The sequence below is a fragment of the Hirundo rustica genome, chromosome 3 (genome assembly GCF_015227805.2).
Source record: "Hirundo rustica isolate bHirRus1 chromosome 3, bHirRus1.pri.v3, whole genome shotgun sequence".
In the NCBI taxonomy this organism is placed as follows: Eukaryota; Metazoa; Chordata; class Aves; order Passeriformes; family Hirundinidae; genus Hirundo; species Hirundo rustica.
In genome coordinates, this window is record NC_053452.1 from 60,281,594 (window position 1) to 60,403,359 (window position 121,766).

Here is a 121,766-nt window from a genome sequence, read left to right on the forward strand (position 1 = left end):
CCAAAATGTTCCACGAAGCAGGATATTTGCTCTGCTCAGTTCAAAGTATCAGAACATATATGCAAATTGAAGAGATTAAGTAAATCAAGTCATAAACAATTCTGAACTCAATATGCACCTCACAAAAATATGCTGTCTTACAGTTCTGTGTTCAAAAACTGTTGCTTGAGTTGGTTTCTGAAGTTCTTACTGTATTGAGGTAACATAAGTTCTGGCATCTCCTTCAAAAAAAAAAAGAAAAAAAAAAAAAAAAAAAAAAAGGAAGGAAAGAAAACTACCAGGAGGGCTGGAGGATCTGTAAGCGTCCACCATCTGTTGGCTGGTAACAAGCAGACTTTAAGATTTAGAGGCAATTAAATTAGAATTCTGTTTTCTTTTAAAGTATGGTTCCGACTTGGAGTCCCTTCCTTCCTCTACTCCAAAGGAACTTTCAGCTGCCTCCCTTAGCTGACTCCATGGAAGCGCAGGCCAATGGCAGCCACCATTTCTTTCCTGGCAAGGACAAACATTAACCATTTACATCAATGAAACATAAATCTGGGAGCATAATGGCATCACATATCAATCAAAACAAGCCAGATACTAAAAACCATCCCAAAACCTGAAGATTGATAGGGGAATAAAGACAGGATCAAAGGCCACAGTTCTCACCTAAATGAGAGATTTTCCACTGTTTCCCACTTGTGCTACTTCCTTTTCTTCCGACAAAAGCTCTCCTTCTCAAAGATTTTAGTGTGGCTTGGTCACCAGGTTTTGTCACTTCAGGTTATGGAGGGTGGCTTTTTCCAAGTCCACCCTGACCACAGGCCATGCACAGCAAGCCAGTAGGTTGGTCTGGAATGCAGCACAGCACCCAGCCTTGACCCAAGAACATCTATATGATCACTGGGTATCCCTCCCAGTGACACACTGAGTATGTCCAGGGTGAGATCAAATAAACTGATATAATTTCAGGGGAAGCATGTAGCAGTGGTTTTGGTTCACTACACTGAATGTGTTAAAGGCTAAGAGTTGCAAGGAAAAGGACCATGCAAATAAAGGGATTTTTTTTTTTTTTTTTTTTTTTGTAACATGGGGAATCAAAGAAAAGCTATAATTAGTGTTCTAATACTAGCTTCACAGATCCAAATTCTGCCATTACTGAATAAATGTGCTGAAATGTGATGGGAGAAAAGACTTAATTCTGCCAGAGAGCTCTGAAATTCTCTCATTAAGAGGGAGTAGTGAAAAGTTCTCTGGAATTATATAGTGAACAGGTATCAGACTGTTTCAATCCATGCCTGAACTGATACCTACTGTAAGCATACCAAGAGAGAGCCTTCATCTCTTCTCCAGATTTTGCCTGTGGGTTGGATAGTGCTGATAATTCTCTTCCTCTGCTTCCAGCAAACCTGCTCAAATTCATCCACCAATGTAACTTCTGTTGTAAAACAGCAGTCACACTTTGAAGGTACCAGTACACATGGCCCATAGTGACCCTCTTATATGGCTGTACCAAACTCACCATCAAATATTCCTTGTTTCAAAGAAACTGCAGCTAATTATGTTGCTGTGTTGATTAATGTCATAAGTTATTGTACTACCTAGTCATAGTTAAAAACACTTTCATCTGGAAGATTTGGACTAACAAGTATTTTGGATGGTAAATTCCATGAGAATATGCTCCTAATTTTATTTGTCTGGTGGCTTACTTCAATCACTGCCTTTATAATGAAGTCACTGCTGGGATGGTGGACAGCAAATATTTAACAGTAGTCGATAATGCTATGCAAAAGTGTAGGGAAAAAACTAAGGAGGAACACCATATCCAATTGAAGTGGCAGAGGAATGCAGTACACAGAATGTAATTACTTGTGTGAGAATTTGCCTAGGAAACTGAAGCAAATGCCTCCACTCATTTGAAAAATGTACTTTTTAGCATATAATGATCTAAGTCTCTCTACTAGGTGAACATTGCATTGTTAGAGTGGTGGCAAAAAAAGTGAAAAAGTAAGTACAACATTACAATGGTGCTTGAATATTCATTAATTTTAATCTCATATAAGGGGAAAAAATGCCATAACTGCCTAAGAAAAGCAAAATTAAAATCAAGGGTAAGTATGGCTAGTTTTGAGCTTCACGCATCTAGAAGCCAGGGCCAGAGGCAGAAAGAATCAGGGGTATTTCAAACTGAGGAAATGCTAAACTTCATATAAATGCCTTCCTCCCCCACCTCCCCCCACCCGCCTTTGGATTCCAGCTTCCCCTGGAGTTACACTTACATTCGGAAACTTGAAAATGATTTGGCAATTTATTATTGTTTTGATGACAGCTCTCAAATATTTTAAAAAATAGCCTGGGATCTTTTGAACTCTTTTTAATTTTGCAAGGAAGATCTGAAGTCTATACTCATTATTAGTAAAAGCAGAAGTCTACATCCAGAAATTCCAGAAAGTGATCTAAAGGTGGAATGCAGGAATGTGTTTGGACAAACAGTACCCAGCCTGGTGATGCTGAGCTTCTTCCAGGCAATGTGCAGGGAATGGCTACAGGGAATCCACTCTGTGCACTGCTGAGAACAACTCCAAGCAGAGAGCTCTCCAGCAGCAAACAGGGAAACCCGGAGGATAGGCACAGATTTTTAACTCCACCCTCAAGGCACTATGTGTTGTATTCAAAGTTATTGGAAAGTGCCTTCCCCTCTTTAAATCAAAGTTTCAGTCTGTAGGGAAACTGCCTAAATTATTACATAAAGGAGAGGTGTCCAGCCATGCTTTGGAAAAATGACCTCAGGACAGTCTACAGTGGCCTAGTTGACATCTGTGATTCCATGGGAAGTGGCCGACTGCTACTCACTCTGGTCCTTCAAAACTGGGAGAAATCCTACTTCTTTGGAAAGCTCTCAAACCAGCCAGTAACAGGCATGTGCCCTCCTGCCTGCTCAGACATCCTGTGCAATAGGTCAGAAGATGCTCTCAGACAAAGTGAGTGCAAGTGGCAACTTAAACACTATGCACAGAGGAAGAAAAGGGGTAGTTTTCACATTACTCTTAATCCCCTAGGCCCTGCCCTGCAACCAGCACAGGTGGAAAATCTGATTAGTTGAAGCATAGCACCATGCAGAGGAAGCAATATTCCCTTTCATCCAAAAGCTAACTTGGGTGAGCAGAGTCTACATATGTGCTGTAGTCAAAGAGAGAGGTGATAGGGATACTTATCACTGCTTCAGTCACTGGTCTGGTCATCAGTTTGTTATGATGTCTGATTTTCCACAGGTGATATAAATGGGGTATTCTGGTATCTCTTCAGGTTCAAGACAAACACAATACATAAAACAGCTGCAGCAAGAAAGAAAAGAAGAGACTGGAGAGAAAAAGTTCAAATATAAAATTCAATTTAGTAACATATCATGTTTTAGGCCAGTGTCCCTACCCAATGTTCCACAAAACCAGTCTTAATAGAGACATTTACAAGCACGGAGTATAGATTTGGAAGAAGTCAAGACTCCTTTTATTCCAGGAAATTGAGAGAAATTTTCCATGCAAACATACACACCCGTGCAATCACAGAATCTCCTCGAGTGTAACTTTAAGAGACGCAGCAGCTTTGCTAGTCAGATCAGCCAGAACCACTTCAGTTTGATTGAAGAGAGGAAAAACAACAACAGTAAAACCACTGGGTTCAATGACTGGGGCCAAGTCCTAAAAATAGAACTGCTTTCTTATGGAAAGGAATTTTAAAAAATAGAAAAAAAATCCTAAACAAAACAAAACAAAAAACACCCTCCAGAAGATCTGAAATGTTCTCAAAATTGTCTGAATTTGGTGCCAAGCACACAGGGGCAGCCTAATACTTAAGAGGCTGCCTGTGCCAGCTCTGAATCCCTCCAGTAACTAGAGACGGTATATCCAAGACTGGGAAGTGACTATGGAAAAAAACCCTGTTTTCTAATGGGCAAGCTGTCCAGCCATTTTAACCCTTGCTCGAATACTTGCCTTGGGTCCCTCATGATGCAGTGTTTCCTCAGCAGGCTGCTCCAGCTGCCAGTGCTTGCAGCCTGCATGACACTGCGATGGGACCAGTCTTATTCACCCACACTCCAGCAGCGCCTGGGGTCAAACAGCAGCTTTGTTTCTTGTGAGGAAAGGGTTTGGCCCTGCTGGAGAGGATGGCAGCTCCAGCATTCCCCGCTGCCCAGACCAGTGCCTTTGGTATTGTGTGTCTGCAAGGGTTCAGCTCCAGGTTCCAACCAGGCTGTGCCTGCACAGGCTCACCCCCTCCATGACCACTGGGCAAAGAGCAACGCCGCAGCTGCCTCCCAGCAGGGAACAGGACATCACCAGCAGAGAATGGATCTGCTTTTGCACAAAAAAATCACTGCTGTGAAAGAGTTGCCTGAAATTATCGTCTTGGAGAAAGTCCTTGCTGTGCTGTACAAACTCAGAAGAGTCTGTGTAGTACTGGAAAGGCACAGGGGAAAGTGCTGTTCCTTTCATGCAAAATAACTGAAGAGGAAAGGCAGTTTTCTGTTTGCCTGCCTGCACTTTTCAGAATGGGCAAAACACAAAAAATAATGTTAAGAAAATAAGTAACAAAGCCGCTTATATTTATCCCCTGTGAGACTCCCTATTATCTTACTAAGAACCAGGCAGAAATACAGCTCCTCATGATTTTGCTTTCATGCTTTGCCCAATCTCAAAATGTACGGTACTAAGACGATGTATCCCTTTTAGGGACAGAATAAGGGAATAAACACTTTCTGCTCATTATACTGGCAAGAAATACAGGTCCTCTGTATTCACAAAGAAAGGCAGGATTCTCAATTTTCACAAATCACCTGAGAGCTTCATGCTGAAAAAACTGAAATGTCATTAGCAACATCAGCAAAAGAGTTGTCAAGGGTTATCAAAACTTTTCTCCAGACCAATGGCCTATCAGGTGTTTGTCCAGAACACCTGAAGGTGCTGCTTGACAGGACTCTACTCCCTCTGAAATGCTCCTCAGACCCTGCTGCTTCTGTGAAGAATTTCACTGGTGTTCCAAGGCATTCTCTGTATTACTGATTTTACTTTTGCCTGTGATATAAAAAGTTATTTTTAAAAAGTTTATTAAAGATTTTTAGGTGTAGAATTTAGCTAATCTTCATCAGTTTAATTGTTGCTAAACAGGTTCCAGTGCAGCTCCATCAGGTTTTACATAAACTCCAGACCCTGTCCTTGCTTCAGTTTCCTGAAAATCTTAGCTAAAGTGGCAGGATAAGCTAGTTTCTTCCTTTCCGCATGGCTGAAATTGGCATAAGGATTGAAGAGAGGCCTCGACATTTAAGGAAGAAAGGTCACTTTCCATGCAAAAAGGGTTTTTAAGAAGCCAGGGTCACAGCTGAATTTTCATATGCCAACTTCAAGAAATATAATATGAGAGAAACAGAAGTGCTATTTTGGGTCAGATAAGTATCATATTCTGAATAATCCTTTTATTAGCAGGCTGCCCTTTCCTACCTCATCTTTCTTGCCAGCAGTTACAGACCTCAGGTTCATACATTTCCATCACTGCTGTGAGAAGGGCATTTATCAACTTCCTGTTGCTCAAAAAATATAACTAAATCTGAAATTGAACTTACTAAGAAGCACACCACAAAGCACAGAGCAGGGGCTCTCAAATTTGTTTAAAAATGTGTTTTCAAGGAAAAGGTCAATATTTTTTGTATGATATTTATCTTCTTTCTAAATGTCTGACCCAAATAAGTAATCAAAGAGACTGAAAGCCTAAAGCAATCAGTTTAAATTTTGTCATGTGATTCTGGCCTGGTGTGTAAGAAAACATTCTTTGAACTTAACAAGCAAAGTGTGCATAGGAAATATTATTCTAAGCATTTAATGAAGTTGCACAACTCTCGTGTGTTTGCTAAAGATAGCAAAAATAGTCAAGAAACATTTTTTCAATTTAAAAATTGTCCTTTTATTTAAAAAGAAAAAGTTGCTTATGCTTTTTACAGACACTTAGTATCAAAGTGCATCTAACAAACATTTATCAAGACTCTTTGGGTAACACGTTTTACAAAAATACTCATAGAGAATCGTTTCCTTTTAACATGCTAAAATGAGAATTGAAATTTTCTTGTGAAAACATTTGCTTTCCAAACAGCTACCACAAATACCTTCACTTCAGAGTACAGTGTGGTTAAATTGTTTGTTCGAGAGTCTGAATCCTTAGTGTATTTTCTCCCACCCTGTTTTGTTATTTGTTTGGGATTTTTTTTTAAGTTTAACATTAAGTATAAATTTTAAAGCTTTCATATGATTTAGACAACTACAGAAGCCCCTTGGAACCAAAGCTCTGCCTGTAGTAGTCATGGCTCCAATGCTGAGGCCAGATGACTGAGTCCAGAAGCATTTTTAATTACAGCACCACCCTATGCATTTATGATTACTTAAGTGTACTTGACCCCACCAGTTGTCTAATCCTCCCTTTTAACTTCTCCACGGTCTATTAAACATCCCCATTTACGAGACTCTCTGCTGGAATCAAACCCTTGGTGGCTGTAATGTCTGCCTTTCCCTGCTTACAGCGTTCTGACAGCCCTTAACATATTCCAGTCCAGATCTGACCTCTCAGGGGAACGTGTCTAAATTGAGTCGATCTCATTGACAAAGATCAAACCACTACTTAAAATGTCTCGTGGCTGGATTTCCTTCCCAGCAGACCCACAACTCCAAGCTGAAGTAAACATGAAAGGCTGCACGCAGCTGAGAGCAGTATTAGGTAGGAGAACAGTGCAAGCCTCACATGATCTGAGCAGCAAGTGTTCCTGTGGCAGCAGTACAGGGAGAAGGGAGGGAAAATGGGCAACAGGCTCCTGACCCTTGAGTAAAATCCATGCCTAGAAAGCATGATGGGGTTACTCATCCATGCCCAACAGGGATACTCACTCACTGCACACTACATATGCACAATGATGATATAGCCAGCACTGGATAAATTATTCCTCTGAGTAGAAATTAAAGATTTTATACTATTTCCCTTCTTTGTGGTGGTCCTTGATTCATTTGTACTTATGGCTCAGAACTTCTCACAAACACCATCTGGAAAACCAGCTTTCCTACAAGTCCAGCCAATCCAGCAGTACAATATAATATACAGTACAGGTATTTTGCATGGAAAAAAGAATTGCTGCTATCAAGTACATAGAGTAATTTATGAATGTTGTCCCTAAGGTGATTACCAGCTGATATCAAACCAGAATAGAAAATACAATTCCTATTTTTTTCCACTGAGAAGTCACAATGTAGACAAAACCACTGTTTTTGCAGGAAGATGAAGAGATGAAGCAAAGACCAATAACATCTCCAGTTTTATCTGTGATTTCATTATTTACCTTCAACCAGGCATTTCATCTTCCATTTAAGTTCTATCCTTTTTGGACAAGTATTGTAGCAAGGAGTAAGAAGAAAGATCTTGATTTTTAGTTTCTTGAAAAGGCTATTTTGCCATTAATTTACTGGGAACCAGTCAATAACTATGTTCCTGCAGGGCCCACAGAAACAAAACTGGCACAGAAAAAAAAGGGGTTGAGCTAAATCTTTCAATGCCAATGTAAAAGAAAGTTATGTTCTTGCCAGACAAGTTCCTTAGGTCAAGTGCAGCCAGAAGGTGCACTTTGAAAAAGGGAATGTGTTTTCCAGATAATAATGTTCTTTGGAAAGAATTCCATGCTCCTGGAAATTGGTCTGTGAAGTTTATTTTCTGGCTATATGGGTGGAGGAACACAGATCCGGGAAATATACTTACAATTCTCAGTGGATTAGAAATGTTAATGCCGGTGTCGCACAACTCTTTCAACTTTCCTTGATCCCCTCCTTAGCTTCCTACCAATCATTTTCCCACAACGTCCTACAGTAACTCTGATCTCACTGAATATAAATTTCTTTATCTATATTTCATTCTTAAAGAAATGCATTCAAAATCTTCTTCTAATGAGACCAAACACCCAGGAAAACAAAACCACAGTGCTTGATAAGATCTCACTCTGTGGCTGTGAGAGGTTGGGACAACTAAGAAAAAAAATACGTCTTATTGTTCTGGTAATGGAATGGAGAAATCAGTTAAACTTGAGGCCTCAGAAAGCAACCCACACAGATTACTTCAGATTTTGCACTTATAAAGTAAAAATGAAACAAAGAAATTGATAACATACCAACCATCCTGGGGTAAATAGGTGAATATAGCTGTACTATACCTTAGCAGCGAGAGAACCGCTATTGTATTTCAAAACTACGTATGTAGAGAGCAGCAACTGACATCATTAGACTTAGACATTTGACACTCTCCTGAACAACATCCTTGTCTCTCAACTGGAGAGACATGAATTTGACATAGGAACCACTCAGTGGATAAGAAGTTATCTGCATAGTCACACTGTGAGAGTTGTGGTCAATGGTTCAATGTCCCAGTGGAGACCAGTGAGGGGTGGTTTTCCTCAGGGTCAGCGTAGGGACCAGCACTGTGTGACATTTTGTCAGTGACACGGGGAGCAGGATCAAGGCACTCTCAGCAAGTTTGCCAAGGACACCAAGCTGTGTGGCACAGTGAACAGGCTGGAGGGAAGGGATGTCCTCCAGAGGGGTCTGGGCAAGCTTGAGAGGTGGCACTGTGCAAAGGCCAAGGGTGGGGTCCTGCAGGAGGGTCAGGACAATCCTGAGCACAAATATAGACTGGGAAGAGAATTGTTTGAGAGTAGCACTGAAGAAGGACTTGGGGGTGCTGACAGATGGAAAGCTGGGCAGAGGCTGTCAATATCCAGCCCAGAAGGCCAACTGCATCCTGGGCTGTATCAAAAGCAGCATGACCAGCAGACCAAGGGAGGGGCTTCTGACTGTGCCCTTGTGAGATTCCAGCCGGAGTGCTGCATCCAGCTCTGAGGCCCCCAACATAAGGATGTGGACTTCTTGGAGTGAGTCCAGAGAAGGGCCATAAAAATGATCAGAGAGCTGGAGCAAATCTCTTGTGAAGACAGGTTGAGAGAGTTGAGGCTGTTTACTCTGAAGAAAAGAAAGCACCAGAGAGACCTTACAGAAGCCTTCCAGTACAAAGGAGTCCTCCAAGAGAACTTGAGGAGAGGTTTTAGAAGGGGCATGTAATGACAGGACAGGCAAATGGCTTTAAACTGGAAGAGGACAAGTTTAGTTTAGATATCAGGGAGAAATCCTTTACTGTGAGGGTGGTTAGGCACCGGAAAAGGTTTCCCAGAGAAGTTGTGGTTGCCCCATTCTGGGCATTGTTCAAGGCCAGGTTGAATAAGCAACCTGGTCTAGTGCAAGGTGACCTTGCCCATGGCATAAGGGTTGGAATGAGGTGATCTTTTGGACCCTTCCAACCCAAACAATTCTACAGTTCTGTGATACGTAGGTATATATAGTAACCACTGGTATTTTATATTCCCTAAGAAATATTTCCTAGTTTACATATTACACGGCAGAACAGTTTTAATTATACCCTCCCAGTTTTGTACTTGTTCTTCTCCCTGCCAGGAGGAAAAACCTTGTGGCATTTCAATTCCATTCTGCAGCTGAGCATTCCCAGTACACACTGGATGTTTCTTGTCTTGACACAGCAAAACAAATTTGTTAATTTGGTTGTTAATTCAGGTGGAGAGGAGTAGAGCTTCTGGGCTTCTTTGTAATTCTCAGTCCCTTACCTATTTCTGGTTTTTTTCCAAATATACTGAGGAATTTGGAATTTTTAGTAAAGATAAAAAATTATTCTAGGATCTGTTTTCCCATTTAAAAGGTATTTAAATTAAGGTATCTGGCTAAAAAAAATTACTTGGAGAATAGCTTCTTGATAAATCCTGTATTGCATCTGGTGCAATATCCTCAGTCACTGTGCCGAAGGAAAGTGAGAGTATTCCTGGGGATTCCACATTTTGACAATGTCTTTCTGTCCTGATATTAGAAGGCACAGGGTTTAATGAGAGTTAGCGCTTCCCTTTCCCACATGATTAAGGCTGATGGCATCTCCCTATAAGAAGACACATAAAACCCCTGGAATTGCATATTATGAAACATTTGAGGCAAGATATCTGATAACTGTAGTATGGGAACATTATGCTCTAAAAAATAAAATGCAGAATACGATTAAGGATATCTAAGACACTTAATAGTTCAGAATCCAGGCAGACATGAATGCACAGGCACACAGATTTCTTTGAAGCAAGTATGACTAAGTCTTCGACTAATTTAAGCATTTGATGCGTATCTCATAATTCCAAGAACACAGCAAGACTTTTGCTGCTTGGATGTTTTAAGTGGTGAATTTGTATGCCAGGTAAGCATCTGCTTTCATTATGGTTGTTCTGGTTCCTAAGAAACAAAGCACTCTGGCTTTTAAAGTTTCTTCTAGATCCTTTTCAATCCTATTAATAAAAATTGTGGAATAGATTTCATTTGAATAAAAGTATCACATACATTCTTCTGCCACTTATTCCTGGGATCATCATTTTTGCTTTCGCAAAAGCAAAATATTTCTAAATCACAGTACTAACACAAACTGTCAACATAACCAGTCAATCTCTGACCTGACTTTCAGCTATCATAAACAGGACCTCAATAATATATAACTCCACTACTGAGCTGATCTTCAGGTATTTCATTAACTCTTTACTGGGCTTCGGGACAAGAAATAAATAATAGTTAACACTCATCACAAGAGATACTTTAATTGCTTTGACACTTCACTGAGGGTGAAGTTTTCTGACTTGAACTTACACATCTTATCTGAACCTCCTTCTCTCATCTATAGACTGAAGAATCTTCATGAATCCATGAAGCAAAGCCTTCATTGGTTCCAGTTTTAATTCCTTCCATAGATCTCACCTCTTATAATAAATTGCTCATGGAAATCTCTATTCAAAATCTTTCTGTTCTTCTAAATAAATGAGCATTCAGGTAGCTGATTGTGGTGAAAACAGAAATTACATAGAACAGTGCAAGAGATTACTACTTTCTATTTAGATAAATATTATACACATTCCTTGGAAAAAAAAAAAAAAAAAGAATATTGTAAAATTTCCAGGTTATTTGGCCAGTTCAATTTGCTGTCATTGAACTCTCTGATGATATAATTTGCCCCCTCTCCTTCCAGCTTTTTTGGTCTGTTTCAAGGCCCTGTGCTGTTTCGCTCCATTAATGGTCTCCTGTGAGCAACTCAGTTTTGCCACAGCTGCTGAAACACAAATCAAGACCACCAAAAAGTTATCTTGGTCCCTTTGTATCTTCATCCCATTCTCCTAATGTTCTCTTCAAGACTCTTCTGCCATATCAAAATGACTGAACTATTCTCTTTTCTATGTCACAGATCCCAAGAAGCCCTTTTTCTTCCAAAACCCCTTCTTCTTGTCCCTAAATCCCTTCTTTCTTTTCATACAATACTCTCCTTGAGCATCCTATCTGCTCATCACTGCGACTGGCCCACAGAAGTTGCATTCTGCTCATCCCTGTGGTGTCTTCTGCCTTAGCACAAGTCCTACTCAGCTCCAGTAGTGTCTGTCCACCAAAAATGTTCCATTTAACTCTTTGGCCAGGAAAAAAAAAAAAAAAAAAAAAAAAAAAAAAAAAAAAAAAAAAAAAATCCCTGGTATATTACCAGGCATTTTACCCTCAGAGCTCCATTTCAGCACAACAGGCATAGAGGAATCACCAGTCCTGCCTGAAGGATGAATTTCCAATGGTTACATTTTTACTGGAACTTTCTTGCATTTTGAAAGTATTTTTTTAAACATTTCCCTATTTTCATATCTGTCTACGTTTCAAGTTTAGGATTTTGCTGAAATAAAGTAGATCAAATTAATGAAGAATTTGCTACTATGTGTCTCACAGTTATTCTCAAAAGACAATATTTAAAAAACCCTCAAACTTGTTGTCAGCGTGTTCTCTGCAGACATAAGAAAGTAATTTGGATTAGGTGATTCACTGTTTGTTCCTTTCCAGATGTAGTTTTCACTATGAAAAAAAAAAAATTCTTTGTTTTAAATGCCCTGAAAAACAACAATAGTTTTTTTATACAGACTAAATTCTCTACTCCTTAAGAAATATTGATAAAAGAATCAAATTACCGAGACTCTCCTCAACTTCTTTGTATGATATGAACAAAACTTTAGTTCAAAGTCCACTGTGGAGTCCTGTTTTGAGGAGGCTGAAATCTGATCTTACTTTCCTTGTGTTATATCCTCCCTTGACCCAAACCCTAAGGACCCCTCCCCTGTAATACCATATAAAACCCACGACCCTGCCCTCCCCTGTAATACCATATAAAACCCACGACCCTGCCCCTTCTTGCTCTCTTCTCTACCCAGCCCGGGGTGGGGGAGAATAAATGGATTCTCGAGCTTAATAACAAAGACTTGTCTCATCTGTTTCCCTGCCAGTGGTGGTAGCCCCCCTGGACACGACTGTTGCCACACGATGCAACCGTTCACCCTTTAAATACAGAACATTATTTAAAATCAGGCACATGCAAAAGGAGCTCAGCTAAGTCAGCAGTTTTGGAGAAAAACTCTGCTTTAATGGAGACTGCCTCTATCTTTCCTAATTATTGCTAAGCAATTAATCACTGCAGCCTATAAGGTAAAAGCAGAACTTTAAGTCAATACATGATCATATTATATTTACAAATCTCAGGTACCACCCTGACTTTCTTATTTTCTTATTTGCAGGACCTTGATGATTTTTGGTAATCCTGCTTTATCTATACCCGACTTCAGAAGTAACCCTAACTGGACAACTTCTCACAGAAGATCTTGGCAGGAAGAATGCAGCTCTAAAATATCCAAAAAGGCTTCTCACTTCATGTGGGGTTGTTACACGAAACTTTCTTCTGGGATGGGAAACAGATCGAAAGCAGTCTGGTTCTTAATATCCAGGCTAATCATCAGGAACAGTACAAACCACGGTATTTAAATTAAGTAAATAGCAATTTTGAGTCATGCTGTTGCTCCCTTCTAACATGCTGTATGCTGTGGCTGAACCATCCAGCATCTGGACTGTGAATATAGTACTGCCAAAGCTGTACTCCGTGGTTGCCAAACAGTTGAGCCCACATGTGGCTTCACAGCTTGATATCCAGGGAGCCCAACTATGACTCAAATTCTGAAAAATCACCAGGTCTATGGTTGAAGTATGATTCAGCAGTTTGGAGGCGAGCCTTCTTAAGTTAAAAAAAAAAAAAAGCAGCGGCCAAAAAAGCCACAGATGACTATATATGGCATACATCTCCTAGCAAAGAAGCAAACTTTTTGAACACCTTCTCTTCACAACAGAGCTCCATAACGTGACTGGGTGGTAAAAAATATGGCTTAACACAAGCATCAGGCTAAATTCTGCTCCCCGAACAACTGTGTAAACGCAAATGAACTCCACTAATTTCAGCGATACACAGTCTGTTTAAATATGAACAGAGAGAATTTCCTCAACATGCCCCTTGATGGTGTTCTTTGAGATGAGCTTGAAGTCATTAACCAGGTAGACAGCAGCATCCTTACAGAAGAAAGACTCCAGTGGTATTCCAGGAATGTAGCTACAGAGGTAGACTCATTCACTTCCACACAGATACATTTGATTTGTAAATGAATTAAGCCTTGTGAATTGACCAGAAACAAAACCCAGGTTCTGCACACATACAGAATGCTCTAGGAATGTCAGCTTTACACGAATTGCTCTGTGTCCTCCAGGATCATTTACACACACATAAAAGATGACCCTATCTTGCCAGAATGAGGTGTGTGCTGGCCTGGTACATGGAAGAACTCAGCTGCTGATTCACATTGCAGTCCATTTCTCAAACTTGTCTCCTTGCCTTCTAGCAGATATAAATAGATAAAACATTACTTTTATTCTTCATTTATTGATTGTTCAGGTGGACCAGCTCTGCACCAAGGCATGACAGTCCTCAACCCTCATCCTGTGCTGCTCAGCCCTGTCTGGTCAGACAGATGAGACCTCATCATTCTATGTGTACTGCTCTCATTTCTTCTGGTGATGATGCTCACTCTTCCTTTGCCAAGCACAGTGGCTTAACTAATATCCTCTACTCCCTGCAAAATACATGCTCAGTCATTTGGGAAATTGAAAAAGAAGGTGAAATAAATGCTGCTCCATTTGAGGTTGAATGATTTGTTCAACACTACAAAATGTTGCTTTAAGAACGTTCCCTTTTAATATAGTAAATGAGACAAATAGTGTCCCTTTTTTTCTCATTCCCTTCTCTTTAATAGTAATTGAATAAAGTGGAGATTGTGAGGTAAAACCAAGCACATCTAGGTCAATTAGCATGGAAAGTCAATTCTTTAAAACCTGATGGATGCCTCTGGGAATCATGCACTTCTCAGCACAAATCTCAGTGCAGCGCTGCACTCTCAGCAACTCAACTCAATTAAGCCATTACGTGGTTCTTTAAATCTGGGGATCCGGGGGGAATTGCTTAATTGTCTGCTTGTCATAGTTCCTCCTCAGGGAGCATGTAAACGTCTTCTGTTTCTCCTATAGATGTGTGCTGCAAGTAAGAACAATCCATTTTAGCTGACTTATTCAAAGCTTATTTCTCCCGTGGGAAAATTAATCTTCCACCTTAAACACAGAACAAAGCTCTCCAGCAGAAACAAACCATGCCATCAATGTGGAATAGGTTTTCAATTACTACAGTCAAGTTTATGTTTCCTTTTCCTTACAAGCCTCAACTACTTCTCCTTGCTTTCACTTGCTCCTAACTTTCACAACCAAACTCCTCAGGCCTGCAATAGGGTTTCGCCATTCTCTGCAGCTGTGGGCAGTTCTGACACACCTAATGCACCATAAATCACCCACTGACTTTAGAGTCAACAGAGCCCAAGCAAGCTATCTAAACATTTATGAAGTGCTTGACTCCATGGAAAGGGCTGAGCATCTCTGGAGGATAACTCATCCCGCATCCAGAGACATGGGAAGGATTGGCACATCAGGGGGTGCTCATCTGTCCTGACTGAGAGCTGTTCTGGATTCACTGAACTAAGGGAGCTACTGAAGAGATCTTGAACAGCCAGCAGGCTGGTCCAAGGCAGACATTCCACTTTTAGACTACAAACTTCGTGAGCTTAATCCCACCTACATCTCCCCACTGCTGTGTCTGTGACAACCACTCAGGAGAGACAGACTGCTGTCCCTGTTTTACCACACCACATCTGTAAGTTCCTCCTCATGTGCACACAAGCAGCTGCTTTCACTCTTTTTTTGCTCCATGCTTCAGACTGCTGAACACCCAAAATCTCTAGCTGTTCTCAGCAGGAGACAGTTGCTGGGTGCCCAGGATTATGGAAACAAGTCATCCCATTTAGCCCCTAAATATGGATTTAGAAGGCTAAATTTAGCTTCAGATTTTTTTAAACTTGGCATGGTATTAAAATCCATCCGTGGGGTGAGTTAATTTTTTACCATCAAAGAGTAGTAAAACAACTTCTCCAAGGTCATACAGCAGGATGACTAGGATTAGAATGCCACAAATTCCATGTGCTATAACCAGAAAATTATTCTGTTTCCTAAATGTAACATAATTGGGACACAGTCTGATAAATGGAGACTGAGTAAGCCACACTAAATCTACTGGTGTGTTCTGCAATGTCTGGATGCATCCCCAACCCTAGCTATGAAAGGAAATGTAATTATGGTAATGAGAAAGTACAGTCCACCCATCATTTGGGTTACCACAAACATACGTAACCGATTCCAAATATAGAATTGCAGTAATGTCTCCTACACTCTTATCTCCCATTGGATCCCTTTTCCTTAAGTTATACACTTGCCATCTTTTGCTCTGAGAGGAGAAACCACCTATTTTGGTGCATGCACAGCAGCTAAAGGGCTATCACATCCATGAGGTCACAGGGAACAGCTGCTGGACGTTCACCAGAGAGCTGACACCAGGGGCAGACACCTTCCCTTGCCCACATCGATGTAACCAGTGTGTTTGCTCAGGCGCAATGCTGGGGATGAAGGAGGGAAGCTAAGTCTGAGGAAGAATGTTCAAGGAGGAGAGGAAGATCAAGAAGCCAGAAAGTTTTATAAAGCACCCTTGCTTGTGTTGGAATCTATGCCAATTTTAAAAAAATGAGGTATATGTCTCTTAGTGCAGTCTTAAGCCATGAATGCAAGGCAGTGTAGAGATTCAGAAGCCTTATTTAAACATCCTAGTTTGGCTCCAGAGAAGCAGAACAGCTTAGCACACAGTCCAGGGTAACTTACACAGCTCTGCCATGGCAGTTCAGACCAGTCAGAGCCTACAGTGTATAAAGGTCTCTGTACAGCGGTGTCCTCCACATGCATCACTCACTTGGTTTACATCATCTGGAGGGCAGGTCTTCATGGTGGTGCAATGTGTGTGTGTAACAAAAAAATTTCAGCTGTGGCTCCAGAGTACGTGCAAGAGATCCTGACAGCAAATGTTCTGTTTCTCTTGCCTGCCTGCAACCCAAGGACACAATGCCAGAAGTTTTTCCTCCTGTGGTGGACCAGCATGCAATTATTTTGTGCACCTCGGCTTGTCTTGGTTACAAAAAAAGAAGGAAATATTTTAGTAAATTTCATCTTCTAAACCAGAGTGTGGCAGATAGTTAGGCTTCCAGTTTCACCAAGTTTCTGCAGGCAAAGGAGAAATGGGTCATTGACAGGTGTTTGTAAAGGTATTCAGAGGTATCTAAAGCTGAAAAAGAGATGTGAGAGTAACCTGAAAATGTTAGTATTTTAGGCTGTCATGCCTAGATGTTTGCCATGAGTTACAGGAGTTTAATCAGATATAGCAGAGGCAGCAGTATTAGAGAAATGGATTGTGACCTGCATATCCCCATATGAGGCTTCTTGGAAGTGCCTTGATTTTGTGCTGAGCAATAGTATGTCACAGCAAAAGAATCCCAGACATGGCAGGGGCAGCCAGTCCCAGTGCATTGGTTACAGCTCCTTCAGCATTCAGTGTTTTTGGACACAGTCACACATCAGGGCCTCACATCGAAAGACTCTCTGTTCACTTTCCACTCACAATGTAAACAACAACACAGCTCTGTTCTCAATGAAAATAACACTAAATGTACGTGCATCTGGACCAATTGTCACGGTGTTGTGAATTCAAGAGACTTTAATTTGTTTTAGAAAACAAAGGAAGAAAAAAGTCAGCAGACTACCTCTTATAACCTCTGCCTTTCTTATCGCCTGGGATTAACAAAGATGATGCCTGATAAGGCATGGATGGAAGAAAAGTAGGGAAAGACTAGGGCAAGCCCAGTAAATTCAATCCAACCAAGTCAACAGCAACTTGAAGGCTTTCTGGATGCTCCACAACCCACATGTAAGACTTCCTCCAGTCCACTTTCTGCTACAAATGTATCTGCATCCCAAAGTTAATGCAGACAGAGGCCAGTAGCAGCTGAATTCCACCCTGACATAAGGTAGCGTAGCCTCTACAATTGAATATACACAATATACATGTTGAGGAAGGGATTAAATACTGAATGGCAACTGCATGCAGGGTAGCCAGGACCTGACAGCCCTGCATGTCCTTTGCTGTAGCCTGCTATCCTGGTTCAGAAATGTGAGATGCTGCTACCATGTTTATGTTGGCTTCACTTTGATGCAAGGGACTACATGAAATGTCTCAAGCACACACACATACACACACAACACTCAAAGACAGGTCTTCTGCCAGAGCTGTCAGCAGCATCTTTGAAATGCTGCAAATGTATCTTAAAAAAAAAAAAAAATAAAATCCAAGCTGAAGGGCTTATTTTGCTTACCTTTCTTCAGACACAGCTCTAGCACCCTCCAATACTCAGGCTAGCACAAAACCTGATATGTTTATCTTGGTATTTCAAGCACATACACGCACACACATGTACATACATACACATACCTATGCAGACCCAAAACTCTCTCCCAAGGAACATGGTCTTCCCTTTCCAGGTACATACCAGTAGGAATGCATACACCGAAGAAACAGAGGAAGAAAAAACATGTTTTTCATACAGCCGTTTTATTCTGCTTGCAGGAGTTCCCTTTCCAGCCACAGACAAGGGTTGAATCCAGAGAAGCCAAAGACAGTTGAGGCGGGATGTAAATGAGACCACACCTTCCAGGCACACTCCAATCATAAGGGAAGAGCATGGATATAAATAAAACCACACCTTTGCTGGACTAGACTCCTCTTCTTACGTAAAACAGTTTCCATGCAAATAAGGCCACTCCCTTGGATGGGCTGATTCTTTCCATTTGTGATGAAAGGCATGTAGGCAAGGCCAAGCCCTTTCACAAACCCTTAAGTAAAACTTTGAGAGGATTTTAAGTTTTAGCCTTCTCTGGCTCAGAGAAAACTAGTTCCTTCTTTGGAAAGCATTTTATTGCTCTGCGTGGGATCAGATGAGCCAGGACATATCTTTCCTCAGTCTCCCTCTCAGGCACTGAAAACTGCTTTATGAACAACTGCTCATAGAACATGGATTCACATTTTAACATGCGACTTTTACCTTTGCACTGACATTATATACGTGCCTTCCTTTCAGCTGGGCAGAATTAAAAAAAAAAAACAAAACCAAAACCAAAAAAAACCCCACAAAAACCTAACCCCCCCCCCCCCCCCCAAAAAAAAAAAATCCTTCTGCATTTTCTCCATTTTCTCTTATATCCTTCTTTCCACGTGCACATTCAAATCTGATTTCAAGATTTCCAACCCAGATCAAATGCAAAAGGTTTGTCCCAAAAGGTAAAGAACTAATCTAACTAATCTGCAGCCAGGCTTCAGTATAACTTTTTCCAGATGTTAGAACTCACTATAATCATCATCAATTTTGGTTTGGGTCAACAAGCAACATAAGTATCTGTAAAACCTTACTATCACTGAGAGTCTTTAACTACTTGGAAACACTTCAGATGTCTAGGTTAGGAAGACAAACATCCTGAAGGCATTCTGAGAGAAAAAACACAGTCTTCATCTACACTCCTCACACAAAGAAGGTCCTGGAGGAATAAAAAAGTCAGTTTCCTAGAACAAGATACGTGAGACAGACCAAAAGTGCATACAATGGCACACACTTTATCCAAAAAGGTGGTTTATAATAAAATTGGGAAAGGGTGTACTGCATTCCCACAGAAATGGTATGTTCACAGACATTATCCAAGTTTAGGAGAACAAAACTGTCCACATTTTTGATGTTTGCACAAAAAGGAAAAAATGCTGCTTTGAGCATTTGATGGAAGACAACTACAGAAAATTAATATTAATGTTGCTCCCACCAGTGATACAAGAGGCCAGGAACTGTCAACATTTTCCTTATAAATCTATCTTTCAGGAGAGTCTAAATAGGCTTTCAATGACTATAGTTGGGACCAAAATTTGGATTGTGAGATCCCTGGAAACAAATCTGCATCTGGCAGCTCACAAAATTCCAGAGAGACCGTGAGAGCGGAAGAGGGATAATTTTTCGTGGTTAAAGGTATCTATCTTGTTTGCACTGCTAATCAGTGATCAGAAACCAAACAGGATGTTTGGAATCAGTGCTAATGAACACCCAGAAGTCTGCATGCACATTTAGCCATCTCCTCCAGAATTTTCTTCTTAAACATACGGCTGCCACACAACACAGGCTGTCTTGTGATATATCTGGAGCTCATATTTCCAGAGACATCCTGGACAAAACTCAGCAAGAACCACAGGAGGAAAGATGCACAAACAGTCTTGATTTTTAGAAAAGAATTATTTCATGCCCAGGCTTAAAACTAAACTATGTCTAAAATGCAATTATTATAACAGTTTAATGAACCAGTTCATTACGCTTAAAGGGTAGCACTCAAACCAAGCCATATGTGCAGTTTTTCTTTTCTGAGCCAGACCCCCCAAAGTTCCTACCTACCCCAGAGCTGTACACATCAATAGGAGACAGAAAGGAAGTAAAATGAGAAATGGAGTCATAGGACAGGTCTGATTTGGCAGATTTTTAATTTAATGGATTGAGTACACCAGTTTCCATCCACATCTCCTGCCTCATTGCACTGTTCAGTGACCCTGGCCCGCCCACACACTTGCAGCACATCCCAGCTCTTTGCTTCTACAGCTTCCTTCCACACTTCAACTTACACAGCTGTAAAAATGAAAAAAATTCAATGGTGAAGTTCATTAATGTTTCGCTTTACCAGGCCAATTAGGTGTCGGGCAGAACAGCAAAGGGTCCTGGTGCAAAACCCACCACATTCTACTCTTTCAGTAACTCATCCATATGTTTTTCTGCTCTACAGTTTGTTGAACATCCCCCTCAGCATTTTACTTCACTTCTTGCTATTTCTGCTCCAGTTCATGCCATGTACCTCTTCTTCCTCAGTCTGCCTTTCAATTGCAACACCCCTAAAGTAAACCACCTCACCTGCACTCTGGGGAAATACCCATCACAGGTTATTGGTTCTCCCCTGTTTTACCAGATTTTACAAGCTCTTTTGCACAAATCTGTTCTTAATCTGTGCAACACAATTGGCAAAACCTGGACCCAAGAATGGCCTCTTCACACAGAAGCTGTGTTTTACTGTGCATTCCTGCAACACTGCACACAACTGGTATCCTTTGCACATTAGTCTACTATTAAAAATGTCTTACCCCATCAATTATCTCTCAAACCTACTAGTTCAACAAATTATATAAATCCCCTATATTTTAATTAGCTTATTAGCTAGATCTTTAAGGAAGACGGTCTCAAGCTCCTAGGCTTACCACAGAATTATTATTGTGAACCAAGTCCATATAACAGTATCTGAGAGAAACTTTGAAACAAAATATTACAAGAGAGAAACTGCAGTTGGTGAGAGACCAATAAACACACTGTAAATTCTGAGGGTTTTCACAAGAAACACTGAATGGTGAATGACTATTCCAGAAATGGAAAAATAGAGAGTCTCTTGACATCCGAATAGGGCGAGCAGGCAGTGGTCCAACAAACAAATCAGAAGTGGAAAGAGAAAAAAATGTCTTTTTGGATCCAAAGAGTTTCAAAAATGAAAACAGGGATTAAAAAACAAGAATTAAAACATGGGAAGCTGAAGTCTATTCCCACATTTTATTGCACCACTTGAAAGAAAGCTAAATGCAGGCTCTGTCCTGATGAGAAGCAACATCCTCTGTTTTTCTTCCAATTTTAGATAAGACTCACTGTCAAAAATAGGTTTCAAAATAGGATGGGATTTAAATCAGTGCACAGATAGAGAGGTCATGCTACTTCTTCTTCCTTTAAATGCAGGGGTGACTTTTCTAAGCTGTGTACTCTAGAGGTGGCAGACCAGGTAGATAAGGCCCTCCTCTTGGCTCTTCCCATGCCACTCTGCAAAGTGGGTAGTCTACAAGGGCAGCTGCTGTTAACACTGACAAGTGCCTAATGCTACTGCCCTTGGCTGTGAAAGGCAGGAAAACTCCTGAAGGAATAACCTGAACCAGCCCTCTGCCCTGCAGGCATTGGCAATGCAGTCCATACTTGAGCCCTCTGAAAACTTCTCTGGCACATCACCCTTCTGGGACATGCCTCAGGGCTTAGGGCAGAAACCCAACTGCTACTAGTTTGGAGAGCTCTTCAGTGTTAGAACACCTAGATTAAACTCAAGAAACACAAAATGGTCCTGAAGCAGCTGTGAGGGGAGACAAGGTCTTCGTGTGCGAGGGCCATCAGAGAAAAGTTTGGTACCCTCAGGTCCCCAAAGAAGATCTCACTGGATTCAATCCCTGCAATTGTGCCTCAGAAACTCGCCCTGCAACTCCAGCAGAGAAAAAGCACGACAAACAGCTACGGTTTCTTTACAGGTAGCAAAGCTCCCATCCACACTCCCAACTATACTGCACACTCAAGCACAGGACTCAGACAAAAGCACAGAAAGTGCAGAATGATGGCTGAAGCTCTCCAAGGCCGTCATCAGTGACTGATCCCTACCTGCTGGACTCACTGGCCTGTACCCAGCACGGACCTTCAGAACGACCTAACCCGAGGCTCCGTCTGCAGACACCCACAATGGCATGTGGTTTAGGAACAACTACAGTGACAGAAAATGGTAAAACTGCATTACCAAATTTGCTTTTACATAACAGGCTTTCATTGCACTAAACAAATCATAGGATGGTTTTAAGTGTTCCCTGATGCGGGCCAGAAAGGGTTTTTTCTGCTCTTTGAAGAAGATTCTAACATTTGGATTTCCAAACATAACTTCACCCCTGCTTACAGTGACAGACATTAAAAAAATTGTCACGCAAAGTGAAAATTTTAAAAGTGTCTCTGAGGACAATCAAGACCAGTAGGTCATTGACACAAAAAGGATTTGGAATAAACTCCTCCATCATTTGTCCCTTTCAAAATCAAACCAAATCATTGACATGTTTCAGAACAAAAGAATTCCAAATCTTTTCTCAGCTTCATTTTGCTGAAAATCAAAACAAGCAATGCACAAGATCTATTTCATCAGGATTTCTCTTTCTAATTAAAACAAACAAACAAACAAACAAAACAACCTTCAATCAAAGCTCCTCAGTTTGTCCTAGAAATTTAGGAAAAAAGACTAGAAATGTTCCTGGTGTCTTTGTCTCTCAGCTGAGAAAATTATAGGCTCTATAAACTGCATAAGACGGATGAACAGATAGGTGAACAGATGCTCACAACTTTGAAGACATCCTAAAAAACAGTCCTGGAATTCTGAAGGAGATTTTCATAACTTGTCCGTAGTTCTGACTGGTTCCCCAATTGGAAAACAAATATATAACTGCCTAATATACTCTTAAAAAACCCCAAACCCTGTCATAATTTTAAAGTGTGTTGATCAGAGTTTATTTTTAGATCTGACAAACCACAGAAACATCTCCAACTGTATTCTAAAGAAGCAGTGACCTTTCCAGCTTGGAAAGCAGAGTTGATTTAAAAACATCCTCCAAACTATGGTACAGGCTAAACAAATCTGTAAGACTCCTTGACGGCCTTCCCAAAAGTCTTCCACATTCACTTATGCATTGTTTTACAAAACCTTCTCACCTAGGCTAGCAAAGGTAGTCCTAACTATCAGCTCATACCCAGAAGCAGTTACCTCCTGAGGAGGAGAGCATTGCTCTGAAGACAGAAAAGGCTGCTTGTGGGCTACAGTGGTGAGGAGTGGCAGCAGCTTCATGTCTGCACTAGAGAAGATACAGCTCACTGAAGACACAAGCAAAATGAGGAAAAGTGGTGAAAAGGCACTGGGATGCAGTCAGGGAAAATGATGGTCAGGAAACGGAAAAAGCTTCCAAAATGAATAGGGATTTGATACACAAATGATGCAAAAGTAAGTGAATATTTTGTAAGGTGCAAAGGGCAGAGGCAGGCAAGGAAGAAAGTTTTACCCCTCATGCTCTGGGGATGACATGTTACAGCTGGTCAGGGAGAACGTCACGACTGCCCTGTGGTCAATCTGCTGAAGCTCTCTACAGCTGGATACTGTATGATGGTTAACAATTACCTCATCCCCTACACTGATTCACAAATTCAAAACTTCCTTTCAAGGAAGAGCAGCCATTAGGCAAGAGGATCACCCTGGGTCTGTTTTCATCAGAAGTATCCCAACACCAATTCTTCACAAAAATTCTGGGCACTCTACTGTCATAAGTTTTTTTTTTGTCTCCAGCTTTCCTGGTTTTCCCATCTTAGTTCTCCCCAAAACTCTGTTAATTTAGTCCAGAATTATCAAATATGTTTTAAGTCCTGTAACTATATTACTGCTTAGCTTTCTTGGTAAGTAATCTGTAGAAGATAATTTCTTGTTACCTTGGTGCTTTTTTTTTTTTTTTTTTTTTAATGACTAAATAATGCCAATGTACTGTTCTGTGTTGGCCTGAAGCAAAAGCAGGAAAAATTAAGGAATTTTGAGTAAAAACATAATTTTGGAAAGATTTGCTCTGATGGCCTTCAAGAAATAAAAATTAGACACCTCATCTATTCAACTAATTTGACTTGAATGACAGCACGTGTGTTTTTCTCACTGCAATTACATAATAAAATGTCAAAAGTGCATAAGGAATCAGCTCTGGACACAGTGTAAAACCAAGCCTCTGCAGGAACAAACCTGTGACCTCTAGCAGCAGAAACACACATGTATGCCTTTTCAATGAGAAGAATGATTCAATTACACTACAGTAACTCTGCTGTCCATTCATCCTAAACTACAATGAAGAGTTAAAAAAGAAGGGCTGACACATCAAGTAAAGTGTTGGACTCAAAAAGGATTGCTGTAATTTCCCTCAGACTTACTCTCTTTTTCTTTTCTTTCCTGAAAAGAGTAAAGTGATGAAAACGGAAAACCCATAGAAACTGGAATTACAAACCACATAATGCTGGTTTTGCTCTTGGTTTTGTCTTTGTACACATACTTCATTTGATTCTTCATTTGATGTTACAAAACACACATTGTGTCCAGAATTAATATCTTGATTCTGTGCTTTGTAAAAGCACTCTAACAGGATCTAGGTATTGTGACACCGTGACACTGACTCAGGTCAGTGTTCTCCAGGGTTTTATTATTGCAGGAGTCCAGGCGAGTGCAGTAAACTGTGGAACAAGCTTCACTATGCTTCTGACTTTAACCTCTTCTATAATTCATGCTTAAATGGAACTAAGGAAAAAAATTAAAAGTTGCTCTGAATGTACTTAATTTTATTGTTTTCTGTTTGTATTTTTATTTTTGGTTAACTTCCTGAATTTGCAAAACCCACCCTAATTAAAAACAAGAAACTTGAGGTTTAGGCGCAAGTTTGGAAAATGTATATGTATTTTTTTAATCTTAGATGTTTACTGTTGAGAAAAACCAGCCTTGCATTCCTTGAAAATTTCATTATACTTAACCAAGTTCCACTCAAACTTAGGCACATTACCTCCCAAAAGCATAAACAAATTCCTTATGTCTTATTTGGAAATTGGACCAATAATTATCTCTTTTTTTTTGTCTGTTAAGAACAAGGTTGTGGAGTAGGCACTGAATTTATCAATGTGCTAAACATAAAGAATGTGAATTTTGCCCAGGCTCCTTTTGATGATAGTTCAAAAGTCCAGGAATCACAGGTATACAAAATGCACAAAAAAATGTTACCCAAAGAATGGTTTTCTGCCCCAACCTATTTTCACCATTAAACCAAAAGCATACTTGCCATATTCTCCTCTGCATTCAAAAATAACACATTTAGCAAGTGTTATTGCTGTTTCTCATGATAGGTTACAGAAGCATAAATGGGTTTCTCCTTTAATTCTTCCTTTATTCTCACTTACTCTACCTCATTGCAGATCTGTGCACTCAGATCTTGAGGACTTAGAAAACGTGCCTGATTCACTCCTTTCAGTTGTTTTCCTGATCATTAACAAGTTCCTGAAAATTATTTCATTCTTTCCCAAAAATAGTTGACTAGGTTGTCCAGCGATAAAACTCCCTAACGCGGACCCAAAAAGCGAGAAACTTGTAGTGTCTCCACTGCGCACCTCAATGCACTTGCTCCTGAGTTCAGCAGGGCAAGAGAAAGCAGGGACTGCCTACCAAAGGCGTGGAGCAGAGGAGCACCCAGACTTCGCTGCAGACTCCTCTCTCCTCTTCTGGCAAGTGAGTTTTCCCATGGTTGAACTGACCTGAGCGCGGTTTGCTGGTGGTGAAATGCTGTGAAGGCAGTGGGAAGGAAGCTGCCAAGCCCACCTCATCCTTGGCTGGTTCGCCTACACCACTCTCCTCACACACCGATTTCTCCACTTCCTCCGTTCCACCCCACTCCACCGCAACCCTTCCCACACAAACACATACGTGCGCCTTTCTCTTCGGCTCTGTTTGCCCTTCCCACTCAGGACCTTGGCTGGTTTTCTCTGGGGACATGCTCAAATACAGCACATGGGTGGGAAGCTAACAGGAGTGGTAAGTTCCTTTCCACCCTCTTCTTATACTGCACTACTTCAAAATCCGAGCCCACTCCTTCAAGTCCTGCTCTCACAGCTCATCTCTGCCTCCTCTGCAGAAGTGTACCAAACCCAGCGGCAGGGCAGGATGGTGGCTGACAGCTGTGCTGCTGCTTCAGACTGTGCCTTGCAAGAGAAGTTGTGGTCACACAGGGGACGAGAGAGCAGCCCTGCGGCCAGGGCCAAGGCGTGAGGAACGCATCCTGCCTGCACAGGACCCACAGAGTCCAGTTAGTCGTCGTGAGGCAGACAGGGTGGATTTCACCAACACTAGCAGATCCACAAAAACAATCCTTTTCTATGAAGTTAGCAAAACTTTTCCTCACTGTGTCCTCTGCCTTGCCTAGCATTTTTTCTTCATTAGCCAATAACCCTAATGTGGGAAAAGCCTTTTGTCAGACAGGTAGGGATTTTGCAAGAACTTTACAACTCCCACATGTCATCTTCCCTCCTGAGGCAGGAAAACAATTCAGTCACATTCTCCTTACATCTGGACAGAAAAGCTGGTAGGAATGAATAAGAAAAACAGCATGGTTTTGCAAAGCAGCGAACCATTCAGCTTGTTCCAGCTGTAGAAGCCCTCCAGCTCCTTTCTCCAACCAACCTTTTCGTTCCTAGAACACCCACTCCTCTTTTGCCCCTGCTTTTCTCCCTGTGAGAGCCTGGCCAGGGTACACACAAACACAGCACTTGCCTCGGTGGCTTTTTGGGCAGCACAGTCCTTTCCAAACTTCTACTCCCCCCTGTGGCAGCTTGATGGCAAAAAATAAATAGAAACCGCACTTCCCAAGTCATGCACTCCACCGTCACTCTTTGCAAGCCATTTATAAAGAGAAATAAAGATACGTGAAGGCCTAGGCGAGGTATCACTGAATTTAAGAAGGTAAAATGAGAAAACTGTTCCCAGTTTTCAGCCTGGGAAAATCAACCCTCTGTATCTTGTTCACACACTTTTTTAAAACTCACCCAAAATTTTTATTACAAAGTTTGTAATTCACAGAGGAACACTTAGGACAGGTTTAAGATTTTCAAATACCTTGCAAAGCTTAGGTAATACAAAAAGGCAGTTTTCATCACATGTCATAACTGAATCTTAGATAATCATACAGATCTACCACTCCATTAAGGTTAGACTTTTCCACAAGATCCATCACGGATAACTTCCTCACAAGAAATGCACCACAAATAACTTCCTAGGCTCAATCTTCACAAAAACCCCCTTGTCCAAAATGGTCAAAACAAACACCATACAGTAAAAACCTAACCTTGATTTCTATTTAAAACCCTTTAATAAAAGGGTTATAAATGGAGTAATATGCTCAGAAACACTTGCTATTAGTGAGAGTCCTACCACTTTTACAACATGATGTTTATTTCTTAAAAGCCACCCATCAATAAGGCATCTGTAGCAACATGGTTATAAACTCTAGTCTTGGGACCATTGATGTTTAAAACAACTAGGTCTCCTCAATTAGTTCCTGCAGGAAATCAAAATATTTTAAACATGCCCCCACTTCCCTAACAGTGCACATTTCTTGGAGTATCTGTTTTTCTCGTCTCCATGTGAAAAATGGTCTGACAGAGAATTTTTCACCAACACCAGAGGGATCGGCAGTCTAAGATGTTTTGCAGACCTGGCCCAGTAATTGCTAAATTTCACACACATCTGCGGGTCAATAAGGAAGTCACCTTGGCTGTTGTATGCTACATCCTAGTTTCCCTGTCTGCGTCACTTGTACAGATGTATTTAACACAGGTCACATACCACACATCACTTGCTGAAAAAACAGACAGCCAAGCTGGCAGCTGAACCATGGGGAACATAGACCAAAATCTATTATTTTTTCCTGAAAAATCATAGAATCTCTAAAATCCGGTGCCAGTGTGTTGAGGACACTATGTTCCTTTGCAGGTCAGCCGAGGCAGTGCGCTTATGAAGTCCTCCAGAGGCATTACAGACCTATACAATAAGCCAACTCCTCCACTTCCTCTGGAAGGACTGTGTAAACAGAAAAGCCCACTACACCAAGGTCAGTGAACTGAGGTTGCACCAAAAATAAGTGAGACATTTCTCTCCCTTCTTTTCTCCCTAAAGAAACCTCTGTCACCCACACATGTAGAAGTATTGACACTATCCTATCAGACAAGGTGGAAAATGTATCCCACAGGATTCTCCCCAGGCCTCTACTCCACAACAGCTACAATATAAATTAAGAGATCCCATAGTTTATGGCAAAGCAAACTGCATTTGTTAAGGGAAGTCCCTAAATTGGTCAAATCTTAATTAAACATCGATGTCTCAGCTTGGGGGGAAAAAAAACCCCACAAACCCCCAAAACTTACACTGACAGCTCCTGAAAGAAGTAGGTTGAAAAACTGAAAACAAGAGCACATGCATTGTAGACTAAGCAGATCTGATTCATTCCTGCCCACATAATCCACGACAGAGTGGGAGGAAGTGTTCGTCCAGCTGTTTTCCACGTGGTTCCTCTGAGAATCTCAAAAGGATTTCTGGTGTATGTTCTGAGTCAGTCCCTGGCCACGTTTCCTCTCCAGCCAGCAACACTAACATTTTATGAATTGTTAACCATTTATGGGACAATTGTCCAAGGAGTGGTTAGTGACTCACTGCAGCCGTACACTAGCTGACTTACTATAGCAAGAGGCTGCGAACCTCAGTCGAATCTGAGAAATAAACCGCTGAAAGCCTCTCCCTCCTTACTCACCTTTGCGAGCCATGGAATGGCTCTACGCTTCCTGAGAAAAAACCAGGACACAGCCAGCCTCCTCACAGAAGTAGTGAATGCTGCTCCTACAGCGCTTCTAAGACCAGATCTGTGGCAAATTTTTCAGAATAAAGTAAGATAAACTGAATCCGAGGCTCAGCAGGTAAAAATGTGGCTTCACAGTACTCACAATCTCACATTTGAACAAATAGTTTTAAATGTGCTTCGAATACCCATTTAAATTTTTCTACTCCCAGTAATCACTTTGCTTGTTTAAGACCACACACATTCACAAAAACTCCAGTTACTTTTTAAGAATAAAGCCAAGTGCTTAAAGCAGCATTCTCGGGGACTCCAGAGGTAACAAAATATTGGCATGTTAACACATAAAGACTGACATCACGGAAAAAAACAAAACTCAGGTCTGCTAATGGGAATTGCATTCGATAATTTTGCTTTAGCCCCGTGGACTTGGATTTTTCAAGTCCCAGTATTCTGATGGCCAACAGTGCATTTAGTGAACTACCCAACTGATGCTAGTGGAGAATCTGAACCAGTACCTTGAGGAATTTGGACTAGGTCCACCATTTCAGCAGCAACTATTTCCATAGGTCCTATGCCATCCACTGCCCCTCTTTGCCTTCTTATTTTGGTTCACTTTGGAGAAGAGCCAACGGCTCTCATTACTAAGATTAGCTGACGTGAATTGTCGTGGCTCCAAGGTGAAAGGCTTTGTACCACTCTAACCAAGTAGCCCAAATTGCACAACATGGACAAGCTGCTTGAGAGATCCTGGAAAATGTGGATTTTTCTTTGCCTTTGTGGATTCATGAGATCACACATCTCCCCAGAAAAGGATGCATAATAGTTCAGGAACTGATCTATTTCAAAGCCCTTTCTATGCTTGCAGATATATAGAACAAGCTACCAGATGACTTCGAAGAACGAGAAATACCAGGCAACCAAATTCATGATGGAATAAATCTCTTTATTTTTATTCTGTGTCTATTTCTGAGCTAGCAGAGTAAGTCTTTCTTGGAACCTGCATTTTAAGCAAAAGCGTACTAACATAACTTTAACCAGACCTCTCAGAATTTTGAGATATATTTATTACAATTTTAAAGAAATATCCTGGTGAGCATTTTGGAAAAGGAACTAATTGGCACACTAAATCTGAGGCAAGCCAGAAATGTCTGAAGCCAGCTACAAGCCTATCGTGATGATAAACAGTCCAGGGTCCAGACGTCCATATATGGCAAGACTTCCTATAAGACTGACAGTACTGTATGTGCATTGCGTATGGTTGTTGGATCAGATTCACATTCCTCGGGTATGTTTCTCTGGGAGCTTTTGATTTCCGCTTTGAGGGCTGGCTCAGACCTCCAATTGCTCTTATAAAAAAATATCTGTGACTGAAAGTTGAAAATGTGCAAGATTCTTTCTTTAAGTACACAAACACTACAAGTCTAGCCACTTTCCTGTAGTCTTGCCAGGTTTTCACTATGTCTGATACCTGATCAAGTGACTTTTTGGGGGGAAGCAGGGGAAAAAAAAAAAAAAAAAAAAAAGGAAAAACACAAGAGAGGAATGTAGCAATCCACACCTGTACATTTTACAAGACTTCACCAACTGAAGCTGATGTAGACACACACATACCGTATATAGCTGTGTAAACAAGTCTGCAAGGCTGGTGTAGTGAATTCCTAGTTTCAGCAGAAAAAATATACTATCTTAAAAGCATGTGCTGTATAAACACCTGCACAGAAGTCAAAATTAGTGCATTTTAACCATTTTATGCATCAATGCCAAGATGTACTTGTCCAACCTGTGGCATACTCAAGAGGCACCTGGATGTGGCATCCGGGGATACGGTTTAGGGCTGATTAGGGTGGGGTCACATTGCTGGCTAGACTAAATGAACTTGAAGGTCTCTTCCAGCCTTGAGAATTCTATGACGGTCATCAGAAAGGATAAGCTGAGGACTGACTGGAGTCTGCAAGAGCTGCCTTTGCTTCCAAGTTCCCTTAGCCTGTGTGTACATACTCACGCACCAGTGGGTACCCATTGTGACACATCTAACAACGCAGAAACCAAGATGACCAAAAGGCACTCCTGTGGACTCTGATTCTTACCTACCTGCATGTGCTGATACAAGCTGTAATTTAGTGGGCTAATGCCTGATCCACAGTGGTGCAAGACCAGAATTCGTTCTGAATTCAAATAACTATTCAACAGTTTTTCTCAGGCAGTAAGTGTATGGGGCTTGCTGTACTTGGCCTGCAGTGGGAGGACTTAGGACAGATTTATCCTTTAATTTTGGATTTCCTGGCTTTCTGGTAGTTTGTTACTTTTAAACATACTTTTTCTGTCAGTGAGATTCTTAGGTTTTGTTTAATAAAATTGTATCTCTAAAAAAACCTCTTACATGGAAAGTTATAAAACATGTCTAGAGCCTCTCTCTCTCATTCTGATGTTCTCCTACCATATTTAGGCATTTAAAAAAGGCATTCTGTTTACCTGGTTACATTTGCATTTTGGTATGCATGTCATACATAGTTTGGTACACATACTATTTACCCAGCACTGAGGCCACTGGAGTCCTTCAAGTAAATACAGATTTCAGGAGACCTCACGGTTTTGGGAACATATATTATTTACCATAACTGTTCCTCTGGGATTCATTTTCTCTTTCAAAGCCAATCTCGTTTCTTTTAATGGAGAATTTCAAGTAGAAGAAATGACATCCAAATGACTTTACCAGACACAGCACAATGCTGGCAGAATATAAGTAGCAGTTTTACAGCACAATGATCCTACTGGGGCATTACATGGAAGACCTTCTTTTCCCCTCATGAATCCTGTTTTATTGCTGCATCATAGCATGGAAGTATGCCTAGACATGGAGGGATGGAAAGAAGTGGGAAGCAAGGGAGAATAGCAGCAGCGGAAAGCCTGCACATAAAAGATGAGATCTCTTAAGGTAACTACCAGATTTTAGATTGCTTAATGTGATGCATTAAGCCTTTCTCTCTTACTAAGCACTAACGTACATCCACAGGTCAAAAGCCAAAACGCTGGCATTCCTTGCATTAAAGCAGAGGTCAAACAACATGACATCACTGAATATTCAAATCATACACAGGAGGCGGGGGAAGAGCCACCCTCCCAGTTAAAAAAAAGAAAAGAAAACAAAACAAAGCAAAACCCAGTACTCATAGCACTTATCTGCAATGACTTAATACAAGCCACAATGTTTAGGTCCTGGGTTCAGTCAAATACAAACCACAGTGTTAAGGTTTTGGCTGAGTGCGGCGGCATGCCATTCTCTTCTTGTTGTAATCCTGGGGCAGACCATCAGCAAGGTTGGAAGCAGGGATGTGCGAGGAACGTGCTGCTCAGAAATGACAGCTGCACACAGGCAGTGGGAAAATAATAGCCACTTCTTCCATGCTTCAGACTCCACTCGCTGTGCCAAGTATTTCAGAGTAAATAGGCACTCTCTCTATTCATAGAGAGCATCTATTAGGGAAGGAACACATTACAAATATCCAGTATGATTCAGGGGTACACAGAGTCAATTTATACCCGGTAGTGTAATTATACCTTTTTTCGGTGGTACCAAAGCGCCGGGACCGTTCGCCGCCGGACACCGGGTACCCCGCGCCACCCCCGATCCACCCGCCCCGCGTCCCCTGTGCCCGGGGGAGGGACGAGGAACGAGCGGGGAGCACAGGGGAAGGGAAACAGCGGATTCCCCCGAACGCCCCTGGCAACCGCCCGGCCGCCCCCCTCGCCCCTTCCCGCCGGACCCGCCGCTCGCCTCGAAATAACGCGCTGCCGGGGGCGGGGGCAGCCGGGAGCGCTGGCAGCGACATTTAAAACTGGGACTCACATTTAAAACACATCAGGACGAAAAATAAAAAACCGTGATGGGGGGGCGAGCGTGTGCGCTGGGGGGGCGCAGCCGGAGGAATGCGGGAGTCAGGGGTCAGGGCCGCTCCGGGGCGGCGGCGGCGGCGCGGGGCGGGGCGGGCGGCGTGGCGCGGCGCGCAGGAATGCGCGGAATGTCGCTGTTTGTCCGCGGCCCCATTCAGCCCATTGGCGAGGCCGCGCCGCCGCCGCCTATAAAGGGGCGCCCGTCCCGGCACTCGGCAGTCGCACGGCCACTCTCCCGCCGCATTCGGACGGAGCGGAGCGGAGGAGAGCGGAGCCGCGCAGCACCCAGCAGCCACCCTCCGGCACAGCGCCCGCCGCAGCCCCGTCCGCGCCGCCGAGGAGATCCGCCCTGCGGGAAGCTCTCGGCTCACCTCGGCTCCCCTCGCCGCCCGGCAGCCCGACGCCGTTGCCTGCCCGACGCCGCCGCCTCGCCACCCGCAAGCCGCCGACCGCTGCAGGATGGTCCCCAACACCTTGGCCCCGTTGGCCGCAGCCCTGCTGCTCGCTCTCCTCAGCCCGGTAAGTGCTGCCGCCCGCGGCTCCGCCGCGCCTGCTCCGTCCGGGCGGTCCCGGCGGCGGCTCTGACGCTCACCACCCCTCTCTCTCTGTCCCCCCCGGCACTTGCAGGAGGCTCAGGGCCAGGAGTGCAGCGGGCAGTGCCAGTGCGGAGCGGGACCGGGCCCCACCTGCCCCGCCGGCGTCTCCCTGGTGCTCGACGGCTGCGGCTGCTGCCGCGTGTGCGCCAAACAGCTGGGCGAGCTCTGCACCGAGCGCGACCCCTGCGACCACCACAAGGGGCTCTTCTGCGATTTCGGCTCCCCCGCCAACCGCAGAATCGGCGTCTGCACCGGTGAGTGGGGGCCGGGGCTGCCGCCCGCCGCGGGGACGGGAGCGGGGTCCGGCCGGGCAGGGAGCGGGGGAAGGGGGCGCCTCCGGATCTCCGGCCCGCCCGACTCACGCTCTGCCTCCTGCCCCTCGCAGCTCGGGACGGCGCGCCGTGCGTGTTCAGCGGCATGGTGTACCGGAGCGGAGAGTCCTTCCAGAGCAGCTGCAAGTACCAGTGCACCTGCCTGGACGGCGCGGTGGGCTGCGTGCCCCTCTGCAGCATGGACGTCCGGCTGCCCAGCCCCGACTGCCCCTACCCGCGCCGGGTGAAGCTCCCTGGAAAGTGCTGCGAGGAGTGGGTCTGCGATGAGGCCAAGGAGCAGACTGCCGTGGGACCTGCACTTGCCGGTGAGTGGGGGCTCTCTGCAGGTGGCAGCCGGGGGAAGGGGGGGTCCTGCTCGGAGGCTGAAGGCGGTGGCCTGGGTGGACACCGGGCGGAGGCTGGAGGGCTGCAGTTAGTGCGATCACCCCGCCGATTTAGTGTAGCTGCCTGAATTTCTCAGGAAAAGGAAGGAGCATTTAGAGGGCTGAGGTCAAGCAGTGGTCTCATTCTGTTTCCTGCAGCTTACAGACTGGAAGATACTTACGGTCCAGACCCAACAATGATGCGTGCCAACTGCCTGGTGCAGACCACGGAATGGAGTGCTTGCTCCAAGACCTGTGGCATGGGTATCTCTACCAGGGTCACCAATGATAATGCCTTCTGCAGACTGGAGAAACAGAGCAGGCTCTGCATGGTCAGACCTTGTGAAGTAGACCTAGAGGAGAACATCAAGGTAAATACTATTATCTTATGTATGCTGCATTAGGTTGCTTCCATCCACTAGCAGAAGTGACCAAAAGTGCAGTGCTGACAGGTAGTCAATTTCAAGTGGTTCACTTTGAGATTTGAGTTTTACCCTAGTGGCGATCACTATTTGCAGTTAAATGTCCTTAGTTTTCTCTCATGCTGTATTATGGCACTGTATAAGGCAATCTTGCCTAATGATAATACAGTAAGGATTAGCATGTCTGCTCACCACTAACTTGCAAGCTTAGTGTGCTTTGTGAAAGCCTACCTTCTAAACATCTTGTATTCACTTCTATCCTAACAGAAAGGCAAAAAGTGCATCCGCACCCCCAAAATCTCCAAGCCTGTCAAGTTTGAGCTGTCTGGCTGCACCAGCGTGAGGACCTACAGAGCTAAGTTCTGTGGTGTTTGCACTGACGGGCGCTGCTGCACACCCCACAGAACAGCCACCCTCCCTGTGGAGTTCAAGTGCCCTGATGGGGAGATCATGAAAAGGAAAATGATGTTCATCAAGACCTGCGCGTGCCACTACAACTGCCCTGGAGACAATGACATCTTTGAGTCTCTGTACTACAGAAAGATGTATGGAGACATGGCGTAAAGCCAGAAGGAGACGCTAAGTACATTCTCAACTTGAACTGATTTGCATCTCATTTTGTAAACATGATTCAATAGCACAAGGTATTTAAATCAGTTGGGTTTTTTTTTTATTTTTATTTCAATGAACTGCTCCATGTGACTTAAGACAATTTTTCTACTGACCCCACATGGTGGTTTGAAGAAGAACGTAAAACGGACAGTGGGACCGCAGCAAGACACAGCTTCAGAATATATTGTTCCTGAGGTGGTGTGATGGGGTTAAGGGAAACAGGCAGGAAAGCAGATTCAAGCAAATGTTCCCTTCATGTGGTACAGCGTGCTTCATCTAGTAGTGCAATTGAGAAGAGACCATTAGCATGTTTGCTGGTGCTGGCTTAGAGGCAGCAACAGCTGGAATGCAAACACCCAGCAAAGTGCTAAGTAGAAGGTGTTCTGTTAGGACAGTAATGTTTCAGCTCTGACACTCTGATTCAGGTGGCTTGGCCAGCAAGAATCAGAATCATGTCAATTAGACTGGACAGCTTGTGGCAGTTAATTTACCTGTAACAAGCTACTTTTTATGAATATTGTAAATACTGTGTGTATATATATTTGTACAGTTATCTAAATTAATTTAAAGTTTTGTGCTTTTGTTTAATGCTTTGAAAGTTCAATGATAGCCTTCTTTTTTGGAACAAGATAGGTAAGATTTAAAGCTTGTTTGACAATGCATTCAAAGTGTGAAATAGATACTCTAGTGGAAATTGTTCAGATAGGACCAAATGGTGAGTTGAGGACAAGATGAAGTTGAGGTGCCAGTAATGTTACAAAGCATTCATCTGGCAAAATATGTTTACTTACTTCTTTATAAGACAAGTGGCTTTAAGAGAAATGGCTGTTCCATAGCTCATCAGTCTTTCCACTTGAGCATTTGTTTCTTTCTTTGACTATGGCTCTTTTTGGACAGTTTATTTGTTGAGAAGTGTGACCAAAAGTTACATGTTTGCACCTTTTTAGTTGAAAATAAAGTATTTATATTTTTTATATAAATGGCTTGGTATTTCATTTACCTTTAGTCTCCGCTATTCTTTCTCATGTTTCTAAATGGGGTTGCCTTTCAACTAGATGAAAATCAAGTATGGGTTCTTTCTCCAGAAGCACATACATTTAGGAATAAGCTAATGATTTACTTATTCTGTTACTAGTGAACCAACTGTAGTTTGTTACTATTCTGAATTTTGCATGGAGGGAAGGGCCAGCCTTGCTTTGCCAAGCCCGTTAGAAAGTGCAGCAGGTCTCCTCATGCATCCCATGTAGTTTGAGGGGAACTTGCTGGTCGCCATGCTATTCAACTGCTGCTGTAATACACCACACAACATGCTTAATTACACTGTGATCCAGTTCCACTGGTTATGATTTTTCAACTAAGGCAAGGAAAATATTTTTAATTATTAAAAGCATTGAAGTGGTTCTTGACTCTAGACTCAAATCCGGAAGTCCAAAATGTGGTACAATTCTCAGGGAAGAGCTAATGAGTTGTGTCATAAAAATCACAGAATACTACAGGTTGGAAGGGGCCTCAAAAAAGCTTCTGATTTAACCTTCATACCGTGTAGGACTAATTTAGATGGAGCTTTATTTGAATTAACACCTAAGTGTGGTATGCTAGAACACTGAACTCTGGTGGCAATTACGCAGATTATCCTCCTGCTTGCTGACAAGGCCAAATAATTTTATGTGTAAAGTGTCCATGGGTTCAAACTCCTGCAGGGCCATGGATGAGAAGTATTGTAAGAGCTACACATTTTGATAATGGTCCAAACTTTCTTCATAGATAAAGCAAGAACTACTGTAAAGACAGTTATGAGTCACTTGCCTCATCCCTCTGAAGCTAAAAAAAAAGCTTCAGTCGTGTGCTGAGTCCTACATTAATAACAGACTTTTTTTGTCCCTTTATTAAGGAGATTTTTTGAATTCAAAATTAACCTTTGCACTAGAACATTAGTTCTTGTTTTCAGAAAAAAACCATGCTCTCTCCAACAAGAATCCTTTTCATGCAAACAAGTTCAATCTGGAATTTCCTGGTGCTGAAAGAGTGTTAGCTTACAAAAATGTCCATCCTTCCTGAGCACCTTCCAATCCCATTGATTTCAGCTAGCATTAGCAGCAAATCAGTGTAACACCAGCTTTGACTAATGATGAACAACAGAGCTCTAAACTAGTGGGAAGTCAATGGGAGTCTTGCCAATGGCTTCGCCAGGCTTTGCTCGAGACCATACATTTTCTCTTCCTCCAAAGAATAAAAGGAATTCTCCTGGCATGAGGAAGTGGCTTTCTATGTCCCATACGAAATACTTTCAGGTAGCCTCTGGCTCTTATGCACCCTGAGACTCTCCAGCATTTTTTCTCTATTTTTTTTTTTCCAGGTTATAAATATTGTGCAGCCATTCAGTTCACCCTGGAAATGCTTCAAACACTCCTACGACACCAAGGACTGGTTGCCTGACTGCTGCTGTGGTTCCACCCCCAAATTACAAGAAAACTGTCGTTTCTAGTTTCAGAAAAGGCAGGGTGTACGTGGACTTCATTCATAACCATTGCTGTAGAAGCTCTCAGGATCAACAGAACAGAAAGAAGCACAATGTGCCTGGCAGGTTGGGATTAATTCCTGTGAGAGATGGGGTGCTTACAGCACTGCTTAAGCCTGTGGATGAGCAGCTCTGCCCTGCAGTCTTTTACTTTTACAGTTAGTATCAGATATTATAATGAATGCCATTTCCTAAAACCATCATTCCCATGAGCCTCATGACCATGGGCCCACGAGATTCACTCGTGCTGCTCCCAACTCTCTGCAGTGTGGGCTGTATCTCCAGCACCTAAGCCACACAACACTGTGGCCTCCCCTGGCAAGCAAGGCTGGAGGGTCAGAGAGCAACAGCAGGGCTCTGGTTGAGGAAGGGCTGTCTGAAAGGCACCAGCAAAGAGGTTCCCCCAAAGCTGCCCTGGACCACTGCCTAACCTTTCCCAGATTATGTGATGATGACAGTGCCTTGCCTGCCATCTGACACACTATTGCACTGTTTCACAGGCCAGCAGAGTGCAGAAGAGGCCTGTCAGAATGTTTTGATAGTGGTTTGCTCTTGCCAGTATGCTACATATGCAAATCCGTTAAGCAAGTTGTTGCTCTCCTCTGAGCATATCAGGGATCATAAAACTCAGGTATGCGTTACAATGAGTTGCACTCCTTTTTCCAGGAACGTGTGTAGTCTTCTGACAGAAGCATATATTTTACATCATTTCACAGGTGTTAGACCTCTGAAGGTTTTATCTCTTAAGGTAAAGGAATTTAAATATTTTGATGTAAGCTCTCCTAGAGGTGTAGGTAGGCGTCATACTGTGTGTAAGGCTTTCTTTCTAAGGTATCCCAGGAAAAGGGAGCTCTTGTGTGGAATTTATGGCATCTTAAATGATTGTTACAATGTGGGCCTTTCAACCGTAAAGAAGTTTCCTGATTTCATTCTTTGTGCTTAGGATGCATAGATGGAAGAATAAAAACTTGAGTTCAAAAGTCCAAAGTCACTTACATGGGGGAGAACACTGGTTCACTTTTTTTCTAAATACCTTGGTTTAGAATTCTGCTTTTGGTAGTTTGCTTCCTCTGAAAATCCTGTTGTGCAGGTTTGCTACTATACTTTTAAAATATTTTATTCATATATGAAAGTATATTCATTCTAATTACTAGCTCCTTTAGATGGATCCCCAGCTATATTAATAATACAGTTGGTAAAGAATCCCTGTAAAGTCAATACTAATTTAATAAAAGGTATTCAATTAAATATTAAACAGAAATTCAAGGTGGCTGGAGACCGGAGTATCAAATACTTTGAAATAGTTCTAAGCCGTCGTATTTCAGATTTTTGTACCATAACACTTTTGCATGGATTTGCAGCTTAGCTTTCTAACACAATACAGATGTGCACAACAGACACGGATTATAGCCCTTTCATATGAAATAGGCTCTTCTGTCCAGATGGAAATTTGTCAGATTCCTCAGAGCTAAGACACATCCAAAAGCACTAGTTTAAAAAGTCTTCAAGAAAGAGCCATTTTTAATGATCTGCAACCACACAGGAACAAATAAGTCTTTGAACAGTATCCAGTTGTTTGTCTGACAAGGATGGGGACTCAGCTGAGAAAACTGACTTTTGGATACCACTAGAAATAGCATATTCTTTACTAGATCATTTGTATGTTTTTTCATGCAGCATAGCTTTTTCAAACCTTACACTTAAAAAAAGATCTCATTTCATTATACTGAAAAGGATATTAAATGTAAGAAGAAACAGCAATGTTCTTACCTGAATATATAATAATTCAATCATTCTGACTTTGTATCCTACCACCAAAAACCCACGTTCTTTAAAAACAGTGCTCAAATGTAGCTTTAACTGATGTTATACTATGCCTACATATGGAAGCAGTTAGCAAGGAGAAGCTGGGATGAAATACCACTGTAAGGCTTTGCCCAAAACCCAAGAAGAATCTGAGAGAGGAAGTAGTTCAGTTAACTTATTTTTCCTCTCATTTTCCACTTTTTTTCCTCCCTGCAGTTCCTTTGATTCATGTCCATAAATGGACATACCAAAAGCCACTACATTCTCACAGTGTTTTTCAGCCTGCCTGGAACCAGGAAATACCAGGAATTTCTTCAAGGAACCTGTTCCCAAACTGTACTAAAGCCTTCAACACATTTAGTATTTGAACAGAGTTTAGAAGCATGACTAAGGTCCCATCTCCACTGCACAATTAAGTGTTGCTGCTGCATCAGAGAACAACTGTTTGCACTCCTTAGTGCTGGCCCTGGCTTTTTCAGCTCTTCTCTGTGCTAGTCCAAGCCCACATCCCCAGAGTAGCGAATTTGGACCCACTCTGAAATGTCCCACCCTGAAATATCTGGCTGCGTATTGTGGCAACATTCCTCAGCTCCTGTCTGTTATTGGGATAATACACACATTTGCTTAATGGTAAGTAAATTCAACCCTGACAGTAGTATAATGGTGTTTATGTTGTGAGGAACAAAGCATTTTACAGACTCCTGAGCAGGACTAAAAGGTTGCTAACACGGTGCTGCTGTGCTAATACAATCCAGTGGTGCCCCCATTCATTACTCAGCCCCATTAATTGAGCCACTGAAAGAAATACGCAATCCAAATAAATGTTTGTTGGTTTAAATTAGACCTATTAAAAGCAGGTATTTAGCAGCTTTCAGCAGCTATGAAATACGTTTTCCTGCTCCTGAGCTGAATGCTAAGAACCAGCTTTTCAGCCAGTTTTCAGGACTCTGGTCAGCCTAGCTAGCCAACAGAACTGCAGTCAGACTGGTTTAGACAACTTGTGACCCAAAATCCTAAGGCTGTGCAATTTTAGGGGAACTGCATGGGACTTGGAGGGCTCTTGGGAGGACACAGGCTGGCTCCTGTGCCATTTGCTGGGCAATAAGCCCTTCCAGAAGCACAAACTGCTCAAGATAGTATTCTGTAAACAACTAAAATTACAACCTAGTACGAACTACTAGGGAAGCGATAAGCCAGTTTATCTGGTAAATGAAAGAGAAGGACAAGGGTTCAAAATAGATCTGAAATATTATTCAAACTTTAGACAATGTAATGTGTGGGAAGGTATTTGATATAAGCTTAATACACTGTGATATGGTGTTAAATAGGCTTTTTTAATTAACAGAGCAATGGAAATAAGAAAGAAGTCATATTTGGCCTTTTCCATTTATACATGCTATTCTAATTCTAAGCTTGTTGTGAAGTTAAAAAGTCCAAGATCAGTAAGGTGATCAAGATTCTGAAATCTAATATGTCAGGAGTTAATGAAGAAACCCAGCTCATCTTATCTTGGGAACTGCCACGAGTGTCTCTCAGTGGGTTTCCCCATCAACCTCTTAGCTGTCATTGCCCATCTGGGGGAATCTGCTCAACTGATGTGTTTCTTCACCTGTGACTCAAAGGATTTTCATACGATGGCATAGGAATGAAATATTTCTTTCCTTCCATTGATTCTTCCAGCCACATCTCCCTAGTGAATGAGTAGTCACTTTGGAAAGACCTGCACAGATAAGCGTATGTCCCAGCCAGTGATCTTGAATGGATCCCTGCATGGCTAATGCCTGTGAGAAATCACCTGGGATCAGTATTTCAAGGGAAAGCAACATTTGGGTTTTCTTGCTGTGCTAAAGGTACAGCATTGCTGCTTATCCTTATGATCCCCAGGAGTACTAAAGAGAACTCCAGAAGTGCCATTTTATTTTAGTCAATTGATTACAGACACCAGGAGATGATGTTAGAGAAGAATTGGCAATGCTATCCCACTTCACAAGAGGGTGCCTTAGAGCTAGTCAACGTGGAAAACCTTCTGAGTAAGGATATTCTGTGAGGTTTAACCTTACAAACTTACAAGCACTTACACACACAGACATCCCCACTGTAGTTCTCTGTATTATCTAGCTGTTCTCATGAAGATGTAGTTATAATATAAATGTGTCACCTTTTACAATAGTCTGCTCTACAGATACGAGTATGCTCATGTTACCCTTTGGATAACTGTATGCAATGGGGATTTTCAGTTCTGGCTTTTCTGACTTCTGCAGGAATATAGTGAGCATGGCAAATCTTGGAAGTACAGCCAGCCTTGAGAGTGCAAGGATTATCTGGGTGAAAACTGGGGTTTTGTATGAAGAAATAGCGGACTTTCCACATGCAGAAATAAAGCAAGACTCTTCTGTCCTTAAGAGTTGCTTTAATTTCATACAGCTGAAAAGCAAATTAGAGACTATTTAAGTAATGTTTTCTTTGGCTTCTGCCTGGCATTCTCCACAGACCTTATCATGAAACAATTTAGAAATAATATGTATATTTTGTTAACAACCACACACAGACAAATACAATGGCCCTCTCAACACAAATCTGAGACAAACAAGAAACTGTCTGATAATATCTCTTTATGCTATACTGCTACTGCTGATTGTGAGAGGCAGCAGGATCTTCCTCCAAATAGCTTACAGTTATGCCTAAAATCTCTCTAAGATTATTCATTAGACTTCATTAAACCAGTCTTCAAATATTTTTTGCCCCATACATCCATACCAGGACAAGTTGTCGGCTAGTAGGATTGCACAAAAACATCCTGTTCTTTAGACAGAACATAAAGAAACACTGGCACCTGTATTTTGTCTGTCTACTTTTCCAAAATAAGGAGGAGGCAAAAGTTGGTCTGCCGTTTTGTTTCATGAGTTCGTTTAGATCAAAGCGGCTGCATTGATGAGGCAACTTTAAAGCATGTAATTTCTGGTAGCTGATGTTGTTTATAGATAGTGTAGGAAGCACAGCAATATATTCCGTATTTCTCCGAGCTAGCACTTAATACCCCACGGGTTCACGTGGGCTATCAACTCCTGAAACACCAAATTGCTACGAAGACGCTGACATGTCCCAGCCGGCACGGTCCTGGGGCCATGTTTCCTTAGAAAATTACACTGAGCGTTAACAGATCATTTCCCAGCTATTCCGGATCGGGCCAGGAGAGGGCCAGATATCACCAGCAAATGCATCTGTGCTCACCATTCAAAGTATAATGCATCCATAAACAATTCATTTTGAACACCAGAATCAAGCGTACATCATTTCTTTCTCCATGTAAAGAGATTAAATACAGCTTTAGACCTAGTTACAGGACTGTGACAAAGAGCATAATTATTGTTTTATAGTAGGCTGTGCCGTCTTCTGCAGCCAGCAGAAGACATAGAAGACAAGCTACAAGACTTCAAAATTAATTCATCGCCCTCAAGCAGTGTGCTTTCTGCCACAGAGAAATTTGAGGCTCTGGCACAGATGCAGGATGGCAAAGGTAAGGCCTGCAGCAGAGCCATTTGAAGAGACACAAGGAAATTCTCTGTCAAGCTTCAGAACGAGGCTGGTGCTAAAGCACAGCTTTGCCAGAGTGCCACAAATGCAGAGACTCGTAACAACTGGATGGGAAGTTAATAAATGTGACACACATCTGCAGGAGGGGCTGGAAGGAGACCTTGGGAACTACATGCCCATCAGCCTGGCCTTGGTTCCACGGAAGGTCATGGAGCAGATCATCTTGAATGCAATCACATACATGACATGAACAGGAAACCAAGGGATCATCCCAACCAGCATGGGTTTTAAAAAGGCAGATCCTGCTTGACCAACCTCCTTTTATGAAAGGCTGCGGACATTGTTCACCTAGACTTTAGTAAAGACTTTGACACCATTTCCCACAGTGTTCTCCCAGAAAAACTTGCTGCTCACAGCTTGGGTGGGTACACAGTTTGCTGGGTAAAAAATGTGTGGATGGCTGAGTGCAGAGTGGTGGTGAATGGCTTTACATCCATTTGGAGGCTGGTCATGAATGGTGTTCAGCAAGACTCAGTACTGGGACCATCCTGTTTAACATCTCCACTGATAACTTGCATGAGGGGATAAAGTGCTGTAGCAAACGTGGAAATGATAGTGGTTGCTGCTACCTTCCCCCAATAAACATCTCTTTTGGAGAAGTCACTTGGGCAGGCACACAAGCGAGGCACTCAAGTCCACACACCACACACACCACGGCTAGCTCAGCAAGGAGAGGCAGGAAGGGTATCCTGTGTAAGTTCCAGAGAGGTTCATTTTGCAGACACATGCCAAAGGGCTCAGGGACAGAAAGACCCAGATCAAAGTGTTAAGTATGGGGTCAGGGACCAATGGTCTAAGGGCAAGGGGCAGTACAAGGACAGGGCAAAGAGCAATGACATATAGGGGACACACCGCCAGGGATTCCACAGCCAATGGGGAAACAGGGACAGGAGAGACCACAAGAACTAGGGACATATATGAATGATAGAGGTGGGTAAAACCCACAGGGAAAGCAAAACTGAGGTAGATTGACATAGTGTTGCAGAGCACCGTGGGGGAGAATCTTTTCTTTCAACCTAGGTGGGGAAACTATGGTACAGTCTTCTAGGGCAAAGCCCTGGGGTTTCCCCTGAGGGGTTCAAAGGTTTCCACAAAGTGCACCCTCATTCAGTTCACAGAAGACACCAAGTTAGGTGGGAATGTCCATCCTGTAGGGCAGGAAGACTCTGCAGAGGGATCTGAACAGGTTGGATTGATGGGCCAAGGCCAATTACAATAAAGTGAAGTGCTGAGTCTGGCACCAGGGTCTCAACAACCCCATGTAACCCTTCAGGTTTAGGGCATGTTGCCTGGGAAGATGCATGATGGAAAAGACCTGGGAGTGCTGGTGACAGCAGCTGAACATGAGCCAGTTGTGTCCAGGTGTCCAAGAAGGCATCTTGGCCTGTGTCAGCAATAGCGTGGCCAGAAGGAGCAGGGCAGGGATCATCTCCCCTGGGCTCAGAACTGGTGAGGCCAATACTTGACTCCTGTGTTCAGTCCTGGCCACTCACTACAAGAAAGACAGTGAGATGCAAGAGTGAGTTTAGAGAAGAGTGACAAAGCTGGTGAAGGGTTTAGAACACAAGTCCCATGAGGAGTAGCTGAGGCAGCTGGGGTTGTTTGACCTGGAGAAAAGGAGACTGAGAGGTGACCTTATCGCTCTCTACAACTTCCTGAAAGGTGGCTGTAGCCAGGTGGGGGTCAGCCTTTCCTCCCAGGTTACAAGTGAAAGGATGAGAGGAAAACAGCATGAAGTTGCACCAGGGGAGTTTTACTTTGGGTATTAGAAAAATTTTCTCACCAAAGGTTTGTGAACCATCAGAATAGGCTGCCCAAAGAAGTGGTGATTGTCCTTGGAAGAATTAGGAGATGTGTGGATGTGGCCCTTAGTGACGTGGTTTCATGGTGGACTTGGCAGTGTTGAACTTGATGAACTTAGAGATCTTATCCAATCAGAGTGATTCCGATTCTATGACTGTCAGCCATGCCTATATCGCTTATGGACATGACAAAAAGGCAATTCTGCTGTCTTCTGATCAGGAGATCAGCCTGGAGTTTTGGAGTGACTCAAAACTCTTGCATCTCCCTGTATTTGCTTTATTTCAGTAAATTAAAAATAGAGAGAACTAAACATGCAATAAACGGCAACATAAATTTGACACATGTTGTGGCTGAGGAGGAATACAATAATTTGCAATGGTATCCTCTAAAATCTGTTTCCAGGCTTCCATAATTATTCCAAGTTTGTCCGTGGTCTCCATAGCAGCCTTTCCTGAGGCTCAAGCCTGGTGTGGTGACTCACAGTGGTTCAGCAAAGGACTCAACTCCTTTCCAGGGAGTCTGAGTCACAGGATGCCAAACCTGAACTGGTTTCCTGTAATATAGAGGTTCCTGAGCTATGGTAGATGGTACTCATGGTACACAAGCCACCTCAGCATGATGCTCCAACACCTCTGAGACATTGCCACAAGGTATGCAAGGGTAAGCAGGAGATTTTGCTGCTGCTGGCAAACAAACACAAATATTTGGAAACTCATGCTTTAATAAGTTCCTGGACTCTTACTGACTGCCCCTGAACTCCTCAGAAGAGCAAAAACAGTTTACCACAGCCCAGCAGTAAAAGAGCTGAATTTAGAGCTCACCATGAGCCCTGGGCTGGTTTCCCAAGCTCATTAGTGGTGGGCACAGAGTGTTACAGCAGCTGCCCTGTGACCCTGTAGCACTGGAAGTTCCTCACGGTGCTTATTCCTGAGCATCCACTCCAGAGTGGTACATTGGGAAACTCATTCTGGCACATGTACCTCCTCAGCAACAAGCTTGAGCTTTGCTGCAGACTTTGATAGAAGGGAGGTCAGAAATGAGATCTTCGCCTCCTAGATTAGCGTCTCAACTGCAGAGTCACAGATTGAGGCTTCCTTTTATATTTCTTTCTGACTTCTGGTCTCCATGAACCTCATTTTCCTGCAAAAGTGGGTGCCCTCCCATGCAGCAGATGGGCAGCTCCTCCCAGTTTGCTGAGTACAGTTTACAACCTTGTATTTAAAGGGATAATTTTGTACTTTGAATCTGCTCAGACTAAGGAAAGGCAGGAACCCAGGCCACCCACTTGTCGGATGACACAGGGAAGCCTCTGGCAGGTGCTTTTAGCAGACAGCTGTTGTGCACTGGGCTGGACACAGTGGTTTAGTGTATTCGGGATGTGTTGAGAAGAGATTTACAAGAACAGTCCTGTCTGAAATACAGACAGTTAGAAATTGCTTTATTTACTTTAAACATGATAGATCCTAAGGTAAATAAGAGCAAGAAACTCCAATATATTAGTCAAGTAAATTACCTCTCAGTTACTGACAGTAGTAACAAGTGATATAAATCTACCACCCGAAGACCTTTGAAGGCACAACTCTACTTGTCTTGTGACACATTTCACTTCTGGGCGCATCCAGGCCAATGAGCTGAAGTCTGCTCTTCCTCTGCTTTTTCCACTTGAAATAAGGCCACACTACACAGCAAAGAAGCAGTTAAACTGAGTAATACTGACACCCATGTCACATGTCACCTTTCAGCTTTACCTACTGAAAATGCTTAGTGGAACTCTCTCATGGTTTAGGAATGGTACTCCCCAATTTAGTGCTCCCACTGAAACACACCAAACCACATGCCCTCCCCTCATCCCTGCAGCAGGATGGAGTGGAGAATTAGAAGCACAAAAGGTAAAGATCGAAGGTTAGGATAAGAACAATTTACTGGAAACAATGAGATAAGAAAACAAACAGTAAAGACAGCAATGTTATAACAGATTGCACAAGACAGACAAGTGACTGGCAGGTGAGTGCTCCCCACCACCAGCCAGCAGGTAGGAACCCAAACCTCCCTCCCACCCCGTGTGTGGTGTGAGGTGCTACAGAATAACCTCATGGTCCTGGCCATGCCTCTCCTGGCTATTGCAAAAATTAACCTTTCCTGGATGGAACCAGGACAAGCTCTGATACTACACACCAGCTGAAACAGAAAACATTTTACATTCAGTTGGACGAAGTCGAGTTTTTGTGAAAGGAGTTCGATAGTGACTGTAGGATGCTCCTTGGGTCCCATCAGGCTTCAAAAAGACAACCTAGTGTCTGTCATCCTGGTATCACCAGTCACTGGACACCAGGACTAACCATCAGAATTTATTCATATGCTCTGACACCACCATTACAAATGTCTTTAAAAATTAAAGAAGAAATTAAATCAGCAGAAATATTTACACTAACATTAAGTGAGAATAAGTCCCTTCATTGTCAATTTGACTTGTCAATTTCTGACAAAGACAGATCCCAAACCCCACTTAGCTCCTGCCCTGTCTTGATGACCATAATAGCTTTCACAACTGCTCTCCATTCCAAAATCAAAGGTCAAACCAGAAGTCACATGCTTGAATACGCTTTAGTTCCATTTTTATCCAGGAGCTAGGCTGGCCCTGCGCCTCTTAATGGAAACTGGCATCACCTTAAGATGTCAACATATCTATTTGTATTCAGGAGACAGTACCAACAACAATAACAACAACAAAAATTCCCAAACAACCCCCCCCCCCAAAAAAAAAACCCAAACACTTAATACCCTTACCATCTTTCTTCTTACCTTCCTTTCCTAATAATAAATCTAACAATACAGTTGGAGAAAATATCTTCAATTGATGGAGCAAAGACTGAAGCAACTCCCATCTGAAAAAAGTGAAATTGTGCTCTATAACTGCACCAGTTGGCAGCATTTGGTACAGAAAGGGTCACAAACAGCACAGTACTTCTGATGGGTTTATTGGTCACAGGCAACATTACAAAGCAGTTACACTGAATAGTGCTGTCACAGTCCTATCGTAATGTGAGGTTGCTACAACACATTTAGATTTCACACAGTGGAACTACTTGAGAAAAAAAAAAATCATGCTCATAACATAAGATCAAGAAAATACACTTGGTTAAAAGAAAAAATGGTCCCAGAACTTCAGCCCACTCAAACTGAAGTTAATGGAAAAGCTTCCTCTGACTTCAGCAGGCTCTGAATACAGCCTTCAACATGCCCTGGCCAACCTATAAAGTCAAATGTGTCTCTGCTCAGTTACAGGCTCTTCATTCTTCTGACATACTTGTGCGTGATCTATTTTCTCCTTTTAAAATGAGAAGACCACAAATGTGAAATTGGCTATGCCAAATTTTATACAAAACAGAGCCAATTTTGGGTCATCAGCTTTAGAGAGTGGGAGAATTACAAAGGTCATAATATGTGTACTGGAAAAGGAGGGAGTTCCTACACTCCTGAGTGCCTGTAGCAGCTGTTTGTGTAGTCTGAAAGCTTCCAAGAAAGGTCATTACACACTTCTTCAGAATTTGCATCTCTGACAGCACCTGCATTCAAAAATGGGATTTCAAAACCACAGCTGACAAAAACATACCAAAAAGAGAAACATCTTTACTTCAATAAAGCAAAATCTTTTCATCAAATCTAAGTTTAGCTTGAAGTAAGACGATTACTTCTGGGAGCTCAGACATATTCCCAACATAATTTCTTCTCATTTACAGGTGACTTGACGCATCCTACACCCACTGGTTCAGAGGATGCATGTACAACGTGCAAACTGCGCATCTAATTCTCCATGGGTGTTGGAGCCATCAGAGGGCAGCAACATACCAAGGCTTCACAGCCCACAGAACTCCTGCAGCCGGGCACCTCTTCCATGGTGGGGAAGGTTTAGTCACCGGTCCTACTGACCCCAGTATAGCTTCTTGCACCATAACACTGTGTTGTTTTATGACACCCAAAGCTCAGAGTGCAATCCACGCTGCAGGGAAAACTGGAGTGAGAAGAGTGCTGTTGTTTAGTTTTCAATGATCACCAAGAATGTAGCTCTTTCCCAGAACTGTATTTGCTAATTGTCTGCATTTTTAAAGTAGAATAATGATCATCAACCACGCTTTATAAAATTCTCCCTCTCCAGTGCGTATCAAAGACAACATCTGTGTTCATCTCTTAAACTATGATGACCAAATGATGCTAGCATAATAATGGACATGGTTCTACCACATCCAAGTGGGAATGACAGGTGCTGCCATCCTGTGTCACAAGCATAGTCCATCAGGAGTCCCTGAGATACAAATATGGCACTCACTCTCCTCTCTACTGGCATTTTGGTCAAGAGTTCTCAATAAAAGTTGCAGCTTATTTTTTATAAAAAAGGTTTTGTTAATTAAAAAAAGTCTATTTACAAATCAGTTGTGACATGAATAACAACATTCCATAGGAAAAATCAGACTGTCTCAAAAGTTGGTAAATATGTTTTTAGCTGTAAAATGTCAGATATTGGCTGTTTTCTATCTTGATAGAAGCTGAGTCCAGTAAGCAATTCTACATCCCTGATACGAGCTGTATGAAACTTCATTCTCTCTTCAACCCATGTAGACTCAGACTTGCCATCCTATTGGAACAGAGGAGAAAAGAAAAAGGGGTTGTAAAACTTTTTTTTTGAGTGTGCAGGATTATACATAGTTAAAAGCTTGTCTGAATTTAGTTCTTGCTGTTACCTCCTCAAGTAAACAAAACCTGTAGCTGCACCAGTTGGTGATAATGGGGAATGGCAAGTTAGGTCCTGCATCTATCATCAATATGATAAAAAATATTTCTGGGAGCTGTGTCTGACTCTAATTCCTTGCTGCAGGATTGGTCTACACACCTTCCACATTTTTTTTTCTGCTGTATATGGAGTGTAGTTTTGTGTGTTCTCACCACAATGCCAAGGTACCAGAACTAGAAGCAACCAGTGCTCTTCAAGAACATCTGTGTCTTCTTCTGGGAATGCATTTGGCCTTAGCACTGACCTTTTGTTGTGGGTGACTCCTCTTGGAAGCTCTTCATCCTCAGCTGTTGACTGAATAGTTGCATTACAGAAGTCTATGTATGTGTCACATGGATGACCTCTGCATACTCTGACTCCACTCTGCTAGCTCTAAGTTTTGCTCTTTGAGCAGATGTATTTTCCCATTTAATCATATTCACAGACTTTGACATCATTCCGTTTGCAAAAATACTGTCTTCTCTCTCAGAATGAGCATGTAGCCTGTACCATTTTCACAGGCTTTAACCAGTTAATCACTGACATCCAATAAAACAAGCTCAAGTCTGAGTTCAGATATTTATGGGGGCCAGACAGACTACTTACTGCACAGCTTTCACTGTTGTCTTCTCTGTGAGGTACAATGAAAGACAAGGCATCTAGAGACCCTTCACACTCCAGAGGAGTTTCAGAAGTATTTTTACAGCTAGTCAGCACAATGAAGAAGTGAGTTGGAACTGGAACTTCTGAATTACCAGGGTATCTGAAATACAAAAGATCATTCTGTAAATCCACCAAATGATACTTGCACAAGGATCAAATGACAACATTCAGCTACATTCAATTCACCTATTTTGTCCAAAGAAAGCTTAGGTCTGGCAGGAAAATTCCAGATTACTATTTTTGAAAATCAAGTTTGGCTTGTAGGCTGATTTAAGTATCAAGTTTGATGAGGTATAACAAGTTGGTTTGCCATAAAGACGTGTAAAACTCCAGAGGAGATGAAGAGTTCAGCCTGAGTCCAGGAACCTCTCTGCCTGCCAGCTTGAACCAATTTTGCTTACTAGTGCAACTCACAACTTGTAGTAGAACATTGCCAGCTCAGGATGTATCAACCACGCCACCAAAACCCATGTATCAAACCCTTGCCTTGTCCTCTTCTAGAGGCAATGGCAATGTCCTAAGTTTTTAGGCAGGTAGACATCATTCCACATGCAACTGCTTCTCTTATACTCCACCTTCAGGTTTAGGATGACACATTTTGAAGGTGTATTTTTTTCTTCATGCTTGTTGCTTCTTTCTGAGCTTACTTTTCTGCTTAGGACCTTTTGCGTGTCTTTTTGAAGAAGGATAGTAAACACTAACAGACCCGTATTGGAGGAAAGAAACAAAGGATTAGAATGGGAAAGGTTCTCACCTTTTCAACTTTTCTGGGGTGTCATAGAGCCCATCAGAGTCATAATCAAACACAGGACCACTGACTACATTGACACCATTCCTGGCTGCAGCATATTCAGGTAACAGGTGTTGATGGAAGTAGTTCCATAACACTGAAACACAGTAATGGAATCAGGGAACAACCTTCACAATAGAAGCTGCTAATACAACTCTGCAGGGTATTCAGTGGAGTATAGACAGACATGACAATCTAGGAAAATAACAAACTCTACAGGTGTTTACTGTTGCTAAAGGTTGCATCCAACTGGGCAGCAGCATTCACTGAACCATTTCCTGACATATCTAACCTACATAATATTTTAAATTACAATTAAGAATTGAACAGTATTCCATTGCAAAACAGGATATCTCTTATTTTTTTCCAGGAGAAGTACCACAGTTATCCTTCTTTTTAACCAGGAATATGCTTATTTTCTCTCAGCCAACCATCTCATGTTCCCTCTCTCCCAGAAACCAGGAGTCATTTGCAAGGTTTGGAAGCAAGTACAATATCAGCAGTCTTTTATTCAGCTGTGGACATAAAATAGGCATACAAATAAAATACCTTTAAATGCAGGATACATTGGAACAATGTTGCTGGTAAGCAAGGCATCGTAGTGAGGTTTCTTTGCATCTGTCATAAAATCTGAAACAAAAAAAAGGGCAATTAATTACATGGACTTGTTACTTTAAACTTGCATTTTCATGCTTTTAGTGATCAGTGTAATAACATTGAGATGGAGCTGTCCTAACTTCATTTTCCAAAACCAATGTGGGTGTAAGTGCTGACTTCAGTACCTGCTGGATTCCATCTAAAATAATCTTAGTAGCAGCAGCAATTACATTTGTCAGATATACAGCTGGCAAATTTAATGAGATTTAAAAATATCAGAAGAGACTTGTGAATTGTGGGGAAAGAAATAAAATTCATGAGTGTCAGGCCAACTTTCTATGACTGCAGAGTCTAGGCTTAAAGATAGGATGCTGTTGAAACTTTGCAAAATATGTTTGATGTGGATGTTTAAATAAACTGCTACTTGGTATTCAATGCCGTGGAGTCAATAAAAATACTTCAATATCAGGTCAGCAACAGTTCACAAACAATTTACCCATGTAAAACAAAGCGAAATTTGCAATTTACCAGCTTGCTGGACTTTACTCAATGTCTGCTGAGAAACATTCCAGTTTCTTCTGTGAGATGCCACTTTAGAAACATGGTAAGTGTCAAAACTTCCGGGAAATACTAAGAGACCTTGGGCAACCCACCAATTGCTAAAGTATCTAAAATGTTTTCGTTTCTCATATGCTGAAGTGAACCGCAACAATTCAACAACTACTGCTTCATATTCTGATTAAGTATCATGAATACCTACAAAAGACTACACTTGCTACCTTACAAATCATGGAAATCAGATATGCTATACAATGAAGACAAAGTACTTACTTGGAGGAGCAAGAAATCCATAAGTTAGGCGAGGATGATTGTTGTAAAACAAACAGGTCTGGTTATGATTCTGTGAAATACGAACATCTTTGTGTAAACAGCTGGAGGCAGCTCCTGTAGAAGAAACCCATTCATCCTATTGAACAAGAAGAAAGTATCAGTGTGAAAGCTGACTTACAATAATTCTCTCGGTATGAGGGACTATAGAACTCTAAATATTTAGCCGCAGCTGCCTTTAAGAGTGTGAAGGGCTTAACTAAGATGCAGGAATTGTTCCTCTTATGTCAGTGGAAAACAAGCCCTCCCATCCACTTCATATGTCTTGGAAATAAAGTGAACAGAACTGCAGCATTTTAGTCAATTATAACATCTTCTAAAAGAGAATCTAGAGATGTCCATTAAAGACAACCTGATTTACTGGCAGATAGACAGAATCACATAATTGACAGATAGATGCGTGGGCCACTTGTTACAGTAACTGGTTGCTTCATGCCACTACCCTCAAAATATTTAGGATCAAGTAAATCTTACCAGAGTTTAGCGAAATTTAATTATAACAGTCATTATTTAAAACCTGTGTGTCCTAGGTTACAATGTAAGGTGTGCCCAAAGTATGTATTCTATCACCATCTACATGAGATGTTGAAACTAGGTTGGGCAGTGTTTCCCTTGCCCCCTCCCTCCAGACTGTCTTCTGTTAATGGCCCATCAATGCCTTCCTGCATGACTCATAGCTAACTCCCTCTGGGCTTACCCACTGGATTCCCAGAGGACAAGAGCTACCAGACCTTTCTATGGGATCACTGCTTCAACAAGACCACTTCATCTGGACTGCTACCACTGCCCTAACTAACAGGGTGTCAGGTTGTATTCTGACTCTGTCAGTGATCTTTTGTACTACTGCTTTTTTTCTCTTCTTTTTTTTTTTTTTTTTTTTTTTTTTTTTCCTCCTATTAAATTGTTTTTCTGACTTGGAGTCTCTTGCTGGTTTTGCTTTCAAGCCAGCACACTATGATTCCCAGATAATCAAATTAAAAAGTATTCTCTACTATCCTAATTCCTTTTAAGCATGATCTGGCTTTTAAATTTTCTCTGAATGACCAACTTGAAAAAACTTCTATTCATCAGATCAGTGCTCCACGCTGAATAGTTGTATCCTTAAGCGTAGGGTTCAGGACCACAAAGACCTGTTTTATTTTCACTGACCTCTTTTTTTCCTCAATCAGGATTATATTCCGAGAGAGGGATCATATCAGGGCATGAAGAGCTCAAGATGGCCCTGAGATTACTTTTCCAAAAGGATCCTTCCACATTACAAATTGCTTTAAGACTATGAATCCCTCATTGAGGCCAGTTTTCAAGGACACCACTGACAGACTGCTGTAGCAGACCTATGCTCCCAGTGCAGTCTCCTAGGGGTTCTAAATCAATGGCAATGGACTCCTCACTTCCTGGTGGATCTGCTCAATCTGGAGGCAAAACTGTTTCACGCCGAGAAATGGAAGAGCCAAAGCCAATTCTTATTAGCATAGCAAACCTCACACAAACTTCCACTGTACATCTTATGTGGTGCAACTTAGTTACCTGGGAGATAATATCACTGACCCATTTCAGCTGGAAAAAGACCTCTAAGATAATTGAGTCGAGTCTTTGACTGATCATCACCTTGTCAAATAGAGTATGGCACTAAGTGACAAATCCAGTGCTTTCCTGAACACCTCTGTGGATGGTGACTCCACCGCCACCAAGGTAACTCTCATATCATGAGCAGATACAAGAAGCCTTCAGGAACAACTGACACTCTAGATTTTTACTTTTCAAGTAAATTCAAAATTTTACTAGATTTTTATTTTTCGAGTAAATTCAAAAATTTTACTTTTACTTTGCCTCTAATCTTTCTTCTTATACTTACATCTTTGCTGACAGTGTATGCGCTCCACAGAGACATCCTGTAGTCCCTGCTGTACCCGCTCACGTAGCGGTAATGGTAAAGGAGGCAATAATTATGTTTTTTCTGCAGAACCCTGGGCCGTCCGTAGGGTAAATTAAGTTGCTCTGTCTTCTCAACTGCAACAGAAGTAGTATTTATTGCTTTTCAGTTAATACTGGTTGTTAAGTACCCTTCTCTTTTATATACCAAAGGCTGTCTTAATTTTCAATTGTCAAGCAAATAGAAGCCACAAAAACAGGACAAAACATTTTCATTATTATATCAAAAGCATAGTTTCTATATAAGGGAAATAAATTAAGTGATGAAGCCATTACAAAAAACTCATTTAAACTTATACTGCACAAATTAAGCTTATATTTGAACCAAAACCTTTTGCAGTTAAAAACAGGAGATAAATTTAAGTTGCAAAGTTAAAGTCTTTGTTGACTTTGTGTTTCAATTTAAAAATGTGGGATCTGCTTTTATGTAACATTTAGATGGGAAAGAAACCAATTCTGGTGATTTGAAATTACTGTTTCAGTAGAAACCACATAGTTGTATGTAAAGATGTGTTTAAAAGACCAGGAAATATAGAGATCTAAATAAACAATACAGTGAAGTACTGGACTGGATTTTCAACTGTGCAAGGACTTGCTACTTTGCCTTTGAAAATTCAAGTATTTACAATCATTGCATGACTAAAATTATTATTATTATTAAAAAGAAGGTGTCAAAGTATATCTTCCATTAAATAGCGCCCCACCATCTACAAATTTTTACACAATTTTAAGGCAAATGTATTACACGGGAAAAGAGATTGAGCAATGAATGTGCAGGGGGTTTTCCACAGTAATTACACAACACAAAAAAAAAGTGAAGATTATGACAGTTACTTCTCCACCCATGAGGGAAAAACATTTTTTTTTTTCCATAAAAGTAAAAATGCAGTTATAATTTTTTGCCCTTATAATTTTTTGCCCTTACAGACTGTCAAGTTATGGCAATCAATGAGAAAACATGCAAACTGAAGTAATTAATGAACTCCATATAGTCTCAAGGATCTTCTAGGCTGGTTACTAGAATTCTTCCATCTGTGAAATGCTTTTTATAATCTAATTAGCTCTTAATCAATACAGTTCATAAGGAAATTACTGCTTTTAAGACCGTGCTATACCACATCTCACTGATAATTCCAGACAAAATCCTACTGCTTCATAAATGTAGGTTTAGAGCTTTAAGTTCCTATTTCTACAAAAGAGAACTGAAATATGTTGTTGTGCCTGGCCTTTTCAAGTTTCTTCAAAGCCGGGTTGAGCAAGGCCCTCAGAGATCCTTGGAATCTGTTTTAGCAAAACCCCTTGCAGACTTTGGGGTTTTACAAAGGCACATCGTATCATTCTAACTGAATTTGATTTTGTTGCTTTCATGAGCATTACAATACTGAAAGACTTACTTTAAAAGGGTTCTGGGACATCTTTTAAAATTATGACCTGTCATTAGTGGAAAAGATTCAAGAAAGCTCTATCCACTCTTTGTTTCAGGACAAACTACATGAATCAACAGAAGCCTTGAATTAGCTCAGGATAAGCAGCCAGTACTGGGCCCTGGCAGTAACTGGCATTTATTTCAAGTTCTTAGTAATAGTGATCTATATCAGGGTGCTGCTAAGTATAGTTTATTTGCATAAAATGTCGAGGTTTCATGAACACACACACGCACAGGGCAAGATCTCTATTAGCCTATTTCTGACAGCCTAATCTTGATATTATCTCAAAGCATTAACACCTGGAATTAGGTTCTATTTTAACTTACAGTTTTCTTTACTTGCTGTTTTACCTGTTTCATGCTCAAAATAGTTTATTTTGGTTTATGACTCATGAGCACATCTACAGCCGTGCAAACTGCAGCTTAAACATGGGATGTGTAAGTCCAATGAATGGAAATAAAACATAAGTAAAAGAAGTAACAGCTCAAGACCACATAACAAGGATGTAAAATATTCCTTATGCTTCATTAAAAGTATGCTGCCATTATGGCTATCATTATTTGGATTGATTTGTTATCAGGTACTTCCCCATACAACACTCTTGCTTCCCATTCTGGAACGCTCATTACTTCAGTACTAGAAAAGTCAAAAGTAGCAGATAACACATATGCCATAAAGACACACGTATAAGGATACACATTTACCTGAGAACAAATGGTTCAGGAGGACTGTATTCAAAAACATGAGAATCATAGAAAGGTATGGGCTGTAAGAGACCAAAAAGACCATCTAGTTTCAACCACCCTGTCAAGAGCAGGGACATCTTCCACAAGACCAGGTTGTTCAAAGCCCCATCCAACCTGGCCTTTAACAATTCCATGGGTGAGGCATCCAGAAATTCTCCCAGCAGGACAATAGTTCCAGCAAGTATTTCAAAGAATTTTCACATCATTTACTTGAGAGTTGCTCATAAATTTAAAAACATAAAATGTTTGATGACCAATAATTTTGTTGCTGTTGTTAGCTTTTGAATTTTATATTATTATCTGAAATTCTTACCTTCTGTTCCGGTAAGATTTAAACGCTGATGAAAATCCCTTATTGGCAAGCCCTATAATTATAAAGGAAAAGCAGTGAGATTCTACAAAGCACGTTATGAGTCGGTACCACACTTACATGTAACTTCTGTCTTGCAATTTATACATACACAGAACTCACTGACATGTACTGGAGTGGAGCTACAGGGAATTTGCAGAAATAAATTGCTTTTGCCACAAGCAAATCTACAGGTTTGAAAACTACAGCCCAAATAAAATAGTCACAAAACAGAAATTTCAACATAATAAAGTGAAGCAAGCAAGAACTGAATGCTTTTTCCATCAAGCCTCTGTGGGGTTTTTCCAGGCTCTTCAGAGATTAATGTGACTTAATATAAGCAATCTGCAAAAAATTAATATACAAATACAGGCTAGCACTCACTAACCTCAACCAAGAGTTGATTTTGAAACCAGTAGTCAGGGACTGTAAAACTATCTGGAAAATGCCAAGTTTCACTCTTTTAATAAACACAGACTTCTGCCTCCACAACTTTAACCATTTCAGTGCTTACCCCTGTCCTGCAGGAGCAGCCAAGGCTCACTGAAAAGGATCTTTCTCCCACCACAGAGCACTCAGAAGGATGACTTGTTTCTTTGGGATGGTGGGGGGTGTAAACAGGGTGTTTTAACAGATGGTTTAGGCGTCCATGAGTTCCATTGTTTGGGGCTGGTTTCAAACCAAGTAAATCTATGAAAGAATTCAGGTGCTATTAACAGGAGGAAAAAGATTGTAATTATCATAGCTGATTATAATGATTGTAATCACAGCTGATTATATTGTCCTTACAGGTATGGATGAGTCAAAGCTTCCCTGATTGCTGCTCATAACACCCAAAAAGAAAAGCAGTGTAACCTCTTTAAAAAGGAGCACACATGTTCTTAGCTAGGGTTCAGTGTGGTACTAGTCTTCTGGTAAGGTTGGGCAAGTTGCTTGACTACAGCCACCAATCTCAAGCATTTGCAGTACTCTTAAGTATTTTCTGGATCAAACTCCTTGTAATACTTTTCTAAATACTATTTACTGTAATACTTAAGTAATATTTTTCTTCTCACAGAAGCAGTATAGGTTCTAACAAGAGAGGGAAGTAGGCCGGAAATAATGGAAAGCAGGTGAGGACCTCAAGGGGAATAAATGAACAGAAGGTGGTAGATCTAGTGACAGACTTTTGGAGAAACCATGAAACACAGAACGAAGAAAGGACACAGGAATAAGGAGTCACGGTAACACTGTGTTTGAAAGAGGGGGGAAAGGAGGCTTCCCTTCATGATGATAGAGAGATTGTGAAGTAGTCATTTTTAGTAGTGGTGAGTCAGAGCACCAGCTCTGGAAAAGCCAGAGGAATACACAGTGTGACCAGTGGGAAAGTGATATACAAGGTAGCCTGACCAGTAGATCCTAAACTGCTGTTAGTCATTTTGAGATGGCCCATTCTCAGAAAAACAAACAGCTGAATTGTGAAAATCAGTAGCAACTCTTTAGGATGAGTTTCTGAGGACACTTAACAATCTGTTATTAGAAGATTTACAATGCCCAAAAGATATTATATTTTACTGAACAAAACTGACCCCCGTCCATTGTACTTACCACACATTAAATTATATACTTCAATGTTTTCAAATGGATCAACTTGAGTACCAAACTTGAATCCTGGTCCAAAACCAATAAAGATAGCCTAGAATTTACAGAGAAAAATATAGTGGAATTCTGTTTAAGACAAGTTGAAATGAAAATTATCTTCATACTCAGAGGGCATTTTCTTACAAGAACTTTACTTTACCAGCACAGTATGCATTAAGTCAAAAACATGTGTTTTTCTTTTTAAAAAAGTAGATGTATAAGAATAATTTTTAAAAGCAGTAGAAGAGTATTAGGAAATCCAATTGTTTCTCATTGTTGCCTTTAGCCACTTATGACGTGCCTTGCTCTTCTCTGCTTTTGAAGAAATTAAAAGTTATTTTCTTAAATGCTTTAAAAGATTTAATGGAAATGTTGATCCAAAGTAACCATCACATATCACATCCTGTAAACAATTTGGAAGCTTTTAACTTGGGGCTATAAAAACATCTGTTGGTAGCAATGCTTTAAGTGGTTTAAGTAATGGTAGGATCATAGGCTTCCATGCCTGGTTTGCAGCTGTTCTTTCTTCTTGCCCCATTTCCTGAGCCATACTGGACCTGATCCAGGAATGCTGCCAGCTCAAAAACCTTTCCTCCTTTTGGTTTGTTGTTTTTTTTTTTTTTCCCTTCTGGTTCTTTTGGTTCCTTGGCTCTTTTCCTTCTGGCTCAATTCCCCAACCTACTTGACACTGCAGCCACACAAATCTTACACCAGCACACTGCTGGGTTTGCTGCATCAACAAAGAGGCAAGGGCAACAAATGCTTAAGCTCAACTGCTGCCAATTGTTTTAAATCTTATCATCAGTTATTCAGCTTATTTTTAATGAAGAGAAACAGACTGTACACATCTGTGGGATCAGGATACTGAATGAGGGATGGATGTTTTACACTGTATAGCACGTCCCTGGGTAAGATCTCCAAGCTCTTTGTGAACAATGCAATTGCCTCAGATTTCATAGCAGTGTGGCAAAAACAGGCTAAAACTCAACACTTAACCCCTTTTTTTGAGGTTAAGGCATAACACAGAGCATTATTTTGCATCTATTGATACTAGAATCTGCAGGTTAATAATGTACTCAACCAGCCTAATTTGAACCAGATGAGACAGGGACACGCTACCTCCTTTCTGTTGTTTTTGGTAATTACAGAGTATGAAATGCTGTTATGCTGCTATAATGTTAGCCACAAAAAGGATAAATTATATCTGTTTTAAGACTTGTTAGGGATGCAATGAACTTGACAATCCCAAGTGTGGCAAAAAAGTTTGAATAGAGTCAATCTACTGAAAAAAATTTACATAGTCAAACTGCAGCAGAGAGAGATGGAATACATTTGGCATCATGTGGCTTGCTTATTGCAACCCATTGCTAGAAACGTTATTAACAGGTTTTCCATTGTCAAGTCAGGGAATAAGTCTGGAAGGGTAAATTGATGCAAGATTAAGACTTTTTTAAAAAACAATTTGATGCCAACACTATATAATTCTACAACACATGGGAAAAAAAAAAAAGCTTTTAAGAGAAAAAATTATTGAAAACAAGTTTCATGAGAAGACCTACAAAGTCCACGTAACATACAGATTTCTCTTTATAAATGTGTTTACACATATTCACTGTAATAGTTCCAAGTACATCACAATGGTTTGTGGATTTTAATCCTGAAAACAGCTTTCTGAATATTGGCTTTCATTTAATGATAGCAGAAACTAATGCAGAGGATAGATTAAGTGACTTCCCCAAATTAGACAAAACTAAGGATCTGATTTCATGTTTCCCTATGATCTCTTCCCATTTCTCATTAAAGAGAATCGTTGCTCAAGACTCTCCTTATTTGTGTGGGTTATCCAGCACACCACAATATCAGTTCTAAAAATGTTTGATTTCTTTTAACTGCAGGTGGAATAATACCACAGATCTTAAAAAAAACCCAACCAACCAAACAAAACACCACCCATAAAACACAGCATTTGGAAATAGAAGGAGCTAAATATAAAAGCTAACATAAGCTGAAACCTCACCTGCATATTGGGGAAGCGATTGTCTGAGCCATGGAATCCCCCTTTGCAGCTTTTAATCTCAAATGGTTTTCTATTAAAAAACACACAGTTTATATAACTCAAACTTTTCAAATCATATTGACATAAAGTACATTCCGTGACGATGTATTTACTTCTCTGTTTAAAGATACTGAGAAGATTGTCCATAGGGAATGAGAAGTTTTTAGTGCTCGGGAAGAAAATGCCTTTAAAATCAGAACGGTAATTTTCTCTGCAAATGTTATCCCTTTGGAATTTTCATGTGTCTATCTATCAGAGTCATTTAAAGTCAAAGCATATGCTATATGAAAAAAAATTCATTTCAGGATAACAGATTTTCCGTTCACAGTTACTTGGGTAACAGCTTTACAGTACCTTATGTAAGCATATTCTCACTATTTTTTAATAAAAACACTAATCTAATTTAGACCATCTAGACTGGAATCTTACAGTCTAATAAACATCCAACCTGTGCTAAGTCCATACACACTATGTAAACACACAGTTCTATTAACCCAAACCTGATTTGCACAACTTGCAATTGTCTACAGTGTTACACAAAAGGACTTACTGAAGAGGTGCACTGAAAAACTCTTCCATGATAAAAGCCCTGAAGTATCACAGAGGCGCTCAAAATTAATAGAATTACAACAGATACCACTGTTCTGGGACTTGTAAATTCTTTCATCAAAACACATAAGGTAATTAATTATCATGGACTCCATAAGTTCAATGGCTGACAAGACTGATTTAACTTAGAAATTATTTACATGCTCTCCTTTCATGGACTCACTTTGGAAATTCCTATAGCATGTCAAGACGTGCTCAAACATCTGAGAGTGACGACTTTAGTTTCTGACCTGCCACTACCTCCATACCCAGCTGGGAGAATATCAATAGCTGCCAGTTTAGAATTAAGCCTCCCCAGGCCAGCAAAACCTGTAGAAAAAAGCATGCATTGCTCCTTTGGAATGTCCCTCTGCTATGACAAACGAGAATATTGCACTCGAACAGTTATCACTGAACTCTGAGCACTTGGAAGAGAAAACAAGAAATCATTTGTTGTACAGTCAGGTACTGAGAACTTTAACTTACCGAGCAAGCTGCCATTGGGAGTCTAAATAAAAGTGCAGCGGTTCAATCCGGTCATTATAGGAATAATGGAAACGCTTGGGCAGCAGCTGTTTCATATAAGCTTTGAAAGGCTGGTTTTGTTTTCTGCACTGAAATGTTTAAATTAACACATGAGGAACTTTTGGTGAAATGTGTATTTTGTGTCATGCACAGTTCTAACACAGCACATCAATTGCAAATGGTTTGCAATAACATCTACAAAGAACAATGTAACTCCACCAGGTTTGGATTCATAAGATCTGAGACATATGAAAGAATACTTAAATCACAAATATGGACTGGTTTTGGATTCAATAGTTATTAAAAGACATTTAATATTGCATTATGGACAAAAGTTGCTTTTTTTTTTCTTTCAGCCTACAATTGTACAGAACCAAATGATACCGCATCGATTTAATAAAGAATTACACTAAGACATGAACATCATGATCCTTTCACAAGTGATAAGAGACTGCCCAGTGCAAAAAGTCTACAGCTCTGTAATAAAGGAGGTAACAGGCATTTAGGGTTTTTAGGCTGATCACTCAGGGACAAATAAACTTTTTTACGAACCAAGATACACTAATGATTTTACAAAGGAAAAAGAATACCCACAAAACAAAATCTCATCTGTAATATCGGAATTTTTGAATACTGAAGTAATCTATACAAACAGCATTGTTCTCACCAACGGCAGTGTCTGCACAAATGAGAGGCAAACAGATTACAGTGCAGAGATGAGAACAGGGACAGAGCAAAAAAGCAAATTCATTAAACTGCAACTGAAAACCCACCCCCCCAAAAAAAAAAAAAATATAATCAATATCATCTCTCAAAGCTGTTTATCAAAAAGGTGTGAGCAAGAAAATCCTCTATGTGTCCTGGAAATAGAGCTGAGCTTTACACTGATATGGCCCTCAGCTAGTATGGTCCAGATACACAAGTTCTCCAGTTGGAAGAGCAACACAGTGAAATACAGTGAAATGAAAGCAGAGCCTTAGTTAATGCACAACCTGATAGCCACATGTCACCTTACTCAATTTTCACATTCCCCTGTGTGGGACTACTTTTGTTGTTAACAGAAGGTCACATACAGAATCAATTAGGTTGGAAAAGACCTCTGAGATCACCAATTACAACTAAGATTGAATATCACCTTAACAACTGGAAAAAAATTCTTCCAGATGTCCAACCTAAACGTCCCCTTGTGCAGTACAAGATTATGTCCCCTCGTCATTGATCCAAAGTACAGAGAGGAAGTGCCCAGAAAACAGCTATAAAATACCTGCAAATGTCAGCAGAAATTAAGATAGAGCAACAGATAAGACAACACTTACTGTGAGGTTTCTGACAATGCCTTCATAATTAACTGGAAGAATCATATGTAAGTATTAGTCACCTAAGTTAAAAAAGATCAGATGTAAAATGAAAGCATTCCCATCACGTAACACAAATGGTAAAGTTCAATAAATTTCTGGGCATAAGAAATTATTTTTCCAGATCTAAAACTATACAGAGCAAGAAAATCCCCAAACTGTCAAGCTATTGCTCTTATAAAATTTTAGTTCAGCCTCTCTTCCCCTTGATTATTTATTTACAGCTTTAAATTTAAATTATATTAGTTAAACTTTAGTTCATTTTATTAGTTAAAAGTCAACTATACTTACATGTTAAAGTATATTAGCCACAGTTAGAAAAATAATCCAAGAGGTTTTCATAAAAGAAGCAACTAAATGCTGTGTTAATCAAGATGAATTATTCTTTGCTAATAAGCTTATAAAGAAAAATACATAAATGCAACTACCAGGACAGCAGTTTTGTCTACCAAATATCCTTAGGAAAAAAGCCAAGCACCAGCTGGCTAAGTTTCAGATGCTTAGGGTCAAGGCAAAAGGGACCATTATGTCATGAGTTTGACATTTTGTGTAACATGGGCCCACTACATTTCACAGATCCGCTGTCCTGACTCTGATATCCAATACTTGACTCAAGTACCTAAAGGATTACCCTGGGAGGAGAACCATTCATAATTCCTGCTCAGATACATGCAGTGCTACAAAGACAGCTACGCTACTTCATTATAACAGTGCACATGTCCAAAGGAGGAGCTGTGCTCCTTCCCTTCTTCCTGAACTTCTCTAGGGAGAACCTGAAACTGCATTTGACTCCCATGTTCTCCAAGTAAACATTTGAAACAGTTTAGAATAGCATCAAGCAGTGAAGTAAACAGGACTTAAAGTCACCGGGGTTGAGGTCTACAAGTTTTAAAGTGCACAGAGAACAATAATCTCAAAAGGAAAAAACCTAACCCACTCCAAAATACTAGGAAACATGAAGAAAGCTCCTGCATTCAACATTAAAAAGTATGAAAAATCGCAGGGATTAAATGTTCACCTAAAATAAGACTGAATAACATGTTAGAGTTTAAAATTTTTAAGTATTCATTGATTTTTACCCAGTTTTATTATTTATGTTTACTTGCAGTTTACTCAATTACTGTCAGGCCATTAGGCCAATTTTTTATAACTCGTTAACATAATATACAAAATAATATATATATTATAGTAACAATTTAACAATTCTCTAAGACAGAAATATTGCAAATTTATGCAAAACTTAATAAATTAGGAAATGAGATGAGACATGAAGGAAGGATTTTTGGGCTGTCTCGCGCATGTATGATCTTATTCAAAGGAATGCCATTCACAAGACAGGAGGCATTTGCAATTGGTAAATCGGAGGCAGCCCATAAAATGTTTTCGTGTATTGAATGTGGGATTCAAATATACTTTCAGACTCAAAAAGTCAAATGGTCTTTAAAATCACAAGTGCAAACACTACTCTGTATTTCCTCTTCATCATTGCCCAGGTTGTGCCAAGTTGTCATTCACTCAAGTTTACTAATGGAATACGTGGATTCTAAGTTTGTATTTGTAAAGTACAAAAACATATAACCAAATAACAAAAGTTAGTTTAGCAACTACATACAAGAGAAATACTCATCTGGAACATTATTAGGTCTTAGGCGAGCTGCAGGACCGGGTACAACTATGAAATCTTGAACATTGTCCAGATAGCTGTTCAGATATGCTGTTTTTCTGCAGCTCCCTACCTCCATTCCTGTAAAAGGAAATACAGTTTCTTTTAAAATGGGAATATCAGTGTAGAGTCACCTTGCTACAGAGACTTGTAACCTTAGTTGTACAAGTCAGAAATGTATTTTTTCTGGTCTTTTTATCAGCAATCCCAAGGCATCTGACCCAAGAAGTGTAGGAGGTAAAAAACCAAGCACAAACACTATCAGCCATTTCCTCAGCTGAGAAAGACTCTCAAATTTAATAAATAGACAAACTTTCTTCTCTGAAGGGAAAAGAGCTCTTATGAACCTAAGAACAGTAGTAGCAGCAGACCAAATACTGATTTAGCCCAGTATCCCGCTTAATCATGTTCAGTACATACCTAATGAAATACCCGATAAGCACAGAATTATTGACTGATCTTTCTCCCAGTGCTCTTTATCAGTTTTCAGAGGCCAAAGGGCTTATCACTCATAATTTGCTTATTGCATTTGAACTCTTACTTTAAATAATTCCTGGCAGGTTTACCCTCCATTAATGCCGTAACTTTTTTAAGCCTGTACAGATACTTGGCTTGCATCATTCCCTGTGGCAATGAGTTTTTCAAGTCAGTTTTGTGCTGCATGAAAGTGTGCTTATTTGTTAAGAAGTAGAAAAAAATAGCTAAATACATAATTTACAGAAATAATTCCAGATATACAGAATGCTAGAAAAATAAATCAAAATTTCATATTCACTGCCTTCAAATAACATATGAGGGAACTGATAACGGAAAGGAAGGTGTGACTTGTATTTTCAGTTCCTCAGCAGTTTGTAATCTGTTGCTGTGCAGTGTAGTTAACAAGACAGAAGAAAATGAAATCTATTTTTTCACTGTTCACATTTTTTATTCTATTTCTTTTATCATCTGGTAATCGTCACAAAAGGAACTAGAAATAAAATATGAAAATTACTTAATTCCTCCCTGTGTTCTCCACTTCTTTACCCCCTCATAAAATAATCTCTCACACTGATTATCTTTAATGTCATCTTAAAAATATAAAACATATTTTATAGGTTTATTTGCTTCATTAACCTTGCCAGAAACATACAAGTATAAGTTCAGAATATTATTTTATGGAGACAGTTCTTCAAAGTTCTGATATATGTTATAAAATCAAATTTACCATGATCTGATACAAAAATAATGTTCAAGCACTTATGCAAGTTCATTTGCTTTAGACCATCCATCAGCATCCCTACTATTTTGTCCACTCTCTGTAATGCCATAATGACCTGCAGGACAAAAATAGGAAGGTGAAGTAAGTGTTAAAAGTACTGTTAAATATGTCTAAATAAAAATGAGAGTCTGCAGACTGCATATCACCTGCACTGTTCAGCTACCTCCACCTACAGAAGACTGGCTATATCTACACTACACAGCCCTTAGCCCGATTTTTTTTCTGTCCCATACTGCACCATGACACAGTTTTATGTGTTATTTCAGTTGCAGATGCTTTAAAGAGGAGAAAAAAGCCCCAAAACAAAAGCATCAACCAAAAAAAACCCTCACAGATTATAACCAGGGAGGGTGGTTTTAGAGTATGAAATTGAGGATGCTTGTTGCACTGTGCTTGGGCACAACCAAGAGCAGCAGGGAACGACAAAGGATGCAGATACTGATGTGTTGGATAAACAGAGGAAGCCAAGCCTGCAATACACTTCCTCAAAATGCCTGTTAGGAATTGGAGCAAACTGTCCTTGAAATTGTGCTCGGAGACTAACGTCCAGTCAAACTACTTTAAAGAAACTGAAAAAGCTAAACAATGAACTACCTGTGCTGCTTGTTGATCAGGGGTTTGGTGCCCAAGTTCATTTGCAGAGGTACAGCACTGGAGCTACTTTTGAATACTTGCTAGGTTAAAAAAAAAAAAAAAAAAAAAAAAAAAAAAAAAAAAAAAAAAAAAAAAGTATTTTCCAATGACAGAGTTCTGTCACCTCACTGAACTGCTAGTGCGAGCTGTCTTGCTTTGTATCAACAATGAAAAGATGCTCCTGCAGAGACTATATACAAATCCTCAGGGTCTTTCTCTCCAGGGCATTCCTGACATGCAGAACTTTAGGTCCACTTATTAAGCAAAGAGAAAGATAGCCAATTTAATCATGATCCCTATATTGCAGTTCCAATTATGCCTGCTACTTCCTTACATGAATAGCAACTACTCACAAGTTAAGAGGAATTGGCAAGAGCTTTTTTACTCTTGTCACCACTGTAGCTGAATTCCTACTTATGATGCCTAAATTCCCTGACTGTTCAAGGTGGGAGAATTTTACAAAGGTCCTGAATTTCCAAGAACTTTTTCCTTTGTATTTTTCACTTTGTTTTTTTTAAAATGTAAAGCTATTCAGTACTTTTTAAGACAGTAGGAGTCCCAGGAACTTCTTACTAAAGTAAGAAACCAAAGACTGACATAATAAATCACAGATTGTGATGGGGCCAATGTTCCTTTTATCTGTCTCTTTCTGAGAAGGCATAAATAATAACTGCAGGGAGATAAAGCCAAAATCCATCTAATCTTAGCACAGAGACTGAGGGAAAACAAATGACAGTTGTAACATGAATACTTAACCACCACAACTCGGACACTGTTACGCAAAACCCTGTTCTTGCTAAACTGAAATTATAAAAGTTTTCTGTCTCCATTCCCCTCCCCTGCCAAAAATCAACATGAACCATTAGTAGAAGCAGATAAAAGAACATACAAGACATACCCAAATATGCAGTGGTAATTTAAAAGTTATTGAAATAAAGAAAATAATAATTAGTCTTACTAAATAGGCCATTTTATGCTTTATATCAATGTTAATCATGCACAGACTGTCTATTCACAAATTTTTTACTAAAAAGCACACTTCACACAATCTTAGTTACCGAACATGAATTATGAAAGTCATAGAGTCAGAGCAAAGCTTCAAATTATATATATATATATATATATATATATATATATATATATATGTATGTATTAAGAAACTATGAAACTACTTACTCCACTGCTTACTGGTCCAAACTTATGGCCCGAGGAATCTGGTTCTTCTAAATACAGAGTGTAAAAGTGTGGTCTATATCAAACAGTACCAAAAATGTAATATTTTACATACATGTTGAGACAGTTGGAAGAGATTATATTTCAACAATGGAGATCAAATATTGGAAACAATGCTGTCATTCAGAGGAAAAATATATTAAACACAGAGATGCAACTTAATTTAGAAAGTTTTCAGTCATAGAAACAGGTTTGCACGACATAATACTTTAACATTGTTAGAATAAAGCTTAAGATACTGTTTAGAACAGAAATTGTGTTTACAAAGTAATTCATAGCAATACCACTCAAACAGGAACTCACTCGCAAATGTGTACCTACCTTTCATCTTCAGGTAGCTGCAGCCAGCGAAGGACAGTCACCACTCTTTCCTCAAAGGGAATCGAGCTGCATCAAAATAATACAATATCTATTGACCAGCCATGTATTTCCAAGAGCTAAATCTTTTAGCTATATATTGCCAAAAAATCACTGTAGTTTAGCAGAAAAAAAAAGAAAAAAAGCATTACAGGCTTTTTAGCAGGATACAAATTTGTCTGTGCTAATTGCCTGTGACTCTACAGGAGTTTATGGCCTGATCTAAATCTCACTTGAATGCTGTTCCTGATATGATTAGAGTAATGCTCTCAGTAGTGCTTATGCTTATTATACAATGGAAATAATTGGCCTCAAGGTGCAAAGTCACATGCAGGCTTTTATTTCTGTATTATGTTTTGAAAAATCATGGTTTAGGAGTGGGGTTGGGTATTTTAAATTTAAATAGGTTGAATAAAAGTTTCTCATACTATGTTACAAAGTAGATCTCTGCATCAATTACTGAAGTAGACCAACAATAAGCACATTGACCTTTAACAACATGAGGCACCCACAAAGTATTCAGTGTTTAACAAGTTCCAGTAACAGTGCATCATCAGCTCCTAGGGAAGAAAATACAGGTAGCAAATCAAGAACCAAAAATTCCATCCTGTATGTAGGGTGGAAGAGAAAATGATCCTAAGGTAGAAAAGAGAAACCTGATTTCTTGAGCAAGATTTGAGATTATTAAATAAAAGGTGATAAACATTTTCATTAAGCAGAAAATGTTTCATTGGAGTGAAGAGCAATCCCTGACTAAAATATGAGTGCCTTAATATTTTCAAAATCTGTGATGAAAATAATATTAAATTAGAACAGCTTACCACAGTCAACAGTAAAACTTTAGTTTTCATGGACAATATCACATCAAAGCTTGATCCATTCATGACTGAAATATTCTATACCAGCCACAAAATGTTTTTATTAATAGAAAGAGTAAAGCATTAGAGTTTCAAAGCTGGTTATGCTTAAAGCTGATTTTTACATGTCTTACCATTAAAACATTTCTTGAGTAATGAAAATATAATTAAACAAAGGTTCTACATTATACTGAAACAAAGTTAATTGCATCTTAGCCTTCTTCCCCCATTGTATAAAATTATTTAGAAAAGTAGGGAAAAAATTACACTTTCTCTGGCATCTGTCCCACTGCAATTGTTAAAGTCAAATACTCCTCTGACACAGGCATTTACATACCCATTGTATATTTCATACAGGTTTGGAAAGGTTCCGTTCACTGCCACATCAGACCCAGGCCAGAAGAACGTCCCTGCTTTCAGCCCTTGGTACATGGCTGTGAGCCAAATCTGCCAGAGAACATTCGCCATGGTTAGTGCCCGTTACCAAATCAGCTGAAACTGCCAGGTCCATGACCACCCTCACCAACCCTGCATCCTTCAGCAAGACCAGAAAGTAACAGTTTCATGGAGCACTCCAGTCAATCTTGCCTGTCATCGCTATCTGCAGCCCAGATACATCTTGTAGGCTGATTCCTTGTGGCAAACCCTCCCACCCCTGCTGCTGCAATGCCACGGAGAGCTGGGACAGAGGTAGGAACCATTAGTAGAATGCAATGGTATAACCATGGCTGAACACCAGGAAGGGGAAATATCTCAAAAACAGTGACACAAGAAGGGGTGGGAATATTCCAAGGTCCAATGTTCCATACAGTCCTGACATATGGAAACAGCATTTGGTCAGTTCTTTTGATTTTACTGCTGCTCTCATGGTTTACAGATTTATGCCTTCTGTATGTTTCCTGCCTAACTCATATATCACTCTGTTCTCAGCGGCCTGCAAGTTCTACACCTGTGTGTTCTTTCCTCAAGGAAAAACACAAACAAATCCCCAGTCTTCCCCACGTACTAAACAGTTACATCTGGTCCCTTGCTACTCTTCAGGCTAGTGCTTACTCAGGCTTTTCCATCCCACTTCATTTCCATGGCAATCTCATCAGTTTTGCCATATGCGCGTGACTGAGCTGAGGCAATCTCTTTTAAAACCACATCTTTAGACTTACAAGTACTTTGAGCAGAGCATAAACCTTCATTAGTGCTTCTTATTACTCAAGCTTACCGGTCTGTTGATTTCCTCTCAGAAGTTAACTGCAAGCCCATTCATGTTAAAAACAGACCAAAATCTGGTAGCTATATTAGACATTTTAAGCCAGCACTCTCCGTAGGGAACATTCCGTTTAGGTTCAACAAAACCTGTTACATTTTGTTTCATTTGTTATTTTGCGGCAGGGCAGTTCCTAGGGGCGCTGAGTAACACTTCTTGGCTGACTTAGAATTACCCTCTGTCCTCTTGGGACACCGCTATGCATCCAAGTGGTATTAAGTAACATAACAGGGTGATGTACATTCTCAGAAGAGTATTAATACTTACAGGCTGGCCTTGGTACCACTGCGGATTAAACTTCTCCTCACTTTTAAGGGTGAAGGATGCATTTCTTTTGGGGTCATACATCTTGTTATCAATTATACCATGAGATTCAGGATACAGCCCCTGTAATTGAGAGTATGCCTTTGTTGCAATGCTCTAAAGAAAAAGAACCTTCCAGCTACTCAAATGAATCCTTTAGACAAATATGTCCATTGAATAGTCACTCTACTGGTGGCTTCTACTCCAATAGCTCAGCACCCAAATTCATCAGCATAATCTCTCATTGTTTCCAAGCCCTACCTTTCTACCCTTATTTGCTTCTCAGTGAGATTTTAAAAAAAATCAGACACTGTCCTTTGGGATCAAACTAAAAGACATGGTTTGAGGTCACACATTTGTTGTATCTTTAGTACCAAATATAAATCAATTACCTGTGCTAGACCTCCATCACATGGGCAAAAGCTCTAGCTCTAGAAAACCATTACATGAGCAGTCAAAGAAATGCAAGTACCAGGTCTTGGGCAGTTTTAGTAGACTTTGTGCTCTGTCTTTAAACAGACTAGCTCCTCTTTACATTTATAGGGACCATCATTAGGACCTTGCAATTTTTTTTCACATGAATGAGGAGCTGAGATAAAGCTCTGTACTGTACACCTCATACGGCTGCTGGGCATGATTAATGACTCTTAGTTTCATATTCAGTCATGGAGATTTGTGAGGATTACACAATTAAGCAATTCATTCCTGAACTTGTGCTCCCACCAAAGGTCTTGGCAAACTGGGAAGGTAAGAAAGTGCAGATCCTAGTATTTGATTGAATTTTAGTTGTGGCATGATGAAATTTAAATTCCTGGATTCCAGCCCTGGATTTGTGTTGGAAAACGTTAATTTTTCTTTTTCTCCCTATATGCAAGTGGTGGCAAATTTACAAGAACAGCTTTGTGACATTTCTATGCAGGCTTGGGTACAGTCCATCACACAGAGCCAATATCAGCATAATGCTCAAATCTTTCCTCTCGTTTCACACCCTTCTTTTCATCATGCCAAGCTACCTTAATGACCCGGAATAAGGTTGGCAACTTAAAGCAGTCAGACTGCTCCCACTCCAAGAGAGGAAACTGCAATTTAGTGGAAATATTGACACAAATGAAGAGTTGTAAAGTGATGTGAACTTCTGGCTACACGGGATTTTTCACAGCTACCCTTGCAAGAACTGGATTTAGTTACGTTAGATCTGGCCACTTATCTGTAGTGTTATATAATATCTGTTAACCTAAATTACATAAATAGAATACATAATTTTTCCTATTCTGAAGGGAAATCAAATTATTTTAATAATGCATCAACATATACTATTTCCTTGGAAAAAGTTTGATAATGAACAGTAGTACAAAACATATCATATACAAGAATTCTTACTGTGACAAGGGAGTAATGGTTGGGAAAGGTTTTTGAAGGATACACTGGTCTCATACTGGAAGTGTATGTTCCACATCTCTCTAGAGGAAGTAACAAAGAAAGTCAGCAAAATTACTGAAATAAAAATTTTGCAAATTTCTCTCATGAAGACGTATACCTATTAAAAATAAATAAATAAATAAATAAAAAGCCAGAATATATTTCCAAAAAGTTTTCCCTCTTCAAAATTGTGGACTTAATACTTAAGTTTTCTTCCTATATTCATTTAAAAACTGACTAAATGCCTATTAAAACAGATTTTATTTATGACTAATGGCTGACTGCAATGGTCACATGAGCAAAACCTACAGCCTTTGTGAAAAGCACGTACAGATAAGACAGGAAAATGAAAGAAATCACACCCTCCAAAGTTGCCGTGGTATGCAGTAAGTGCAGTCTGCAGCTTGAGACCAACCACACATTTAACCCTGGTACCCACAGAGGTGAAGTGGCCACTGACACAGTGGTTCCTGGCTCTCTAAGTCATCTGTCAAATCACTGATTATTTTGCAGTCTTCCTTTCCTGTTTGTGGGGCTTTTAAAATATAAGTTCTTATTCAAGGATGAATGTCAAAGTTTTATCTCAATATACAAATCATATGGCTTTAGGGAGATTAGTGTACAGTATTTGCTAGTATGAAGAGGCATTAGCAAGGCCAAAACTACTGAGCAAACTTTATTTAAGGGGTCTAAATTTCCACCAGCAAATGTGTGGGCCCCGATTTTCATTTAAAAAAAAAAAAAAAAAAAAAAAGGAAGCCCTCATGACAACTTAAAAAAATACCGAAACTGCTTTCAACAGATGCTAAAGAACCAAAACAAATCACCCGACAGGAAGAACATCACTGGGTCATCTTCACTATAACTCTGGGTAATTATATATAATATAAATACAATAGAAATTAAAGGCTTCATAGCACAGGAGGTGTTGCATCAAGGTAATCTGAACTCATTGGATTGGGGCTTCAACTAGATTTCAGTTGAAATAATCAATCTGAGCTAATCAAGATAAAAGAAGCCAGGCCAGAAAAATAAATCCTCTCAAGTCACCCAGGCATTGCCTCTCACACTTGTGTTCTGTAGTAACAAATAATCACTTGTTTTTATTATTATTATTATTATTACTGGAAAACACCTAGCGCATTTCAACTACTTCCAAATCTGTTGTTGAGACTATTTTCCAAAATCTTAGTTTTTCAATGTGGGTGGCTGGGGAGGTTGTTTTTGGTTTTTGTTTTGCTTTGCTTTTAAAGTAATAGAAAACCAAACTTTAAAAGTTTTGCCAAAAATCCTAGGGGCTTTTTGCTAGGACTTTTTGTAAGAGTTATCTTTATTCTTTTTTGGCTTATTGCCTTAGCTAAAGATCATTTAAGACAAAAGGATCATTTATCTAAAACTTAAAATATCACAGCATAACTGTAGATGAAAATGTCTTCTCTGAACACCACATGAGCACAGCAAGACTATGCCTGAGTTCACTTAGATCCCCCAGGTCCATGCTGAATTGTCCATCTTTCAAATAGCAGGGAGAGCAAATGTATAACAGGACATGGTAGAAGTGAAATTATGATAGTCTTACAGGCATCTACTCTGAGAGATTTCTCCAAGGAGACACAAGAATATCACTGTAAGCCTGGCTGAATTAACAGGACCAAATAATGGCAATATTTTATCTATCGGAATTTTGCACTCTTTGTCAAATGCTGTAAAGATGAAAATCCAGACATTTAGCATGATCCTAATTTAACACATAACCAGGCAGTCCAATAAGTCACTGACTTACTGACTTATGTGAGAGCTGTTCACTGTTTTGTAAATGCTGTCATTCTTAAACTGCCTGGTTTTGAAAATTTCGTAGTCCTATAAATGGACAGCTATGAACTCTGAAATTATTTAATACAAATTTTCAGCAAGAGTCAAGCAATTTATCCACTATTGTTACTTGTTTACAACAGAGGAAAAGATTTCATTACCCTTTTCTGAACAGTAAAATCCTGCAGGAGTACTTACTCACTCATATAGTTCACTTTTTACAATATGACTGCTTTCACCATTTTTGGACATATGGAATACAAAGCATATAGAGCCCTCAGAGACCACTGGGATATACACCTCAGTGACATCAATTTTCATTAATGAGAATATTTTTCTCCTACTAAGGAAAATTTACTTTATCTGAGCATTTCACCAGTCTTTTACTCTGAGGGAAAAAGGAAAAAACCTGAAGATCCTGTAGCACATTATATAGCAAAAGCTTTCTGGTATATTACCAAAAAATTATCCAGAGTTCTTTAGAAATGTAAACATAATGCAGAATTAATACTTGCCCCCAGACTGGGGCAAGTACTTTGTTGTATATAAAACGTGTATTATTAGGCATTCTGGTATTAGAATATTTTAAAAATCTAAATTTTGACCATCAAAAAATCTCACAGCTGTGGAGAAGTGAAATGACTTTGATGAAGATACAAAGATATTTGTATTTCTTAGTGGTCAGAATTTATCACGGGTTCAGTGTAAAGAGAAGTACCAGTTAATTATAGAAGTCAATGAGAGAAATCCCACTGTAGTCTATCCAGACCAAAGAATGAAGAAACTTTACATGTCTAAGTGGCTATCGTAGACTGGAAGCCCTACAGATGCTCTGTGACACTTCTGTCTTGTGTCTCAGGCAGAGTTAGAGTAATCTGTACTAGCCAGCCTGTGGCTTGTCTCTCTCACAGAGCTCTCCAGCTCCGTTCTCGCCCCGGCTGGCTCAAGAGACAAGCCGCAGTTAGAAGGAATTTCCTCAGGGTCCCAAAAGCCAGGAGGTGGCTGAGAACCTTGCCCTTAGCAGAGAGAGCGAGACCCCGTCGATGGCAAAGGAAGGAGGTCTGCACTTGATCGGGGGAGAAACCAGGGCTTTATTCAGTCTTTCTTCTGCCGTCCTGCCCCAGACCTAGCCTGGGTCACGAGCCCTGTTCCAATGCCCGAACCAAGAGGCCTGACCACATGTGGCTCTGGCTTATATCCAGGGAAGGAGCTCTGGGAGGTGACAAGCTAATACTCAATCTGGGATAAGGTGGGAGTGGAACGGGGCTGGATTACATTTCAGGAAGGGAACTGGCAACAATGTGGGAGATGGGCTGGTGGAATGGCAGGGACAAACTTCAGGATATTACATTTTCCAGGGGAACAGGGGAGTGCAGATCAAACCATTATAAAACCCAATGTAAAAATGAAATACAATATGAAACCAAGTAATATGCAGCAACACCAGCCTCACCTAGAAATCTCCTCCAGTTTAAATTTTTTGTAACTGCATCTAATGAAAACTTTGCAAATGTCTCATTTTATTCTAGCATGGAACAAAACTAAAAAGAACCCAAAACCTCAAATACATCTGTGAATTGCTGTCCTCTGGAACACTTCGAGTTGTAACAACCACTGGTTAAAAAAGCAAGTATTTTTACTGATTTATTTTTAGTCAAACTAAAACCAGGCACCCCAGGTAGTAATTTATGAATGTCAAGAAGATTGGCATATTTTTCAGACAAGAAATACCATCAGTTCTCTACAGACCACAGCCAAAACAGAAACAGGAAAAGTAACTAAAATTATTTAGACACTACCAAATCAAGTAAGACACTGAAAAAGTTGGGGAATATTTCTTCCGGAAATGTTTGTTAAATTAAGGTTTTCTTGGATTCATTACATTTCTACCAGCCCTTCTGTATCATCTCTTCTTAGTCTAGTCCTTCTCTGTCCTCTTTTTCCACATATAATCAAATGCTTTCTATCTTGTTTTCCATTTTCCAAAGCCATTCCACCTAAATATGAGATGCTATGCATTATACAGTAAAAAGGATCTACTTCTATTTTGAAGAAATAGAATAATGTCACAGCAAAAAAATCCACCTCCTAAATATAGCAGGGGCTATAACTTGTAAGATTTCACAGAAAATCAAAAGCTCCTTTTCGTCAAGCCCTCTCTTGCCCTTCCACTCTCCAACACCTCAAGTTTTTTGTGCATGGGTGTTCTTTACAGCAACAACTTCCATTTTCATGGCAGAAGAGTGAGGATTTTGAAGAGTGAGCAAAGCTGCATGGGTGGTTTTTTCAGGTAAGACATCATAATATTTCTTAGACAAAGAAACTACTCACGTAATTTGCTAATAACAGGTAGAAGTCCACCCCAAGTCTGCAAATATTCCGCTCTGAAGCCATCCAATGAAAACAGTAACACTGGAGACTTGGTAAATCTGAACAAACAGAAATTGAATGTTAAAAGACAGACTCTGAGAAACAGTTTCCTATCGCTAATTTCAAGAACGTTTCCCCCAGACAGTGGGAGTGTTCATCATGGCCAAGAAAGCCATAAGCCAGGCCAAGGAAATCCTCCTCAGCAGAAAGCTTTGCTGGCACAGTGGTGAGCAAACAAAGCAAACCTCTGCTTGAAGGCTGGTACAGCAATCCACGCCCAAAGAGGCTGAGGTTTGCAGCAGGGCATGCACAGAGAAGTCATCACAAGGCCTGATTTCAAGTACACCTATAAGATGAAGAACGGGCTAAGATGCTCAGATGATCCATCTTGTGGGTTTGGTACTCCTTATTTTGAAATCAGTCCCATTGAAGCAACACTCAGCCCCTCCAACCCCATTCTCCCCTCCCAAGCTAAGAGCACGGAAAGAAATAAGGCAATGCAAAGCCAAACTTTCCTTTATTCAATTTGTTCCTGAACAACCTGTAACCTCGATTAAAAAAAAAGAGATAGATAGATAGATAGATAGATAGATAGATAGATAGATGGACAGAGTGCACAGAAGCAAGTCTGATGTACAGGGTATGTTAAATCAGCAACTAAAACATATACTTTTCCTTTCATCTTACAAAGGTTATCCAACCAAAAAGAACTTGCTTACTCCTACCAAAGTGCTGCCAATCTCCAAACTCAAAAATGTGGCCCTGCAACTGGAAACACTGTAACAGTATTCCTGCCGGGAACTTCAGAGATAAATTCAGAAATTGATTTCACTGGAACCAACAAAAACAAAATCTCCCCTTTCAGTCTCCGAAGGAACTATGTTTTCCAGTCTTGACTTGTTCCCAGATTCAGCCCTGTTCAAACAGTTTCTTTCCAACTGTAAGTACTTAAAACATTGCATCACAGACAGGAATAGTAACTTCTGTAACATCAGTAACTTCTTCTTTGAAGAAAACATACCCTTTGTTTGACCTATAGAAATGAGGGCATGTGAGACTGAAAAAAAAAAAAAAAAAAAAAACCACTGCTGTGCAGCAATATTTACTGAAAATATGGAATTTCATAAAGCAATTTAATAGTTATATTATAATATTAAAATATTGTTTCATTGCAAGCTCATTTTCCCTTTTTATATTTACAATTAAAAAAAAAAAAAAAAAAACCAACTTCATTATACTTTAATTTCCAAAAATAAAACAGTGAGGATAGAAGAGAAATATTATTTATAAAGTGTTGACAATTTCTTTAGTGATGTACCCCACAAAAAAAAAAAATCTGAAGAGTCATTTACAAATGAAACACTTACAAGCTGTGTGTCAGTCAAACAAGTGTGACTATATTAAACTAAGGAATAGTCAGGCAACCAAAACATGTCTATCCTAAGAAAATTTTAATAACAGTTTGGACAACAGTTCTGCCAAAAGGATTTCATTAGTCAGAATTGTTACATAGCCTACCCTATACCCCAGACAGAATAAAGCTTCCAGATGCATTTCTAAATGCATTTCTGGATGCTTTTAAAATTTATATGGCACAGGTGGGAACAAGAAATGAATGATTTTCACGTCAAAACTAGAGTAGTATGGCAGAACTGAGTAAGGAAAATTTAAGCACTACCTTTGCCCATATTACAAGTATTTTTTTGTACCACAGATTCTGATCTCTACAAGTTTTGCGAATACCTTCTCCATGCCCCTTCTCAATAAATTGATTCACTTCAATGCAGAGGTCTAAAAATCTTCACTGCAAAGTTCTGTGCAATAAAATGTGAACTTTGAGGCAAAGGCTGTTCAATATTACTTGCCAACAAGTCTAACTTTAAAAAAAAAAAAAAAAAAAGAAAACCCCACCAAACTACTTAAAACAACCACTTAGAAAGGGACTTTACGCAACTGTTCCTGGTTTGGCATTTACAAGTAAACCAACTGTTAAATACATGTTTTGGTTGTCTGCAAATCTAGCTACTGACCCCTTCACACATGTAAAATTAAACTTGGCAAAATAGGCCATTGCCACAACGAAGGCAATGGCCCATTTCACTTCTTGTATACTCTACACATGCCAAAACTCACATTTAGTGATCTGCCCTGGTGCTCAGGGAAGCAAAGCATGACAGACCACGTTAAACTACACTCTCTTTGGAACAGCTCCAGTAAAATCCCCAGACAAACTGACCCAAGCTCTATTCTGAGGTGTATCAGCCACTTCTACACATCTTTCCTGTCAGTAGCCAAGACGGCACTTGCTACTTCATGAATGGGCTGTCATGAGCAAGCAAGCCTGGGAGGCTCAAGTTTTGGTCCTGTTGGTGATTCATGCTGCCTGTGTCCAAACAGTGAGACAAGCGTGTTTCACAGCCCTTGGATAAATAGGTATGCCACAGGCACATCTTGACTCCAAACTGAAGGAAATGCAGCAGCAATTATCCCCTCCTATAAACTGACTTCTATGGAAACAGTATGCAGGCAACACAGGCTTGCTGTGGTCCAGTAGGTTCACCAGTCTGGATGATCAAGAGGCCAGAACCATGGAACACATTGCCAAGTTGACCTCCCTCACTGCAGGCAGGCTAGACCATAATTAAAAGAGAAAGAAAACAAATTAGGAAGGAAAAGAAAGTTCCCTTCAAAAGCTTAATGAAGTACACAGAAAACTTCCTGCCCCACACATGCTCATACACTACTGCCTATATACAGCCATAAAGCACAGGAAGAAAAGCTTTCTTTTCCAGTGAATGTACAGAAATCCTCAACAGAAGGCATAAGAGCAATCTCCAGATACAAAGGTAGATCAATGAAGAGGAAAGTAATCAGATGTTCTTAAAGCTCAATGAAGATAGAACAAATAGTAATAGGCCTGAAGTACAGAAAAAGAAATGAGGACAAAAAGACAGCAAAAGGTCATCAGTAAAGCCATTCGTGTAAGCACTAGGATAAACTTCTCAAGTAGGTTTGAATTGTCTGAGTATTTCACTCTTAGAACAGTCAGAAGGACTGGATCACACTTGAGATCTTACAGCCTGTTAACTTTATAATCCTATTAAACAACAATGAACCCAGTTTTGGAAAGACTTAGTTGTGTACTTAGTTCTAAGCAGTTGATCAGTCTCACTGAAATCCGTGGGATTTCTCAGATTAAGCACCTCACTGAATGCTGTGTCATCTTTTGTCTATTCTGCACCACAGGAACAGCTAAAACCCAGATAAAACTAAAACATAATAAAACCAGCAATCTGAACCCACAAAATATGCTGTATTGCAGAATCAGAACCGATATCCTGAAGTCTCAAAAGGAGCACTGTGACTAAATTCACCTGCACTCCTGCCTACCACACAGCACAGGAAGAAATGGATTGTTTACAGAGTTGTAACTTTTGGGAGAGGCTTGTGCACTAATAGTCCAATATGAGCCTTCAGTCAACACTGTTTGATTCAACCTTGACCACATAACACCCTTTCCTGGGCTGGGTTTTATTGCAACATTTTGGGGTTTACCAGGATTAAAACAATTTTAGAGGAGTAACTATCTATCCCTTTCATGAGCTGAACAGGAGAAAAACAAACAAAAAACCCTAAAAACAAGTTAACCAACAGGAGTTGCCCTATGGCATTTGCGTCAGTAACTTTGACTGTGGTTCTGCACAAGACTTGTTTGTTTATCAAACTCTTGGGGGCAACACTCCCTAACCTTGCTTTAGAGAAATTAGCATCCTAGACTCAGTTCCCAGCATGAAGTCTCAAAAGGCTCCTGAACTCAGAACTAAAGTTAAGGACAAAAACTTCAAAAACTGTCTGGCTATCACCTTCCTACATAGGGGACTACTGGGGACTTGGACTACAAGCTGGACAGAAGCTCCTGTTTCTGTCCTGATGAAGGTTCTGACATGCCAACATCTGTCAGTGCTCTGAATCAGATTGAAGGGTACTCAATTGGTATGAAATATTTCCAAAGGAAATATATTTTGACAGTATTATAACTCCAATTAATAAATATAGTATGATTTAAATACCTTAAGTAAAAAAAGAATGACACAAGAACAAAATAAAATGGTTTTACCTTTCTAGAAATATCCCATCACAATAAATTTTCAAAATCAAAATAAAATAGGTCTGTATTTTTTGATACTTGTCAGACAAGAGTATAGTTGTCCCATAATATGTCCCATACATGTCTAGCAAGTATATACTACCGGAACATAAATCAATCAAGATTTTTTTTTTTTTTTAAGTCACTTCTACTGATGGCTTAGACATACAATCATAGTTTACGGTCAACTTTAACTATTAAGTTAGTTAAAAGATCCCACAGCAAAAACAGTTAAAGTAATACAAGCTTTTTTTTCCTGGCTGGAAGCTTTACTGTACTATTCAGGCCTGAGTGCTGATGCCATAAACCACATGAGTCATTCCTCACACAGTGTATACAAACTTGCAGGAGCAGGCCCAATGTGGAACTGAGCCAGAGAACACAAGGATCCCATGGCACTTTACACCTTTTAAAGACAGTAATTCAGATAGCTTGCAAACAGTGTTGTCCCACTGCTGGTGGAGCTGGAACAGAGATCTACCCACAATTTGCAGTCCTGAGGCTGGAAAATGAAAGCTATTGGAAAGGTCTTTTAAAAAGTTAGGGGATGGATAAAGTCTTAGGAGTCCAAGATTGCTGGGTGGGTCCCAAAATATTTGGAATGGTGGGTATTGTAGCACATGCAGGTCAATAGCATGGCAGGCAACCAGGCAGAGATACCCAGGGCAGACATATCTGTGAGACACAGCAGGGTTGAGGAATATAGGCATGTCTTGCAAGTCAAGCAAGTGCTGAGATAGAGCAACCTGATCTACACCACCAAATGCTGGCTGAACAGGTGTTCATCTCTGGCAGCTGCTTTCACTGTGTGTGTAAAAGACAAGCAGGTCCCAGGATGGCACAGTAGGGAAAACAATCTCAAAAATGAAACGCAAGCAAAGAGCAAATATACAATTTCCTCACCCTTTCGGACACTGAGGTTCAGCAATGTTCTCACATTCCTCTTCAACCCAGCTTGCCTCTCCTTAAAACAAATGAGTGCAATTTATTTTTTAAGATAGTACATTCTTACTGATAGATGCAAGGTTTTGGGGTTTGTTTTTTTTTCATTTTACAAGATGCTTTTAAAGCCATATTATGTTCTTGCTCCTTTTATACAAATATGGGTACATATGAAAGATGGCAGTAATTTGTTGATGATATTTACCTTTACAAACAGGTTGATAATTGACACAGCAATCTTTGTTTTCCATGCAATCATCTGAACAGGAGCAATGATATTCTGGTCGCCTCTTTTCTCCACACCTGAATTTATTGCAGGTCCATATGTGGGCTAAAAAACAGGTGAGAAAGAAGGACAGTACAATGATTAATATTGCTGTAAGTCCAGAACTAATAAAGCAAGTGTTAAGTTCAGTCTCAAATCTCTACTCACTGAGAAATAGTCCTCAGGTGTAATAGAGATAATGAGTTATTGTATACACGCATAGTACCACAAACTTGGGCACTTCAGGAAATAGAAACACCCGTGACTAAATACCTAAGAGCATAGTCATCTGAATACAATCATGCAGCATATGGGTATAAATATCACAGATCAGAAAGAATCCATTTTACAGATCCCCTGAAATACGGTAATTTTTTGTGGGTTTAGTCTGATAAACTCATACTATAAAAAAGTTCCCAAAAAACTCCTGAAGAAAAAAAAAATCTTGAGTCTGACTTTGGAATGCCTAGAAAACACTGAGCAGCATTCATTTATTCTGACTTGCATTTGAAGTCACAGTGGATTTTATCAGTCATCATCAGGCACTCCAGCCTCTTTCAGCACCTCTTAGGCATAGGCATCACTGCCACTATTTAAGATTCTGTATATAAACTCACAAGAGGACCTACTGATTTCAGTTCCACTGCTCATTTTATTAGCAACTATGCTGGTTTCCCTGAATGGCACATTCCAGTACATTGTACCATTTGAAGACCTGTATGTCCTGGTCAAACACAAGTCAGCAGTGCCCTGGCAGCCAGGGGGGCCAACCCTCTCCTGGGGTGCATCAGGCACAGCATGGCCAGCCAGGCAAGGGAGGGGATTGTCCCTCTCTGCTCTGAGCTGGGGCGGCCTCACCTGGAGTGCTGGGGGCAGTTTTGGGTGCCACAATGTCAGAAAGACATTAAACTACTGGAGAATATCCAAAGGAGGGCCATGAGGATGTTGAAAGGCCTTGAGGGGCAGCCATATGAGAAGCAGCTAAGGTCACTTGGTTTGTTCAGCCTGAAGGAGACGGAGGAAAAGCCCCATTATTGTCTTCAGCATTCTCATGAGGGGAAACAGAGGGGCAGGTACCAATCTCTTCACTCTAATGACCAGTGACAGGGCCCAAGGAAAGTGCATGAAGCTGAGTCAAGTGAGCTTTAAATTAAACAGCAGGAAAAAAAATTTCACCCAGAAGATGGCTGGGCACTGGAAAAGGCTCCTCAGAGAAGTGGTGACAGTGCCAAGCCTGACAGAGTTCAAAAAGCATTTGGACAATGCTCTCAGGCACATGGTGTGACTCTTGGGGTGTCCTGTGCAGGGCCAGGAGTTGGACTTGATGATTTCGGTGGGTCCCTTCCAACTCAGCATATTCTGTGATTCCATGATTTGTTATCAGTCATAAACACAAATAGTTCCTTTACATTCAGTGAGGATAATCACCAGTGAATTTACCAGCTGAGAATACTTAAATGAAGATCTTAACAGAGACATGGAAGCCAAATCTAAATGTTTGAGAAGAGCACACTCAATGATTTTTGTATATGACTAGCAATTAGAAATCTCTAAAAGCATTGTCAGAGGGTTAATCTCACTTTCAGGTTACTGTATCCAGTAATTCTACTAATATCAAATAGATCTTTAGTTCCATGAGAGAGAGAAGAATCTATTATGGTTCTAGTTACATGATACTATTGAGAAATTAGAATTTGATTCTCCACTGCTGTTAGGGCTAATTTAAAAAATAAACAGAAACACCACCAATGAATTCATTCACATCCCTAGTGCTAAGACAGACTCTCCAGTTTGTTTTTAAAGAACCTTTACACTCAGTTGGAGTGATGTAAAAAAACAGACAAGGTAAAACCCATGTGACAATACACCTGGATATATCAAATATATATGTGTAACTGGACCCTTAGCAGTCAACTGAAGCAGGGATCTGAGCTTAGCTTAATTATTTGGTTTTCAAAATCCACATTGGAATTTTAAATGAATCAGTGTGGTCTCACCCAGAAATTGATCAAATGTATGTAAAGAGGAGTAAGAAAAAAAGCTATCTGAAAAGAAGGCTGCTTTTGAAACATAAAGGCAAAACCAAAGCAGAGAAAATAGTCACGTGCTGTCCTTGGTGCTCCACACACTTTAACATCTTTCCCTGTAAAATTTCTCCAAGGTATTTTTCACATGTTTGTCTACTTGACCTTTGCCTTCTGGCAAATCATGGCAGCTGCCTGTCATTTCGCAATCTTTCACCAGTGCATTCTGTTTTGTCATCTTGCCTTGATTCATGCTCATGACCCTTGCTTCACACTCAGGCTGGGGAGTAGCAAGGCTGAGGGCCTGAACAGCTGGGTAAGGAGAGATGGCAGCTTTCACAGAGCTGCTCTGTCCTTCCCCTTTATCACTCAGGCGATGACAGACAAATGCAATATGCAGAATGCACTTCTATTCCAGGCTTGCCCAAGAACGTAGGAGTCATCCCTGATGCCAGGAACAATGCGTGTCACTGTTGTCTCGACACCAGCAAACAAAAAGCTGGCTAAGACCTCGAGCTGCCATTGTCCCTCCTCCTTCCAAGGGGGAGGGCAGCAGCACAGTCTGTTGCAGCCTCTCTCCTCGCAGGAAAGCTATGGGAAAGCCAGCCTACTGGCTATGTCAGCTCCGAAGTAGTCCAGCTGGGTGAAACACAAGCTTTGTTTGTGTGAAACAGAAGCTGTACCAGAGCCCTGACGTTTCCACAGGAGTCCCCAGTACCACCATCACCACTGCAACTCCATCCAGGAATGCAACATAGAGGGCATAAAAAGAGGGTGAGTGGCATCAGAACCACTCTGCTGTTCAGTAGCCCCACTTTGCACTCACAGCCCATCTGAAGTAAGTCCTGACCACAGCAGTACTCACATACACCGAGCTGTCCCTTGTCAAAGAGCAGGAGACATTGCTCCCTCAGATTTTTTTCCAGCCTTACCTGGTTGTATACATGTTTCTTGGTAATCTAAGCAGCAGTTTCCAAGCTTGACACAATCTTTATCACAACGGCAGCTTCCAAAGGTCCTTTCAAAGCAACGACCTTTGCAGGTTTTCACTGTAATATTGGATAGTGTTAGATGTCAGTGGCTGAGCCCAAATCAGTCAGCGTGCAAAAGATACTAATACGGTCAGTGTGTGAAATGACACTGTTGGCCATTCCACAGCTTACAGGATGGCTGCAAAAATAGTGACAGCCAAAGGAAGGTCTCGATCCAACCAAATGCTTATTTCCTTTTACTGAACAAAAATACTTTTTCATCATATTGAACAAAGGGTTCCGTTCTCTTTTAGCATGATCGTGATGTTTCAGTATTGGCAGAAACCGATTAAATAAAAGCTAGTTGTGACTGTTCTTGTCTTTCTGTGTCACAGAAAGATGTGAGTACAGTCACTCAGAATACCTAGGATCTCAAGATGTAAGGAGGGCTGTTCCAAAGCAGACACAAGAGATACAAACTTGAATATACTGGTCCCTGGTTTATTTTTTGCTCAATTTAAATATGAAAAAAGACATAGTATTCTTCCACTAGACCAGGGTTGCTGAGGGAGGGGGAATAGTCATTTAAAAAAAAAAAAAAAAATCGAACCAAAACACAGAACACACAAACACACACAAGAAAAAGAAACTGTTGATATGAAGGATTAACAAAACTTAAGAATTTGATCACACTAATCCACCAATACTCCAGAGCTATAATAAAATGAGAAGAAACCTACATATATTGTAACAGAACTTTTATAAGCTGAACTTCTGTTAAAAATCATTCTATGTTCAGCTTTGAAATTTTTCCTCATAGTTGTTCCCAAAGTGAAGCCTAATTTCTTTAAAAAAGAAAAAACTTTCGTAACTTTCTACCTGAAGAAACTTCACCGTGAAAAAACCACATATTTTTCAGGACAGAAAACACACAGAGGAATTCCACCAGGAATGTTTTCAGGCTACAATTCTAACCAGTAAAAAAATATCTTTTTTTTTCTTTTTTTTTTTCCCCTCCATAATTGACTGGAAAAGATGAAAAACAAATGTTCCAGGACAACATGAAATAGAAGTTGTTATGTTTTGTTGTTTCGTTTGGGGTTTTTTTTTAATGGTAAACTGAAAAAAGCCAGCCATGTGACATCACCACAGTGACAACTGGGAAACATGGAAGCTGCCAGATCAGACACTGAGTACCAGGATCACTTTACCTCTCAAGTGAGTACACACAATTATTGAGTACACCTAAGTTTCATTTTCTGGTATTTTTATTCCCCTCTTACTCATACTGCTTCAAGCAATGCATGCAACCCTCCTCATGCAGCAAGAAGGGTGGCATTCTGATAATATGAAAATTAATTCAGAAAAAGGAATTGTTTAGTAATATTACTTAATAAAAGACATATTATTTACCATCTTTTGAACAGCTAGGCTTCAGGCCAAATATACATCCTAGGATTGTTGTTAACATGCAGACACAGAGTACCTGTGGGACAGGAAGGAAAAGAAAGTAATATTAAGTTACCATTAAGCAGTTTTTGAAAGCACTCATTTTCTCTGTAATGCTACACATTTGTACTGAAATTCATAAACATGCTGATTTGGAGGCTGATTTCACTGTTTTCACCAGCAGTTTTCCCTTCCACAAGTAGTTATGTTGTTTGTAATTAATTAGCAGTGTATGAACATGTTTGTCACAACTGGGCCTATGTATATCATTTCTTCTCAAGTCCTTTAGCATAGACATATATCATCATATGATTTGATTTCTTTTGTATCATTCTTTCATGATGATATATTTCTATTTCTTACACATTTTATAGAAAACTTCTTTACTCCACTCCTTCCTTCCTCATATGTTGTTCTGAGAAGGTGAAGTTTTGCCATTAACCACAGACTACAAACAGAAGGCATAGCCCTTAAGTGAGACCTATAATTTTCTTAGGCAGGAAAACCTTTTCCCGCTTCCTAGTATCCAGTTCATACTAGATCTGGGTCCACACCATGGCAAGCAACTGTGGGATGTCACATCAAGACTGACCACAGTGTCTTGCTCTGACCAGAAACTAGAGCTGTGCTCATTTTGGATTCTGGATGCACAGAAGTTACTGAGCAAGCACTGCATTATCCTTGTCCAGCATGTTACAGCAGGGTTTAATGACTACTCAAATGCAGAGACAGATTTCTTTAAACCTCATTAAGTATTGGATTTATTCCACAAACTCTTAAGAAGTATACATACTATCAGTGCTTATACAGTAATTAAAGAGAAGCCAACAGTGAAGTAACAACAGCCATTCTATTTAAGTGTAGAAGGTAATAAAGAACTTTGCCAGAAGTCCAGATATAGAAGATAGTGCAATAATGCAGACTTTTGTATAAAAAAGGATTTGGGGAGTTCTGGGTAGGGAAAATGTGCATATACCACCTTTCCAGTCACTGTTTTCTGCGGAAAAATCGCAGAAGCAATTGAAGCAATACTTCAATAACTTCACATGCATAGCTACAGAATTCTGTCCCTTTTTTCCTCCTTCCCCATCAGCAAAATCTGCTGAGTCAGCCTTGCGTAGAATGCCTGAATCATACTGTGATACGGCAAAACTTCCTTCCGTTTTAAAATGTACCTAATTATTTCTCAAGTTTATTCTTTTTAAATACTGTGACCACTTCAGTAACTAAAAACTATTTGTGCTGTTTTTAACAACTCTACAGTTTACTATGCAATTTTGTTCACTAAGAAGTTAAAAAAGACAGTAAGAAAGCAATTTCTGGAATACATAGCATTGGAATTCAGATATTACTCTGATTTTTGAACTAAAAATTATCAAAACCCAAATTAATCAATATAAAAATATTACATATATATCATTAATTTAAAAATTGAACAATAGACTGGACATAATGAAGCTATGGCTTCTGAGCCTGGCAAGTCACAGCAATCTTATTCAGCATCATGTATAGCAAAGAAAGAAGCACTTTTTCAGTTCAGTTTCCATCCTTGAATTGACAGGGAAAGAAGGAAAATAATAAAAGACTGAAAGGGGAAAAAAATCTGGCATCATCTATTAACCTGGATAAGAAAAAACTTACAGAAAGATGCAAGTATCTATTAAAATCAGCTATCAAGAATGAACACAAGTACCGAGTTTTGTACTTTTCTTTTTTTTGCTTGTTTGATTTTTTAAAATCAGAATATTAACACCTGCAGCATGAACACTTTCTATTACATCAGTATCAACAAAGTTGTCTTCAATGTAAATTGTTCTGGACCTTTGAAATTCCTCATATAAAACCTTATTTGGATAAGAGCAGGTGCACAGGGCGGTAGGTGACACTTCAAATGCAAGATGTCAAAGCCCAGCAAAATCAGCTGAGAGGGCAAGACTTCTTATTGTCCTTTTAATGTTATTATTACTGTTATTGTTACTGTTATTATTAAATCTCAAATGGATTAATTATTTTTTTTTAAAGCCAGGTTGAGAACATTTTATTTCAGGGTGAAGATTTATTGCTCCTCTGCTCCCAACAGGCCCTGCTACTAAGATAAAGGAGTAGAATTGAGATGTAGACTGAGATGTAAATGTAAACATGCTTTAAAACAAGCTAAACCCACGGCTACTCTATTTGTAACAGCTTTATTCCCACATCTTCAAATAGCTACCTAGACCTTTGACCGATGGGACTTAGGCCTCCTAAGGCATCCTTGTACAGAAAACACATGGCAGTGCCACTAAATGGACTAATAATACTCCCTTATGGAGCTTCAGTGTAGGTAATGCAGGAATTTAATCATGACACCAAATTAATGAAAAAAAAAAAAATCTACCTAAAACCCACTCCAAAGCAGCAGCATTATACTTCTCAACATAAAACTGGTAAAACTTCTCACAAATAACCTCTGTGATTTTGGCACCAAATGTAACAAAATCCCAGTTTTCTATTGTATTCCAGGTTGTCAGTTTTACGCTTCTGTGAACATAATTTCAATTAGCAAAAACAAAAGGATTATGTTCACTGAGGTATATGAGTACTCTTTGGGTACAAAATACTACAAGATGCAATACTAAATGCCACTATAAATTAAGGTCTTGAACCTCTCTACTCACTACATTAAATCCTTTGTTTTCTTAACCTTAGTCCCACTAGCTTAAATTCCTGTCTTAAAAAAAAATTACTGCAAAACACTAAAAAGGTACCACCTCCTTTTTGTTTTCCTCTTTCTTTCCTTCTTTAACATTTAATAAAGAAGTTTTACAAAAACAGCAAGTTCACACATTAAGCATTTGACAGTGTCCTGGGACAGCCAAATGTAGCCCAGTGGAACACCATGCAATTGCAGCTCAGTGTTTAAAGCTTTGAATTGAAGCTTTATCTGGAGCCTGAATGACTTCAGTCACATGGATATTATCCACACAAATGGCAAAATGTTCTGCTGGAACAATAAGGAACAGCTAATACTGGCCAGCAGCAGCAGCTCTGACTAGGGACAGCAAGAGGTGTTTCACCAGTAGTCGACCTATTGGCAGTGGAAAGACCCTGAGATTATCAACTCTATAGAAGATGAAGACTATCCAAACAATTTTTAAAGATCCAGATACTCACTGAGTCTCACTGCTGCACCCTAAAGATGAACTAGTTTACTTTGCTTCTTTCTATATTGCAAGGTATCTCTGTTTTCCAGAGAAGCTGTGGATACCCCATCCTTGGAAGAGTTCCAGACCAAGTTGGGACAGAGCTTTGAGCGACCTAGTGGAAGGTGTCCCTGTCCATGGCAGGGGAGTTAGAACTAGATGATGTTTAAGGTCCCTTCCAACCCAAACCATTCCGTGATTCTATAAGAAACCTCACCACAGCAAGTAGGTTACTAATATTACCTGACCTGTTTTACATACAGGTAGGTCAGGTTGGGGATGCTGCAGCCTGCTACATAAAGATGATACAATTTTTTAATCCATAGAAGACAAGTCGCTGCATGCATTCTTGTTTACTAACAAGGACCTTGTTTAGCACCCTGCAGCAAGCACCAAATTCAAATCTCTAGCTATTACCACACTGTCAACATAATGCCTGCCTTGAAGGTTTAATCTGCCTTTTTAAGCAATAGGAAGAAATCTTGCCCATTCTCTCTCACCCATATTTTTCCACTCAAAAGAGAAAGCAAGAATTGAGAAAAAGGTGCCATTAAAAAGAATATGGGAATGCAGCATTTAGTAGGAAGACAAGTAAAATTAAAGAACCTGGCCTTGTAATACACAAAAGTAGAAAATTACCTTTTTATGATCTGTATCTTCTGAGGCTGCTAGCACAAACTGTCAGATTCAGCTCTAATATAGCATCCAAGAAAAGGTTTTTAAAACAACTCAGTAACAATTGCAGAGAAGAAAACGTCCTTTTTCGGTTTAAAAATAATTTTTAGAAAGTTTGTTTTGGAATCACAAAAACATTGTCATCTAGGGATGAATCTCTGTCCCATCATTGCTTCCTCTATGTGGGAGGAAGCAATAAAAGCTTTGCTTTGTAAACAATTATAATGGTTGGGAATAGGTGGTTGAAAATCTGGAAAACTGCAATCCTGAGAACATTTCAAAAGCCTTTTATTTCAAAAGCCTTTTATTTTGAGCTGGGTAAATGGAAATATGATAGCATGGTTAGAGAACAGAGTAATTTCCCTCACTCATCTCTAGAACTACAGCTAAAGAGAATTTCTCAGCAGTGATCTTGGGGAGCTGCTGGACAGACCAGAGTCAGCAATCATACAGGCTGTACACACCTGATCCTCAGCTGCACAGGTCTTACTGACACACAAGGAAATCTCTCACTGGCCTTAGCTACTGCCACCTCTCCTATCATATTTTAGTCCTCCTTCACACAGTTAATACTACTGTTCCTTTCTCTTCGTTCTCTAGCTCAGTCCACCTCTCCCCTCCTCTATTCTGTATTTCCTTTGGCAAAGAATGTACTGATACTTCTTTTAAGGAATTATCATTCTGAATTACATTTATTTCTGTGTTGATCTTCCCCTCTTTTCCTATCATGTACACAGTTGCTTTGCATCTCCCTTCCTTCATCCTTGGTATTCCATGGCCAACAAAACTTGTCACTCCAAGGTTTAAGACACAGCCATTAAGAACTATGCAATTATCAAGAAAACCATGCAGAATAATGTTTTTCCACTCTAATCTCCATGATTGGTTCTCACAGTTGTGTCATATGTATCCATGAAGGGAGGATGTCTAGACAGGGTCTGTAATGCCAGTATTAAGAAAACCCATGGAATTTTCCAAAACCACTGGGATCTGTGAAAGGCATGCTGTTTTCACTCTTTTGTGCACCTAGAATAGATGAGTACTGACATGAACCTTAACACTAAAATATCTTAGAGAAAAAATTTCAACTGCAAAAGTGTAAAGAACACAATAATAAATAATGAATTTCAAGAACAGTGTCACCTTCTGACTCTAGAAGGGCACTGTTAAAAATGCCGACAGCATACTGTATAAAGAAAAAAAAAAAAGCTACATTTATCTACGCTTGCCAGGAGCAGTGGAACACTTACTCATGTATGTAAAAATTATTTTTAAACAGCAAAATCCCCTTGCCAACAGCTCAGCTTTATTCAAAAGCAGGGGTTACTTAATAAAGTTTAATGAACTGAAAGGAGTTAGATACTTCACTCACACCAGATAGCTACTTAAGTAACACTTTAGTTAATCACCTTAAAAAAAAAAAAAAAAAAAAGAGTAAATCAGCACTGACTCAAGTGCACCACCTCCTTCTTGCACCAGTCATCTTTTCTTTCCACATTTGTAAATATTTTTATGGTCTTCAGAGGCTTGCTTCTGTTGATCTACATTCCACTCCTACAGGCCAGCAGGAAGAGAGTTGCTGAGGTTCTTAGGTCCTGGCTGTTATTATTTAATCACTGAAGGTGATTAAATAATTCTGAAGTCAGTGGATGAAAATGCTGGAGATAACACCCAAGACTTTTCCAGACCGAGAAAGATTTACTACGAAAAACCATAGGCATTATTGTTTTTCTTCTCAAAGAGGCACAGAGGAGGTCTACACTCATTCCTTCTATTGAATGTTCTCAAGACTGTTATTATGCACTATTGCAACCAAAGGTCACTCAAAGGACAAGTATGTTTTAAAGGTAGACTGAGCCCCTGTAAGGTATTATAAAAGCCTTCATAGAGATCATCAAAGAGTGATAACTCTTCACTCAGCAGAGAATTATCAGCAGAAGACATCATCATACTATAGCTCTCTAAATGCCTCTCAAAACTATTCAAGCATCTGTTTTTTTAACAAAAAGTTACCAAAAGACAGAACAGTTAGCATCTGTCAGCTAGTCAGTTGGAATCTAAAATATTTTTCTTATTTGTTTCCTGCCCAACTGTGTAGGTACATACTCTTTGGGAAGTCATTAACACTTGAGCTATTGTTATCAAAGCTTTACCCCAGCTGTTAACTTTTCCACTGAGCTCAGCATCATAGGAGAATTTAAAGAGAAATTAAAGTACACAATATGCTAGCCAAAAAGAAGGGGAAATAAAGCTTCTAGTTCCTTTCACAAAAAACAGATAGCAGCTGACTCTACTATTTAATCAGCAAGTAGATTTTTGTAAAAACCTAAGGAAAACTCATGTTATGAGAAAAAAAATAAACATTGTACTTTTGAATACAATTGTTTTATTCAATACATCAGACTAAGAGCACACAACTAACCCCATCTCATGCCACCCACTTCAGTGGCAACCACATATGAATGCATGACTGCATAGAAAGGAAAGAAACTATCAGTAGTTCTGCCAACTAAAAATTGTTTCCCAAACAAGTTGCATTTGACTCATAAACAAAAGCAAAATAGAATCTGAAAATATGGCCTTGAGCCATCTTCATGCCTTTCCTATTCCAGAAGTCCCTTTTCAAGAATAAAACCAAGGCTTAAAGTTCCAGTTTAGATTACTCTCATGAGAGTTGTGACAAAAACAGTGTACAGAGAGGGTGGCTTCTATAAGGTACTGATTATACCACCAAATATACCAAGTAAACCTATATTCACATCCATTTTTCTTTGGCAGATACTGTTATTAGTGCCACCATGAAAGCAATATTAGCTTCCACAGGAAGACAAAATGACCTTAAAGAATAAGTGGAGAAATCATGTAAAACATCAAGACCATAAGGAGTGTCAAAAAACTGCAGAACCACAAGCAGTATGAGAAGAAGGTAGGACAAATCATGTTTCATAGAATCATTTAGGCTGGAAAATACCTTTTAAATCAAGTCAAACAATTTCAGTTATTCCTTACAGGTCTTTACTACGTACACTGATAACGATCACAGACTCATCTTCAGCCCTGAATCCTTCGGCCATTTTCCCAAAAGAAAGACAAGGGCTGATAAAGAGGCCATTATTTACCTTGGCACTTTTTGAATAAAGCCCCTCAAAAACAAAAGGCAGACTATCAAATTTTGATACCTCACAACATGGAAACACATTTGAGCCAGAAGAAAGTTCAAGAACTGGTCCATTTACCAGAGTTAAACAGCAAAATGAAATACACATAGCCAGGTTGGATTATTGATTTTCTTGAAGTAGCTATACCAACACTACTTTTTTTTATTCTAGGAAAAAAAGCAACCAGTGTTTAACACAAACTTGTATTCACATACTACCACATTAGAAAGCATCTATATAGGTTGATTTGCCTATATGTCATTACACAGCAGAACTGGGACAAGCCTATGCTTATTGAGTTTCTTCAGAAATGCAAATACTTCATTTTTTCTTATTACTTCCTTTTCTCCCTAGCTAACTTATTGTGTCAAACAACTAAACATTATTTCATTTGTGAAAAGTCTTTATACTATTTTTCTTTGCCCTCCATCACATCCCACTTATAATAAAATCCACTGCTGCCTTATAAACACACTTACAAGAAAATTTTTATAAAGGTGACTTGTACAACACCTGTGCAGAAAAGTAATTTTTGCTTTCCAATGCAGAAAGTGATTTTTGAAAAAATCACTTAAAATCACATCTATTACTGTTTCATTCGAATGGGACACTGTCATGATGCAGCACATTGACAAATTCTATCATAGCATATGGTCATGGTGATACTTGCCAATACACTCATTTCTAGTATCAGCTCCAAGGTGAGAAATTCTTCATACCTTTCATGTTTTCAAAGCCTTTATTCACTCAGCTCCTCCTTTCAGCCAGAAGCAACAATAACATAGCTTTCACTGCAAGCCAAATTAGAACAATTCACTCTGTGTAATTCCAGTGACACTAGTAAAAAAATGCAAAGGAAAAATTTTGAAGAGAAGGATTTGGAAGAAAGCCTTGTACACTTTTTGTACCTTTGGCCTTGCCTGAAATCCAAGTTTTAGCACAGTAATCAAGTTGTTCTGAATTCAAGATAAAATTATTACTACAGAAAGCCTATCCACTTAAACTATTAATGTGTTCTTTATTATTTTAGTATCTGAGTTTTGCAGAACTATATGGAGGTGTTCAGAACAAAAGCACGCTCCCTCTTCCCAGAATTTTGGCTGCCTGTACCTGGGGCCAGTTCTCCAGTATTGGTTCAGTTATTAATAGCACTATTTGGGAGATCTCAACCAGTCTTGAAGACAGCTCTTCAACAAAAAGTTAGAGAATGCCTCAGAATAGCCACTCTCCCCTTCTTTTAGCCAGCCTTGCCTCTGTTCCCTGTCTGGAATGTGGTACAGCCACACTGCAGCTGAGTCCATCCTGGCCATTTATTCTGTTGACCCAAACTCACAGGCCTGCCTTCCCTTACCTTGGACCTCTCTTAGCATTATATATTCACCTGGCAGTTCAGACTATTGGCTGAACCTGGTTGGTGTCCCCAAATCCATGCGCTCACCTTGCTCACATAGAGTGACTGTCCCTTTCCAACGAGGGCACTGCCCATGTCTGCCTCGTTGCCACGACTGGGTACAGTTTTACCTCCTCTTTCAGCATGACCTGCCTTCACCTGGTTCCTGACAGTAGACAAAGATTTACTGCAAACATTACTGCAAAATTAAAGAAATGTAATGGAAACCCTAAGGCATAGATTGAGTCAGAACTCTGAATGCTGGAGCAGTAGGTCTGAGCACACAACAGCAATCACAACCCCATGCACTCGTTTTGCCTGAACGGACCAAAGGTGCAGCACAGTGCTGCCTAATCTATCAGCAGATATTCTACACTCCCATTCCTGGCCAACAAGGCTCTTTTCAGGCAGACAACCAACCAGCAGCATTGACAGATGCACCAGTCACACAGCTAGGTGTGCTTCAGCCTGTCCCAAGAGTTGCACTCCAACTGGAGTCCAGGCAGCCAGAAGCATCCACACACGCTGCACTCCAAGGGATGACTGAAACCTCCTGCATGGCTTAAATCCTCCAATTCAGCTACGGAAGAGTGTGTATTTGATAGCCTAAACTCCATGCCGTTTCACTGATGCTAAAAGCCATACCTAAGCTACCCAGCTGAAAGAGAGCTGAAGTTTGCTTAGCCAATTCACAATCACCCCTTTGATTGTGTATCCAAATTCAACCTAGTTGGGTTACAAAATTTAAACTGAGTTCTGAGTACAGTTTTTAGCAAAGATGGTCTCTACTCTCCCTTTGTGAAAATTTTTATAAAAGTGGAATTTGGGGAGCTGTTTTCCTCTGTTGCTGTTGTTGTTGTTTTCACTTTGCTGTTGTTCAGTTGGTGCTTGTTTGTTTTCACTGTTGTTTGATTGAGTTTTTCCCTCTATACTTAAAAATTCCCAACCAAATGGAAAGACTCAATTCCTGAAAGTGCTTCTTCAGACAATATTTTTTACTTCATATCAGCTTCTGCCTTTTAGGATAGGATATGCCAACTAGCTTTATAAAGTGTAAATAAAGCAAGAATAGAAATTAACCCTGGAAACCCTTCAGAGTTAAAATATCTTTTTTTTTTTTTTTTCCAATTGTATAAGAGCAAGATTATTATTTTTGTTTTCAATTCCCAGCAAGAAAATCCCCACTTGAGGGACAATTAAGAAATTCTAGGTTTACATTTCCCTGGATATAATGAGAATTATTTGCAAAGTCTTCCCTAAAAAATGAGTAGACTGAAGAGAAACATTTAGCTATAACAATTTTTAAATTCAACAAATCCCAAACTTTTTTTGACGGCTTAAATTGGATTTTTTTTTTTTTTTAAGTATAGTTACAATTTTGTTCTAATTAATGCTTTTAAGCAATATCAACAGCAAACACAATAAAAAAAAAGTTTTGTCAAACACCATGTGTTCAGACAAAACCAAGTCACCATGGAAGCTGGAGAGCTGTAACATTGGCAGAAGGCAGCTGTAAGACACCCTTGTTTCCCAGCATTGGAAGAGATTTTCCTACAAATTATTAAGACATTGGAGATTGGCCAAGAAATCTTTTAATATTTCGAAACTGAAAGCACTTCAAAGTCTATTAAAAATACAGCAATCCTGTCACCATCATTCTTCATATTTCACCAAAGAATGTTTAATGCCAAAAAAAAATTAAATCACCCAACAGTGACTCTAATATGACTGTTAAGCTGTGTGGTGTTTCTTGGGTCTCCAAAGTCCTATCTCTGCTCAGTCTAACACTGTCACAGGAGCAAGTAATTTCAGCACGGACCACTTTTACCTGTTGAAAAATAAAGAAAAAAAATACAAGGCACAAAAAGCAAAATAATACAAAAAAGGCTCAAATGGAATGGTTTTCTGAGGGCCAAAAAAAAAAGATTACAGACTGAACATGGCACTCAGGCCTCAGATTCAGACAACAGCACTGTTCAATCCAGTGCTCAAGAACTGATTGATATCCATAAAAATACCCACACAGAAGTCAGCTGAAGTCAATAACCGTGGTGCAAATCACAAGGTTTGAGTAATTAAATACATATGCTTCCATTTTTATTGAAAAAATATTATAGATATGCATTATTAATTTATTTTTTTTAAGTACTAATCTATACAAATGTTCGGGCACCTTCAAATGTCTAGGAGGAAAACCATCAGCATGAAAACAACTAAACAGGAATACAAGCTTCCAGACAACTTTCTAAGAGAGGGTTGCTCCCACATCTTCATCTATGTGGAGGAAAAAAAAGAAACCAAGTAACAAAACCAGACAAACCTACAGTCGTCTCTAAAATCCTGACATAGCACATCCATCTTTCCCTGCCTGAGCAAAAAGTTAGCAGCTATGGGTTATTTTCAAATTAAGTGGTGAAAACCCTTCAGGACTCATAGAATATCTTGACATCCAATAGATCTTTTTTTTTTTTTTTCTATAGTTAGACTCTCTGCTGACTGCAGCAATGGCAGACATGAACTGGCAACAGAAACTCTCCCTTGGGCAGAGATTGTCTCATTTATTTATGATAAATAAATCCATTTATGATTCATAAAAGCTTAATATAGCAACCAATGGATGACTGTAAACCAGATTTATAGAATCATGGAGCAGATGCTCCTGAAAACTATGCTAAGGCACGCAGAAAATAAGAAGGTGATAGCTACTGTGGCTTCACTGAGGGCCAGCTGTGTCTGACAAATTAGGTGGCCTTCTGAAATGGGATTACAGCAGTGGTGGAGGAGGGAACAGAAACTGAAATCATCTACCTTGATTTATGCAAAGCATTTGGCATGCTCTGTATGACATCCTGGTCTCTACACTAGAGATATGGATTGGACAGAGGACAGACCTCTCAGCGGACATGGAATTGGCTGAATGGTCACACTCATGGGCTATGCTCAAGGCCTCAATGTCCCAGTGGAGACCAGTGAGGGGTGGCTTTCCTCAGGGTCAGCGTAGGGACCAGCACTGTGCGACGTTTTGTCAGTGACACGGGGAGCAGGATCAAGGCACTCTCAGCAAGTTTGCCAAGGACACCAAGCTGTGTGGCACAGTGAACAGGCTGGAGGGAAGGGATGTCCTCCAGAGGGGCCGGGGCAAGCTTGAGAGGCGGCACTGTGCAAAGGCCAAGGGTGGGGTCCTGCAGGACAATCCCAGTACCAGCACAGTCAGGGCAGAGAGTGGTTTGAGAGCAGCTCTGAGGAGAAGGACTTGGGGCTGCCAGTGGAGGAGAAGCTCAGTGTGACCCAGCACTCCCAGCTGGCCTGCAGACAACACAAAGCTGAGCAGTGCAGCTGATGTAACAGATGAAGGGACTGCCATCCAGAGGGACCTGGACAAGCTTGAGAAGACAGACCACAAGAACCTCAGGAAGTTCAACAAGTGCAAGGTGCTATACCTGGGTAAAGGCAATCCCTGAGGTGAGAGCAGACTGGGAGAAGGACTCATTAAGAACAGCCCTGCAGAGAAGGACTTGGGGGTGCTGACAGACGAAAAGCTGGGCAGAGGCTGTCAATATGCAGCCCAGAAGGCCAGCTGCATCCTGGGCTGTATTAGAAGCGGCATGACCAGCAGGCCAAGGGAGGGGGCTCTGACCCTGTAGTCCACCCTCATGAGAGCCCACCTGCCATGCTGCATCCAGCTCAGGGGCCCTCAGCATGAGAGAGATGCTTAAGACTTCTTGAACCAGATCCAGAGGAAGGCCACAAAGATAAAGAGAGAGGTAAACCACCTCTTCAGTGAAGATAGGTGGATAGAGTTGGGGCTATTCAACCTGAAGAAGAAAAAGCCCCAGGAAGATCTTACAGACCTTCCAGTACCTGAAGGGCCTATGAAAAAGCTGGAGAGGGACTGGTTACAAGAACATGCAGTGACAGGACAATGGCTTTAAACTGAAAGAAGGTATGTTTTTATTAGCTATTAAGGAAAAAATTATTTATTGTAAGGATGGCAAGACACTTGAAAAGATTGCCCAGAGAATCTATGGATAACCTCATCCCTGTAAGCGTCCAAGGTCAGATTAGATGGGCTTTGAGCAACCTGGTCTAGTGAAGGTGTCCCCACCCATGATAAGAGGGGTTGAAACTGGCTGGTCTTTAAGGATCTCTTCAGACCCAAACCATTCTATGATATGATAAGGTTAAAAGAGACCTGAAAAAGTTTTCAATTCAATGTCTTGCCCAAAGTTGGCAGTTGGTTAGTTTTTCGGACACGCCTTAAAAAAAAAAAAAAAAAAACACAAAAACCCCACCAACTGTCAGCCTTAATGAAAAAGGCAGGGGGAAAAAAAAAAACCCACAACAAATTTACAGACTATAAAAATATTACGTTTATTTCACAGCATTTTTTTAAAGCTTCACAATTTATTATCTTTATACACTCTAAAATGCTTGTATTACTCTTTAGATGAGACTAACTAATTTCCAATGTCTCAGTCAGGACCTTACCTGTAAATTTTTTGGTAATTTTTTTTACATTCGGGAATTTTCAAGCTGCAAAAACTCCTTAAGAATTTTTCTAACAAAATTGTCGGTTTAAATGAGTTTTCCAGTTCTGGCAAAAAGTCTGAAGCTGTTGAAAAGAGACATTCTCTTATGCTATTACTTTTATTTCTCTCAATGTTTCAGCTGTTAGACTGGCATGGAAAAATTTATTTTAATGGAATGAATGAATCAGACCAAAATGCAATGCCTGAGTTCCTGGCAAGTGGGGATAGAAAACCTCAAACATAAACAAAAGTTATGCTGCTCTTGGGCAGCAGCACACTGCCCACTCACACAACAGCCTGGAGAGACTACAGACAGACAGACAGTTCACTGCGCTTTGAAGGACAGCAGCTTGAGCTCAGAAAACTGGCAAGACAGTAAATGAAAATGTGTGCTTTAAGTGCTTAGGGAAGCACTATGGGTTAGTAAATACCTATGGGCCTGTCCCACCATTTGCAGGATCCTCCCTGTGCAGCAGCAACAGCTGCTGTGTAATACGGCAAGACTGACTCCTGAACAAAAGCTGGGAACGTTGAGGTCGTGTTCACAAACCGCACAGGCATCTGCAGGTACAAGGCACATGTGAAGGAAGAGGAGAACACAGAGCAGTTTGAGCTCCCCAGAAAAATAAGAAGACTACTTCAAGTATTCCCTAATCAGCAGAAATGCATTCATCATTCATGAGTTTTTAGAAAATTTCAACATAAGCTCACTTGAAAGTAGTTGTTTGTGGCTTTTTTATCTACATAAATAAAGGAAGCAATAACACATAGAGCTAGGATAAATGCAGGCAAATGAGATTTACTTACATCTGGACACTTTAGTAGTATCACATTACTATAAAATTACAAACACCAAGCAGGTAAGTCTACTTGTTTATTACGTTTGGATATCATCAATGCTTTATAAATACATTGGCTTCTGAGAAAAAAGAAACTTGCACTTCCAACTCCAGTTTCCGCTTACCATGTTTAGGTTAAACACATTTGTGTTTTATTTAATCCAGTATTACCTGCAGTATTTAGAAAGTTTTCCAAGTTCTCACTGAATAGCCTACATTATCTCAGTGTCTACAGTCACTGAAAAAAATAGTGTATGCCCATAAATATTTAGAATTTTTAAATTATTTCTGCATAGATGACATACTTCACTCTGACACTTTAATCAGCACAGAAGGAAACTTTTGCCAGTTCTCAGTGAATGGCATTTGGAAAATAATAACTTCATTAAGAAGAATAACTGCAAACACTTAAATTGTGCTCAACTCTGGTCTCTAAGTGACTGTATCTCTAATAATTTTGTTGTCTTAGAGCCTAAAAAGCTCAGGACAGCAACATTAGGTTTTGAATAGGATATCACTATTTCCCACTACTAATATCTAATTTCTAAGCCTGAAAAGAGCTGAGCTGTTTTCACCATCCAACTGCAGTGGCTTTTATGGCACAGCTTTAACCTCTTCAGAAGACAACAGAGTAATGAAAGAAGTTACTGACCACAACCTTTATTTAAGGGGACATTTCATCAGAAAAGTTGCCTAAAAATCTTCTGCACAGAAACAGCCATAGAATTTTGCATGAATTTTCATATTTTTCTTATAACATTCTGACAAACTTAGAAACGTAATTTACCACCCGCTATGTCAGAGAGTATGACCAGCCTGTAGTCACAATGATATGCATGGATGATTCATCTGAAACAGTAACCAGATGATAAAGATATCAGTAAATTCAGATAGGCACCTTGACCCTTATGCTTCAATGTACTGAAAGAGGACTTTCAATGGACCTTCACTGCATAGTGAAGTTTGCTGCAGTTCCACTACAACTTCCTTCCAAGAACACCACAATTCCTTCACCTTGATAATGATTTTAGCCTCATAATGATTACTCCAGGCAGTTTGGAATGTCTTATTTTCACGTCTCTATGGGGAGGATAATTATAATACAGCAGCGTGGCTAAAACTGGAAAGTGACCTACCTGCTAACAATGGCTTTGGCTGCTGGGGCTTCTGAACAAGGGCCAAAAGTGCCTCCCAGCAGTACTTGGGGACAAAACTTTCAACCCACGGTAGCTCAAATTCAGAGAAAGGCAAGTTTTTACACTTCCTCTGTCCTTTTGGCTCTTGAACTCTTTTTAGCTTTTCCAGCCATATTTTCCTATTTTAACCTGGTTTTGTCTTCCCTGGAGTCTCCCCGACAGCGAACAGCTAAAACCACACGATGGAAGAAGACAAGACAACGATTGACACCACAAAAAAAATTTGAAAGATCAAACGCTGAGGACCGTCGAAAGAGTAAAATAAACCAAGAGTTACGAATCGGTCTCCGAGGCAGGTCGCTGTCTATGGGCAAGCGGCACCCTCCTGCCCGAGGATGACTCCCGCAGCGGAGCCGCCCCGGGCATCCCGAGGAGCCCGCGCTGCCGAAGGCAGTCACCCTCTTCCAACATCGCCGAGGCTACTAAGGTCGTGTCACGGGTTCGTCTGCCATCTCCCGAAGCTTAAGAGACGGGCGAAACACCTGCGCCAGCCGCACGGCTCCCCACGCTCCCGCTGGCGACCTGACACCCAGCTCCGCCCGCCCAGCCCCGCGGCACCCCGGCCCTTACCAGGGAGAGCACTTTGTAGGTGTTGGGATCCTTGCTCTTGCCGCTCGGAGGCTTCTCCGGCTCCTCGGCCACCTCCATGGCCGGCAGCATGGGCACAGCCGCAGCCTGCAGCCCGCCATCAGCCGCCCCGACCCCATCCAGGTAGTCCTCGTGGCCTTTCCCCGCTTGCTGCCCGTTCCCCTGCATGGTCCCGGCGGCTCTGTCCTCCGCCCGCCCGGACACGGATATTAATAGCCCGGCGGCCCGGTCCCGCCCCGCCCCGCCCGGAGCGCGGACACTGGCGGCCCCCGCTCCCCCGCCGGCAGCGGCGTGGAGGGGGGAGCGGGGTGTTCTCTTCCTTCCCTGCCCGCCCGCTCCGGCTCGGCGGCACCCCGCTTTCCGGTCCTCCCCGCAGGTGAGGGCGAGCTGCGGCCGCCCCTCCGTGCGGGCAGGGCAGGGCAGGGCAGGGAGGCGGTGCGGGGCCGGAGGACACCGCGCTGCTCCGAAATAGCGTCCTGGGGAGGGCGCCGGGCCGTGTTTACGAGGGAGCGCGGAGAAAGTTTCCGCTGCCCGGTCCCCGGGCGGGGGCGGAGGCGCGGCTTTCCTCGAAGCCGCCCGGCGGCGGCGGTGGTGGCGGCACAGGTGTGCGCGGAGGCGGGAGTCCCGCTCTAAGTCCCACTGCCGGTGCAGCCAGCCCCCGGTGCGCGTTTGCTCCCGGGTGCTGGTCTCCTTCGCAAGGTGCTTCCCTCCGTCCCTGCCTGCAGTTCTTCGCCCCTTCCCGAGGAGGTTTTCCCCTCCCGTCCGTAAGTGCCTGCCGGATGCCCACGGAAACCCCCCACGCGGGGCATCAGGCCAACCGAGTGCCCGCACACCGGGGGCGCAGCGCAGCAGGCGGCTTCATCGCCCGCCCAGGGGACACTGCGACTCCCTTGGGGTGATTTGGTCTGCCCAGCCAGGAGAAGAGGGGACTGAGGGAGAACGACATCCCAGTTTTACAATTTCCTCGTGAGAAGAAGGGGCAAGCGCTGATCTCTTCTCTGTGGTGACCAGCGAGAGAACTCAAGAAAATGGCCTGAAGTTGTTTCAGGGGAGGTTTAGGTATCTTTCCTGCTTATCAGGAAAAGATTCTTCACGCAGAGGGTGGTTGGGCACTGGAACAGGCGCCCCAGGGAAGGGGTCACAGCACCAAGCCTGACAGAGCCCAAGAAGCATTTGGACAATGCCCTCGGGCACGTGGTGTGACTCTTGGGGATGATCCTGTGCCGGCTCAGGAGCTGGACTTGATAATCCTTGTGGGTCCCTTCCAACTCAGCATGTTCTCTGGTTCTGTGACTTTGGGCTCACTGCCCCCAAGCCAGGCCCTGTTCAGAGGGCTGACATTGTTGGGGTGAAATCCATGTTTGGTGTCCTTCAGGGCCTTTTCTTGGGACTGGCACCATCTGGCTCCAAGGTGTCACTTCCCATTAAATTCAGCCCTGCTTGTTTGGCAAGAGAGAGATGTTTGTGCACACCCTGACTGTTCACGGGATAAGACAGTTCACCCTGTGTGTGTCCTGACTGCAGGGCTGACTCCAGATGTGGGTCATTCCTCCTTTCTGTAATAGATCTGTAAGTGTTGAGCAGCATCCAGACTTGCAAAATATGCCTAAGCTTAAAATTACTAAAAGTATCTAATTCTCCGTAATTTGTTTTTATACTATATACAGTTATGTACATATATATATGTACATACTACATGTGTATATTATACATATTTCCTATATACAATTATGTATATTGGCATCAGGCTTAGTCTTTCAGTTCTAATGGGATGGTGGGTTTGATTTCCTAGGGATTCAGGAGTCTATGTCAGATTTATTTTAGCTGTCAATGTGCTCAGAGAGGAGCACATAGTTTCTGACAAAAATCCTTATTTTCTAAAAAATAGCTACAGTGAAATGAAAACTTCCTTTAGAATTGATCTTGATCCCTGTTGAAATGTTGTTGCACTGCTTACTGTTTCGGTTGAGTTGCAAGAACAAGCTGTCAGTACAACTTCCCATTAAAAACAATTGCAAAGATGCAACATGTACATTGCTGCTGCTCTGTAGTGCTGCTGCACCTCACAGCATGCTGAGGGTCACTGCAGGGCTGCCTCCACATGCCTGTTGTCATCTAATGAGGTTCCATAGGTGCAGTCTTGAGAATTTCTACACTAATGTTTCACTTGGTCGCAAAGGGAAGGGAAAGGCCACAGAAACTGTGAGAACTAAGCCCTTGAGCCTACATTAAAAACCTCCTTTTTTCCATTAGCGTGGTATTTCAAACAGCTGTCCAGCTGAGCAGATTACTTATTGTATGTTCAAGGATTTTGGCATGTGAAAGTTGCAAATTGAATATGGATTGCTCAATAATTTAAAAACTCTCATATGAACTGACATAGTCAAATTGTTTTAGTGTTGTTTGTTTGTTTTTTTTTAAATAAAAATGAAAAGACTGCAGTCATATGTTTAAGTTCAAATCTTTTCTTTTTTCTATTTCCAGTCACACTAGTAAGAAAGTAAATGCTTTTTCTCTACAAACAAACAAACAAAAAGAGAAGTTAAAAGTTTACAGGATTTTTTTACAAAATTTTTTTTTTCATTTCCCTGGTTTTGTATGTAGAAATATTTTTATTAATTTTAAGTATAACTCAAATTGAAATCTTTCTTGTCCTAAGTGTCACCCATTCAAAAACTTGAAGAGCACATATTGTATGATGATGATTCAATGAAAATTATGTATAGCTATATTGCAGAAAAAAAGGTGCCTTTTTTTTTTTCCATAGAAAGAAAGGATATTGTGCAGCTGGAGCTCACTTCTGAGTTGTTAATTTATTAACCATTAACTATTCATTAACACTTACTCTTCTGTGTACAAATATTCATGAAATAGCATCAATTTTATAATTTCTTTCTGTGACAATACAAATAGTTAAGGTACTTCAGGCTAAGCATAGAAAATAATTAACCAGCATGGAAAATAATTAACCTGACAGTGAGAAGTAAGCTCATTTCAGCTGACTGACAGGGTGTCTCTAGACAAGAGAGTCTGGAAAACCAAAAAGGACTAAGTTTTGACACTGAATGTATCTGAAATCAAATGTATCTGAATACATCTGTCGAATACTGGGGGAAGAGGCAAACATTCCCAATACTAAACCACATCTGCTTGGTCTCTTTGGGGTGAGATTGTTAGATAGCAGTCAACACCATTTTGAAAAATCTGTGAAAAAGACATCATTGTGCAACAAATTAATTGCAGAGATTGCTGCAGTTGCAAAACCAAATTCCGAAAATTGGCTGCAGCCATTTCAACATATGCTGAGGAAGCTTTTGAAGAAGTGAGGGCTGCTGCAAACACAGCTGCCAGGCCAGCAGTAACTGAATCAAGCTACCCAACCAAATGTCAAGGGAGTATAGCAGTAACGTCAGCTTCATGTTTGGAGGCCTTATCTGCAAAGGGAGTCATCAGAGATTATCAATTTTAATTAGCTGCTCAGCTTTTAGTGGCTGCAGCAAAGCTAAACAAACATAAATTTTATGTCATAGAAGAAAAAGATAAACACGGGAAGTTTTCCATGCTGCTGCATGTCACAGCTTGTAATGCTTCCTCCTTGCATTTTTTTAGTTCGACAAAATCTCCACCAAACATCTGGTTTTGGAAAGACCTGAGCAAACACCAAGTGCTCTCATCTGGCCCCTGTGTGTGAGGTGACTGTGGCCCACTTGGGAGCTGTGGCTAGTGACAGGGTCTGTAAATTGCACTGTCTAGCACAACTGGACTATCCACTTGCACCAGAGTTGGGATGCTTTTGCTGCTCCCACAGCAAGGGGACAGACTGAGCTTGCAGGCAGAGGAGCATCACCTTGTGAGGTTGCCAGTGATAATCAGCTCCAGGCTGGCTGAGCCTTGACCCTTACATTGCAATAGAAACCAGTGGTTGGTGGCTGTGGCCAGTATTTCCTGTTGCATTGACTCTAATCGGCAGCAGAATTCCCATAACCATGAAAAAGACCAGGAGCCCTAGGAAAGTCTGAAGCTGCTTGTTAAAGATCATTGTTGATCCATGTAACGCTGGACTCTACCTTATAGGAGCTAATTGAAGCTGTTTCTCAGCTCCTACTGTAAGGACTTCTCTGGCATTGTATGAGCATTGCATTGTAAAGTAGTCTAGAAATCGTTGAAAAATTAGCAGTTTCTGAAATATCCTTATGGGTAGTTTTATTTAGCATTCAAAATATGTCTAAAACTTTACAAAAATGCAAGAAGTCCTTAATGAGAGGAGCAAATGAAACTGGAGGTATATCTGAGAACTGTTTTATTATGTCTGGGAGTAATGCCTAAGATGAAGTTAGAAATATCATGGCATTTATGGGCATATCAAACTGTGTGGACTGAACAATTTGCATCAAGGCACAGTACATAACCGAGCAAGATCCAAGATACAAGGGCAAGGCAGAGTTTCAAGGCAAACATTGCAAGACTCAGGTTCTGAGCTTAGCATCAAGATGTCTCTTTTCAGGAAAAATTAATTAGTCCTTTATACCTACTTGCTTCTAAATCTGTTAATTTTACTCCCCAACACACCCTTTTTAATAAATACAGAAAGAAATTTTTTTCTGCAAATGATTATCCATTTTTTAGTTGTTTTGCTGGTCTCCAAAAAAAAAAAAAAAAAAAAAAATTAATCTATAGATAATAAACTGATAACCTAGTAACTGCTGTATAATTGAAACATGGTGTAATTGTTCCTCCTTTCAATCTTAGTTTGGCATATATTATTGGAAATTTAAGAACTATTAATGGTTGTTAGATTGCTGGCAACATTAGAAGAAAAATATGAAAAGTCCTTTAGCAATAGGGAATAATTGCTTGACAGTGATTTCCTGTTTCTCTAAGCTATATAAAAATGCCTCTATTTGATTTTAGAAAAAAATACTTCTTTAAACTATAAAATCCTGGTATGATGACAACATATTGGCAGGATTTGTTGGGACGCAGACTATAAGATGTTTTAATACTTTAATGCTACCCAAGCAGACATCATTATGCTCCTCTCAGCGTAATCTCTCCAGCAAATACAATTTCAATACCCAATCTACCAACTATATCTAAGTCATCTGCACGATCAAGCCTTTTATCAGGAAGAATTTTTTGGTACCTATGGTGGAAAAATGTTCAACAACAACAACAACAACAACAACAACAACAACAACAACAACAACAACAACAACAACAAAAAAAAAAAAAAAAAGAGGAAGGCGGGGATAGGGAATACAGTATTAAAGTAAACCACCCGAGTGGTTTCTTGAAGACCTGGAAGGTTAATTAAGTGGTGCTCATAATAATATTAAAAGCAGTGCTTATCAATCTAGAAGGAGTCCAGAGCAAAGCAATAGTGTAGGTACTGCAACGTCCACTGCAGCTAGAGGGTGATTTAAAGAAGATAAAATGTTCTTTCACAAGTTAAATGTTGTCTTATGATTTAAGATAAATATCCCCTTACCTCTCATTGATTTTTGACATCTTGAAGTGAGCAAGATTCAGCACAAACCAGGATGGGGAAAAAAAAAGGCTTTAAAACAGATGGTCAGCTGGGGGCAGAGATTTGAAAAATACGCATATGGAATTTAGAAATGGGCATTCAGCAGCTCCATACAAATTTATATTCTAAATCATAGAAACAGTTTTGAGATCCACTTTTATTTCATCTCTAGAAGTACAAAAACTGCTCTATTAAATTAGGATAGACAGTGGTCAAACATCTGCAGCTGAGAAGATTTTTGAGCCAGGGGGAAAGTCTCCTGCTAAATACTGTTTGAGATAATTTTTCATCATATCTAACCACTCCTTAAACATACATCTATTTTAGGATCTACCCCATCCTGTTGTACAAAATTCTGCATTCTAACTCTTGGTGAAGAAATACCTCCTTAAATATTAGTATATTGTTGTCACTGTGTAAAATATGTAGGTCGATATAATTTGAGGAAGTTCTATGTCCTGTGTAGTGGCTTTACCATTCAGATGCTGCATTCTCTTTTTCAACAGCTTACAAGCATTGGCATTCACTACCTTTTCACTGGAAACAAGTACTGGAACACTTTGTATTTCACTGCTGGAACAAAACCTATTTCATATAAACCTACTAAAATGTCATCAAAACAAGATTCTGGAAGAAATCTTTACTTCCAAAAAATACCTGGAATGATGCTTTAAGTCAGGCTGCCCAGAATTAGCATCAAAAAAGATTTTGTGATTTTCACATTGCAAGTTGTTTCTTCCGGTGCTTCAAGAAACCACAAATGATCCAGGAACTTGTTGCGTATTTAAGGAAACATCTGGTATTTTAAAATACAATATTACTCAATACACAAAATTAAAATACTACATCCTTTTATTAAGAGGAAAAGCATGTGTTCTTAAAAAAAAAAAAAAAGAAAAAAAAAAAAAGAAGGTATAAGATGGGAATTTAACATTATTAACACCAATATTAACATTATTAACATTAATGTTACACTTGGCAAATATAATGTTAAGGCCAACTGGAAAACTCAAGAGATAAAACTCAAAGATCTCAAAAAGGGAGGGACAAGTGGATGGACAAAGGGGAGTACCCGGATGCAAAGAAAGGGGGAAATTTTATCTTTGTTTTTTAGTGGTGGAGATGCTATTTCTCATCCATCTGAATTTTAGTGCCTTGTGTTCAAGCATTTTAATTTTGACAGATGATCCAATTCAATAGAACAAAACACCTAATAATTAAAAACTTTTGTTGTTTTGATCAAATTTTTTCTCCATGAAAAGGACATCCATAAAGCTTCCAAGTAACTTGAATAGCTGTGGTATTTCTGTTCTTCAGAACTGTGACAGCAATAAATACGCCATGTTTCTGAAGATTTGACGATCACAGCCTTTTACTGGACAGCTGGTTTTGCAATCCTGAGAGGTCTCTGTGCAAACATTTTGAAAGCTTAAACACTGTTTAAGAATAACATCTGTACATAAGTTTTAAATAAAACATGGGTTTTTTGAGCTAATAATCTCTGAGGAAGCTGACTAGAATCATGTTTTCTCAGGGAGACTAATTTTTCCAATGGATTTATCTAATATTCAACTCTTACATTACGCTGTCAGAAATGAATGCTTGTCCTTGGACTTCCAAGTCAGTCTATGCCTGAGCTGCTCGCTGACACACACCTCTTGCTCACCCATTCTACTTCTGTGCTTCTTCTGACTTGATGCACATGCAGAAAAATACACCAAGTAGTTGAACATGATCTTATGATAGGAAATGTTCACACTCCCTTCTCCAAACAGTGTGAGTGTGGCCAGCACCTGAGCTCACAGTACTCCCTCAAACCTGGAGTCTTCAACTCTGCTTTGTCACCCTGCTAACCTGTGCTGCTTCCTCTTGAGATCTCGTGACAAAAAAAATACCCATAGAAATTCTGGGAGAATATTTTAGTATTATTCTTTTAGTCTCCCTCTGCGTTTACAAATGAGATACTAGAAATATTTACAAAGGGATGAGAAATTATTTCTGGCAAAGCCACTCCGGAGTCATAAAATGAAACCATTTTCTGGGACATGTCCCAGGCAAGAAGCCCACCAATGCATGTTTAAATAAATATTTTTGGAGAATCTGCATGAAGTCTCTATCAGGGTGCCTGCGGCTGAATCCCTGCTACTCTATGGCCTGGGCATATTACGCCTGACCCAGGCATCATTAAGAGACTGGCTAGAGAGTCATTGGAGCTAGGTGTCAGGAAGTACAGCTATTTCCGACTGTGGAGAATACCAGGAAGTGCATCCTTCCAAGTTTGATACAAGGTCTATGCAACGTACCCCAGACATGATTTTCAGAAGCCAAGAAGCTCACAAGGGGTAGGGCAAACAGTTCCTTAATATGAAGTAAGAATGTGCGTTAACTGAGAGTCAGAAGTCATTGCCCATATTCTTCTTGCCATTGAAACTCAACACATTGCTCTGCTTTCAGAGCAGAGCTGAAGTCTGTTTTGAAGAGTCACAATATGGTGGACAAAGAGAACTGAAGTCTACAGGTGAGGCTGACAGACCCCATCTAGGGAACCTGTGCTAAATCAGTCCTGAGGGGACACACAGTCAATACTGACACCACAATTAGTATAAAGGAATACTAAAACCACACACCTTCAAGTCTCTACAATTCTCCTTTCATACCTTCCTGTAAGAAGAGAAGGGGAAGGCAATACTCCTGTGTCTATTCAGGAAGCAGAATAACCAAAACCAGGTCATTATTAAACACAGCAACCAATCCTCTGCTGACCTGAAGACAGCACTAACTATTTCAGGCAGCAGGCTCTTGAGCCCATTTGCTACTTAATTCACTCTTTGTTTCAGCTTAATTGGCAGATGCATCTTCTGAGGACTAGAGTAAAACATCCTTTATAAGACTCCCAAATAATTTCTGTCAAGTCTGTTAACTTTTTTTTTTTTTTTTTTTTTTTTTTTTTTTTTTTTTTTGCAGATATCTACATTAAACTAAATCAGTAATTCCTCTATGTGGAAATGTCACAGCCAGACTGAGATGCCAGAGAAAGATTTGCTTGTTCCATATTTACTTCTCTTGGTGAAATTTGTTTGTCCCCAGTTTCTCAGTAGTCCATCTCTCATGACAGAGCAAATCTTGGCTAAGCATTACTTACTGTAGGATATGCATACATAGGTAATGCAGACATAGTGTTGCCTTCTCATATGAGTTCTTCCTGCTAGGACCTAGAAGCTGGAAAAAGACAAAAATATCTCAAAAGGCAGATGTATGAAATTTACCTGACAAACAACTACTCTAGAGCCAGGCTTAAAAGCCAATTTTTGCATTAAGTTTTCTCTTCACTTTTTTGTAAGAAAATATGAAGGAAAAAAAGCAAACTGATTTTATCATCAGCTTTTTAGGGTTTCTTAAGACTGTCAGTGTTTAAAAGCTGATATGTTCAACTAAACCAAACTATGTATTTGACTTTAGGGAGGTTGAATTGATTCAACCAGGATGTTAGTGATGTCTAAAAGTAATTTTATCCTCACCCCAGAAAGAAACATGGTGGGCTTTTAGTTAATGTTTATTTCTGTCTGGGGTTCTATTTTCATGGAAAGTTCCAAAAGTTCTACATACCAGATATGCTAAAAACATAGCTTACAAGTTGTTAGTAAATCAGTTTGTCTCTGAAGAATTGCTTGTCTTTGGAAGGTATCTGCTGTAACGATTTCAGGACATTAACTAACTGTGGGGTTGTTGAACTTAGTTACCCTAAAAGTTATCTTCTGAACCGCAGAATAATTTGCAGAGGAAGCACACAAACAGTGGTGACTGCTGGCATTTTGAACATGGCACAGCATTTGTTACCCCATTAGAAATGTTTAGTGTTGATAATCACAGTAGCATTCACTGACAGCAAGTCAGTTCATAGTGATGCCTTTAACACACAGTTAGAACAGCTCAGCAAAGAGCTAGATGAGAATTTATATTTTGAACTTCAAAATATGATTTTAATTTAGCCTATTTAGAAAGAGGTCAAGAGTATATATGTCAGTTCTCTCCATGGAGAAGAGACATAGGGCAACCACTTCCTTAAGATGAAGTAATGATGTGTTTTAATTGAGAGAAGCCAATGTCCATATTCTTCTGGTTTAGCAATCCACCATGCCCCAAGGGGTTTCAGATCATGTACAAAGAATTATGAATCAAGAGAAACTGTGGGCATAGCTCTATGTTCTTCCTGGCATTCTTCAAGAGCAATGGAAGTGTCTAAGAGGATTCAGTAAATGCAGATTAACTTTTCTACAGAAACAACATAGACAATTTCTCCATGTATACAACAAGTCATAGTTCCTCTTCCTACTGCTTCACAGAGACATTTCCTCTGGCTTCTGTTACAGCCCTCCTTACAGGAGCCCCACGCCTCTCCCTTTCCACGTCTCTCAGGAGGAAATCCAACTCAAAAACCTGAGATCAATCAGGAAGACCAAACTTATAAGGAATCTGACTCACACAGGACCAACACCTGCGGATCCCACTGTGACCTGGTCTCTTATCACAACCACTAGTTTCAAAAAAGAACTAATCAGGTGGCATCAGGTTATAAGGTGGGGTGAATCCCAAACACTGATGGTCAGCTCCAGCAGTGCTGTTGCCCTTGTACTCCATCCAGCCTGTACTTTGTTTACAAAAGCCTACATGTTAGCAAATATTTTTATTTTTCAGATTCTCCACTAATTATTGGAATATAGATATTAATGGAATTAATTTTGAGGAAGCAAGGAAGATATTACTGTACTTCCTTCTGTATGTCAGCTTAAAGCCTCAAAGTGCATGCCACACATCAATCTTTTTACAAATTTTATATGAGGAACAGAGACAAGTAAGCATTTATTGCAGCCTATGAACTATATAAATACTGAATCCTTGCGTGGTTTACATGAAGAATTTGGACCAACATTTTTAATGTTAAAAGCTACAAGGCAGTAAATCTGCTCATTCTTCCCCTCTATGGTATAAAAATCCAAAGCCCCATCCTAGGAGTTTACCTCATGCATCAGCCCGAGCTTGGAGCACAAGCCGTATGAAGAACGACTGAGGGAGCTGGGGCTGTTTAGCCTGGAGAAAAGGAGACTCAGAGATGACCTTATCACTCTCTACAACTTCCTGAAGGGCAGATGTAGACAGCTGGGGATTGGTCTCTTTCTTCAGGCAACAACGGACAGAACAAGAGGACACAGTCTCAAGCTGCGACAAGGGAGATATAGGCTGGATATTAGGAAAAAGTTTTTCACTGAAAGAGTGATAAAGTACTGGAATGGCTTGCCTGGGGAGGTGGTGGAGTCACCATCCCTAGAAGTGTTTAAAAAAAGACTGGATGTGGCACTTGGTGTCATGGTCTAGTTGAGGTATTAGAGATGGGTTGGACTCGATGATCTTAAAGGTCTCTTCCAACCTAAAAAATCTGTGATTCTGTGATATAAAAATTTTTCCCTCTGATCTTTTTTCTGAGCTTATATATCAGCAATTAGTGTTTATCTTATGCACTGTGTATCCCATAGATAAGTGAAAGGTGGACAGAAAGGAAGAATATTTTTTTCAGCTACTCTGGAATCCTGCAAGTCATAATACAGGCAGGTCAAGAATCCTAGCATAAGAGTTAAGAAGTTTTTTGACACTAATGAAATAATGATATTGATAAATAGTGATGAACTGCTGCATCCAATATAATAAAAGTTGTAGGGACCAAGCTATTATGATAGTTACCTTATAGTCACCCAGTCATCATATCTCACATCTAGGAAATTTAATAAGTATACTTGCCTTTGGGCTCCTACAGTTCTTCTCTATCTTCTGACTGTTCTCAGTAGATACAAATAGAAATGACCTGCATGGCAGTTTCTCTGACATGAAAGTTTCTGAGCAGACCACATCCTCCATCATGTGCCTGTTCTCCTTTTAGCCAGGCTGCCTTGCCCAGTCTCTGTATATGTTCCAACAAAAGTTCATGTATCTTTTTCTTATGAGGAGTTGGAATAGGATTTTGGCAAAGCTAGCAAGGACAACAGCATGAGTTTTGGATGTGCTAAAGAGGAGAGTCATGGCAGGAATGCTGCACTGGAAAATGTTTCCTGTCCTCAGGGAATTTTTGGGACTTCAAAACCTCTCATTCTGCCGCAGGTCAGAGCCGTCTTTCAGGTGTGGGGACCCATCAGACAGAGAAAATACAAAACAAGCAGCAGATTTTGTACAACTTTATACAAAATATGGCATCAAGTTCATGCCTGTAAGCTGCTCCAGTTCTGGATTTTGTCACCTCAGCAGGCCATGGAGCAATATGACTGTCAGCCAGTGAGTTCAGGTTGTTTGTCAGCTTGGGAGAAGTCTGAAAAAAAAAGCCATGGAGATGATGTGATGGGATCTAACCTTTTTCTGAAAATTGTCTGGCTGACGTGGCTGTATTGGGACACCCTGAAAGCAAATTCAGACTCTGCAAAATTATTTAATTTCATGGATCTGACTTATTCATTAAAAACAAAACCAAAACCAAAACCAACAACAACAACAACAACAAAACCCTGCCCCCCAAAAATAACAAGAACAAAAAAAACCCACAAAACCCCCCCACTAAACCCAAATAAGTTTTATTAAGTTTTTTTCTGACCAACTCTATCTATGCGTTTTTCCTCATAGCTAGTCAAAACTACTTTGTACAGACATTTTCTGGCCCAGCATGATGCCTTCTGTCATTCTTCCCAACTTTGCAAACACAGCTGGAAGTAAAGCAAGCAGTTTTCCTATCCACATGTTTAGGAATATGATTCACAAGCAACCAAAGCAAAGCATGAGCTAGGACTGATGAAATGGCAGCACCAGCAGTGCTCATACAAATCCTGACCACATGGATTCTTTTTTATTTAAATTGCACTAAAGCCAGGCAAGTTTCTCAATTTACTGGTTGGCAAGGACTTGAGATGTTAATTTCTGTTAAACATCCTTAATCACTATATCAATCAAACATGTCTTGCATTACCTTCCTAAAGTAAAATGCCTTTTTTTTCTTTCACTTAACCATTATACACTGAGGCAAAGAACACAGGCTCAAGTGAGTCGTGGAGGCAGTTGCTGCTATGATAGGTAACAGGCTGATTCAGAGGTTGAGCAAGCTCTTTACTTTAGAGTACTTTTGTTCATCCTTTGCAATTGTCATAGAATAGCTCTTCCAGAAGCCTACTGCTGAGAATCTGTCTTCTGATTTCTAGCTGGAATCTACTGCTAGAAAATTCATGTATCACTATTATTATTTGGTGCTAACGTATTTCTACATTATAAACAACTCTTTCTTTCTTTTTTTTTTTTTTTTTTTTTTCCCTCTGCTGTTCATCCCTACTGTCTCTCCTAGCAATACAGCTAGAAAGAGTAGTTAATCTCCTCTCAGGTTCCAGTTTGCTCTGTAAACAAGAAAAGATTTTAAAATCTCATGTTGTTTGTGAAGAGATTAAAGTAGGTAAGCATATAGGGATTTAATTTTCCATATATCAGAGCCTTCCTTTGCTTTTGCTCCAAAATGAAATCACCCCACACCTATATGGAATTACAGTGTTTCCTTACATTTTGAAGTCTCTTTCTTGTACTAAAAAACAACAAAAATGTATCATCAGTGTGTATTTGCCAGCCTTACATGAGCTCTACTCTTTCTGCCTCCAGCTACTACCTCTGAAAGCTATGTGGATCACCCTTTGTCAAGCCGTCTATCTACGGGCAATCCAGGACAGGAGGTGTCACCAATGGCAGTCACACCCTTCCTCATTTGAAGCAAGTTTTCTGTTACATAAGAGCTTTCTGAAGCCCTGTGTGCACTCTGTACAGGCTTCAGGATGACCAAGACCACGTTCTTGGAAGTTTCACTGCCACTGATGGTCATTCCAGGTCTACACACAACCTTTGTGTCTGAGCTGGCCAAACCCATAAGCAGCTATATGTGAAACCATTCTGAATTAATATCTGAAGAAGTAATTATGCCATTCTTTATTTTCTCTGCTCTACTTGGCTATTAGGGTATCACCACAGTTCCTCAGTGCAGCCAAGCCCCCGTGGCTGTATAGACACCAACACACATGGAACACCTTATCTGCTTTCAAAGTACAAGATGACAGCAGTTCAAAAAGGACACTGAGCAGTTAAAAAGCAAATGGATTATCAGAGACAAGGAGGAAATCACAGTTTTCTTCAGTTTAACCTCAAACCTCAGTAAACAAACCAAGATGCCACACAGGAAAAACGTTGAGCATAAACAGGACACTGATGTGTCATGTCCCATATGTCATTATCCCATGCTATAGCTGTCCAGAATAGCTGTGCAGCTTGGTTGGACAAGAAGTAGACTGTGGATTCAGTGATTCATAAAGCAGAAGCTTCAGCCAGAACAAACTTTGTTCAGTGCTGTTTTGCAGTGAAGTTATTCTGCATTAATCACAGCAGAGAAACACGTAATAGAAAATAGAAAATCAATTCCTATGAAAAAATATAATCTCTCTTACAGTGGGTTTCATTTTGTTCTGGAATTATACCGATTTCCTTTTGATTTTATGACATATATCAATTGTGTTTCAAACGCTGCCATTTTTTACAGCAATCAATTAGCAAATTTGTCAAGTAATATTGCAGCATTATGCCCATGGTTGAATTAGGTTATTCATAGATGGGAAAGAGGGAACTTTCCATAATTGCACTAACAGCAGGTAGCAGTTTCTCCCTGCTGCTTTGAAATATATGCTGCTTATTATGTGAGATACAAAAATATTTTATTCTAGTTTTATTTCTATATAAAGATTTCACATTGCTTTTATGCAGTATTTCTGGTAATATTTGGTAGCTTTTAATAATAGATAGAATAGCTGGCAGTACCAGTGACAACATTTTTGCTGGATTATTTCTCTTCTCATTTTGCTTGCGAGGAAGACATTAAAAGAAAAACTATTTAAACTTCAGTTTTTACTTAGAAATTCTCAAATACAAGTCATTCAGACCAACAGAAATTTTCTAAGGATCTTTATACAATTACATTAAATTCAATCTGTATCTCAGAGAATAGTTATGCCATGCAAGTTATAAAATGTTAAAGACTTTTGTGATGGAAAAATGCTTATTTCTGGGTTTCCCATAGCTCATTCTATTCCTTTGTCAGAAACTGTGTGATTTTAATGACTAAATTCATCACTCCTACACTAAACATTCTGATTATCCTGAGTAGCAGAAACAATATGATTTCTGGTCTGAGAAGGCATGGGTGGCAGTGATCAGAGTCCCAAAGACTGAGCATGAAATTAGTTCACATACTGTCTTTATTCCAAATTAATGGTTTAGGAAGTGTGGTTGGCACATGAGCAGTGAAGCCATATGCTAAGGGCCAAGTTGGAGAACAGAGCTGAGATTTGTTTCCTTGCAAGTGCCACCAGCTGGAGAAGACGAAGATCACACTGAGACACAGACGATGGGGAGAAACATGACCAGCGCTGGGGAGAGACAAAGATGCACATTGGCGTAAGAGAAATGCAGGAACCATGGGAAAGATGTCAGACAGCCAACACAGCCAGTAACACACCACACAAAAAACCCCAGGAACTTAGGCTGTTTCTTCTTCTACCCAATACTGTAAGTCAACTATAAAGAGAAGTCACGGACCAGTCCTTGTGCCCACCACAGCCCATAATTTTCCTAAGGAAACATTACTGGTCCTTTTAGAAACAGGCCTCCCTGCCATCTGCCTTCCCATCCTGTTTGCTGTCACTCTGTCTGGCACTACCTTAAGGAATCAAGATTACAGGGAATTATTTGCTGCCAAACTACCAAAAGCAAGTTTGATACACCAAACAGCACCTTAAAATTGTTGAAAATATTCACAAATTAAAATTTTCTGATACAAAATTAAAATTTACCAAAACAAATATGAGCTCATATAATGTGTTTCCTCAGCCTATGCAGCTAAACTCTTTCCAAAAGTTTGTACTGCTCATAAGACTGAGTTGCATACCACATAAAATGTGGATCTAACTCATAACTGAGTAAAGGAAATGAGGCAAGATTTCTCATTCTGTGGAAAGAATTAGAGTAAGCAACAGCTTGAACTCACCTTTCCCATGGGTCTGCAGTTAAGCTTTTAAAAATGCAAAAGAACAAAAAATTCAATATTCTGGGTTTTTCTGCATTCAGAGAGTGTTTTTCTTTCTGACCTTCCTCATCTTTGTAACTGGAGATTCATTTGGAATGCTTAATGTTGTTAGGGAGATACCCAGCATCTGTAATCTGAACAAAAAATTAAAAATAATATAAACTAATGAGATTAAAAGATGCAGACAGTGCCCCTTGGGGAAGAGTGGAAAGGAGGGCTGCAAATGAACCTCTTTGGAATATGCCACTTCTTGAAACTGTGTTTACAGATGCAGAAAAGCTATCCTTTTGCCTAAAATGAATGAGAAAATCATAATGAGAAATTAAAACTTACTATAATTTCTGAATCATGTTTTGCATTCTTGGCTAATGGGGATATCCCTCTAATGCTCTAGAGATCATAGAAATGGTATTCACAGATGTAGTTTTAGTAGCTGGACACAATTCCATCAGCTTTTCCCCTGACAACAAATAGGAATGAGGAAAAAATACTAGCACAGCTGAATAGATGGAAATTACATTCACTAGCTTGCCTGAGAAGCAAACAGAGCTTTTTTTTTCAAAATGCTTTTTCTCAGCAATTCCCCATAAATTCTCCTTCTTCCCTGGAGGAGCTGGTTACTCCTAAGATTTGAGAGCGAATTCTGTGGTATGATCTGTATATGATATGAAGAGAAGGACAGAAAGATTCTTCATTCCCATAGTTGTCAGGGAATTTTTTGGTTGGTCAAATTGAGTCTTTTATGTTTACAGCCGACTGACACAGCTTTCATCTGTGCTGATGAGTGTTAAGTGGCTCATACTAAAAAGTCTGACATATCTAAACTACAGGACTACAAGAAAACTTGTATCCTATCTACAGAATAACAGGCTTGTATTCTGCCACTAACAAAAAAATCAGAGCAGTATAAAAAATGCTTCAAAAAGCATTCCTGAAAAAGCAAAAAACTTAGCCTTGGACCTTTGAGGCATTCCCACTGCTGAGTACTCATTAGAGGTCTATACTGCCTCCACCAGTGTCCAACATATCCCATGGGTCAGAGTGTACCCTCTGCAAGTTTGGGTGGGTTTTCTCAAGGTGTACAAATACCTGAAGGGAGGGTGCAAAGAGGATGGAGTCAGGCTATTTTCACTGGTACCCAGTGCTATGACAAGAAGCAATGGACACAAACTGAAACACAGGAGATTCAACTTAAACATGAGAAAAAAGCTTCGGTGCATTAAGATCCACTATGTTTGTAGCGATCTGTAAAATGCATCTAGACTAACCTTCAAGTTACATACAGGTCTTTTCAGGTTTTGCCTCCATCTTACTCTATAACTAGACCTTGTAGGCATTCAGAGATCCTCCTGAATTAATGTGGATATCCTTTCTGAAGCAGGTATAGAAGAGCACAGGTTACTGAAGGACAGAATGAGGGAGAAAAGAAAGGGAATTTTGATTTAAGGAATTTCCAGAACTTAACTTTGGCCCATGCCCCCATCAAAATATGGAGCTCATTTTTATCCCCATTATATGGCACCACAGACTGTCATGCAATTTTTTTTTTTAACTCAGTTGCCTTTTCTGTGTGATTTGCAAGCACAGCTGGATTTAGTATGGTTGGCAAATCTCTTTGTGAACTGTTGATCCCATTGAAGTCACCAAGTTGTCAAAATTCACCTGTTCAGCCATGGTCTTCCTGAGAAAGTTGTTTCTAAATCATCTCCTACTGCCATTGTAACTGTGATTCTGGGACCTGTTGTTAAGGTACGACGTGGCAGAGAAATGGCATCCTGACTGCCAAATATCAGATTAGTTGAGCCCCTTCTTTGGCAGGAAGGAAAGACTGAGCCTGCCACCTGCCCAGGTTAAGCTTCCCAGCCTCTTGGCTTGTAACACCAATCTGCACAGTCCCTCTTGTCCAAAACCACGCATCCCTTTAGGGAGTTGTTCCATCTCTTAGGCAGCAGTCTGACTCACTGATAAGAGGCAAGCTAGACACCAAAGCTCTGCAATTTTGTCTTTCCTTGAAAAGCCTCTGGAAAGCCAAAGTACTCTTCCTCCTAGCCATTCTTCTCTCACACAGGGTAAGTCCTGGAGAAATGCACTTCTTTGCAGCCAGTCTTCACTCTCCTTCCAACTCCGAACCATTACAAGCAAAGCAGGTAGTGGCTGAGCTTCCTGGACAGTGGGAAGGTTGGTTTATGGGACACAGCAGCTGCCAATCTCCTTAATGTACATTCATAAGCAATTGGTGTCCTTGGCACTTTTCTTGCTTTAAGTCTGTTTGGTGACAAACCCAAAGTTATCTCAAGTCCTGATCCTGGCTAATACCAATTTGAATTCCACCCAGCACTTTTCATCTTTCAGAGGACACTCCCATTCTTTGGTTCATGCTCAGGATCTGGGAAGGATTTGTATTTCCTGCAACTGTCAGACTATGGTAAGGAAAGTCATGCCAGTAGTCTTCACTGCTCCCTCCCCAGGGAAATTGTGGTGGGACAGGCAAGTGCTGTTGTAAGAGGACACTTCTGAGCCTCCACTTTTCTCAAAACTTTGAATTCAGAGGCATGATAGATTTGCTTGCCTTCCTATTGACAGCCTTTCACCCAGAGATAGTAACTCCCTCACTGCACAGAAATGGCACAGTAAGGATAGAAAAAAAATCTGTACTTAAAACCACAAATGCACATGTTGCATATGAAAAATCTCATCATTCTATGTACAAACATTGCAGGACCAGTGTGGAAGGTAATTTTTAAAAACAGCCCGTTCTATATATATCCATTGACATAATTTCCCTCAAGGGAAGATGTCCAAGGTAATGGGTATTCTGTGCGACTTCCATGTCTGCACTCAGCTTTGAAGGTACTTCAGGGAGGTACACAACAAAAAACCAGCAGTCTCTATAATAAATATTCAGTGAACAAAAAAGGTTTGTTTTATATGGTGACAATCCCACAGAGCCAGGGTGCGGTGTTAGGGAAACAGTAGCACTCACTAAAAAAACCCATTAGTTAAGCTTTTCCTTGCTCTGCCTTTTCTGGAGCAGGGTAGGCAGTTTCTCTTGTCTATTTTCTTTCATTATTACCCTGCCTTGCTACAGAGAGAAGACTAGATATAGGTAGTGCCAAGTTTGCTTAGAGGGTTGGTTACTCTAAAACTTAAAAGGACCCAAGCATAAGAGAGGGAATCAGCAAGATCCTCCAGAGTTCAAATTTTCAATGTCTACAGGAGCACTCAGTTTCTTAGCTTCAATAATGGTCTATGGAAAATCATGTTTTACAGAATTTACATTTTTAATTCTCACATGGAAGATGGCTCTGAGAGCTGAGTCTTGGCAACATCTGCTTTTACAGTTAGCAGATTAATTTGTTGCTATTCCACTTCAGTTTTGGGAGTTTCAGAACTTCCTGAAAAACACAGAAACAAAGGGCTTACCAGTTCGGGAAAGCTATACTCAAATTCTCTAGAAAACAGAAGCTTTAAATATTCAGAAACAGCAAAATTTCTTACATCTCAGGACAAAGCAGAATTATTAAGAAAGAAGGATTATGTTTTTAAATTAAATATGGTGTTTATTTGGCATTGTCTATTTGTTGTTACTTTAACTTTTGAATTTCTCAGCATTTTGGAGTAAAAAAAACCCAACCTATTTTATACATTTAGTCACTGTTCTTTTGTCCCGGTCTTCTACAGTAAGAGTGTAGATTTTTCTATTTGAGTAAGGGTATGATTTACCATGAAATGAAAAAACAGCTGTGTTCTTAATGGGGGCAGTTTAGCAGAAGTCTCCTATTTAGTTGGGCAGACTTAGATGCCACAACATTGTAGAGTGGTGAATTACAACTCCATGATAGTGTAATGGTTTCACTGAGATAAAAATCTTTATGTTCAGGTTGGTCCCAGATCGTGATTTTAAGATCAGTATTGCTAAGCTCTGTCTGGTGTGTGGACATGCACTGATCATCTTGGGGACTTGGGGAAAAAATGTCCTGTGGTGGGTTTGGATTTTTTGTGCAGAAAAGGTTGGAAGTTTAAAGTTTCCTTCTTTAAACAGACATAACTCCTTCAGTCCACAGTAAGCTTTATAAATTGAAACACACGTTGACATGTTTCTTTAAAATGCTCCCACTGTGTCAATAAATCAAATTATCAATTGTCTGCTGTTTTCATTAATGAATATCATTATTTTATTCATAAATACATTTAGCAACATTTGTAGTGGAGTAGTTCATCTCAACACTCTTTTACTGGGAATCTCCACTGTCTTGTCTTACTTACGTGTTCTCAGTAATAATCTGTGTACAGCACAGTGTTACAGAGTTTCTGTCTACAGAAAGAGTGACTTTATTTTGGATGTCACTACTAATTTTGTGCTCTGATCTCAAGTTTAACTATTTAAAAATAGACACAAACATTTTTTTTATCACCAGGCATTTGGAAACCATCACAAATACAGGTAAATATCACGACAAAATTCTTCTGTGTATAGCATTTCTTTTACCTCTCCATGTTCAGAATGTTTTAAGGTTTCTGAAGGGTACAACAATATAGCTCATTCACTTCACTTCACGTGTTATTAGCATAATGAATTAACCCAAGTGGAAAACACAGGTGATGA

At 40.3% G+C, this 121,766-nt stretch overlaps 2 protein-coding genes across 3 annotated transcripts; one reads left to right on the top strand and one right to left on the bottom strand.

Annotated features, from left to right (window-relative positions):
* The first annotated feature begins 32,852 nt into the window (after positions 1–32,852).
* CCN2 (cellular communication network factor 2) lies at positions 32,853–35,926 on the top strand. The gene is made up of 5 exons (XM_040059740.2): positions 32,853–33,141; positions 33,250–33,472; positions 33,604–33,855; positions 34,072–34,283; positions 34,602–35,926. The coding sequence occupies exons 1-5, from the start codon at positions 33,082–33,084 to the stop codon at positions 34,896–34,898; spliced, it is 1,044 nt and encodes a 347-aa protein (XP_039915674.1). The 5' UTR covers positions 32,853–33,081; the 3' UTR covers positions 34,899–35,926.
* An 11,703-nt stretch (positions 35,927–47,629) lies between these two features.
* On the bottom strand, positions 47,630–101,669 carry LOC120751062 (ectonucleotide pyrophosphatase/phosphodiesterase family member 1). 2 transcript variants are annotated; one of them, XM_040060374.1, is made up of 25 exons: positions 101,475–101,669; positions 85,900–85,972; positions 84,448–84,564; positions 81,432–81,557; positions 81,188–81,248; positions 76,099–76,196; positions 71,917–71,996; positions 70,501–70,620; positions 69,310–69,419; positions 68,080–68,145; positions 67,702–67,774; positions 65,839–65,947; positions 64,584–64,715; positions 62,933–62,964; positions 61,578–61,705; positions 60,465–60,534; positions 58,415–58,502; positions 57,342–57,517; positions 56,792–56,843; positions 54,229–54,383; positions 52,317–52,452; positions 51,438–51,518; positions 50,853–50,985; positions 50,042–50,198; positions 47,630–49,300 (listed from the first exon to the last, which is right to left on the bottom strand). In XM_040060374.1, the coding sequence occupies exons 1-25, from the start codon at positions 101,658–101,660 to the stop codon at positions 49,133–49,135; spliced, it is 2,727 nt and encodes a 908-aa protein (XP_039916308.1). In that variant the 5' UTR covers positions 101,661–101,669; the 3' UTR covers positions 47,630–49,132. The 2 variants fall into 2 exon arrangements, with proteins under 2 accessions (XP_039916308.1, XP_039916309.1); XM_040060375.1 differs by lacking the exon at positions 84,448–84,564.
* Positions 101,670–121,766: the final 20,097 nt, after the last annotated feature.

Excerpts from the sequence above, each read along its gene's own strand:
- CCN2 (XM_040059740.2), top strand. The coding sequence starts at position 33,082 with ATGGTCCCCAACACCTTGGCCCCGTTGGCCGCAGCCCTGCTGCTCGCT. Across the intron at positions 33,473-33,603 it reads CAGAATCGGCGTCTGCACCG|CTCGGGACGGCGCGCCGTGC; the intron begins GTGAGTGGGGGC and ends TGCCCCTCGCAG. Across the intron at positions 34,284-34,601 it reads ACCTAGAGGAGAACATCAAG|AAAGGCAAAAAGTGCATCCG; the intron begins GTAAATACTATT and ends CTATCCTAACAG.
- LOC120751062 (XM_040060374.1), bottom strand. The coding sequence starts at position 101,660 with ATGCAGGGGAACGGGCAGCAAGCGGGGAAAGGCCACGAGGACTACCTG. Across the intron at positions 84,565-85,899 it reads GCCTAGCTGTTCAAAAGATG|TGAAAACCTGCAAAGGTCGT; the intron begins GTAAATAATATG and ends CCAATATTACAG. Across the intron at positions 57,518-58,414 it reads AGTATATAATTTAATGTGTG|ATTTACTTGGTTTGAAACCA; the intron begins GTAAGTACAATG and ends ATTCTTTCATAG.